The sequence below is a fragment of the Haemaphysalis longicornis genome, unplaced genomic scaffold (assembly GCF_048455015.1).
Source record: "Haemaphysalis longicornis isolate Haplotype H1 unplaced genomic scaffold, Haemaphysalis longicornis Haplotype H1 scaffold_13, whole genome shotgun sequence".
Taxonomy (NCBI): Eukaryota; Metazoa; Arthropoda; class Arachnida; order Ixodida; family Ixodidae; genus Haemaphysalis; species Haemaphysalis longicornis.
Window position 1 is genome coordinate 98,804,841 of NW_027526233.1, and position 144,179 is coordinate 98,949,019.

Genomic DNA, 144,179 nt, shown 5'->3' on the forward strand with positions numbered 1-144,179 from the left:
TACCCCTCGCACATTTAGTACCCTTCATCATGTTCCTAACACCCATCCATTGGCTTCCCTCGCTAGTTGCACATGATCTTGTCTTCATGTTTACACGCTCCGCGCTTGGAGGAGAGCCCTGTATCGGCCGTATTTCATCGACAGCAAGCGCCTAACATCATCATCATGGGCCGCTGCCGCCGTCTCCAGCGTGCGGCTACGGCACCCAGGACAAGCCACGCGTATGAGACAACACCCGGGCTTCTGCGCTGCTCGGCCGCTATCAACGGGTGCTCATGGGTTCCCGGATTCCTGTTCGCACCGAATCTCTAATAAATGCAGGGTCAACAGCACAACCACATCGGCGTCTACATATATATTCTCCTTTCGTTCATCTATTTGATAACGTAATTTTGAAGCTAATTACTCGGCACGTTCGCACGACAACACTTTTTTATCTGTACCATACTAGGTTTACTGACGGGAACTTTTAATTCAAAACCTGCTGGTCCCGGCGGGTTTACATATACATAGCTTGCATTTGACATCACCGCAGCCCTATCTGGTTTAGTGCTCTCAGCGTTCCTAGTATTGCTCAAGATAACAGATGTAGAGAAGTCCGCGGCCTTTACCCCGCAACCCTGCGCGAACATGGCAGCTGCCGTTGTGTCACGGCAAGCTATGTACTGACATCTACAAATCTAAGATGACTCGTTTTTTCAATTGATCGGCAATTATTATTTTTGTTAGGTTTTCTAAACACAACTTCTACACTGGTGGTAAACTCTTTATTGAAATCATGCGTCTTTGGTGCACGCCTTTCGTGCAGGGAACCTAAATTATGGAGTGTAATTTGGAGAACAGTACAAATTAGCTATAACTGAAATAGCAGGAGCAGATGTATAAATACCTGAGTTCTCACCAGGAAAGTAAAAGTCCTAGTGCTCCTTTCCCGTGCGTCTCTTTTATGAAGATCAACAGTAAAAATATAATTTTTTTGTCCAAAACTGCTACCGAAATTTGTCGTTTTTTTTTTCATCTGTGTGACCACCGCAATAAAAGAGCTAGGCGGGGAAAATGCTCCACCAAATGTAAAACTTGCGTTTATTCGTGTTAGAGCGATTATGAAGGTATCCAAGATAAGGCTGAGCTGGGAATCATAAATGTCAGCAGTGTTTAAAATATATTCCGGCGCAGGGTTACATCAAAGGGAGAGTCTCTTCGCTCCTTGAGGTTCCATTCAGTGAAGGAAACATCCAATATGTACCAGCAAGATACGTTAAATTACCGTGCTGCCGATCAGTAGTTTGCCCTACATACATGGATGTCCTGTTTAATTTCTTTCTGGATAATCTAAAAAGTTTGAAACAGAACACTGCAAAAGCCCACCGCATACTATTGTTGTGACTGCTTGTTTCGGTCACGTAGTTCCAGAAATTTCTCTTTTCGCGCAATCGGTTGACTATCTAATTTCTGCGTTTACACGGACTCACAAATGTGCCTGAGTGCTTTCAGCGTATCGATGCGGCCCTGTATTGCAAGAAACAGACAGCCGCTATGAAAATTTCGTTAATGTTCATTCAGATCATTGGTCTCCGTTGCAAGCATGTACGGGCTGTTCATAACATTTCAAGTGGCATAAGGAACCCCACACAAATTGGGGCCACTACAAGACAAACCAATCGCATAATTAATTTGACAATCTTTCAGTAGGAAATGATCATTTGTGTCTATGTTGCTACGCCAGCGCCCTTTCTTGTTTGCTGAGCTTGTCCAATTTATTTCTCGAATTATTTCAGATTTTTGAGACCATGCATCAAATTTGGCATTATATTTCTGTGAGAAGCAATTGTTATAGACAAAGTTGGACCGTCGAATGTGAATCAATACACTTCAGGCAACATACAGATTTTTCTCGCGTAAGAAGTTAAGAATTTGCCTTTTAGGCTGGAGGCTCGATTTTAAATTCTCATTTTCTACCTTAGTTTGCTTTCAATTTTGTAAATTTTCTGTGCGAGAAAGGAAGCATCATCTACAATTTTGTACCTCCGAAAACCGCTCAAAGGCACAATGAGAAAACCTTTGAATAGAGCCAGCCTGATTTATGCCCAGGCAAATTTCTTTCCCCTAGTAACAACAATCGATACGTATATGCTCCCTCCGCTGAATATTAGTCAAAAGATGACTCTTCTGCAGCCTCTGCAACGTAACTGACTCTCCTCTCTCTTCGGCCACCTCTCCGATTGATTCGTTCCGGTCACGCTACTCTCAATATAAAGGGAATGGAGCCTTGAATAATTTTATTTGGAGCGTGAGCTACACTGGCCAAGGTTGAGCAGTTTCGCGTGGTCCTGGACAGCCATGCTTCGCATGCGCGAGGAGCACTGACGTCACACGGCACATAGCTGGCGCGCCAGCGCCGCCGCTGCGTGCGCCTCGCCGGTCTCCGCATTCCAGAGGAGTGGCGTCATAGCCATAGCCTCGGCAGACGCACTGGCGCCGGTGCGTGCCCAGCTGTGCGGCTCCGTTGCGCAGTAGCCAAGTCGCCTGTCGCTTTAATGGCGCCTGTCACTTTGTGCGCATGCGAAGAGGTATCAGTGGGGTATACATACAGCGGGGCGTTTTCTAGACAGCCAAGAAGGCTCAAAATAAACAGCTGAACGTTGGCTCACGCTACGTATATTAGGGCATAGCCGAGCTGAGCAACTGCTTTTTTTTTCAATATATTCGCACACCTGTTGTGCAATGGGTTGGGCCTGTTTTTTGTTGTACGATTAAACTTAAACCTCTAACCCCGAGCTGTATGCTTTCACCTCGTGCACTTTTTTGTATCTTGTGGGTAAAAAAAATTTGTAAAGCGTTTTAGTATAAAAAATGGCCATTTTGTTATTATTTAAAGTAACAATGCAGTACCGGTTTTAAGTTCTGGGTTTTTTGAAATATCTGTTTTCTTTTAATTCCGTCTGGAGCCAACCCAGGTCGCCTCTGGAGTACGTCATATCGCTGCTACGGCGGTCGTAGCGGTGTTTGTGGCCGTGCTGTGATGTCAGTATGCAGAGACGAGCCAATCTCGGTGTTTTTCTGCAAAGCTGAGTGCTTTCGATATATACTGGCCTTGTCGTCAACGCAAAAAGAAAAGTTGGCTTGAAGGTGCCGGGGGGACACGGGTATAAACAAGGTAAAACGGGATATAACCCGTTGTTTCTTTATTTGCAGTGTTTTAAGCATAAGTAGTAAAGGGCAACATGACGGTTTAGTTCTTTTCACGAGGGCCAACGTGCATGGCAATCTTGTTAGTTAATGCCCGGCGTGTCCGCTCAGTGACAGCATTTGTTTGTAGTGATATGGTGTCGAATGGCGGAATTGAGAATCGGACAGAAGAAAGTAGCTCTCCAAAGACGCCAGAAGTGAACGGGCTCCAACGGTCGCCATGTCACCCGCAGCGGTGGCTCAGTGGTTAAGGCGTTGCGCTGCTGAGCACAAGGTAACGGGTTCAATTCCCGGCCACGGCGGCCGCTTTTCTGGTGGAGGCGAAAAGCAAAAACGCCCGTGTGTGCGAGATTTCGGCGCACGTTAAAGATCCCCAGGTGGTCAAAATTAACCCGGAGCCTACCACTACGGCGCGCCTCATCGCCTACGTTGCGTCGGCGCGTTAAACCACACAATCAATCAATCGCCATGTCAGAAGGGCGACCGTGGATGACACCTGATAAAGGTACCCGTATTTCAGGTCGGCAAGACGTGTAATACACATTTGTTTACTGTACTGTAATAGTCGTTGATGTTCTCGTCGTGCCTGAGGTTGTGGTCAACCATGAGTGAGCTCACTAAAGTTGTTCGCGACGCCTCTTGCGAGGCGTCGCGTCATGCATGCAGGTCCACCCAAGATGCCCCAATATCGAACACCTCGGCAAGGTACCACTCGAAAGTCTCAACTTCAATGTTATCGGAGAAATAGCACAGATGTTACGTTTGGTACATGCAGCGGTTGAAGGTATTCTCCTTGAAGTGTACGAGCCACTTGTCAACGCAAACGCCTTCAGTCGCTCCCGAGTTCTTCGGGAGGATGAGGAGCTTGTCGGATGTTGTCAGGATGCGATGTTGCACAGCAAACTCTGTCGACTACTGTAATACAGGAGTCATGGCGGCCGGCGAAAGAACACCCTTCTTGCCAATTTTGGCAGCGTCATCCACCAGCTATCTTTGTTGCAATAAAGTACCTATAAAATTAGGTGGAACCCTTCTGAAACGTCCGGCGGACTTACGACTACTCGCTTCTTGCGACAGATCACCGCGGTCTCGGCAAACCCCACATAGAAACAATGCATTAAAAACCCCAATTATATGATGCTCGGGTGCACACGGTTCGTTTCACACGACGGATCCTGGCACGGATAAACCGGCGCTACTCCCATATTTTACACCGCTTCCCCGCTTCTTTATTCTTCTTAACGCCTGTTTGACGCTCCTTAATGTTCAAAGGTCGGCAGGCGGGTCAGACCACTTAATAACCTAAACTTTCTTAGACGCAAGCAAGCGGGCGGGTGCTCGTGACTGGAAGTTAACCTGAAACGGCCCCACGCAGCAGAAGTATGCCAACGCGCCAACCGCGAGAAGTCGAAGCTCAGGTGGCCGGTGGAGCGCGAATTGGAAGCTCCCGTTGAGCCTCCGACGAAAGCGAAAACTTACGACGCAGCCCCACGGCGATGAACGGACAACCGCTTTCCCCGCCCGCTCAATGCAAGTTTCTTCCTTTCACGACGCTCTTTCTCCTTATATCTCTGCTCTCAGCTTATGAATAGCCGCGTTGTCACTCCGCACTTTTCATTGCTAGAGAGCCTCAATTCACACGCATATGCCACAAGGGTGGAGGAAAATACAGCAGGCGATGGGGGGAGACAATACTCGTTGGCATCGCCATTTTGGGTCCCTCCCTGGCCGCCGCAGGAAGTCACTGTAGCAAGACCGCGTTATAATTTTCGCCATAACACCGTTCACTCGGGAAGGTTGAATTATCTTCTCTATTTCGTGTTGCTTGGTCTTGACGGAAACGAAAACAGCTATGTGTGGAGCACTAGTATGACCGAATATCGATGGCACGGGACCATTCAAAGCATGTTTCCATGTACCGCATTGCTGTTTTTTGTTCATCTCCGCCTTGTACTATCGTTCGTTTTGCTTTGGCTTGGCATTTTCACATTCGCCTTCTCCGCTCTAAATTTGCACGACCAGGTCGGTCTGATATCGCGTAGAGCGTGGCGCTTGGCTGGTTGGCTAGCTTCACGCCATCAAGGGGAGGTGGGCACAACAATGGCGGTGCATTTGTTTTACCTAGGATTTCCGCTAAAGGTTCAAAAACAACGCGAGAACGTGCTAAAAACAGAATTTAAATAGGTTCTAAGCCCCCCTGTCGCAAGAGACCATCTACGAGGCCGGCATTTACCCGCACCCCGGTCGTACGACATACTGGTCATTCGACGATTTTTCGCGATCCCTTGAAAGTCGTATTATGGGGGTTCCACTGTAATTCGAAAGAGTAATGATAGGTAACTGACAGGTACCTCGATCAGTTGCTCGACACACTCTTCTCTTAAAAACAACAGACCTAAAATACATGATGTCCAAAAAACACAGCATTTTTCTTCATACTGCAAAGGGTAACTGTAATAAAGTTAGCATTCAAAGTGGAGAGCTATGACTAGGTATGTTGCAAAACCTTTGCTTCCTGGCGGACGAGTGAATACCTGAACTGCTGGTTTTCGTATTCTTGTATATATTCGGATGGACTGTTCAAATTCCCACGGAAACCCTCCTTTTTATACAGAGAAAGGAAGAAGTTAGTAGATCGAAAATGGAGAGGTGGTTTTGGAGCCAACATATAACCTAGAAATTATCAGCTTCCAGGGACAACGCCAAGAACTTCAGCTGACAAGAATATCAACGCTAGTGAAAAACAAAAAGAAACAAATGTAAGCACTTCTTTCCCTTAAGGTGCAGTGGATAGGCTCTGAATTCAAAACGGTGGGAGATAAGTGTTGCATCCACGGGTCATAAATACAAAAAACGCTTGTGAAGCCATTACGACACTTCTAACCCGTCAAAAGTCCAGCAAACTACATTGCCAGGCCAGATTAATATTTTGCAGAATTTGACGTCCCGCAATAAGTGACAGTTGAAACCGTACCTTCCAGCTGTCGAAAACGGCTGGAGTTCTTCATAAGTATGCAACAGACCACCACTTAAACACAAAGGAAACGTCTTTTTACCTTAGGTACATGGGTAATTTTGTCAGTCACTGCACATTTTATAAGTACAAGAAAAGTATTGAATACCAGCACTGCCACTCACCCTTCACTTTTCGGGGACGCAGGGCAAAATACTTTAAAAATGAAATATTGCTACCGAGATATTATATACTGAACTTGACAATGACGAAAATCTTACCTCGTATGACGTTTGAAGTGATGGATATTTCGAGGTGTAATAGCCTTACTAAAATGTTTTCAAACGTAGTGAGAGTAGCCTTGGCCTGTTGTAGTTTTACGTCAGAAAGCAGCTAGCTTGAGTTTGTGGTCCCCAATTACAGGTTGCTGCCTAGCCGTTTGTAGAATGTAAATGCTATGAACATAATTATAATATTTGGTGCATGCGAAGAGCATTTCCCTAATGAAACATTTCAAACGTGTTTATTATGCAGTGTAGGTGCCAGGATGATTATATTGTTTCCTCTTGGTGATTTTTGTAATAGAAATATTTCAGCTCGTAAAAAAGATAAAGATACGTGTCTTTCTGCGAAGGCGCTATTATAAATAAACTTAGGATAAGAATAAATAAAAACCTTGTCCTTTTGCGGCGTGTTCTCCCTGCCCTTTTTGTTAACTTGATCAACCGGTCTAACAAGGCGCTTATTTCAGAACATAGTAGAACGGCGTTTTTAAATTTTTTTACTGCACCAAAGCAGTTGCTTATAAAGTGGGGCTATCACCCTGTTTATAAAGCCACCGCGTGTGGCGGGGACAGTCGGCGGAAGCCCATAGCGCTCGGTATATCCGGGCTTCGCTGGGATTTTGCCCGTTTTTTCTCAAGCCACTGGGCAAGGTGTTCACGTTCGGTGGTTGTTCCGAAGTGAGTGCTCACTAGCGCCTGGCATTTTCTCGCTACTCGAGTATTTATATGCAACGCATATCTTGCTAGGGGCTACGTCCGGCGTCCGTCTGTAGTCCGCAGCTCTCCCCCTACACTATAGAAAAAAGAAATAGTTGGCGGCGCCCGGTTTCAATCCCACGACTCTCTTGCCGCAACGGGAGGTACGCGGTGCTCTACCCGCCAGGCTACAAATCCGCGACGGTAGAAACGGCTACGAACGCACCTTATGTCAATGACTCATTCAAAATACGTCAAGAAGCTACTGATACAACAAAGGCACGCCAAGCTCAACCAAGAATCATGACGATTTTACGACATTTAGCTGTGTGTAGGGCTGATATTTTAACACACCAAAATAGGGCGAAAAGACTCTGGCAATGAATTTATCAGCAAGATTCAAGCTTACTTTGTAAGAGATCAAGGTAAACAAGCGATACAGGTTGAAGATAGTACGGGCCTGTGCGCTAACAACCAGCTGGGTGATGAAGCCGTAGATAGCTTCTTCGAGGACGGTGAATCGGATTGATTGATTGTGGGGTTTAACGCGCCGACGCAACGCAGGTGATGAGGCGCGCCGTAGTGGAGGGCTCCGGATTAATTTTGACCACCTGGGGATCTTTAACGTGCGCCGAAATCTCGTACACACAGGCGTTTTTGCTTTTCTCCTCCATCAGAAAAGCGGCCGCCGCGGCCGGGAATCGAACCCGCGACCTGACGGTGAATCGGCAATGAAGAAGGCAACAACAGCGTTCGCGATTGTGATGGGAGACTCACAAGTAAAGGTCGGTACGAAGCAAATCGGAGAAAGCTCAGTGGGAAATGTGGGAATATGAAATCGCAACAATCAAAAAAGATACACTCCTGCAATTCATTTAGAGAAATAACCTGAGAATAACGAACGCATTCTTATACCATTAATGCAATAGGTCATGGATACGGAAAAGTCCCAATAGTACAACCGTACACAAAATTGACTTCATTTTCAGTGATAACCTGGTATAGTGTACTTACAAGTTCTAAGTAAGATTTGTATCAGCGATCACAGGACCGTTAAATGCAAGCAAAGGCTGAATTTTAGAAGAGAAAGATCGAAACTCATAAACACTAAGAAACCCCGCTTGGAATAAGTCAGAGCCAGTTTCTAGGAGTTCAAAATATTGCTTCAAAACAAATTCTTGCTTTTGAACTACCAGAGCTAGGTCACTGTAAAGAGGCTAAATGAAAACCAAACATGGGCCCTTAGTAAATCAGCAGAAGCCCTTGGACATGCAGCATGTAGAGAAAAAACTGTCAAACTAAGAACACAAAGGAAATAATTGCCAAAGGTAAGTACATGCAATTTTCAAGTACGGTGGAACAGATTGGATTGGACGAGCTGTCAAAACTGACTAATATAAATAAAACAAAAGACGTTCGTGCAGATAACATGGCCTGACCGAGCGAACGCTGAAAATAGGGGAAGCATGAAAGAAACTAAGCGAAAGCTAGCTATCGGCAAGGACAGGATGTACCAACTCAGGGATAAGCAGGGAAACATCACGCACAACCTGGACAATTTAATTAGGGTAGCACAACGATTCTACACCAGGGTGTATGCGAGTGACTTTAGATGAGGGGAAACTACTAAGAATACATGGTCAACTGGCGATGTCCCGCCATCAACTAAAAAAAATCCTGTGCCGTTTCCGCTTACGTGAAACCTGGTGAGGTGCGAATCATGCAAAGTATAAATGAATTCCTGGCGCCTTAGTGTTTATGCCAACGGAGATCACACTGTTGGCTGTAGACGTATACAAATTTGCTGTGAAATTCTCTTGTTTTTGCAGCACGAAGCGTTCTAGCAGGACGCATAAACGAGTGTTATAATGTTTTTTAGCACGTGTTACAAAGCTTTCCAGAGCGAAGCGTGAACGAGAGTCCGGGAGTTTTTTCAGTACGCGTTACGTTGTAGCGTGAGGCGTTAACGAGTGTCCCGGTGTTTTAGTATCGTGACAACTCGAGACGACGCCTATGACGATGACACGAGACGCGCACAGCCCTAGCTCCTAAGGGGCTTCGCCCCTAGGAGGAACTTGGAAAGGATCTCAAAAGCATGAAAATAGGAAAAGCTGCAGGTGTTAACGGCATAACCTTAGCTCTTTTCAAGGAGGAAGAATATATTATACTGAAAAGCTTGCTGAAATATTTTCGATATGCTTGAATACTGAAGAAGTGACTACAGCCTGAAAAAATATCAGTAATATTCTGATTTATATGAAGGGAGATCTTAAGTTCCGTAATAAGTACAGACCCATCTGCCTACTCTCAGTTGTTTACAAGCTGTTTACCAAAGTTATAGTTATCCACATAGGTGGCAGCATGGATTCCCAACAACCCCAAAGCAGGCTCTGTTTAGGAAAGGGAACTCAACCATGAATCACATCCATATCGTCAACCAAGTGATAGAAAAATTCGCGCAGTAGACTGAACCCTTTTCATGACATTTATATATTACGAGAAAGCGTTTGATTTGGCACCCATTGCAGCCATTTTAAAATAAATAAAAAACCAGGGAATAGAGGAGACCTACATGTGACTTTTAGGAGACATATATAAGACATCGCACGTGTTGGATAACCCTCCACAAGCAAAGCGATGCACTCCCATTCCGAAAGGGAACAAGAAAGGGAGATACCATCTCTCCGAAACTGTTCAAAACTATCGAACGCTGGACTAGGAAGACAGGATTAGGCATAAATGGCGAATAGTTGAATCATTTGAGCTTTGCGAACCACTTAGTCTTGCTGAGCAAGAACGCCGAACACCAACAAACAATGCCTCAGGAACTACAATCGTAAACGTGATAGTGGAGCTAAAATTGATATCAATAAACCTAACGTAATCAGAAATAGGCCTGCCAAGAACATCTTCTTTACCTTAGGAAGCTAAAAGCTAGAAGAAGTAACAGAATTCAAATACCTCAAACAGAAGTTTTTAGCTGACGCTAACCACGATAAAGAATGCCTGGGAAGAACTAGGCAGGCACTTCCAAATAATCCGAAGGCAAGCAGCAAGCTCTGTCACACAAAATAAAATCTACAGCGAGTGCATACTGCCAGCGAATACATACGGAGCTCTAAGTTGGCGTTTTACTGCGCAACTAGAAAGCAAACTTAGGTCGGCTCAACGGGCCATGGGACGAATGTTAGGAATAACAATCAGGGACAAGAACACGAGCTACCTGGATGGGAGTATAAACTAGAATTGACGATATCATACTTCAAATAAGAGAAAGAATTGGACCGTGGCTGCTCATGTAGTGAGACGAACCAAAAACCAGAGTGGATACGTAGAGAGGGGTCTAGTAAAAGAGGAAGACCAATAACACGATGGTGGGATGAAATGCGGAACCTCGGGGTTAAACTGTAGACTCGAGTGGCACAGGAAAGGAGCTTTTGGAAGTGTATGGGAGAGGCCTCTGTCCTGCAGTGGACCTGAGCAGGCTGATAATGATGGTTTTGATGATCCTATGGATAATTGTGATCTGTGAGAGAGAATGGTAGTGTTTGTCATTGACTTTGTACCAATGCCGTACGACAAAACCGGTTTTTGTTAAAACATGGTTTGAAGTTAAACGTATGTACAAAGTATTCCGAATGGTCTCGAGAGTAACCCAAGATTTTTGCAAGACTTCGGAGGCATTTAATTGTCGCAGGCAAGTCACCGCTCAGGTCCAAAAACGCGCAAAAGGAACATTTTAAACCAGGTAGGCTTGAAGTGCAAACCATCGTCTGCCTAGTCTGAAAATTTTTTGGGTGATTTATTACTGCTGCAGCTTTCTGTCACTACATCGTCCATCTCGACATGTTAAGGAGCATGATTTCAGAGCGCTGCCGTCTAAGATGCGGCCAGAATGGTAGCATAAGATATTTCACGGCACCTCTCCTTTACAACTACGATGCCTCCGTCGTCACCCCAAAGCATGCTCGCCTTGCCCTCTCCCACTGCATCGGAATTCCGTGTGTCGGCGCTATCCACCGATCCTCCAGCTACCGATCCTCTCCCACTAAGTCGCGTAGTAGCAGACGATCCGCTGGAAAACCGTGCACTGAGCATTCCCGCTTTTTGCAGTGAATGGCTCTTCATAATACTTATTTTTTACAATATCTGTGAGCATACCTGCCGCGGAATTCGTGTAAAAATAACTGCCCAGTTAACAAGCGACGATATTTTGCTCGTGAAATTAAAAACCGAAGAATACGATATTGTTGCCGCCCATTCTTCAGCGTACGGAAGAAGGAGTCGGATATCTCCTACCATGAGTCCTCAGTGAACGAAGCCCCGAAAGCACAACGGGTAAAGAACATTTCTAGAAAGAACAGGGAACCCAACTCAACGTCCAGTTTCTCGATGGTCTGCAGTCTGCACTTTTACTCCGAAGACTTTCGGACTAACAGGAAAAGAATTAAGCTGCTGTGCCTATTGTTTCTTGCACTACCCTTCGTACAAGAGGGCGCACCGAAAAGAGAAGCAAGGAGCGAAGTTAGCTTAACAAAAAAGCGGGATTACACACCGCCAAGATCGGAAAGATATCCAATGCTGCAGCTAGGGCGACTACTGCTTGCCTTGAAGTTTTCTGACGCGATGCTTTCAGATACTCGGTCGTTTCCTAAGTCCCTCAAAGCATACTTACAACACAGAGTTGAGCTAATGACATCAATGCCAGTCTTGGATTGGGAAAATCCCATCGATGCTAGGTCATCGGCGAGAGTCGGTGTAACTCATATTTAGAAAGTTTATTGCGCTGCTGCTCACCAACCACGCATTTTGATAAGACCGACACGACTTAAGTAAGAAGAATATATAATACACAGAGCCCTCCCACGGAAAGTTCTTAAGCTTTGAATCTCATTCTTCCGCTCTTATGTGCTCGCACTGTAACGTAACAACCCGAACTTCTGCTTTCACATATATATGCATGCATCCACGCGTGCATATGTATTTGCAGTGTAACGTTTTCTGTACTCGCACTTTTGTTTTCACATCTGTTTCATTTCTGTTCATTGATAATTGTTCTTATGCTGTCTGATGTCGTTTAATCTGTTTGAATTTGTCAAAGCGTATGTGTATTTTCCGTCTCAGTCATATGGTCGCCCAATGAGACTGGCATCTTCACCGCTGCTGTTTCATGCGGGGAAATTATCGCAACTTTTCAGAACATCTTCGAATAGCAAACTGTGCAGAAAAGTATTACAGATTGGAGTTGCATTTGCCTAATAAAGTAGCCCATAAATAAGCCAAAGAACGACAAGTCTTATATAAAATAAAGCGGGACTGCACGAGCGAAACAAAACCTTTTCATTTATTGACTGCACAACAAAGCACTCTGGAAATGAGCTAAGGTACCTAAAATGACAATAAAAACCCAGGAAAACAAGTTTTATCATAGAAAGTACCTCAGACGAAAGCAAAATCGCGCGCAAAAACCCTCCATCAGCTGACGCCTCAACCGCCACTGAATATCGGCCACTTGCGCCACCGCACGGTGGGCGAGCCAAAAAGTTCGGCGATCTGGCAGCAATGGGAACCGGCGCGACGCCGCATGCATTGGGGAGGCGATGCTTCATGCAAGCACAATCTTGACACCGCCAGTAGAAATTTCAAAAAGGGTATCTGCTCTACGTTCTGTGATATTCAATGTAGCCGATATTATAGTTCACAGTTCGTGCGGTTCGGACAGCCTTTAGAAATTATTGACGGTGCTGCCAGGTTAACCTAGGATAGACAGCTCTCATCGGAGGAGTTATTCTGTAGTGGGCGCTGTTGTTCAGTAGAGCAGTACTTGAGTAGAGAATGAGTGACCTCTTTTCAGAATCGATGCTCCACAGATCCGGTACTTTCAACTCTCACATTGACGTAGTGCATATACGTGACCAAGTATTTGGATATGCAGTAGGGACTTATATTTCCCTCTAGCAGGCCGTAAACAGTGTACTAAAAAGGCAGGAATATTTGCACCATTTTTGTAACAAATGTACGTCCTTTGACGGGGTAGCAGTAACAATTTGTAATTTCAACTGCAAAAACTTTCCTGTCCGTGACTAAGGACGAACAGTATATGTGTGATGGGTTATAACTCAATACACCCTACTATATATTTAAAAGTTTTGTTATTTGGGACAAACATGATGGCTGTCCGTTGCTCCCTCGTAGCAAACAGGAATGCCACAACATGTAAAACTTTGCTGCGGACTACGTATTTATAACAATTACAACAGGCTGCGCATCATTGTGTTCAAAAAATAAAATTGAACACCTTAAGGTGCTGATTTTTTGTGTAACCAGTTCAGAATTGATACAGCACAATGGTCGTGCAATATTATTAAAACTTTATTAGTTTTGAAAATTTGAGTGGTGATTTATCTGTACAGTTTCGTAATCAGAAATGGCAGCAGTGTTGCTTTGCTTTTATTAGTGTACACTGGATTCCAATTTCTTTTAAGGTTTTTGCGATTGACGACAGTTAGCGATTTACGACGGAACACCTCGCCCACCTGCGCGCAATGTACCAATTTATGCCCAATACATTTCCTTTTAAATTACGATATTCCTGCCTTACTGCATAATATAAAGTTTTCATTACCTCGTATGTGCTTTTTATAAAGTTGCCCCAGCCTTTAGAGGTTTCTATTTTCGCAGATTTCTTAAGTGTAATCTTGTCTTCTCGGAGCTCGGTTCTGTATGCTTTACGGATCGATCTCGTCCACAGGATTGACCCGAGGAAATATCTTTTTCAATTCGGGCATTAGTTCGCCCATGCAGATCTATGGGAGCTCGCTTGTAGGCTTGATGCTTCATTGTTGTATATAAAACACTGCTAGATGCTACACATGAACAAAGCACTAAGACATAAGAACTGGAGACATACGAAAGCACAAGCATGAACTGGCTTTCTTTTCCCTCCTTTTCTGATGAACTTGAAAACGCACACAAAGACAGATAAAACACTAACAACCACTACAGAAAACCTGGTCTGTGTTCTGTGCTTGATAATTCTATTTGCCACCTGCTTCTCTCCCCAAACAAACATTTTAAAATGTCCGCTAGTAGTCTCGTCTCTTTGCTTCTTTAGGTTTAATTGTGGAACAACCGACGAGAGAAGTTGCCTTGCATATTACAGGTTAGTTTTGATAACTGAAAGTCATATGCTGCTGCCCCTCCAAACGCCTGCAGTTAATTGACACCCTGGGCTCATACGTGTAAGCCAACGTTCGCCACCCGGGTGGTGTAAAATAACGTGTTTAATTCCATCATGCTGACACAGTTTTATTTAGAACAAGTCTGCTGCTTTTAATTACGCGTGCCACAGGTACCAGCGCTCCAATATGTAAAGGATGGCTTCGTGAGCGTAGAATAATTTCTATTGCATGCGGCTGCCGCATTAATAAAATATGTGCTGCTCGATTTAATTTTAAAATGATTTTCGTGAAAAGTCACCTAAAGGTTGCGGGCTAGGCACATGGCGGGGAAATCCCCTTAAAATTTCTAACCCCTGCTCCGTTTATTTTTGAGGCATCTGTAACGAAAAATGACTTGAAGTGTTTAAAACCCTATAATACCTAAAGGCATTGTTTGGCTGAACCATTATAAAGGCGAAAACGCAATGGCATTAGGTGTCTTAGGCTTGATGGTGTAATGACCAAAAAGAGAAATGCACTGAAATAATGGAAGTATTTAACTAAGAGAAAAACGTCGTACGAGGGTGAAAATGCCTTTTATAATGAAAATGTTATAAGAAATAGTGTTTTTTTTTTCAAAAATTGTGTAAGTCGTTCCCAAAACTGGCTTCAGCACCTGCCGTCGCCTGCCAGCGGTAGCCAAATCCGAAATTTCACAGCGACGAGTAACACGATGTTTTTTCTTTGGCCGCTGTTTCAGTGAACTTGGCGTTCTTCAGAGCTTCATTACCACGAGTGCGAAAAAAACAAACAGGTGCTATTTCAAAGTTCAGCAACGTTGCGCGCCCACACACTGGTGCTGAGAGTTTCGTTGGTTTTATTCGGTGCTAATCGCCTTCGAGAGTGGGGAGATCTAAGGCGTTAGTGAAGGAAAACGAGTTGTACGGAACTTTATAAACAAAAATTATATTAAAACCAACGGCTTTATAATTTTGCACATAGCAGGAAATTGTTGGCAAAAACCTAATGCACTAACCACCTAATGCAATTTTTTCTGTAGGGGTGGCACGGGTTTATGAAGAAGTAAGATAGTACCGAAATTGAAACAGAGTAATTGTATTGGCAAAGGTGGCGATATCCGCGAGAATATTTTTAATTAAAAAATTCGTTTCCTTTGTCGTGCTGGAGGCGCTCCCTAAGACTTCAAATCCCTATTGGTGTATTTTTTTTTAAACAGTTAAGCACCAGCTAATATTTATGCGCAAGTTATTGACTTCTACCCTGTAACAAAATCGAGTGTTGGACGGAAGCTCTGCTGATATTGAGAAAACGTGACCAAAATAAAACTTGTATTCACCAATAATGTTTAGACCAAAAGGCATTTCGGCTCGGTTATGGGAGTTATGTTGACAATGTTCACTGCTTTCATAAAGTTTTATGGTGTACGCCAGTTTTATTTTGGTCATCTCACATGTGATTCCTACATTCTTCACCAACCTATATTATTTTCATTCAAGCGAATAGTTCTTAGTGGCTTATAATATTCCCCCCTAAGAGGTGCGTATACCTTAACACAATATTACCCATCTATGTCTAAAAGCGACTGTTTGCGAGTGCCTGAAGGAAGCAATGATGTCCACCGAACGATCACCGACCAGGACACGTATGTTGACTAGAGGTGAATGTGAGATTGCCTGCATATTATTTGTTTTGTTCAGAGTTTGAAAATTCAGTTCTCGAAAGAAGGAGCTGAATTCATTTACATAGGGGTAATGATTGGACATGTTCAAAAGATTATTCATAGTGTTTAGGTTAAGGAGGCCTAGTGACCCTTAAAGTCTTAGCAAAGAGGCAGACCTACCGGGATCAAGTTTGCGACACCCCGCCTACCTTACACACCATAAGCCTAATATTCGACAAACTTCTCTATCTAAAATGTCCTGTAAGCATAGCGTGTTTGCAAGGTACGTAGCTGCAACAGGCTAAGGCTCCAAAAATTTTGTTGTAGTGTAAAGGATTTTATTGAAATAATAGCCTCACTGTTATACCTTTTATTCATTGAATTTAACATGTCTATTTGCATTTTCTTCACTTTTGATGTCCTTTCTGAGGAGACTGAAAAAACCCATTTTATATAACGAACACTCTGCTAAATTACCTGACATATCAGCCTGCTTAACAGAGGTAGACCACCTGAACCAAGATGCGTTAAACGCTTTGGTTTAAGCTACCGAATATAGGCTATTTTGGGTGCGAACGCCATGGTTCATCGCACCAGACTCTGACCGCACTAAACATTATAGTAATACATAAACGCTCTAAAACCGTAGATTGCGAAACTACGTCGATTGGGTGATGAAACAAAGGTTGTCATGATTTTCTAATGCTCCAAACACAAAATGTAGCAAACAGGCGAAAATGTGGAGATATCTGAACTAGAATAAAAAATATACACATACAGGACAATGTCTTAAACATTATATTTCACACGGCTCAGTGAATCTATCTTGTATCTCACGGCGATTCCTCGAAAGGCAGATTCTTTCTGTACAGAATTTGCTGGAAATTTGATGTACGGAGCCTCAGGCCTACCCAATTACTACCGGCCTCCAGGTACGCACATTGCATACCGGCAGTTTTACTCTTCCGGTATACTACTGCGCGCAAAAAAAATATGGCCGTTCAATTACAGGTCTAACAGCTTCATGACTGGTAACAAGTGTATATTCTTCGAGTATAGGAGCCACAGCTTCCCCTAAGAGGGTATTTGAAGCATCTGCCACAAAACTCCGGCGAAAAGGCAAGTAACAGTTTCTCGCAAGCCCCATAATGCTACTACAACAAAATGTCTTCGCGTGAAAAAATAATTCTCCATCATATTTCCTGATTAATCAAGGATTTTTATAGAAAGATTTGTGACGCCTGCATTCTTGACAGTTTGTCACGCAACATGTCATTTTTATATGAATCTGGTATTTTAAAAAAAAACATAATATTATTTATTTTATATTAGGAAATCGGTGCAATAAAAGGGGTCGATGCATACTTTCTTTTCATCTGCAATGTATAAAAAGTACTGGATGTAATTTTGAAATAAAATTTACGGATTTTATAGTGCTAATTTTTCGGGCTTTATTAGCTCTTCGTTTCTATACAAAAAAAACTACTGTTCCGGTGTATTTTCAACCGCAAACTCTGATCAGGTTGTCGTTTGTATGAAAGATGGCACCCGATCTGTCACGCAAGCAAGTGCTCAAAAATCCCCTTTCCGTTTAGGCTTTGTAACATTTTCGTTCGAAGACTTTTTTCTCTCATTCACCGTAACCTCAATCTCAAGAACGTCTCGATCAAGCTGTCTCGCAGCCCACCGCGCACATGATGTTGTTCAACCTTGTGGCAAAGTAAAAGTGGTTGTCAATAATAAAGTTTGAAGGCAATATCTGTATGGAAAAAGTCTGCATCTACTGAACTTGCTGGGTAGAGGCACCGCCCTTTACAATAATAGACACTGACCACAATGTGCACTGAAGAACATGCAAAATAAAACAAATTTTGATATTTCAATAGAAGTGCCTTATTGTAGAACGCTACATAGGACATGTATTGACTTGATAGCACCGCTATTGTCTTTGTTGCCCACTAAGTATGTCGACACAGGCAAGGGCAAATAGAGGGTTATGTGACGCACACACTTTCAATTGCTATCCCTTCAGCATTGTAAAAAATTTATCTTACCCCTGAATTTTATAAGGTTCTGAGAGACAGTTTCAGCACCCTCCATTATTCCCAGATTGTCTAGAGAGTTTCTGTGAAAAATGCTTTTTGTTTAAAAGATACACTATTATTATTACGAATTATGTTGATAGGATAAATATAAAACAAATCATTCACCTGCAGCAAAATACGTTTCTGGGATTTCTATATAATTGGTGCATTATCCCTGAAAACACCTTTGCAAAATTAGGTTCACTCAACAATAACAGGAAAGCTTGGTAGAAAAAATGCTGAGGTTGAATATCATTGTACCCTAAGTGCTGTTGACTCCAGACGCAGAGTATGTGACGTAAGCACAATGCTTTTACTTGAAAGTGGGAGGCAACGTGCGTGGCCAGCAAGATGATATGCCCACAATACGTGTTCAGAAACGCACCTCCAGTGTGGAAAGAAACGCTCCTAAAAAATACGCAAACACTTCCATGAAGAGTAGCATTTTACAGAAGGCCTTCTCAGGGAGAAACAAGAAAGGTGTTGTTTTGACAACCTGTATTCTTTGGGGCTAGTATATTGAAAACCGAAATTAATGCGAAAGTACGCAAACAGTGATATTTTCAAGATACATGCAAACTTACCTTAAGGAATGGGTATTACAAGTTGTACTTTGCCTTGTAGAATTGTTTCACTAGCAAACGTTTTTAAAAAGAAACATAGTTTAGCATCACAAGAACGTACAGATATCCGGGTTAGGTCTCCAGGGTATACCCAGCTGAGTGTTTGATGCTCATGCCCGCTAATTATCGCTCCTTAGTCAAACCTGCGATCAGAATAGCACTTCGGGAGTTCATTTTTTAACGCCCACGGCTAGCCTAGCCCGCTGATTAAACATTTTTAGGTAGTTAGGTGCTACCTATAAACTGTTTTAAATCTTCATCTCGTGATATCTTGGTGGGTTCCGAGGCATTGGATCTGCAGGGCAATTGGATTTTTTCTAAATAAGCCAACCATCTTATAGAGCTCATTTCACTCTCACGCGCCGTGTGAGAACTGGCATGACGCATTTTGCTTATGAACATTCGATGGCAATGCCCGTAGAAATTGTGAAGGTGTGCCTGCTGGGAAGTTCTGACGGACAACGAAGCAACTTTCAGGGGTGGCAGTCTGCGCGGATGGAGGAGATTTTGCAGGTCCTCCTAAAGTGCTCTGAAGCATGTTCTCTAGAAAGCCGCTCTTATAGGATCTGTCTAAAAACTGGTTAAGTGGTCCTGTACTAAAGCCACATTGTTGTCAAGGCACAGGCTAGCACATGCACTCATCATAGAAACGTATTCAGAGATGTTTGTAAAATTTTGTTTGCCCAATTGTCTCATTGCACAAGGAGTAATATTTATGTTGCTCAGGATCCTGAAGATAAAAGAGACGAACGAATTAAGAGTGCATATTTAGTATCCGGTGATCTTCTATTTCTTGGGATATTTATACTGGATTGTATCTTCTTCCGCTGTTCTGCTTCGTAGCGGTTCATATTCAGGTTTGATGAGATTTAGATCTGGGGAGTGTTCTGTCTAAATCAATTTTAAATATTCATTTGATGTTCCAGCTCAGTTTATTTACGTCTCGCTGGATGTTTTAGGTTTAATTTATATAGGATGGGTAGTACATGACAACTATAATATATGATAATATTATATGGCCACAGACCCCCAAAATGACCTTAGTATGCAAAAGAGCAGGGTGAAGGTGCTTTTGGCATGTAATTTGTATTAGTTGGCCACCTAATGCAATGTCCTATACCCCCCAAAAATGTTCTATATCCCAAAGGAAATGCAGCGGTCTATCCCTCCCGGTAAAGGGTGAAAAATACATTGCCCCAGAATACTGTTAGGTGAAATTTAGGCTTCCATTTCCAAAAGCTGCCATAAACATGGAAGAGTTTTCTTAATGCTGAACTTAATTTATGCTTTTCGGAGAACGTTTCGATCTTGGTGTCATCCGTTAACGTAAGATTTTGTTTCAGTGATGATTTTTCTTCTCGGGTCAGTGAAATAGCAAATCATCTATAGAACATCTATTTTGGCTTAACTATTGACCAGCTTGGGCATGTTAAAAATATTACGGTGAAGTAGTTTGCTAGGGTACACACAATTTTAGGGGATTGTTTGTATCACCATGGCCGCTCGATGGAAACAAGCGTATACATATCGCGCCAATATTAAACGCACAGAGTTTTAGCTTTTCCGGGAGCTCGTGATCTCGCAATAAATTAACTGAGAATCGCTTGCATATTTGCAATCGCAGCCAGTACAAGGCAGAGGTCGAGTGAGCAGGCGGTGCTCCGTTTTGTATGCGTCGTCTCATTCACGTGGATAGGCCATACGAGCTGCTTGCTGCTGGTAATATTGGTGGCTCCTGGCCCCAAGTTGCCATCTGCGCTGCAGCGAATAGTTCGTTGTTTCATCGAAGGCTTGCCGCTGGTATCAGCACCATCAGAACTGTGTGGCCAACTCCCGCTACTGGTCTCAGACAAATGTTTTACATTCTTTATAAAGCCTATCGCTCTCGCGCGGCCTGCAAGTTCGTCTGCCGTTCGTCGTCGTACGGTACCTGAAGCTTTATTGCAATCCCGTTCATTTGGAGATCGGTGACGTTCGGTGCTCTAAAAGAGACGCAAGATGAATTCCTCGCAGGCAGAACAGGGAAGGACTCATGAGGGTAGCTCATTCGCGAACTGCTGCTTCTTTGTCGAACTAATGACCTACCGTTCACTACAAACGAGCGACCGGTCCGTCACATTTAAGGTGGAGTCCGTCGATGCCCCTTTTCCGCGTGCGGACCTATGGTTTTCGAGGTTTGTTCGGCAGTGTCGTTTCTTTCACCGCTCGGCATCAATTTCATTTCTCTCGTCTTCGCTATTTTATCATCGTCGTGGTTCACATGAAAGATCAAAGTGTATTGACTTGGTTTTGAAAATTTTGAAGGTTTCATTACTTGAAAAAAAAAAACAGATTACACGGGTTGCAAAGGCTGAGGACAGAAGACCACTGGGATAAATGTCCGACTAGGTGTGCAAGCTTGCGGTGACATTCTGGCGCAACGTTCACACTCCACTGTGATGGTCTCACATCGAACACGAACGCTTGAATTTGTAACCGCCTGATGTTCTCAGAAATGTACATCCGCGCCCGCCACCACCTCGTGCTCTCTATTGGATTAGATGCGAAAAACAGTTATTTGGCTGGTATTAAAAGCGTTCACTAAGATTTAGGATTTGGCCGGAGCCGCCCTAGTCGTCGCCACACCGCCCGAGCCCCGCTGCCCCCCATAGGGTCAATGGGGCTCCTGCCTGGTCAGCGCCACGATTACCCACGCAGGGCGGCCAAGAGTGGGACGTCTTGCTACTCAGACCGCTTCGCCTTATCAAAGGCGGGCGGCAGTGTTCCCTTCGTGAATTCTTTCGAGAAGTTGAAACAGCCCCAGACGATGTCCTCGAAGGTCGCGGTGGCTTTACGACACACCTAGCCCGCGTCGTCGGGGGTTTCTTCAGGTACATCTGGTGCGTTAGAGGCGCGCTCATGACCATTTCCATCTCGAGCTGCCCGTACACGACTACCTCATCTCTGCTCAGCCGTTTGCAGGGGGTCGGGTGGGTATGTCTGGCGAGTCGATAGGCTTGGGTGATTTCTTTGTAGCTGATCATTCTGTCACACGTTCTGTGCCATCGGTGCTCCCCGATCGACCCAGCGCGGCATGTTTGTTAGCGCGCTGGGGGTGTGTGGTTTAGTTATAGTTTGCACTGGCATCCGACACCTTTCCTGCGTGTGCTGGGATCCACTTCATTGACTTTTTTCAACATTCTTGGCGCTTCTAGATGAATTTTGTGTGCTGGGAGACCCGCCCACTAGCAAATATTCTGACTGGTTCCTTTGAGTAGGTGAGCAGGGTGGTGCACCCTGGGTATTCAATGACCAGTCCTATGGCCACTTCCTCATATTCATCAGGTTTTGTGGCTAGTTGTACTGGCGCCTGCCCTGACGTAGCTTTCGGAGTTGAGGACAGTTACGGCGAGACCACTTACGTTCTCGCGCTCAGCTGCGTCTACGTAGCGAGCTCCCGCGTGTCCTGCGGTATATGCACCAGCGCCTTGGCCCTTGCTTTTCGTCTGCCCTCGTTGTGCTCGAGAGGGCACGTACCGTGGGACCTCATCCAGCCGGATTATGCGCCTGACGCCGCCTGATGTCGGCATCTTCAATCCTTCTTGCTTGTAGTATTGGAGTCCCAGCCTTGCCAGGATTCTCCTTCTTGCCTTGGTTGTTGCCAGTGTGTCCAACTGCGCCATTCTATGAGCTTCGATTATTTCTTGTAAGGTGTTCTGGATGCATAGGCAGAGCAGTCTGCCTCTGCTTGGAAACTCGCCGAGTGGACGACGTTGTGGAATGCTCCCTGCAGGTCGAGACCCATGATGACCCTGGCATCGCAGGTGACCTTGTCAACGACTAGGTGCTTCCGCTAGATCGTGGCGTCTTCTCTGCACAAGTGCCTTCGTAACCCGACCAGGGTCTTGGGCAGGACGTCGTTGTCTTCCAATTTGTCCTGCCATCACGACATCGATATGTGCTTCAATACCTTGCTCACGCGCGACATGAGCTAAGGTAGTCTATGGTTGATGGCTTGCCTTTCTTGCGCATCAGGATCATCTTTCAGTACTTTCATTCCTTCGGCACGACTCCCATTCTCCAGCACTTTTTGAATTATTTCGTGAGCGCCTCAACAAAACGGCCATCGATTTTCTTGAGCGCCCTGTTCGGCATGCGGTCTGGTCGTGGTGTCGCCCTGATGTTGAGTTCCCGAAGGGCAGTCGCACTTCTACATTGTCCTCTATCTAGCTTACCGTTGGCCTTGGACGATAGCCTCTGTGATTGACCTATTGCGTGGTGGGGATGCACTTCTTCAGCAGCTTCCTTTCCGCCGCCACCATTCTCTTCTCCTTGATTTTCACGTGCTTGAACTTGGTCAGCCTGTCTCTTTGGTGAGACCTGGTCTTAGCCTGGTTGAGAACGCGCCGAAACAGGTTCCAGGTCTTGCCGTTGTGCAGTTTCGTGTCTGCCGCGTTGCATATCTCGCTCTACATCTTGCTGACGAGCGTACAGCAGGGCTCCTCTATCCTGCTGGTTAGTTCAGCAACATTTTTTCGAGGCCTACTAATCCGCCTCTGCCTGGTCCATTTCCTCTGTAGGAATTTCTTCATTTTGATAAGGTGGCCAGTCTGCTCTCCATGCTTTCTCCGTGGTCGTCCGTTTCAATCTCGCTCATGGCTTCCTTGGCTGCCATAATGTCCCTGATGTTTCTTTCCATCCAGATCTTGACGTCCTGTGTCTGTTCATCTCCCTCCGAGCTTTTATTTGTCTGGGCTCAGAACGATTCCCAGTCGATCCACGTGTGTTTTTGTCCCTGCGCAACCTGTGCATTTTTGCACTTTTTTTAAGAAGGTGAGGTCAGGGGTAGAGTCGCTCGACACCGAGCTCCCCATTTTCGTTGGGTTAGGCGTCAGTGACGATGATGTATCCTTTCTCCACCGCGTCTTGCACCAGGTGCCAGCACTTGGCGTTGCTCTTCGCGTGCCCCCATGACCGGTCCGGGGCATTGTAATAGCCGCATACCACGAGCTTGTAGCAGTTTGCTGGAGAGATTGCCCTGTGCAGGTGTGCCTGAAGCATAATTACGCTTTCTCGGTTTGCTGTACACGTTGATAATATAGACGCTCTCCTTCTTCTTCTCTTCAAGTATTCTCTCGGCCATTGCGTGGTCGACCGCGACGTTCTTGAGTTGAATTTCCCTGCACTGTGTTGGGGACGCTTCCATCTGCAGAGAGAGAGGACCTTTCATTAGAAATAGAAGACAATCTCATCATAAATCTACTGCCGATGCATACGCACCCAACACATCACGACTACAGAACAGAACTAAGGACACATTACCTACAAAAAAACTACTATCAAAGTTAGAACACCCTCTTCGTGGTTCCCGCCGAATACTGGCATAAAATAGCCTTCGCCATTGTTGTAATTAAAGGCACAGACAAATCACCAGTGCATGCTATAACCCACGAACGAAACAACCAGAAGAAGCGGAGAGGCATCACTAGCCGTAGCACTGACGCAGCGCATCACGCCATCCCCCCCATTATCTCTGACTCAACAATCACCATTCGAAATTTTTTCCACGGCAACATTTCCTCCCTGCCATTTCACCCCAGTAGTCATACCTTGGGCACCGGTTCATTTTGGACAGAAAGGGAACAAAACCGCACACTCTCAGCTGGAGTGGCGTCCTACCTACCAAACTGGGCAAGGTCATCCAGAGACAGTCTCCTTCGTTATACCGATATTACAAAACATTACCGGCTCTGCCGCCCAAAGCTACCACCCCTGCACCGGGGAATAACAACAGCCAAAGAGCAAGACTGCACGCTCATACAAGCACATCACCATCACCATCACCAGCCTATCTACGTCCATTGCAGGGCAAAGGCCTCTCCCATTATTCTACACTTACCACGGTCCTGTGCCAACTGTGACCAATTTATCTCCGCAAACTTCTTGGTCTCATCTGCCCATCTAACTTTCTGCCGCCCCCTGCAACGCATGCCTTTTCTGGGGATCCACTCTATTACCCTTAATAACCGAAGGTTATCTTGCATTGCATTACATGCAATGCAAGATAACCCACGTCCATTTCTTATTAATTTCAATAATATGTCCTTAACACGCATTTGTTCCCTGACCCACTCCGCTCTATTCTTGTCCCTTAATATTACACTTATCATTTTCAACTCAATTGCCTGCTGAGTCTTTCTCAATTTAAGTTGAACCCTTTCATTAAGCCTCCAAGTTTGTGCCCCTTAGGTGAGAACCGGTAAGATGCAGCTGCCATACACTTTCTTCTTCAGGGACAATGGTAGGCTCCAATTCATTATCTGAGAATGTCTACCGTATGCACTCCACCCCATTCTGATCATTCTAATTATCTCTGCTCATTTTTGCGATCGGGGGTCACAACTTGGCCTACGTAGATATATTCGTTTACCATTTCCACTACCTCGTCCCCTCTCCCAAACTGCGGTTCCTTTCCGAGGTTATTGATCATTACTTTGGTTTTCTGCATATGTTTTCAGGCCAATGGTCCTACACTGTTCATCCATTGCGGAAAGCATGCTTTACAATTAGTCCCCCGAGTTACTTAGCACGGAAACGTCATCATCCAATCTGAGGTTATTGAGGTATTCTCCATTAACCCTTACTCCCACCTGTTCCCAATCGAACGTTCTGAATACATCTTGTAAACAGGCTGTGAATAACATTGGAGAGATCGTGTCTCCTTGTGTGGCGCCCTTCCTTATAGGTATTTTACTGATCTCCTTATTGAGGATGATGGTACCTGTGGACCCATTGTAGATATCCTATAGTATTCTTACGTAATACCCATCTACCCTCTGGTTCCGTAATGCCTTAATGACTGCTAGGATTTCGACCGTGTCAAATGTTTTCTCATTATCTATGAAGGCTAGATATAGGGGTTCAGATTACTCAGCGCACTTCTCTTTCACCTTATTGATCGTGTGAATATGGTTCATTCTTCAATAACTTTTACGGAACCCTGCTTTTTCTTTAGGTTGACTGAACTCTTAGGTTGCAGAAATCCTGTTAGCCATTACCTCGGTAAGTGCCTTGTAGACGACTGAGAGTAAACTGATCGGCCTGTAATTTTTCAAGTCCTGCGTGTCACCTTTCTTGTTGATTAGGATGATCTTCGCATTATTCCAAGATTCCGGTACACTTGCGGTAATTAGGCATTGGGTATACAAGTTTGCCAGTTTTTCAAGTAAAATTTCACCGCCATCCTTCAAGAGGTCCTCTGTTATCTAATCCTGGCCAGGTGCTTTGCCCCCTTTCATTACTTTCAAAGCCTTCCTTAGTTCGTTGGTAGTTACTGGTGGGATGTCTATCTCCTCTGAACTGCTTTCTTTTTCGGCATTATCCTGGATGTCCCGGCTACTGTACAGCTCCCTGTAGAACTGCTTGGCTACTGTGACTACTTTATCCCTATTTGTGATGACATTGCCTTGCTTGTGTTGAAGGGCATACATCTGATTTTTCCCCACGCCAAGACGCCTCTTCACTGCTTTCAGGCTACCTCCATTCTTTACAGCATGTTCGATCATCTCCATTTTACACTTCAGTATATCAGCTGTCTTGCTCCTATTTATTAAATTGGAAAGTAGAAAGCTCCGCTGGTTCTATTCTGCCAGTTAGGATGAGGATTGCCATGATGTGCTGTTTTATAATTAGATCTCTCGTCTCGTGGGAAAGCTTGGCAGTATCCTGTCTAGCTATCGTGCCCCGACGTCTACTGCACACTCCGTGATGATGCGTGTAATGTTGTCGCTGGCTTTCTGTGTCGTAAGTTCTGCTTCCTCGGTAAGGACTGAATATCTGTTCTGCAGCGTGGTCCTGAATTCCTCTACTATACATTTTACTTTTAGCTCATTAATCGGCTTCTTTTGTACTAGCTTGTTACGGTCCCTCCTGAAATTCAGCCTAACTCGAGATCTTACCATACTGCCGCGAACCATGTTCGGGTTTGTGTATTTATTGTTTGTTTTTAATGCCCGGCCGTGCCAGGCTCTGTTATCGGTGTCCCATGCGAAGCGCGTGTTCCATTATTTATTTTTATGCCGCACGGGCTATCACATTCAGATAAGCAAACTGTTTTGCCCTAACGTCGCTAGCCCAGAATAATCGTCTGTGGTCTACTATGTTCTGGATGTGAATCGACGGTTCCAGAAACACTCGCGCCGAAAGATAAAAAGCCTTCAGAGCAGACGCCTCGGCATTCGATTCTGCGACGCTCGCCGACGCAAGTCACTTTGTTGACCGCTGCTTCGCCGCCTCTGTATTCTTTTGAGTTGATAGGGGAGCACAAGTTCGCTCCAATAAACGTCTTTCTCATTCAAGACAACTGCATCGTCTTTGTCTTCGTGACAAAGGACTGAAAGCTTGGCAGTATCCTGTCTAGCTATCGTGCCCCGACTTCTACTGCACACTCCGTGATGATGCGTGTAATGTTGTCGCTGGCTTTCGGTGTCGTAAGTTCTGCTTCCTCGGTAAGGACTGAATATCTGTTCTGCAGCACGGTCCTGAATTCTTCTACTATACATCTTACTTTTAGCTCATTAATCGGCTTCTTTCGTACTAGCTTGTTACGGTCCCTCCTGAAATCTAGCCTAACTCGAGATCTTACCATACGGTGGTCACTACACCTTACCCTTCCGAGCACTTCCACATTCTTCACGACGCCAGGGTTATTGCATATTATGAGGTCTATTTCATTTTTATGGTCCCCATTCGGGCTCTTCCACGTCCGCTTCCGGCTCTTTCGTTTACAGAAGATATTCGTTATGTGTAGGTTATTCGGCTCTGTAGACTCAACTAGTTGGTCGCCCCTGCTATTTATACAGCCCAGGCCATAGTTCCCAACTGCCTTATCTTAGCCTGATTCTTGGCTACTTTAGCATTTAAGTCCCCCATAACTACGGTATGCTGTGTTTTTACTTTACCCGTTGCCGATTCCACATCTTCATAGAAGCTTTTTACTACATGGTCGTCATGGCTGGATGTGGGGGGTATAGCCTTGTACCATTATAGCCTTGGTATAGCCTTGTACCTCTTACCCTTGTACAAAGGGTATAGCCTTGTACCTCTTATTGAGCCTAATTACAAGACCTGCTGCCCTTTCGTTAATGCTATAGTGTTTGTCTATGTTGCCAGCTCTGCTTTTATTGACTAGAAGTCCCACTCCCAATTCTCTTCTGTCCACTAGACCACGATAACATAGGACATGTCCGTTTTTCAGCACCGTAAGGGCTTCACCTGTCCTCCTAACCTCACTGAGTCCTGCGACATCCCTATTATTGCCCTTTAATTCCTCGAACAACACTTCTGGACTCGCGTCTCTAGATAAGAATCTCGTGTTAAGCGTTGCCAGGTTCAGATTCCAAAGGCGGCCTGTCCGGGTCCAGGGATTCTTAGCACCCTCTGATGCGTCAGAGGTCTCACCACCGCCGTGGTCAGTTTCTTCGCAGTCACTGGAGACTGATGGCCATGGGTAATTGGCGTATTCATGGGAGGTTTTGGCAGTTACTACACCAGGGTGGCCAATCCTTCTCTGGTGAGGGAGTGCGTTACCGGCAATTGTCGCCGGGGTCAGGCCGCACCCGAAACCCCATTCTGAAATCCCATCAATCCGCGTTTTAAGTGCGAATGCACTTTATAAGCGACCCCAAACCATCCACCGCCGGCGGCGGCGGCGTCGGCGGCGGCGTCGGCGGCGTCCGCAGTGCTCCTCTATATTTAAAAAAGAAACAGCCTCCGGCGCCAGGTTTCGATCCGAGGACTTTGCGGCCACAGCGCGACGCGCTACCGACTAAGCCACGGAAGCCACGCTGACATCAGTGTGAGTAACGCGCCTTATATCTTTAACGCATTCAAACTACGTCGTCAGCGGCGTGCGTTGGCGACTCAGCGGCGTTATAGCGGCTTGATAACTGCGTGGTGTACACGTGATACTACAAACCCGATGGAAGAGAAGGCGGCGAGGCGGTGGGCTGCGGGGGCCGAGCGCAAGCGCCGCAAGCGGGCCGACAACCGTGCATTCGCACTTTCACATTCTCCCCCTCGGGGAAATGCGGGGGAATTTTTTTTTTGTTTTTTTTCTTTTCTTTAAATCTGGGGGGGAATTGTCCGGCACCGGGATTCGAGCTACGGTCCTTCTGCACGTGAGGCGGATGCTTTACCTCTACGCCACCGCTGCACCACCACCGCTGTGGATACAAGCACATATCTACACCCAAACCGCGTGTACCTAATCCCCCCAACACAGAGTCCCTTACCAGAACTTCACCGTCTGCACAGCCGCAGCCACCCTACCTCAGATTCCTTGGGTGTGCCCCCAAAATCTCTATTACCAAAGCTGAGCAGTGTAGAGAAGCACTGGTATCCCACAGCACGTAGATACAGACCTCCCTGATTTCAAGGGCCGCCTCGGTCATCGTTGGGCTCAGAATAACAAACAACAATTTCTCAGGCTAACGACAAGCTCAGTATAAGGTTTTTTTTCTGTCCAGCACTGTGTGCCCCTTTGCTTTATGATGCACTCTACCCTGTTGCACCTCATCGCTCTGTTGCCGTGAAATAGCCGGCGAGTCGCCAGTGTTTCCTGTAGTCAGAGAACAGCTGGTTTCCTGTTGGTTTTCTCGACGTGTAGCAGTCGTAGGGCGCACTTTTGTACATGCCGCAGCAGTTCTAATGCCAGACGACGACTGTGGGTTCTGCGTCTACGTTTATACCGTTAACTTTGTTTGCCCTCCCTGCCCGGCGTCGCTCGAGTCGTGATTATCAATAACTGCTGCCATTTAGCGCTGTAGCTGTTCGATAGCGCCCGCTATTTTCAGGAACTCCTCGTGGTGGTCCATACTGCTCTTTTCTGCTGTTCCCGCCTTTATCGACTCGAACATCTGTTCCAGTTTCGCTTGAAACTTGCTCGACGTGTCGTCCATCATTGTATCCTCAATGTCTCGCCGCTCAGTCTTTCTTCCTGCGGGGTTGGTGCTACTAATATGCTTGGTGCCGCGCTTTTCGGTTGTTCTCTTCTTTATGGCCGGTCCTCTGGGTTCTCGGGCATCACTCGGTATCTCGATTGGCTGCTCTTTCGGCGGGGGTTCCGCCATCACTGCGAGCCGGGCATTCGGGGTTGCCTCCCCGTCCTGATGTTTCGACATGATCTGTATAATTTTTTTATCCCATACAGCATTCTACGTAGTTCTCCCTTCTCTTGTCTAAGCGCTTCCACTCTGTCATTTTCTTTGCTCTGCTTTTCTTGGCGTTCCTTGGCATCTTTTTTCGCCGCTCCTCTTTGTTTCCCTGCACTTGTCTTTCCAGCTCGCACCCTCTCTCGACGAAGACTTTCTCTAGCGCGTGGCGCTGAGACTGCGGCTCTGTCACCGTAGAATGCCGCCGCTCGAAGGTCATCTGCCTCTCGATTCCAAGCTGCCCCTGGAGGGGGACCGCGTCTTGTGTGCGGAGTTATTTTTGTAAATATTGTTTTAGCGGCAGCTGCTACTCTTCTTCGAAAGCGAGGTTCCACTGTCGCGATCTTGTTTGACCACGTAGGCCGTTTTGAAGCTTGTCTTGGCGCCCGGTCGCCCGTCATGTGTTCTCCTCCGCATAGATTGCATTTCAGCTGGCATGGGTATTCTTACCCCGGTGCAAACTTGTCGCAGCCCGGACAGCGCTTCTCGCTCTGGTTGGGGCACACGTCCTTCGGTGGTCTAGCCGCCAACATTAGAAGCAGACACCCATTTTCATGTAGTACAACGAGCATCTGAACAGCGCCAATCTGTATCTCACGTAGTTCGGTACCTTTGTTCCCTTGAAGACGACGATGACCGCGGATCTTTTTTCGATGTCGTTGGGGTTTGGTTCGTATGGATTACCCTGATGATTATCTTAATCTTGTCTTGCGGGTCAGTTCTGCAGGCTAACACTTCTTACATCAAACGTCTAACGCCGGTCTCTTTGACTTGGCTTTAGCGGCTGTTTTTTCTTCTTCTTTCGAGCAGATGACGACGGTGCTCTGCTGCGCATTTCCGCACATGGTGTCTCGTGTTCGGCTGCCTTGGCAGCCCCTGCTCTGGCGTGAACGGCCGCGGTCACTTTGACCAGGCTTAACTTAGCCACGTTGATTTCGCCTCTCGGCCTCATGACAATCTTGATATTTTATTTTATTGATCGATACTCTAACCCTCACTTGAGGGTCATTACATGGAGGAGTACAACGAAGGAAACAATACACAATGGCATAACATACCCTAGGTTTCGTGTTCCCGGTAAAACAATTCTTTCGAACACTCAAACTCTTTGACATTAGAACTACTAAAAGCCTACTCTGAATGTCTATTCCACACATCTGTAGTATAACGAAAAAACTAATTTTTAATCACGTTTACACGCGCACAAAAAGGCCTTGTGAGGCTAATATGGTTCAACCGAACACCCCGTTAGGGTGCGGGTTGCGTGTATGCGTCTTTATTTATTTTTACTTCGTGTTTTATCATTTGAAATAGGAACTTCAACCATTGCTTTTCGCGGCGCACATGCAGGAGTCCTAGCTTACATAATTTCAGCAAATTTGTGACAGATTCTGTCCTGCGGTAGCGTGAGCAAATGAAGTGCACTGCTACACTTCGAATTTTTTCTAGTTTATCACTCAGTGACTGCTGAGGGGGACACCATACGGAAGACGCATACTCCAAAATAGGGCGAACAGATGTCTTATATGCAAGCATTTTAACATCTATAGGAACGTATTTCAGTTTTTTCCTGAAGTAAAATAACATTTTACAGGCTTTCAACACACCTCCTCAACATGGGTGTGCTACCCCATATCGTTGGTAACAGTCACTCCTAAGTATTTAAAGCGGTGTGTTCTGGTGAGCAAGTTGTTTCCAATTTTATAATTAAAATTACATATTGTACCTCGGTAACGCTGGCATTTTCCCAGCTTCGATTGCTGATGATCTCGTTCTTTTTGCAATAATCGCCGCTTTGCTTGCCGCGGTAGATTCCTCGCCCGTTCTCGACGTGGTCTCACATCGTTCAGTACGGGCGTGTCAGTCACCCACGATTTTCTATCCCGCCTTCTTCATTGTCTCCTGCAAGAAGTCTTCTCCCTCCACTTGCACCTTCATTCTGCCGAAATATCTAGTATACGAAATGGGCGGCTCCGTTTCAGATTATAAACGTGCTATCTTATGAGGTTGAGCAAACTTCGACCGGTGTGGCGCTAGGTCTAATCTCGGTGATCATGCAAAAACATAGCGGCCTCCCGCCAATCGATTACTTCAAAGTTTGACAAGCCGGTAAAATATCACATGCCTTCGTCAATATCAGTGTCAGTCGATGCCTTGCGTCATCTTGAAATCGTTGGTAATCAGAGATGAGGTCGTCAAAATAATTGGCGCTGTTAACGGGCCACTAAGTGCGAAGATGATGTTGAGCAGATCCACTGTCCTGTGAGCTCGAAGCGCGCTATGGTGCTCCCAAGGCGGTCAAAGCTTCTCCACGCCTCCGTGACAGTATTTTCCGGTTCTCACGCTTGATCCAGGCCGTAGCTTAGGTGTTAACAATTGGCTGAGTGCGCCGCGGTTTTCACATCTGCAGGCCGCCGATGCATGCCCCTGGCTCACGTGCCTTCGCCCTAATGATTTCCGAGAGAGGTCAGAACTGGGTAGAACCTTAATTGCTCCTGCCAGGGTAATGGTCAAGACAGTTTTAAATTTTAAGGAAACGATTTTTTGCTGGTGACATTATCGCCTTTGTATTGAGAGAAACATAAATAATGCATTGTGAGATATGAGCATTGGAGGTACCCCAACCAACGGAGGAGCAAGCAGTGAACGAACCATCATACACTCCTCCATCTTTTCTCCGACTACCCCCGTCCCGTAATATGTTCTGCTTATTGCTGGAGCTTGTTTATTCTGTTCCTTAATTTTTTCCAGGAGCACAATATCCAGTCGCTTCGTGGTGACCGCAGTTTTTGAAAATCCCGGACATTTTATTCCCCGTTGGAACGTCCATGCCTACTGCACAAAATACCTAATGCTTTTGCTGCAAGCACTGCGAACTTAATCTTTTGCAGGACACGAGAAAACACAAAAAGTCGCAGTAGAAAGGAAAACAAGGTCGGTCATCTCTATTGTGCATTTAGAGGTACACGTAACAATAGACCAATATTATAGTGCCGTAGGGGATACTGCGATTCTCCGAATAGTATATGATTATGCAGGCTGATGTAATTGGAGAGTATTTGTGGAAAGATACAGATTTTTGCAGTTGCAGCACGATCTTTCGGAAAATCAACTTCTGCGTTCTTTTTAAAGCACAAGAACTACTCTTCAGCTGAAATGTGTCAGACTCAATATTGAATGAATAAAATCGTTATTGAGAACAACATGCTCAGTTGGTAGGGCTCCCGCCCAGTGGAGTGGATCCCTACTCCAGCATTCCCTCGGTGCGACTAGTTGGTAGGGTCCGTTTTACCGGGTCAAGCTGGAATGTACGGACGTTGCTGGTCTACCGAGCTGACCACTGTGCTATGGAGGGTGTAGAAACTTTAAAATCATCATCCCGGAACCGACGTGATTATTATCAACGGTGCTAGTAACCTCGCTTGAACAGCGGAAGCTCGAGCTGCTTCGTCTTCGTTGCATCGCCATTTCGCAAAATACAAGCACCATCGCAACTCTCGGACGTCGTGGCCCTTGGTCTCTCTTGCTGTTTTACATTTTGGTGCCAAAAAACCCGGGATGGAGGTCTTCCACCGAATCGGGGTTATCGGAACTTAGGCCTGTTAGAAGGGAGACCCCTCGATGCCGGTGACGAACCGCTGAGATGGTCAGAACCGGTGCTGCTACACAAATCGGAACCCCGTGATCGGCGCACGAGACGACGATGACACTTGATCTGTGACGATTTTCCCCGACGGCTTGAGACAACGTTTTCTAATCGGGGACGAGAACGGCGCAGCCTATGGAGCATTGGAAGAAGCTGTACCTTTAGAGTACGAAAAGAGTATTCTTGAGACTACTGCGTGTTCATCATGAACTGAAGGGCACAAGAGAAAAGACATGGGTAAATGCTCAAAAAATATGCGGACACTCAAAAGCAGCCCTAGACTTCTCTGTAATGACAGGGGATGTATACGATGGGTTGAACAGTTTTCAGCACGATATAGAAAAAACTACAGTTGGATTGAGATTTTTGAATGACAAAGGTGAACCGTTTGTTGACATTGAAGACTTATATCACGAATTTGCAAGCAAATATGATTCTAAAGACGAAGTTCCGCGTGTCATGTGCCGATTATACCTTTGGGCCGATGAAAGGCAGAAAACCCAACACCATGAAGTCATGCCTGATCACCGAGACATTGAACTCATCAAAAACTTTAAGGAGTTTTTTTTACCTTGAGAGAACAGTACTTCATGCCCTCTTATTTAAAGACCTATGATGAACAAACCTGCTTGATGTCAACTCCGCTTGATGCCGCTTCAGAATGCGACACACTCATTGCCTAAGTTTGCCCTTCAAACTGAGGACGACTTACTGTAAAACACAATAAAAGGGTCCTCCGAGAAGACCACAAACAGGACAGGTGGCTGTTCATCCGATACTACGACACCAGAAAAATCTCCGTATTGCGAACATATCGAGCAGTACACCACGAATGCGCCATTTGGAGATCTGAAATGGCAATACTACACACAACTGTTTGTAACGAGAAACAAACCGACTTAGCAAACTAAATAATGGCATCTTGTTATTTTGTGAGACATGCAATGAAGATTGCCACGAAACGACGTCGACAACACAATGGAACAAAGATAGTATGCGGCAGGCAGCGTTCGCAGAATTGGAATACACCACTCAAGAAATACCTGATATCCAGAGCACTGAGCTTGGGACAGGAGTGGTCGCCTCTAGGACACTGTCTACAGGCCTCAGTGGAAATACCTGACCAGCTCGCATCGTAGTTCCGAAACGCCAAAGATCGGCTCCAATTGTCCGTCTGGCTGCATAATCTTCACAGAAACACCCGGAAGGTGCTCAGGAAACAGTCCTTCTATAGCCACGGCCCACGCGTTCCGACCTCAGAGGATCTGACAAGAACGAAGTTAAGGCACATACTGAACGCGGAACGATTACGGCTTCTTTTTGGCCAGCGGAAAAGGTAGAAACGTAAAAAAACGTAATCGCGGCACCGATGCGATCATCATCTTCTGTGCCCATCGTCACGCCTTAACAGCTCTATTCCAGCGGCTTCGTCTTCGTTGCATCGCCATCTTGTAAAATAGAAGCAACATTATACCACCGCGAAGTTGCGGGCCTTGGGCTCTTCTCTTTTTTACAGAGGGATCAAGCATTCGTATCAGGTCCCATGTTCTCTGGCACTCCCAGACGTGAAAGTATATGGTACCGGCCGCTGGGAAGTAGCTTCAGGTGGCTTGATAGTCTGTTGGATAAATGGCACGAATTGTGCGGTACGGATATGTGCACAATTGTAGTCGTCTGAACGGTGTCGCTTCATCCCCTATGAATTGGTGTTGCAGACGGGGCAAAATTAGCCATTTGTGTGGGGCTTCCGCCAAGATATTGAAGTAGCTTTAGACAGGTTTCGGTTTATGAGAAAGAGGTTGTTACTGCCACGGGAGAAAAGTGACTCGATGTGTAAAAGCGCTCTCAGTGGCGTGAGCCGCATCAGTCCAAGGAAAAGCTTTGTGTCCTGGCACTCAAAATATATAAACTTCGAGAATGCTCGGTGTTGGTAAAGGTAGATGATGGGCCGTTTTAAAAATGTGATGTTGTATGTACTTTCTTTAAGCTGCCTGATTGTGTGTGAGTCAGGGGACTGAGTTTTGGGTAGTAGTGATGGCGTGTGCAAAGGCGGCTTCTTCGGCAGTGTTAATCGCTGTGGTATTTACTGTGGAGGATGTTATTTATTGTACCCGTACATGCAGTACACATGTTACGTGGTGGGATGGTGCGTATAAGGATATGTCTCCACCTAACATGTATTTGGGATGTTTATATTCCATGATGACATAGCTCGTGCGCGGGCAATTCATCTGGCCTCCTTGAACTCTGGCTGAATATATCTTTGTAGTCGAAACACTCGTACGTGCTGCGAATCTTCAAAGCCGTGCTTGTTTTTTGATATTTGATCGTTAGAGTCGCATACCCTAAGGGGGTATAGTAGCGCATCCCATGTTTATTTCTTCGAGCAGTCTATCTTACAGGTGTGGTGCGCTTCCCGCAATTATTGTAACTGTTATGTACACCTCATTGTAATATTTGGGATGTCCACGTCTTCGACGGCAGCCAGGGTGCAGTTTTGTACGCTTGGCGATTGATTGTAGTATCCGGATTTTTTATTTGTTTTAGGCCCGAGTATGGTGCTCTCTAGTTGATTCTACATATAAGTGCTGCTTTAAATATTTTGAGCATGTCAGATTTCTTGAGAATCTAATGCCGATGTCCGACATGCTTAGTTACGTGTGTCACCTGGTTGTCAGTCTTCTGAGAGGGAGAGGTTGTGTTCAACCGAGTGCCGTTTTTGGAGGCCGGAAGTCCCAGAATTCTCAAGTGCGGCGCAGTTAGCGCGGGTTACTCATTTATAAAAAAGTCCAGGTCCGGTACGGTGGAATTGTTTTGTTTCGGCGTAGCAGCGCTAAGTGTCACCCGCGCCGATTTTCCGGCACCTTCAAGGCCTCGTTATCGAAGCTATCCTCGCGCTTTGTCTAAATCGGCTTGATGTGTTTCTTGTCACATCACCCATGGATGCTCTAGGGGTTCACAAAATGAGATCATCTACGGAGATGGTTTACCAAAGGTGGGGAATATCTTGTAGCAATGGTGGTGTGTCCTTCATGGCAAGTTTGAACGAAAGTGTCGAGGTGATTGAGCCCTGGGAAGTACCACGAGCGATAGTCTTCAAATGGGCAGACCACAATTATCCGTTTCTCATGGTGGCGGTGCGTTCACTGCGCAAGGCTGATACGTAATTGCACACTATCTGGGCGCAATCGACGGATGAAGGTCCCTGAAGGATACCGGGGCGACTTATGTTATTGAAAGCACCCCGTATGACTGGAGCTAGGAGGCTCCGCTTATTATTCTTGGGAAGACGGTCAAGAGGGTCTTTGATTTGAATAAGTACGTCATGAGTCAATAGGTGTGAGTGAAAGCCACACATGGTGTTGGGACAAAGGTCATGTCCTTCAATGCATGGGGGGAGACACTTTGCGGCCTTATGTTACAACAATTTTCCTTTGCAGGATGTAAGTGAAATGCGTCTCAATTTTGCTGTTGCGAATGGCTTTCCACGTTAACGAATTAATGTTTCATCTGCATGGTTCCACTGAGGAGGAATTTGCTTCTTTACCAAATTGTTATTTATGCAGTCTAAAACGTCTTTTTATGCTTCAGTCGAGATTGCGGAGGAGCCTATGCGCAATTTGTCGTTTCTCGGTGTAGTATTCCGGTAGAGGTTTCGTGCGACGGCTTTTACTTCGGTAAGGGTAAAGGGGAGTCCAGTTACGGGTTAGAAGTGGCATTGTACGGTGGGCGAGGAAGAGTAGGTTGGGTGTTCTCTTTACAGAGCTTGTGTAGCTCATCAAGGAGCTGCGTGTTGTTCCGGGGTTTTTATGAAGAAGTCGCTCTAACTGATGGTCTGTGCCGGATTTAGATGCCTTGTTTCCCACAAGGGATCGTAGGAGGTGACGCGTTCTAGGGGCGTACAGTTTACCCGGCATTTGCGTAGAGCACTGAGTTTAGTTTTGTTAGCTTAGGGTAATATCGCAGTCAGCTGCTTCCTGCGTTAATTCAGCTAACCTCAAAAGTATTTTGCAATTTGCTGACTGCATTTCCCCGCTCAGTTAGCCCTGTGCGGTCCTCCCACCGGTGCGAATGGTCCGCATCTACATCGGAACAATCTTTCGAGTTGACCAAATCTTTTGTTTGTTTTTGCACAATTTCTAACATTCACTTTGTCTATTATTACATTTTTTTAATGGGACTGGTTGTTGCCAATTCACCTAGTTTCCTCTAGTCGGCTAGAGGGTAGTTCTAATTTTTTGTGATTGATAGCGATAGGGCTAAAGTTGCAATAGAATAACGTAATGGTTACTGTCCAGCATTTCGAAAACACATTCCCGTTTGACATCATTAACTCCAGCTGTTAAAACCCATTCCGCGAAGTGCATCGAGAGACACTATTTCGGAGCCGGGTCGGAGTTTCTGGGCATTGCACAAGTGCAAGCAATTACATCGTATGTCCTTGTAAAATCGCTGTCCTTTTTTGTTGCCCCTATGATAGCCGCAAGCTGTATGTTGCGCATTAAGATCTCCTGTTATTACCAAATCATGACCGTTGAACCGTTCTGAAGAGGCGGTCTATCTCACCCTGCGCGGCCGTCGGAGGGCTGTAGATATTTACATCGAAGAGAAGATTAGGATTTTTATGTTTGACGAATGTCGATAAATGTGTAGTCAGAATAGGAACTGACGCAGTTTAATTTGCTAAAATAAATTTTACACTTTCTTAAAGAAGCGATTGTTGAGATATACCAAGGGCACGCATGCCTTCGTCACACATTTTTGCGGTGAGTGTTTCCGCTATTGCTGTGTTTGCATATATTCTCCTGCCATAAAACTAAAGGTAGATCAATTTTTCTTGCCACTAATAATTTCCCACAAACATGTGGGTCCCACCCGCACTTAGCTTGTAAGATTGAAAAAAATTATAATTCCGCCAACAGTTACCAATTAGCATTAGTATTAACGTTAAAACAACCGTTTGTCACACGACTTTATAATTAAAAGGAATATGCGACGATATGTCATCTAAATTTTCCATGTCTCTTATATATGTCTTCCAGAAAGCTCGAATTTTGGTGAAGTTGGCACGAATTAAACATAGTTGGCATGTAATAAACTTTCGGCTAGGCCTCCTGAAAAGTGATGATGCGGACCAACCGTAGGACACTTGTGAAATTTTAAACAGGCCAATAGTTGTACACGCACACAGATACAGAAACTGACACAGTTTTCTATCCATATTATAAGTGGGCCTCATTAGGTCAACTCACTTTCTCTCCAACAGGCTTACACTTTTCTTCATCGTACTCGACTTATAATTTGCATCCTGCCTGAACAAATAAAAATGTTACTTTCTATTTTACATGATCGAGCAGCTATAACACAGAAGGCTTTTATTAGTTATTTTGCTCTTAAATAAATGTTATTGCGATCCTTCCTTTCCTACTGACCTTTAAGTGTGTAAATAATATTGACCCTTCTTTATTTTGCAGTGCCACCTCTAATATTTCAACGACATGTTCAAGCCTCTTCAATGAACAGTGGCAAAAACTGTGCGACGATAAAAGATTTCATAATATTGAATCTCTCATGCTTCACTAAAATGCCACAGCAAGTTTCTTCCATGTTGCTTAAGTGGGCTGGAATGTAATGTGTCCTTTTCCTGTAAGAAAGATTATTATTAGTATTCTAATTATGTTAAGTAGGGAGCCATGCATTGCATTTTTGAGCTCGTTATAGAAAATTCCTTGCGAAAAAAAGTTTTCGCATGAGCACTTCTGAAAAAGAGACAATGTACCACTTAATTTTTTACCGACGTCATTCTGCTGAATTGTACGCAACAAATAAAAATTTAACAATGCGTCGTGCCCACGTCAAAGTGGTATTTGACGGCTGAAGTGACAATTAAATTGTAGGGCTGCTTTCTTTATTTTGTTGACAATGATGTTTGGATTTTAATGGCGCACGGCCATCTAAGGGCAAAGAGCGCCAAACAAAAGTGATTTCATCAGAGCGACATGAAAGTGAAAGTGAAACATTGTCGTAAAAATAAGCAAAGTAAAACACAACGTAATGAACAAGACTGTGTAATTAGCCAGGTTGTCAACCTGTGTGATAAGGAAAAAACATGTAAACATTTTACGTCGGAAAGAAACTCAAAAGAACGTTTGATTGAAAACATGGGCTCGTCTCCTAATAAGTGTGATGGCTGTTGTGGAATATGTCGTTTATATATTTGTGGGAAGTGTTTCCGTCGTGTATTGTCAAGTGGCTTATATTGAATGAGTATGTGGATTACGGATAGGCCCTCTCCACTCCCGATACACATGGGTCTTGGGAATCCAGTCAACAGATGGCAGTGTGTTACATGTGTGTGTCCTACCCGTAACCTTGCCAAGGCCACCTCTGTGTGTCGGTTGTGTGAATCGGTTGCGCATTATCTCAAGTGGGGTTTTACAGTGTGTAGGTTGATGATTGACTGATTGTAGGGTTTAACGCGCCGAAGCAACGCTGGCGATGGGGCGCGCATTATTGGAGGGCTCCGGAATAATTTTGACCACCTGAGGATCTTTAACGTGCGTCAAAATCTTGTACACATGGCCGGTTTTGCTTTTCGCTTCTATCAAAAAAGCAGCCGCCGTGGCCGGGAATCGAACCGCCGGCTTCGTGCTCAGCAGTACAATGTGCAGCTTGTTGTCTCTCTCTTCACTCCAAAGTTTTTGCCATCGTTCACGTAATCGTTGTGTTATTTGTGGTTTTAGGTCGGTGTAGGGTACTGTTGTTATGTGCACTGTGTGAGTGGAGCAGCGGACATTTCATCTGCCGTCTGATTTCCAGCGATCTCTGAGTGGCCTGGGACCCAAAAGACAGTCACCGCAAGGTTTCCGCAATATACCGACATAATTGTCCTAAAAACAAGTTTGATGGTGTAATTAGTGTATTTATTTCGAGATGATAACGCCCTTACGACACTTAGTGAATCAGTGTAAACGACGGATTTTGGAATACGACATTTCACAACGTGATTCACAGCAAAAAAGGTACCATAAGCCTCTGATCTGAATATGCTACCTGTTACAATCATGGATTCAGAAGCTTTAAAATTGGGTCGACGCGCAGCACATGACACCGCGGAGGCAGTTTCGGAGGCGTCGCTAAAAAATTGTGTACATTGGTTTTCTCCTTCAGTGACAGAAAATGCGCAGAATCGCATTTCTCGGTACACGATTTCGATAAAGTTGGATGAAAGACAAGTCACACGACGCAGTGCGAAGGTGCCATTGGGTTATAACCTCAATGCAAGATGATTTGAATGTGTTTGAAATAGAGACATTAGGTATAGCCGCCTCCTCTCTCACTCTCTGTTAGAAGGGAAAAGAAAAGGTTGGGCGATTTAAAAAGAGCTGCATGTTGATGTATTCATAAAAACAGGTTTGCAAAGATGGTTGTCGGTTGATGATATTTTACAAGTATATAAAAGATCAACATAAGTTCGCTGGCACTCCAAACAACATTTGTCACATTCCACATACAGGCTTTGGCCAGGGCTTGTACAGAAAGCACCAACAAGATTCGAAGACCCAAGTGCAGCACTGGGTCGAGCATTTTTAGCGCAGTTTTTGTGACCGACCTGTAGAAAACACTTCCATAATATAAACGAGACCCTTCTAGGCGGTATAAAGGCGCAGCAGGAGTTGTTTATTTGCCCCGTATGATTGGTGAGATAGGACTTTCCGAATATTCAATGTTTTTAGACATTGCGGTGAAAAGTCTTGATTGTGAGATGAATGTGAACTTTTTGTACATCACGACACCCAAAAACGTGTGTTCCTTTTTAGAAGGAATTGGGTCACCATTGAGATTTATTTGATGATCAGGCCTTGCTCCGCGTCTCCTTGATAGTACTACACAGGAACCTTTCGCGGGATGAAGTTTGAAATCATTTTCCTCTGCCCAACAAGAAAGTTTCTTTACCCGCAGCTGGACTTGACGTTTACGTTCATAGATGGATATCGTACAATATTTAAATGATATTTGTACAACCTCCACATGCACTAAACAGGAGATCGACGGACGCACTGCTTTACGAAGCGAATTCATCTTGATGATAAACAGCGTGCATCTCAAAACTCCTCCTGGAGGCTTGCCATTTAGCTACAGGTGAAATCTTGACCGGGCCGACCCGACTCTGACACAAAATGTCCGTTTGGACAAATAACTATCAAGAAAGTTCAGCATGTACCTGTTACACCATACGATCAGCATGTCTGCAAGCCTGCAAGAATTACGTATCGCCATGCCGTATCATCCGCTTTTTCGACGCAAAACATTCAGTCTTGCAATACTGTTTGTGTATTAAGGCATCTTTAATGTATGATTCTAATGCAACAAGCTGATCATTTGTGGACCGCCCTACCCGGAAGCCCGCAGGGCAGCTCTCGAAAAGACCATTGTACTCAACAAAGTACATAAGCCTCCGGTTAATCATCTTCTCGAAAAGCTTCCACAGGCAGCTTGTCATGTCATGGCAATTGGTCTATAGCTTGTGGGAGAAGAAGGGTACTTCCCTCCTTTCAGAAAAGGCGCCATTATGGCCTCCCTCCAAGTCCTTAAAACGTGCCCAGGAAGCCATATATGGTTGTATATTTGTAGTAGTATGTCAAGAGTGTCTGCGTGTATGTGTTGAATCATAGACTATGCAATGTTGTCTGCGCCTGGAGCTGAATGCTTACAACTGGAAAGAGAAATGTCCAGCCCATGGAGTGTAAATTTAGAGTTGTATGCAGAGTTTTCACTTGTTCTTGTCACGTATAGGCTTCTTTTCGGCTGATGTTTTGTGTTGCAAGAAATTGTTTGTGTAGTGTGCAGAACTTTACACGTGTTGGTAGTGTTGTGCACGTGTGTTAGCGTGAACTTCCGGTGTGTCCCCTGTCGTGGTAACCAGGGGAAGACTGTGTGTGTTGTCCTTTTAATTTACGCATTCGTGTCCGTATCTTGTGGGTGCCTGTGTATAAATTTTTGGATGTTTGAAATGCACTCCAGCTATCCCTTTTTGCCTAACGGCGCACACGCTTACCTAATGACTTTGCTCTTTTGAAAGCAATGAGGATAAAACTTGTTGGCTATCTACGAAGGATGCCCCACGCTTTGTTCTAGGCCTCCCGACCACCCCTGCAGTCGTCATTCTACCAGGGCCTTCTCGGGTGGCGCGGGACCACAGAGGCCTGGGGAATTGATTTTTCGGCCGCGACGAAAATGTCCACCGTGACGAGCTGGGTTGCCTTCTCCACACCTGTGTGTGTTATGTATGTGTATTGTAGTTGCGATGTCTCTGTGAATGTGTTCCCGTTTGCTCTTGCTTCTATAAACTTGCAATGGGAAGGTGAACTGTAAAGGCCTTTACCTATGTATGTTAGTGAGGTAGGGAAGTGGTCACTTCCATATGGGTTAGTGCCATAATCCCACTCAAGCGATGGAAAGTGTACTGCAGAGCCAATAGCCAAATCAAGGTTTGAATAAGTGTTGTATAATATAATGTGGTATCAAGGCTTGTTTTTGTTAAATAGGCATGCGACTGAAGATGTTAGAGATTTTTCGATTAGGAAACCTCGGGCATCCATGAGGAGAGAGCCCCAAAGAGTGTTGCGTGTATTGAGGTCACCTAGAAGAATGAAATGTTCGGGTAGCTGATCCACATGGCCCTCAAAATCGGAGCTTAAGGCTGGAAATCACGAGAGATATAGATGGAGCAGACTGTTATTAGCCCACTGAAAATTATGGTTCTAACGGCTATAGCCTCAAAGACAGTCTGTAATTGGATATGGTGACATGACAATAATTTTCGGGCAATCATGGCCACACCACCTGAAGATGTACCGCCACCATCCCTGTCCTTCTTAAAAACCATGTAACTATCCAAGAGATTTGTGCGTTTGGTGTTTAAATGTGTTTCTTCTCGTCACATCACACTTGGCTGATTGGAATGCAATATTGGAATGCAATGCAAGGAGGCCTCTGCAGTTTTACTGGATGATATTTTCTGTTCCCATTATGTACATTTAGAGCTACGGTAACCTGTGCGTGGCTGCATGTTTTGTCTATCGGGGATGGTATTCTTGGAGCGGGTTTCTTTGGGTTTTGTATTGGCAGGAACGGTCCGACGTCCATTTCTTCATCAGATGTTCGGGAGGTGTACTACGGACCAGACCCAGAGGACTTGGCGCCATTTCGGGTGCATTTGCTTCCAGCCGCCAGCGCCGCGGGCGGGGCAGCTGGTGGGGCTTGTATAGGTGCTGCTGTGGTCCCGCTCATGTACATCTCCTCCGTGCCCTCAGGTGTCCTTAGGGCCGGTGGAGAGAAACAGTGAGAGCGAGAGAGCAGCCAGTGGTGATAATAATCACCACATTTCCTGGAGTCGCCACACTGATCCATTCATTGCAACTCTGGACTACCGAAGGCAGTCCGGCAAGAGACGGGGCCCCCGCAGCCTCTAGAGGCAGTGGGGCAGCGGGTAGCTGCTCGGCCAGGGGCTGGGACAGCAACACATCAGCATCAAGGATGGACGGTGCCGCTGTACTTACCAAACGCCGTTCCAGCCACCGGCGGGAATCGTCTGCTAAGGACGTGGCCAAAATTAGCCTGTGCTTTTGGCGTGCCTCAGTAAAGGTGATGATTTCTGTTACTTTCATCTGTAGAATTTATTTTTCTGCTTTCAATTTGGGGCAGGTTCACAAATAAGCAGCGTGTGGGCCACTGCGATTCGGGAATTTCAGTGTGCTCTTTTGACAGTCATCCGACGAATGATCAGTCTCTTGCCATTTAGGACAAGTCATCTTTCCTCGACGCAATACAGTTCCATATTCATTTCTTTGTCCCCTTCAAGCATCGCCTTGGATTTGGGACATATGTTCGCACATTGCAGCTTAGGAAGCCCACTGTGACCTTTTCGGGTGGGGTTGTGAAATCAAATGTTAGGAGAAGATGCTCTGTTGGGATAATTTCATTTGCTCTTCGGCATACAATACGTTTGGCAGAAGTTCCTCTTTGAGGTTGAAGCGTCTGAAGAAGTTTAAGTGCTGTCTCACACCGTTAGTCTTTTTCCTAGGTGACACCTTGACAGGAGTTGCGAGTTCTATGAGGTGTCCCAGGAAAAGTCAGGTCAGCCAACGTGGTCTCTTTCAGGAGGTTTTCGCTTTGACTCTTCTTTTTACTTGAACAAGTAGGTCACCGGATTAAATCTGTTTAGCATCATAGTCTGAACCGACAAAAAACTAAATGCAATTGGCCAAAAAAATGATTGACTTCTTTGCAACAGGGGTGTCTCCTGTGGAATGAACTACAAGATATTTATGGGAATGTTCTGCCTTCTCTCTACCAAGTACTTCGGTGCGGCCTTTGTGGGAGGCCGATTATTGGAGGGGGGTTGAGAAAATATCATACGCCATAGTATAAAGCAGGGGATGAGTGTACGTCCTTCGTAAGCCTTATTCTGAGAGCTGAAGAGGTCTCAGAGTTCCCTGCCTGGTAAACAGGCAGGGAGCCCATCCGCCAGACCTTGACCTTGGCTCTGATGGCCACCATTTGTGGTTTCTACCCTTCACCTTGCCACACATCGCCACGGTTCGTTCCAGCTTATGTTTGCGGGATCGGGGTCCACGCTATCGCCAATACCGTCACCAAGATTGCTCAAGGTGCACCGTGCGGGGTTTTAAACATTGTTGTTTTTATATTTCAGTAATGCTGTTAGGCGCAGCATCCGTCCACTGCTGCTGGTAACGCTTAAACTTTAACAACTGTTAGCTGTGTACCACTTGAGCTATTAAAAGTTTGGACAAGGTCAGGAAGCGTCTCAATAATTGTTCAGAACCTTGGAAGCACATGTTTTGACAATTCTGACAAACAGGCTAATTAGGCATACAAAAGCTATGGTTCGTTTATTTGGGGTTTAAGGTCCGTATTTACCTTGCGTATAAATACATGGCTACTCCTAATAAAAACAATAACCCTGCTCCATCTTTTCATAGAAGAATTCAAAAATAAGCCTTAAAACAGCTACTCAGTCCGGGAACCTTTCACAAGTTTGTTCTAAAAAAGTATACCTATATATTACTCAAAGATCTCGGTAAAGGTTCACTAGACCTAATAGATCCTTGCCTCCTTTGTAAAGGCCTATGTTAATCAGGCAACACTTCCTATACCAATTCAAGCCCGCGCCTTTCTGCACGAAACTCTTATTAAGTCGTTGCGTAAAGGAAAGGCTCTGCACCATCTTTCCAGCGTGGTGTTACCAGTGCTACAATTTTAAATTCAGAGCATTTCAGTAACTCACGATGTCACCCGCGTTGACGGCCGTAGTCCGCTCCGCACCCCTCCCTACTAAAAAAAAAAGAAATACTATCCGGCGCCAGGTTCCGATCCCTCGACCCTGTGGGCGGAACGCAATGTACATGGCGCTCTAACCACTGCGCCACAAAGCCGACACAGGATGCGACGCTATGAACGCGCCTTATATCGTTGACTCATTCAAATTGCTGCTGACGAGCGCTCTCTCGTCAGCGTCTTCCTACTGGCCAGTACACTCGTCGCCACCTGTCGGATGTTGTGCGAACCCTTTGCGGCTGATGGCACGCGATTTGAAAAGACATTTGCTAATGATCAAACTGAAATGCTCTCCAAGAAAAACAAATACCAGGGCCAGAGTTTCTGCCATGAATGTAGTTTAGCTGACCGTTTTTTACCGTCCGCTCCGGTACCGGCGGCCCGCTCACCACAACCAGAGCCAATGCCGTTGGCGCCCAAGCGCGCCACGCATGCGCAATGGCGCTCCCGCTTGTTGTCGGAGCGGAGCGGATCGTGAAAAACGGTAAGCTAAAACTCGCTTTTTTATAGTGTAGGGGGAGGAGTGTGGACGGACAACAACACCGTATGGAGGGACAAGGGGAGTGAATCAGATGCAGTCGCATCTAAAAGAACTCTCAACCCATTAACTACAAGCGACGCCAGAAAAAAACCCGGAGGAGGCGGATATCTTAATTCGAGCCAATAAACAAGATACGACAGGAGGGGCGTGGCACAGAAAGTCTCTACAAGGCAAGGAGAACCCTCAGGTTCAACGACGGAAAGTCACCGCGAGGTTGAGCCGGCCTCGCCGGGCAGCCGCTTACGTGTTTCGTGGCTCCGGGGTGCGGAAGCTTGTCGGCAATGGTAGTCGCGGCGACGGGCGAACTCGAGCGCTAAGCCGAGGCGTTCGTCTTTTCGTCGCGAGCCTGGCGACGTACTTCCGATAAAGCGCGTCACCCCCGGACCCTTCCCCGCTTAGCACGTTCAAGAATCTCCAGCCGACTGACCCAAGCGACCACTGCGCTCCCTTAAATAACCTCCGCCGGCCGCCGTCCGTCACGTAGACCTGCTCCGACGTCTTCCCCATTGTTCCTCTGTTCCCCCCTCCCCGGGCCATCGGCCACTCGCCGCGATCCCACGCACGCATCCCAGCTAGCGACCGTGAAGTCACCCCTTGCACCTGCACGTCCGCTGGAATGTTGCAGCCCGCTTTTGTCCTCCTAGCAGGCAGGGCGAAACAAAGGGAGTGAGCACCGTGCCGAGGGGACCCCCGGATTCTTCAGCGCGCCGCAAAAATGGCCGACCTACGTCCAGGAGGCCGCCATGTCGGCCACCCGAATATAAAAACTAGAGGGCCTGGCCTGCAGTTTGTGACAAAAAGGAGCATTCGTTTTCTTTGCATTCGACTGATCCGAACGCTGAATAAGTAAACACGTTTACTTTCTCTTCCGTGCCTCCAATTTACCCGCACGATCAGCCCGCTGGTCGTTTCTTGTTGCAAACAACGCTGCGCGCAACGTGCAGGAAGAAACTCGTCGCCGAAACCCGAATACCCAAACGGCCCAGCAACCGAACGGAGCGACGCACGCAGCACGGGAGGGCGGCCATATGAGGCGCAAGGCCTACCGCTTGCCTATTTACCTGACAAATTGCCACAATTGAGGTATTTACACTAGTTTCCGACACGTTTCAAATTTTCTGAAAATGATTCCTCTGCTGTCATAGGGAAATGTAATTTATTTCTGCTGCGAAATCATGCTAATTGCAGATTGTGTAATGCTGCGGGTGTTAAGCACGACACTTGAAGAACGCATCGTATCAGTAACTACTTTTTCCTGTGGTTGTGGACTAGCATTCGTTATTCCTGGTGCTATGCTCGTTCTTTTGCACAGTTGTGCACATATTTCGGTTTAACTCTCTTGCCCTTATGAGCCCCTATATTACAATTGCAATATCTGACACAGCTGCAAGGAAGCGATTGATATTTTGTACTCCAGTCATCGGCATCTTGACATGTATAAAAATTAGTCATTTTAACTACTCCGCTACGACAGAATCAGTGTGATTCGAGCACCTGTAGCAGTTGCCTTATTGTAGCCTAAAGGTAAGCAACCATGACAGCTATCGCCGTTTGCCGTTTCCTTAGGTTTTGATCCCACACTCACTACAGTAAACGTCACCATTGATTTCATTTCCTATAATACACGCATATGCAGCGTAGAGCTTTAGCGGAGCGTATTGAGCGAAAGAGTGCAAAGCGTCGCATGCATGCTTGTATGGAACTATTTTAACTATTAGCCTCATCGAATTTACTAAGCTTCGTACTGTCGACAAACTAACAATCTAGATCCACATTTACACGCGCACAAAAATTGCGCGGCGGCTTTGTTCTGACTGAGCAAAGAAATTAGGATGACCCGACCAACGCCGGTCGTCTGATTCTTTCGGAGCGTCGGCGAGCAGCTCAGTAGTACAATGAAGCCAAGCGTTCTCTTGTAACCGTCATACAAAATGGCATATTAAATCAACGAGGATTCCGAGAGGTGGATTGCACCTTCCGATTGATTTTCTTCAAAATATATAGTCGTTTGAACGTTCCCAGCATATTCAAAAGATGACCTAAAGGCCCCAAACTTCAATTTTCGCATGTATTCTCAGTGTTTACGAATCACTTTAGTGCCGCTTACATCCCTATACCATAATACAACCAAACTGATGCTGTTCTTCAAGAAAATATTCAATAAAAGCAATAAACAGAAATACTGTTCTACGATTTCTGCGGTCAAAAATAAAACATACAAAAACCACAAAAAAACACTCGCACGAACATTCGGACCTGCAAGTTTTATTTTAAATATTCTAAATGAGCACCCCCACAAAAGAGGTGATTCAAATGCCAGAGCCATCACCGCCACTGTTGACCCGTTTTAAACGCTCGTTGTGTGAACACTTTGGGGCGGGAGGTTGCTGCGAGGCCGTCATTACGAAAGCGCGACTACTATCAAAAAATTATGCCCAGATGCAGGGAACATCACTTACCCCCCTTTGCTTCCCTTTTCAGTAGTTGCGATTGCGAATAATGCAACATTTATTTGGGCGCCTCAAACTAGCAGGGCGTGATTGCGCGCTCCTTTCAGATTTAGGTGGGTTTATGTTGAATGCTTCACAAGCCTTCCCACTGGACAAAGCCCCGGTACCCATACAAAAATATTGTATGGTCGGCTATACAAAATCCTTTTTATGATCGTCTTTAGCTACTTGGACCAATAATCCTTAGACGTTTCTATGGCTGTCTTTAGCGATTCCTATCGCCATTCCTATGGGTGTCTTTAACTTCTTCTATAACCAGTTCTACGGCTGTCTTTAGCTATTCTTATCGACATTCCTCCTCCTCATCATCATCATCATCATCAGCCTATCTACGCCCACTGCAGGGCAAAGGCCTCTCCCATTATTCTTTAATTACCTGGGTCCTGTGCCAACTGCGACCAGTTTTTCCCCGAAAACTTTTTGATCTCATCTGCCCATCTAACTTTCTGCCGCCCCCTGCAACGCTTGCCTTCTCTGGGGATCCACTCTGTTACCCTTAATGACCAGCGGTTATCTTGCCTTCGCATTACATGCCCTGCCCACGTCCATTCCTTCTTAATTTCTACTAATATGTCTTCAACACCAGTTTGCTCCCTGACCCACCCCGCTCTCTTCTTGTCCCTTAATGTTACACCTATCATTTTCCGCTCCATTGCCCGCTGAGTCGTTCTCAATTTAAGTTGAACCCTCTTAGTGAGCCTCCAAGTTTCTGCCCCGTAGGTGAGTACCGGTAAGATGCAGCTCTCATACACTTTCTTCTTCAGCGACAATGGTAGGCTGCTATTCAATATCTGAGAATGTCTGCCATATGCACCCCACCCCATTCTGATCCTTCTAATTATCTCTGCTTCATGGTTGGGGTCTGGGGTCACAACTTGGCCTAAGTAGATATATTCGCTTACCACTTCCACTGCCTCGCCACCTATCTCAAACTGCTGTGCTGTCCTGAGGTTATTGATCATTACTTTAGGAATGTTGATCATTGATCGACATTCCTATGGGTGTCTTTAGCTTCTTCAATAGCCGGTTATATGGTTGTCTTTTGCTATTCGTATCGACATTCCTATGGGTGTATTTAGCGTCTTCTATAGGCAGTTCTGTGGTTGTCTTTAGATATTCGTATCGACATTCCTATGGCTGTCTTTAGCTTCTTCAATAGCACGTTCTATGGTTGTCTTTAGCTATTCGTATCGAAATCCCCATGGGTGTCTTTAGCGTCTTCTATATCCGGTTCTATGGCTGTCTTTAGCTCTTCTTTCTATATCGCTATGGGTATAGACAAATCTAAAGACACCCATAGAAACGTCGATAGGAATGGCTAAAGACCGCTATAGAAATGTTTTAAGATATTGGCGCCAAATAGCTAAAGACAACCATAAGAAGGTGTTTCAATAGCCGACCATATAATATTTTTGCATAGGGTGCAGCCCAAAGAGAATCACCACTAGTTGAAACACAGCGACAGCAGCAGCCGCTGAGAAATTATTAGCACGCTGCCATGCCGGCATAGAGCCTTGCAGATCTCTGGAACTTCTCCTGCAACACTTAGGTTGTGTGCCTAGCTGCATTCTGTAACATATGCTCTGTGAACACTTCAGCGATACAGGGGGAGTGCGAGGTTGCGATTGCAAACACTCCGCCAGTTTACATTCACAAAAGGCTTAGACACAGGCATTCAAGGAAAGCAAAATTAGGGGGTTTATTCATGCCATTCCTTACATAAAGGGCTACTATGTACGCTACTTCACCACCAGTAAAGAGTTGTCTACATACGGGGATCGAAAAACACAGCAGACGCATTCCAACACTCGGGCTCACACTTAGGTTACTCACTCGACACCCACACTACGCGGCACATTCCTCGCGAACGCCCTCCGAGATACAAATACCTACAGGTGCTAGGTAGTTCAAAGAAAAGAGAGCACTCAGAAGTCGTTCATTACACTCAGTACTCAACGCACACAGCTGCAAGTACGGTGGCTAAAATGGAAATGCACTCTCAATAAAACAACAAAGACGGTCGCACACAATGCAATGATAAAAAAAAACGTTTTTCGAAGTTCACTCAATTAGTTGCTTGTACGTTTTCTCAGTTCGCAAAAAAATAATTCTTTTTGTCACGTCACCCCAGCCAAATCTTCACTTCTGTGTACGTTGCAATACCCATGTGGTGCAGGGTAGTTTAGAAAAGTATTCGTGAACACAAAAAAAGTCCTGCATTTCTCGAATAGAGTCTCTTCAGTTCGTAAGATCACTCACCCTAGAGTTTTGCGTATGATGAAATTCCTGTCACAGTATTGCAGGTATCCAATTTCGCATGACTTGAAGTTGATGTTGAAATAATCGTAACACTCTCACCGTAAACACCGAAATTTACGACACCGAAAAGCGACACATTTGCTTGGCGTCACACCATCTACACGAGCACATTGCCGTCGAGTCGTGAATTCTCAGCACCAGGCAACACGTGCCATGCCCGTGGGCATGAGGAAGGAGACGAAATGTGGCTAACTGAGTACATCCAGGTATACGCAGGTCCATCGCGATAGCAAATAGTGCGGAGATGAGATACGTGCCCATCTTTCTATCTTTTTCTAACTTGTTAGCTGGTAATTATTTCTTTGTGTAAATACAAGATCGCTTAAAGTTTTGTTTTCTTCATTGGAAAAAGTTGTATCTGTTCTCAGTACTCAGGGAAAACTGTCTGTCACTAGCATTGCTGCGCGCTGGAATACTAACACAGCGCTGGCCACGGCCATGTCGTTCGGTACCCATCGCCAAAACAAGTATGCCAAACAAACAACAGAAAATAAAACAGGAAGCAGGGGTGTCCCCTCTACCTTTTCCTCGCTTCCCAGACTTTTCTCACCGCGCCTCCTTCGGTCCGGCGTGGGTCGCTCTCCCCCTTTCTCAATGACTAATCTAAAAGTGGGCTCAGCGGGAGAAAGAACGAGGTTGTTCGCAGCTTCCACCATATTTCTGAGAGAGCTTACCGTGGGCGGCGAAAGTTTTTTCGCAGCCCACGAGGGCTGTTTTCAGGAAAGCCCGCTTTTTCACTTGACTGCGGCAGCGAGAAGCAGCAGAAGAATAATTCTCCGAAATTATACGTCTTTCGGTCAACGTTCATTTGCAAGCGTTGCCAACGCAAGGTATACAAAGTTGCAACCTGAATTTGAGCGTTAATCAGCAGCTTTCTGTAATTGTACTTTTCCCGTATTGTTGGTATAATAAGTACCTAACCTCATTGAACAAATACGCTCATATAACCGGCCGATCAACCTCATCATCGTTATCCAATCTGTGTTGTAAATGTAGCTAGGTAAATCATGAGTATATGAATTTCGCGTCATACGTCATATTGAAACGAGCAGGGTTGCTCGAATTATACCTTTATAGGCTAACGCTTTTCTATTAGCGGCTGGAGACTTGGAGCCTTATGTTACTATGTAGTTAGCTAAAGAAGCCTTTGTGGATGCAGGCTTCTAAGTTCTGCGCCAAACGCTTTCTTAATGCCGGCAAAATGTTGCCTATTTATCACGCGTCTAAAGGTTTACAGTTATATATTGTACTGTACTTAGCCGCAGAAGCTTTTATGGCTGCCTATTTTTAGCTTTAAAGCAAATTCTCTCATATAGCTCGCAGAAGACAGCAGTATGGTTCCAAGTTTGTAGACTTAAAGCTAAACAACGGCCTATAGCCAGCCGAATGAGCTTTTATGACATTCTCTCTATAGCCTTAGGACGAACTCTTTTCAATAGCTGGCCAAAGACAGATGAATGGTTTTGAGTCTGTAGAGTTAGAGGTAAACAACAGCCCACAGACAGCCAAAAGATATCTTGTGGCTGTCTCTCTTTAGCTTGAGGACATATTTTTTCCAATAGCTGGCAAACGACAGCTGAATGGTTTCAAGTCTGTAGACGTAAACCAAAACAATGGTCTATAGCCAGCCAAAAGAGCTTTGCCGCGGCTGGTCTATAGAGCTAAAACCATACATAATTCTTTAGCTGGCTACAGTAACCTGAATAGCTTTGACTATATAGACTAAACACACTAGGATGTTCTATAGTCGTCTAAAGAGAATTGTATGGTTTACAGTCTTTAGTGCAGGATCTATCAAAACTTCAATGGCTGGCTATGTCATAATTTATGCCTTTTTATGGGTGACCATTGATACCCATAGGCGGCCATAGCTCACCATACAATTTTCAATAGACGCCCATAAGGCATTTTTGCAAGCGTAGCCGCCTCCACGCGCCGTCGGCCACTTCATCGCCAAGTTATCGTTCTCTTTAGATGGGCCTTAAAAATGTGACCCACAATCACGGTTGTTTTTGTTCTTGTTATCGCTACATTTTAACGCTAAATATCAATTCAACCGGACCGTCAATTTCACCCATGCATGCGTATGAAATATTTGGTCCCGCAAACCTAGCTATGATCGAATTTATTAAAGTGCGGCCCGCTTAACGTGACGGTTGCTTGACCCATACTGTAATGCGGACATGCACTACTTGTCCATCCCTATTGATGAATTTCTTACAGTAACATACGGCGACAGAACAGCTCCCCTGAGAGATTCCCCGCGATTCAAGCATGGCCTGGAACACAGCACAGGATTAGTTGAAAATTATTTGCATATATAGACATTATGAAGTTAAGGACAAGATTGACAATGTGGTTTTTCCTGGGTGTGTGAAGAAAATGCACGCACAACGCTCAAAGATTCTGTGAAGATGACAGACTTAGAAATTTGGTTTTTAAGAATGTACTGAACGATGAGTAAAATGCCATATGCTTCTGCAGAGGAGATAGTGGTGTGTACACTCATGGTTCTGTAAGCAATAAAATTGGGACCATGAGCGGCGCACGACACTGTAGTTGAAGTTTTCGGTGCATCGCTATAAAATTCGGCACATTTATATTTATCGTGAAGTGACAAGAAATGCTGCAGAATCGCAGCTCTCGGAACCCTGTTTTCATCTATTTTTATAAAAGAAACATCACAACAAACAGGCTGCAGTTGCCATGGTGGTATAACGCCAGAAAATGATGATGATATACAGACATCTAAAAACCCAAAGGAGATACCCGAAGCTTCCTCTCTCACCCTCAGAGAGTAGGGCAAAGGAACAGATGGACGATTTGAGAATAGCTGGGTTGTAGATGTATCGTTGAGGACAGGTTTAAAAGGATGGTTATTGAATGATGAGACGTTAAAAGCATATAATAAATCTAGGTACATTTGTTGATGTTCCAGGCACCGTTTGTTACTTTCAGCGTACAGACTCTAGGCCGGGCTAGAGCGGAACGCACCACACGCAAGGCGCATGCCCAAATGGAGAACTGGGTCAAGTATTTTTAGTGCTGTTTTTGATGCCGACCCATACAAAACACTACCGTAGTCTAGCCGAGACCCGACTAAGGCGGTAAAGACGCGAAGAAGGAGTTCTTTGTCTGTACCATAGGACTGGTGGGAGAGGACTTTGAGAATGTTTAGTGTTTTCTGGATTTTATGTTTAAGTTGTTTAAAGTGTGGAATGAACGTGAGTTTTTCATCAAATATGACACCTAAAAACTTGTGCTCCTCTTTTACAGGGATAGAAGCGCGATGAAGGGTAATCTCAGGGTCTGCCTTAATCCCGCGCTTGCGGGAGAACACAACACAAGTACTCTTTCCAGGGTTCAGTTTAAAACCGTTCGTGTCCGCCCAGCCAGCAAGTTGGTTCACTCCAAGCTGGACTTGGCGTTCACAAACTGAAAAGGTAAAGGACTTAAAAGATCTTTCGACGTCATCTACATATACAGGACAGGAAATGGATGGTGGCAATGCCTTCCGGAGCGAGTTCATCTTAACAATGAATAGTGTGCAGCTCAGGACACCGCCTTGAGGAACGCCATTTTCCTGCACGTATACATTGGAAAGTGCACTGCCAACCCTCACTCGGAAGGTCCTTTCCGACATGTAGCTAGCCAGGGTGTTCAGCATGTTGCCGGAGACACCAAACGACTTGAGGTCACTCAAGATGCCGTACCGCCAGGCAGTGTCATAGGCCTTTTCCATATCGAAGAAGACTGTTATGCAAAACTGATTATGGATAAAGGCATCTTTTACATACGATTCCAACGCAACCAGTTGATCGTTGCTGGATCTCCCAGCCCAGAAGCCAGCCTGGCAGCTGTCCAGGAGACCATTGTCAAGAAGACCATTGATCATCTTCTCGAACAGCTTACACAGGCAGCTTGTGAGGGCGATGGGACGATCACTTGCGTGAGAGGAAGGCTCCTTCCCCTCTTTCAGAAAGGCCACTACGATGGCCTCCCTCCATGACCTTGGGAGGTGCCCCGAAAGAAATATTTTGTTGTAGAGGTGAAGGAGGGTTTCAGGTGTGTCTGTGTGCAAGTGTTGGATCGTAGTGTATGTAATATTGTCTGCGCCTGGAGCGGAAGGTTTACATGTACTAAGTGCGATCTTCAGCTCATGCAGTGAGAAGGGGGTGTTATAAGATGACGTCGACTTATTAATGTCTCGCAAGGACTTCTTCTCACAGGATGTTTTGTGTTTTAGGAAAGTGTTGGTGTAATGCGCTGAACCAGACACTTGTTGGAAGTGTTGTGCGAGTATGTTAGCCTGGTCTTCCAGTGTGTCCTCTGTTGTACTAACCAGGGGCAGGCTGTGTGTCTGTTGTCCTTTTAGTTTACGTATTCGTGTCCATACTTCTCGCCTGTCAGTGTATGAGTTGATGGAAGTGAGGAAGGTGTGCCAACTCTCCCTTTTTGCCTCACGACGCACTCGCTTCCCAGAAGCCTTTGCCCGTTTAAAATAAATGAAGTTATCTGACGTGGGGTTCCGGCGAAGGACACCCTACGCCTTGTTCTGGGCCTCTCGCGCCCGCCTAGAGTCCTCATTCCACCACGGCCTGCTTTGTTTGCGCGGAGCGCTGGAGGCGTGGGGAATGGACTTTTCGGCAGTGTCGCGGATGTGTGCCGTGATGAGTTGGGATGCTTCCTCAAGTGTAGATGTTCTATGGTTGTGTGGTGTAGTTTACATGTTTCTGTGAATATACTCCACTTTGCTTTTGATTCATTAAACCTGTTATGAGAAGATGGACTGCATGGGCCTTTACCTATATATGTTAGGGAAGTGGGGAAATGGTCACAACCATATGGGTCAGTGCCCACGCCCCACTCAACACATGGAAAGAGAATTGCAGAACCAATAGCCAAGTCGAGATGTGAGTATGTATTATGTCGTAAGTTATGGTATGTAGGCTGCTTTTTGTTGAAAAGGCATGCTCCTGCAGATGTAAGAAATTTCTCTATCAGGCGACCTCGGGCATCCGTTCTGGAGGAGCCCCAAATAGAGTTGTGTGCATTAAGGTCGCCTGTTAGGATGTACGGTTCGGGCAGCTGGTCGACCAGCGCCTCGAAGTCAGAGCTGGAAAGTGTATAATCAGGACGAATGTAAATTGAGCATACCGTTATCAACCTATTAAAAATTATTGTGTGTTTTGTTACAGCCTCAAGGACGGTGTTGAAAGCGATAGTGTGGCATGCTAGGGATTTCCGGGCTATTATGGCTACACTGCCCGAAGAGTGTGTGCAGCCAACCCTATCCTTTCTGAATACCATGTAACTATTTAAGAAATTTGTGTGATTGGGATTCAAATGCGTCTCCTGAAGACACATAAGAAATTTGTGTGATTGGGATTCAAATGCGTCTCCTGAAGACACATCACACTTGGCTGGTTCGAATGCAATATCTCATGGACATCATCAAGATTTTTATGAGGCCTCTACAGTTCCATTGAGTAATATTTTCTCTTCCTATTATGCATATTTAGTAGCTACTGAAGTCTGTGTATGTGTGTTCATGTGTCTTTCGGGGCTGTTACTCTAGGATTTGGCTTTTTGGGCCTATCTGCTGCTGGCTTGGGCGTCGGAGGCCGCTCCTTGCTCTGCGTTGCAGGCAGGAACGGCCCGACATCCATCTCGTCGTCGGATGTCCGAGGGGTGCCCGACGAACCGGGCCCCCCGGACTTGGCCTCCCTTTGGGAGCCCTTCGTTTGAGCCGCCACCGCCGCGGGCGTCGGGGACGCCAAAAGTGGCACGGCCGGTGCGGTGGCGGTGGGAGCCGATGCGGGGCCCATGGTATCCATTACCTCGGTACCCTCCAACGCACTGGAGGACGGGGAGGCGGAGGCGGGAGCGGCACCGGTCCCAACAGTAGTGGTTTGCACCACAACCGCTGCTGCCTCAGCACGCGGCGTGATGCCGGGTTGGGCTGCGTGAGGCAACCCAGCGGGGTGCGGGGGCAGGACCAGATCAGACTCGCTGAACTGGGTCCCTGTGGACACTAGACGCCACTCCGACCCCCGGACGAGCCGCGTCAGCGTACCTCCCCAGGGGAAAAGAGGCGAACCTCTTTAGCGCCTCCGGGAAGGTGATGTTCTCAGTTACCTTGATGTTGATTATCTTTTTTTCCAGTTGGAACTTTTCACACTTGCGGGAGTACGCTGCACGCGGCCCGCCGCAGTTCACACAAGACAGGGTATCGGATGGACAATTGTCGCTTGGATGATCATGCGCCGGCATTTCGCACACGTCGTTCGGCCACGGCAAGAGTTTGTACCAGGCCCGAACCGCTGGCACTTAAAACAGCGCCGCGGGTTCGGGATGTACGGACGGATGGAGCAACGGATAAAACCTGCATTTATGTGTTGTGGGAGTACTGCGCGGTCAAAAGTCAAGATAATGTGCTTGGTGGGAATCTCCTTGTCGTCTCTGCGCATAGTGATGCGTCTCACGGCTGTGACGCCCTGATCCTTCAAGCCGGCAAGGACATCCTTATTCGTTTCGTTAAAGAGATCTGTCTCGGATATCACACCCTGTGAGCTGTTGAGGCTCCGATGGGGTGTGACCCTGATGTCGAGATCAGCCAGTCTAGTGTGAGCTAGAAGCTTTGCAGTCTGCTGCTTGTCATTTATTTCAATTAGGAGTTCACCAGACATTTGTTTTTTGCAATTATACGATTTTCCTATTATCGCTTCAAGATACTTGGCGATCAAGAAGACTGACTGAGATGCAAGAGGGTGGGTTGGATTGAGGGACTCCATGACAAGAAATCGAGAGTAATGATCTGGTTCAGGAAATGTCAAAGATGGCAATGGGGGAAACGATACTTCGGTGCGGCCCCTTTTAGGGGGCCGATCACGGTTGGGGGGGTTTTAGACAATACCATAAAGAATAGTATAAAAGCAGGGAGACCGGGGTACTTTCTCTTTTGACCTTACCCTGGTAGTCAAAGAGGTCCCGGAGCTCCCTGCCTGGTAGACAGGCAGGGAGCCCATCGGCCGGAGGCTCCGACGGCCAACAAGGCTCCGACCAAGGCTCCGACGGCCACCGTTTACGGCTTCTACCCTTCACCTTTAAACACCTCGCCACGGTTGGACACGGCTTATGTTGGGAGCTCGGTGTCCGCGGTGTCGCTGCTCACCGTCACCATGAATACTCAAGGTGCCCCGTGCGGGGAAACGTACAAAATGGAGGCGAAAAGGTTACTGCAGCTGTCCAAAAACGTTTTTCTCTGGTGACAACCGCAGCCACAGAGTTGAGCAGAAAGCTTAGCATGAGATGACCAGAACAACCAACTACGCTTTTGCGTTGACATTATTAGCTAGTGCCGAAGAACTTCCCAGGTATTTTTGTGTGTTTTGTGTATGTCTGCTGCGAGCATCGTCGTATGTAACAAATCAGTGAAGTCAAATATAAGAAGATCCAGAAGACTCCACACCATGCGGTTATTTTAATCCTGCTGCAGCTGTTTATTTACATTCTTATCGCATTATCATATGGGAGCCCACTTCGCTGACAAGTATAATCCTACATCATAGCCCCCTCCGGCTTTCTTGCATACTTTTTTCTTGTGTCAAAAACTCACATTTAAATCTCTTCTAAAGTATCTGTTTCTTGTAAGATCGACGCGTTTAATTCATTTAATTTTGTTGATAAACAGAAGTTCTTACACCACAGGTGAAGTCAGTAAGCAGAAGACAACACCACGCTAAGCGACAAATAGACAGCAAAGTTCACGTGGCAGTGGTACATAGAGGCAGTATTGAGCAGTGGTTTACAGAGCAGAATCTGGAATGTTAATTTCTCGTTCAGTGCTTTGTACTTTTATTCATCTACTTACTTCACTCAAACCAGTGAAACCCACCAGGGTTCGGCTACTCGCTATTGTGTTCATGTGGTGCATTGGTAGTGTATTCCGCTTCCCGAAAACGCTTCTTTCTTGATGAGCTGGACCTTAGTGATTTGTTGTTCATTTTACACACTTGTAAAAGATAACTGTTCTATGTTTGACTAATAGTGTTTGATGTGGCATTAAATCGCACTTCAGAAAAGCCACCATTAAAAAAACAATGATGAGAATAAACGATGGCACATCAAGCACCTCCAAAAACGCTTCCCGTGGACGGAATCAAACCATAGTTTATCTTGTTACATAAATTCGACGACTGTCCGATGCTCCATTCCGACACGTTTTAAGCAGTATATATTTTGGTCTTTGATTTTGAAACAGGTTGCATGGGAGAAATCTTCGCGTTTTAACGAGCTTTTTTCTGAACGAAAGGGCTTCGATTAGATCACAAAGCTTCTGTTTCGGCACCACAGTCTCAAATGCAGATCCCGCGATAGCCCTACACAATATATACCTAAAATATTACAGGTGCTGTTCGTAATGACCCATAACGCACAAGCCTTTGTTACAACAAAGATGATTGTGGTAATATAAGATGTCAGTTGAAATACAACGCAAAGATTACACCAAGAAAACAGTTCAGAGGGCTTCATTCCCCGTGGATGGAAATGAGAAGAGATTAGGAGGCCGCTAAGTGAGGCTGTTTTTTGCACCTGCACACCAGTTTTCGGTGCCTTCTATTACTTGTATTAACATATACCCTTTTCCGTAACACCTCCTCCATTACTCCGAACAAGCAATTTCTAAAACGATACCATGACAAATAATAAAATAAATCACATTCAAATAAATCAAATAAAATAAATCACATTAACGTTTGGCCAAAGCCGACGTCTAAATGTGGTAAAGCATTATGAAATTTGAGCAGTGCTAATTTCGCTGATTATCTAAAAATGTTTAACTTAGCCGCTGTTTTCAGCACTTGATGAAACATGCGTGTTCACACATGAATGAATTAAACAAAAAACGGGCTGCTAAAACAATTTTGTTTTTTGCGTTCTTGCGTAAACACATATATGATTCTGGCTTCTGCCAAAGGCAATGAGCATTGGGTGCTCCCCTACACCTCTACAAGAAGACAGTTTTATGGAAAACGCTGGTGTTGTCCTTTATCTTAAAAAGATGTTTCGATCTAATGGGGGTTATTCGAAATTATTTATTCATTAACACCTGTGGCACACCCCTCAAACATACGACGTACCAAATTCATGCCATGTTTTCACTTCTCATTTTACTTTAAACGATAACATCTTACTAGCAGATTGTTCAGCCCATAAACAAGCTGTCAATACTTCATTGTGTAATATACATCACCTTCATGAATGCTCGCGGGAATTTAAATAAGTGCACTGACAACACCATTGTTTGTTTTCGAAAGTATTTATGCAGTTCAGGGACGTGTTTTTGTGCAAAGGTACGGAAGGGCTGATAGTTGTGATCGGTGCCAGCTGTCAGTGTACCGGGGAAGCTGTACTAGTAAACTTTTTGTTTACGGGTGGACATGTTGTATTTGTGGTAAAGTTCGGTCTGGAACTATCGGTAAACACGTTTTTATGTACTGATGAAATTTGGCAAAAAAACACAAAAGGTGCTGATTCACAAGCGAATGATGTGAAGGTAGCGCCCAACATGAGTGGAGTATATGTTACAGACGTTGGAGCGAGATAGGAGGACACGGCCGCGAACATGTTTGGTTTATTTTAATGCACCCGGTCTTTACCAGTATGGTGCAAAATCAAAATTTTCGCGATTAGGTTTTTTTTATTACGGACATCATTGCCAATACGTCTGCAGACACACTGCATTAGCGGTTCCAGTGCTGAAATATGTCTATTTCATCTTCAGGATACTCTTGTGTATTTCTTGTTGCTCACGTAAAGATTTCGCAAGAAAAAAGCTGCTTTGAAAATATGCTTCCATATATAACCCTCCAATCAATCTCAGACGAACTGCTTACCACCCTTTACGGTTGTTCAAACTAAACGTCAGTGGTGTCCCGCATATTCTCTCGTTACTTCTTCAAAATCAAGCTCACTTTAAGTACAAGCTTTAGCATTGCTCAAAACTCACCATTATTTTGCAAATGATATGAGCCTGTTCGGGACCAGAAACTATTGCGGCTCATAGAATGTCCGGACAGAAATTCACTCGTACTGCGTACTCTTTCGCTATATACTCTTTGAAATAAACGACTCGTATTGTCTTTGAACACTGTGACTCGGAAATGACGTTGGCAGAAAATCTAACAGCTCTAGCAACATGATGTTCATTACCCTAGTTAATTTACAAAATTTTACCGTTTCATTGCTCGTGCAGACTCCGAACCCCTCTTGATACGCTAGTTATAAGCGTTTTCAAAAAATATAAACGGCACCTGTATGCTTCAGTTCTTCTGCTAAGTCTGTTGTTAATTTGAAGCACAAACCAACTTGAAAAATAATTTAGCCACATATAAAGTCAATTAGAATGGCTTGAAACTAACTTCGAGATTCTTCTGGATGCCGATGCTATTTTTGATAAAAACATTGCAGATCACAAGTACGTTTACCATTTAAGATGCACGACGCGACAGCGTTAAATCGACGTCAATGAAGCGTTTTCGAGTAGAGATACCACCTTCATATGGCGTGCTTACCAAGCAGTGATGTTTAGAGAAGAGGACAAAACTAGCGGAAGCAGTTTTTACTCCACATGTTGCAGGAAAGACAAAGGCCGTGGGCGCTTGTGTAGCTTAAGATGTTGGCGTGAAAAGTTGCAGCTGCGGATTGTTCGTCGCGAGCACGATTGTAATAGTGTTTCAAAGTTTTATTGTCTAGCGACGTGGCAGGCCTGAACTTTTTGGGTTTTCTTTCTAAGCAGGAAGGAGAAAGAAAGAATTCGTTAATTTTAGAAAGCGACAGTCAGAGTTTAAAAAAAGGAGTTACACGGGTCGTGCTACAGTGCTACATGGGTGGTGCGGAATATTCCCCAACATGTCCCGGTTATATATAATACCACTTATTAAAAGCAAACCAAGTTTTTGTTGTTTTAGGCTTTTGCAATATATATACAATAACCTCTACATCACTGATAACGTATCTGAAACGCTTTATGTAATTTTCGCCTGCAACAGCTTCAGCTGCCAAAGACAAGAACCACTTACGGCCGACAACATTTCGAATAACCAATTCCCTTTATTTTAAATGTGGAAGGATGCGGCTGGATTTCTGAAAGATGTGGAAGGACGTATTTAAAACTATGACAAGGTAAAGTAATGTTCAGTGTGCCTAATTTGTTTCTGTTCCTTGTATTTACCTATTACGGGCCGACTAGTTTCTTTGCAAGTACAACTCGCATTTTTGCCGTTGTTATCGTGGGCTTATCGTAATGATTGAATAATTAAAATGACGTTGTGATATCTGCCTCTATTTTCAATACACAGTGGTGTATTTTGTTTAGATAAGATTGTGTCTGTATGTAAATCAATTTCCTTGGAAAACATTTTCTTGGTGTGTTCTGCTTTGCGAATTACTTGCCTTGTTTTGTTTCGTTAGTATTAAGATATAGCTGCATGTCAACTGTGCTCGGAGAGAAGGCCTCTGTCAGGCTAGCCACCCTTTGCCTTCTCTCTGTTTTTCTTTATTCCGACAATAAACTTCCATTCCATTCAATTCAATTAAAACAGGTAGTAGGTTACTCAAGGGTGGACTACGAAGTGCATGTTCCGAGATGCAACGGCTCTTTTCACTGTTCTTTGAATACAATCAAGCTCTGAATAAAATCACGCATGTTTAATAGTTCAGGAAGTTTTGCTTGAGCAAATCCTAAAGCACGAACTTGTTCCATGGACAAGGTTGGAGTTTACTTTATATTTAGACGTTTTGTGGTAATATTGGGCCTTCTCGGCAAAACATCTTCGCCCGTCTACAGTTGGGAATATAAGTCTTGATTTCCATCCTTAACAGAGAGTGCGATTGCTCGGCTCATAGATGCCAATTTGACACGAGGAAGCATGGTTTTCTTGGTGCAGGATACCAAGACATTCTGCATATCTTTTGTGACATGTATGTCATACTGGCGGTCGCAGGGAGCATGGCGTACGAGGTTGTCTGATGTGCTGCGAAATTATAATTCGGGCTATATATTGTAGTTTCGATATACGGATCGCTCGCCGTTTTGGTGATACTGTGAAGTGGAAGGTGTACGTTTCTGCCTTATATGCTGCGAGGATGATGGTTTTTATTTTGTTTTATTCAGTGACGGTAAATTTCTGCGACGGCAGGTTGCACGATACCCTATCATAAACAGGGCCCGCAGATATCCTGCAGTTTCTTCTTCTCTCTTTGCCGTTCTTCCGTGAGTTAGGTTAATGTAATGTGTGCCAAATGGGTAAAAAAGTAAGTCCGATTGACCAGTTCTCTGCAGGGTCATGTCGACAATTTTTACGTGACCTTTCCCTCTGAAAACAGCCTAACACATATACCGCAACGCTTTATCTGAAGCGAGAGTTGAAACCCAGCAGTTTCATCGCTCAGGGGGCAAAAACGCGTATCCGCCAAACTCCTAGACGCCGAGCACGCACGTTAGGTGAATCAGGCATGCAGCATTGAGCTCACAATTTATTTAGGTAAATCACAGAACAAGCATCGAAATTGGGTTAGTGATGTTGCGGCGCCTGTGTGCAATGAAGCCCACGATGTGTTCCTAGTAGAGATTATGTTTGTAGATTACCTTCGAAGGCTAGAAAGTACCAGTATCACTTAATTGAGCAGTTCTTGACCATGACGCCCAGGGCTTACGTCATGCAACGCAGTACCCTGCATTTGCCACCAGTGAAGACGATCGTAGTGTCAGTAGATACGGCACTAGAGTACAGCCCCTGAGGCACGCAACTCAGCAATGACAGCAATATTGGCGTTAATCAGTGTAACGATATTACCAGTGTTTATCAGTGTGGCGCGATTTCAACACCACCGAGGATACCGGAAAAGGGCATCTTTGGACACACTTCCGCTGCTTAAATGCTATGGGACGCATATCTTTGACTCGCACTTTGAACAACGGTAGTTGCCCGAAGCCACAGACTAGGCAAGTCAAGCTAGCACTACCAGAGTTTACTCATTATAGCGCTCAAAAACACACACACAACAAGATAGCAGCGATCATGAACCGTCGCAGTGTGTACAAGTGTTACGTAATACCACGTAATACCAACTGGCAAATAAACATGGCGGCGGCACGTTACAATACGAGAAACGAGTGTTGATACTGCTTGCCCTTATCTAGTAACACCAGCTGAAGGCAACCAGCAAGCCCTCAAAGACGACGAGAAACATTTCATACCCTCCTACATAAGTCTGTAGTGGTTCACAACACCTTCGCTGGACATCCACTTTCGCCTGGCAGGATGGCAACCAGTTTCTTCAGGATGATTTTAAAATTGGTCTTGAGGCTCCGTTAATCATTTCCCGCACATATGGCAGATGTGGAAGGGCATCAAAAAATTTACGTGCGGGGTGGCTTTCGGCAGTACAATGTCCGTCGGCTTCTGTGCGCATAGCATTTACAATCGTAAAAAAATTACACCGGCACCGGCACGATTCCAGCCTTTGTCTGGTAGACCAGACAGAATTAGTGTCACTCATCTTACCCTTTGAGCTACGACCGTGAGTTAAAACCTGAGAGCCAAACGGCTTACTCCCGCGCCTGTAACGGTGCGGAGTACATTAGGACCTCCCAATGTCCGTTCACGTCCATCCGTGCGCACACCACCATCGAGCAAAAATCAAGCGAAATTCGATTTGTGCTGTGAGTTGCAGTTTCATTTAGGGAATAATCAAGGTGCAACTCACGGCTAAAATCGAATGACCATCGGGGCGCGAATCGGATGTCACTCGGGGCGCAACTTTGATATCATTTCGAGTCCGTACTCGGCACCCTCGCCATCATCCACGGAATGGAGATGCTGCCATTTTTACAGTAACTGAAATATTGGCAAATGACATGCCTTGCGCCCAGTTTTAGTTTCTACTTAAGAGAGTTTTTATTTCGAGTACAACTTCGATAAACGTGAATCGCCTAAGCGGAATTGACGCTAAATCGGTACAGGAGCCTGTAAGTTGGTTGATTTTGTATTCATAGACCGTAATAAAACGGTCGGTAATCAGAACTAAAATTTCCCCGTCACAGTGCAAACGAAAACGAAAATGGAAGTTCTTGCCAGACCCATTGCCTTGAACAAAAGCATTTTCCGGTAGCGGATGTTTCCTTTATTTACCCTTGTTGGCCTCATTAGCCTCGTCTCGTTCGTAGTCAGCCATGTTCTCGCAGTTCTTTTTCTGGTCGCAGTTTTTTCTGGTCGTTTGATCTAGTTTCCAGCCGCCCAAGTTACAGGGCCTAGCTCCTGCCACCTCGTTTGTGCCACCGTGTTGCTATTCGTGCCGCACTATATACCTCATCGCCGCCTTTTAAATTAGATGCCATTGAGAGGTGGAATGTAAGAAAGCAGTCTACTTTACAAGAAATCCCACTAGACTTTTATGAGTATGTGCACATAGACAGGGATGTTGCGACTCGCCCAGAGAAGCAGTGTCGAGCATTGTTGCAGACGTGTGCAATTAGGATGAGGACGAAGCGAACGACCCGGAAGGGGAACCTCAAGAGATGGCTACCGTAAAGCGTAGCACACTTCAAGGAGCATAGTCAGCTGTGCAGTATTTCAGAACTTTTTTTTCAGAAGTCACCTGGACCGGAAACGTTTGTCCAAAGCTTAAGTACCACGAAAAAAATGATTATGACGATGCAGTTGCAAGGAATAACACAGTGAATTCATTGTTTAGTACACAGCCCCTACTTTTTGCTAAGTAACTTACTGAATGCTGTGCTTAAAATTTCTTGTAGTTTTTTCCTTTCTTAAAAACTACCAACTGCATTCAATTTCGCGTGCTTAGCGTTACATGAAATGGTAATAAAGAGTCTGTACGCACAGAAATTTGGATCTGCACATCTCTCTCCGTAAACTATGTAAACTAGAAAATATTGTGAGTTCAAAAACGACACCCCTTACTTTTAAGAAGTTATTTTAGCATGATTTCCCCACTTTATTCCTGCAAAATTTGTATCGGCCGCTGGTTCCCTCTGTCTACTGCGTAGACAGTTCTTTGTGCTTTCTGTCTACCCCGTAGACCGAGGGGACCAACGGCGTTTTGCGTTTTCGGCGTTTGCACGAAAATGGTGGCCGTCGCATGCATTTCGTAGTTTCGGTCAGATTCGAAAATAGACTGCTCTGCCGCATTATCGAAGACAGAACTCCAAACACTCTCATGAACTCTAGCGGTGCACCATCCCCACTTGCGTTTGTCGTGCTCGCTATGCCGGCAATGAACTGACAAAGCTCTAGACGTTGACGTAAAGAGTTTGAACATTTCCACTCAGCGCGCAGTTAGCGCGCGTGCGACGTAAACTTCACAGATGAACGTATTTCAGAACGCTTCTTCACAGCACGCTGCGCAGGCAAAGGTGTTCATGCAAGTCCGCGAAGGAAACGTAGCTGGCAGTACGATCCAATCGGTCCTTCTGCAAGCCACCGAGTGACATTTTTGCGTTCACTCCTGCCCATGACGTCCTCCGCGGCGCGTCTGTCGCTAGGGGGGCTAGATTACCTCTAGGTATTATTGTATCAAAATCTCTGCGGCACACAATATTTGGCGGTATTTGACGAGCGCTTCATAAGGTTCATACTACCATTTCTCATGGAACACATACCAAGCCAGCCCGGGTACGAAACCGGGTGGAACCAGGGCGCAGCGATAATGCCACTCAAACAGCCTTGCCCGTAGTCTTTCCGGCGGCTGGAATTGGTGTCCACCTGAAAATTTCGAATTTAATCATGCTAGCCTCCGTTGCGGTGAATCCACAGGAAAAGCTTTATTGTGTAAAACGTTGAGCATGTAGTTCATTTTATACCACGTTAGCGAGTTTGCTACAGGCTTGAATCCTCTCTAGGGCAGAACAACTTACTGGTCTGAGTATTCGTATCCTGGAAAGTAGCTTTTGCAGATGCGTCAGCTGGTGGTTTTTCCCGCTGCGTCCACGGGTTATGCTGACAGCGCTTGCATTTCTGGCAAATATTAGTTTGCACAAGGGGCAACTACCAAGAAATGCACAAGCGACCTCAAAACATGGTCGTGTTTTATGTTGTCGTTTATTAGATGCGACGCTGAGAGAAGCATCTCTTGCCGGCGGCCCTGTCCTGCGTCCGTCGTCGTCATCGTCCTCTGCGTCCGCACAGCTGCGTCTCTCCTCCGCTCACCCCCTCTCCTCTCGCCGTGATAGCGCGCCCTATCCCCCAACATCTGCGGCGCGCGCAGTGCGCCACGGTCTCTCACTCCGCCGGTGGGCGCCGCTGCGCGCGGCGCAAGCGCGCTGTGCGCATGTGCAGCGTCCTCTCTCTCCGCTGTGTCCTCTCTTTCGGGCGCGCTGCGCATATAAGCATAGTGCCGCTCAGTCAACGGTCGTCCGCCCTATGCTTGCCCTCTCTCTCTCGCGCGCGCGCGTTACCCGACGATTGCTCACGCAATTCGAGTAATCGACCCAACGGAAACGCACAATGGAACCCCCTTCAGCGTCGCGTCACACCAGGGTTCCCGTGAGGGGAGATGGGCGTAATTTTTTTATCACATGGTTCTCAAATCTGCCAGCTCGACAAGGACGAAAAAACCGTCGTGTGGCGCGAAATAGTGCGATTCAACAGTCCCATATCGAGCATTAGAGGAAAGGACGATCCACTTTTATTTTTCAATGAGCTGAAAACGAGTGGTGCTGCGTCGCTATAAGCACCGCTTCAAAATAGGAGTTTTATTGTTCTGAAACTGCTACAATCGGACGTGGTGGTCGACAAGAGGTGGAAAACGGAAGTGTAATAATGCCACCACAGTTTTCCAGCAGAGTAATGCTCGGCTAATTCACTCTGTTCCGCCGTACTCGACAATTTTATGTTCTCACGTTGCGCAATTAATAAATTTCTTCGTTCTCTCAGTTCCTTCGTTTTCTGAGTTTGATTGCCAGTTCGTTTCCTACCAACTACTTATCCAACAGCTCCTGCCCACTCTGTGATTGTCATTGTTATGCTGTCATTACATTTTCACACTATCCTCGTACCACCCGTTAAAAGCAACAAGTCGTTGTTTGGCGTTTGTTTGAAATCCTCCATAGTTATTCTGACCACTGCATGCCTGATTTTTTGGTTTTCCCTTCTCGCGTTCTTTCTCCTTTGAGATTCAGACTTACTTTAGCTAACCATCGTTTAATCGCTGCACCCAATATTGCTTAGCACCGTCACGTCCTATAGCATACCAGAGTTGTTTTTTAAAATAAAGTCTTCCTTTTCAGTTTTACCGTTGAGATCTTCTCATGGCCATTTGAATGTCTTGCGTGTTCAGGGAAGTGTGTTCATTCTCAGGTTGTTTGTTCCCGCAAATCCCATCAGTGTATCTCCTCTACAATTTCAACGGCCTATTCCAGTTTCCCACCTTCCTTTCTGCCAGTTTTTTTTCTCTGCTTTTGCGTTTATTTTCCCATCGCAACAGTGAACTGTGTTGTTTCCTTCTTCAATGATGGTTCGACGACCACTTATAAACTGATTATGGCTTAGTCATCGCAGCTGGTTGTTGGCGCTTAGGCTTGCACTATTGTTAGCCTGTATCGCTTGTTTAGCGTGGTCAGCGCAACTGCGACTCGTTCGTTAATGCTAAAGAAGTCCTTCATGTTTGCTGTGTATTAAGATTCCCACCCCGCGCTCTTTTTTTCTTGATGTGTTCCGTAGCACAGAATGTGTCTTGTAGTCAGTTGCTTGAAGCCTTGTGTTCTTCTAACTTCACGTTATCTTATAATATCCCACTTAATGTAGGAGCATTATTCCCTCGCTAGAAAGGGACGTTATCTTATAAGATCCCACTTAATGTAGGAGCGTTATTCCCTCGCTAGAAAGGGATTGCGAGTTAAACGTTGCCAGGTTCAAGTTCCAAGGCGGCTAGTCCGCACGGATATTCTTTGCCCCCTATTCTGTATTGCTGGCATAATCACCGCTGTGGTCTGGTGCTATACAGCTGCTGAGGGCTGAGGATTGCACTCTTCAGTACAGGATGTACGTCCAACTCCTGCAGTAGGCCACTGAGATCCTTTTCTGGTGAGGAATTTCTGTTCTTATCACTGAGAGCCTTTCTAGTGTGGTTGTACCTTTTTAGTTTAGCCTCTTAGGCATCCACAATAATGGTTACTCGGAAACAGGCAGTAACTTGGAAAGGTTCTGAAGTTATGCGAGCACCCAGAGCTTGCAGTGCAGTTGTCGAGACGCCCATTCGACTTGCAGATAAGCCTGTTTTGCGGCCGCGCATTGCCAAAATTCTAAGAGCTGCTTCTTTAAAATTTAACCACTGCAGCACCTTCAGTAGGATAGAACACACTTCCCTCCGGCGTACAACACACAAAAAATAATTCAACAAAGCAGTATATAAAATAAGAGGCCAGACCAAGGGCCGAGAGGTCCCGGTGATACGGTGGTGTTCTATATACAACATGGCTGAGCTGACGAAGAAAGATGAAGCAGCTCGAGCGAGAGCTGCTCCCGCGTGCTGACAGGCACCGACCATGATAATCTATCTCATCGGTGCAGCAATGATGACCCCTATAAAGTTTCTACATCTTCCTCGGCCACAAAGAAACTCTTGTCAGTCCGTCTCCGTTGAGTACATATGTTCGTTTCAGTTTGATACAGTGTGGCAGTAAGACGGCCAAACAGTCACTGTGGCCGTCTTCTGAGCACACGCCAAGTCTGTCGAGGCAGTCCACGTAGCCATGTTGAAATTGGAAGCGCGACTTCGACAGTCTTGTACCCTGATGTAAGTTCGTCTGGTTCGCTCGCTGCGATCTCAAAATAGTGTCTTGGAGGCGTGTTCTTCTCTCTGGAGTTCTGGGCATTAGTAATTCGATTTTTGTTGTGACGTGCCTTGTTGTTCAAGTGTTTTCTGCAGTGTATCGTTCTCTTTAGAAAAGATTGCCCAATACGTGCCGCTGCCATCTTTTTCGCCAAGCTTACAAAAACGTACTCATCCCGCTCTCCCGTGTCGTGCATCGGCTTTCCTTTTTGTGTCTTATCATGCCCTTGAAGCTCTTCAGGTTCAAACTCCATGGTCTCTCGCTTGATATATTCGCCATACGGAGATTCTGCTGGTGTCATGAGGTTCGTTGACCTGCCGCCGGTAATGTTCATGGACATCTCGGCCGACTGTTTCAATGCTCGTTAGAGTAAGGCGCCTTGAGTTTCAAGGTATAGTGCAGACAATGAAGATATCGCATTTGCAAGTCCTGTTTGATGGGAAATCTCACTGAGGTGAGGTTTCTGGTAATAAGGCATGTTCCGCGGGTGTCTCCAAATCGCATGGGTCGTAGCACTGTTCCGTCATTGTAAACAACTCATTTAAGTTTGTTGATGAATGCAAGCTGTTTTCCTAATATCGCATGTCTGAATACTGGGAAGATATGGCTGTGGGAAATGTACCGAAATATCCCTCCAGGTCTGAACAAACACAGTGTATGTACATTTACCGTAGATGGGACTACTGGACAGAACACTGGTATAAAACCAGCACGCGCCAACACGCAGCACACCACCTACACGTACAGTGAGTTATTTGGAACTCAGCGTACAGTTTTTGCCGCCAATAGTGCATGTCGGCATACTTTAATGCTATGAAAACGTAAAGTAATCTGATACAATACTTTGGAGCGTTCGGCAAGGTTGCAAAAACTTTTTTACTTTACATATGATTACGGGGAATCGTACTACCTTCTGTCGAAGCCGACAGCCCCGAAGGCATGGAATTTGTTTTGGCCTTGTATTTTCGCTGCCATCACTTACTAGCACCTGGCTCTTCCCTTTGTTCGAAATATCCCTTAATGCAGAAGCTGACGCCTAGCTCCGACTCTTCGGGCTCGTCACAGGACCGGCTTGGCAAGGAATGTGGCGACGCTGGCAATGTTTCTTCCGTACGGTATCTAAAACTATAATCAAAGTCACGCCATAAGGAAGTGTACGCTATTTTAAGTGTGGTATTATGATAAAAAGTTACGCACGCGCGAAATCTAATGCAGAAAAGCTGCAAAAGTCAACCGAGCGCAAAGAAACAGCACAGAGATCAAGCTAAAGTGAAGCAGACGACAGATATGGGAATCCCTAAGCCGACATCACAGAGGCGCGCGTCCCAGCTCCGCCCGTGGTCGCGCTCACCGCCAATAAACGTTTCAGGGGAGGGGAAGTTTTGGATGGGAAAGTTTTGTACACCGCCATATGGCAGGGTAAACATTGTCAATTCTTTCACAAAAAAGTTCAACAATCGTCTACGATTCAAGAAAAACCATGAAGCACAGCTTACCCTCGATCAACATTTAATAAGAAAATTAAGCCGGTCCTTATTTTTTCGATAATCCCGCAGATTGAAAAATGTTTTGCAACGAGGACACTGCTCCTACTTCCGTTATCCTTTTTTCTAGACTGTGTTTCGGGGACACCTGCATTGAAAGGAGGAATGGGGTTACATTGAACTGCATATACCCCGGATGCGTATTCCCAAACCATATCCCGTAGGGACGCAAGCCGACCACACCCCCTAAGCAGGGGCGCAGCCAATGTGGTTCAACAATTGCAATTTTTTAACCTCCTTGGACGCAGCACTGTGACGTCTCTACCTATAAGTGCGCGACTTCATGCGAGGTGGATTTTTTCTTTTTTTTCCCTTCCTCTCGTTTCGGCTGCTTTGCGGGTGGCCGATGGTTTCGCTCCGCGGGCAACTTCTGTTGTACTATTTATATTTTTATTTCTACTATTTCTTGTTTATACATTTGTATACTTTTTTTGCGTGTGTGTGGCTTACAGTTGAGGCACGAGCTGTGACACAAAGCTGGGCGAATTAAAAGGCCAGACACTACAGAAATATATATATGTGGTAGCTAAAAGTGCGTCGCAGGAAACAGACACAAACTGCTCATCTATACCCATCAGTGGATCTCTAAAAGTGACAATTTTTTGCCGCTATTTGGACTCCGAGATCACTTTCGTAAAAATAGTGCGCCAAGGCGATAACTTTTTTACTTAGTTTTATCTCTGCTGCGACTACGATGACTTCAAGCTCATTGGCAACTACTCATTAGTCCCAGCGAAAAGAATATACGTATCTGAGTGAGTGTAACACTGCATTAAATGAGACGCCATGAGGCCCTGCGGGAGCAAGGATGAGGAGAAAATGGGAAGGTCACAACTCGCACAATGAATACAGTTGCAGTCTTGGGGTCCTAATCGCAAAATGAACACATTAAGGTCAGTCAGTGGCAGCAAAACGCACAGTTCACACTTAAATGTACAGTTCACACTGTCGACAATGCGGTTCACACTGAAAACAGTGCACGCTGCAGACAGTTCACATTGTATACCGAACGGGAAAGTCGGCCCTGCTGCTACACCAATTTGTAGAGTCTGTTTTCAAGGACCTACTCGGTAATTGCTTCTAGTGCGGTGGGATCGTCACGGACCCGACTAACATGTTCCTGTTCAGTCGCAGGGGCGGGACCTAGAGGTAAAAGCTGGTGGCGATTACGGTCGAATAATGGACAGAGCCAAATTAACTGGTAACGATTTGGTGTGCCTTCCCGATTACAGGGGGGGGGGGGGCATCAGCGCCATTCGGATCCTGCTCGAACTGTCTATTTATAAATAACGTATCTTATGCAGCAAAATCTCTGTGTACATGAAGCACCAATTGTTAAAAATAACTAATCGACATTGGCAACAGCGTGAGTGGTAGCACGCATGATTACTGATATCAAACTCGGCCTGGTGGCTTCAGTGAAGAGACTGTGGTCAATAGCCCTGTACAGAAGACATCTATCAAACTCCTCGAGTACTTCAATTGCTGTGCAATCCAACTATTACTTAGCCCTTGGTTGGTATATATTTTCGATATTGTTCCCTAAATTGTTATGACCAGCAGTGTAAATTATGCGGAATTCATGACCGAGTGTAAAACGTGTACGTTTGAGCTGGTGTCTTTCTTATCAATGTATCACCCTTGCAAGAACGATTCACACCTTCCATTGCTGTTAACAAAATGTCAATGTTTTCCTTAGTGGCACTGTTCTTGATAAAGAATAATGCAATGAAGTTATTGTTAACGAAATTCAATGTAATACTGCTCATGAAAGTGCCAAATGTAGCATCTCATGCAGCTGTAATATTTCGCAAGAGTAGGACAGTTTGTAAATTTAGTCATGGGTAATTGGCTGCCTTTCTTGTAATCCTTACCTGCAGCACCGAATCGTGTTTTGAGCTGTGTATATAGTGAAAGAGCACCCAACTCAATTGTATACTCTTCGGTGTGCTGTAGAATGAGCTTTCAATGAGGGTGTTTGCTTTCGGGACCGTGTATAATTGCCACATGCGCGTGAAAGCGTCCATCCGCGCGCGCGCACTTCGAGCACCGAGTCGAGCGCTTATTTAGGAACACGATCGAAGGTCAGCGTCGACTTGCAGGTGCGCAAGAAGAGCGCGGAGAGATCAGGGGCTCAGGTACAAAACGTTAGCTTCTACCACATGTGCGTCAGCTTCCCCAGCGCCGCAGGCCAGCCCCGCCCACGGAGCGAAACCATCGGCCGCCTGCCAAGCAGTCGAAACGAGGGGAGGGAAAAAAAAAAGAAATCCACCTCGTATGAAGTCGCGCACAAATAGGTAGAGACGTCACGGTGCTGCGTCCAAGGAGATAAAAAAATTGCAATTTTTTTTCATCGCTTTGGCTGCGCCCCTGCTTAGGGGGTGTGGTCGGCCTGGGCCCCTACGGGATATGGTTTGGGAATACGCACCCCGGATAGACCTGATCCTTGTTGATGGACGTGGGGCCAGGAAAATTGCTAGGTCTGCAGTTAAATGACACCTTTCCTGCCTTACTCCATGCGGAGTAATTCTCGATTATAGTTGACTAGGCGACACGCCGATTAATTTTTTGTGTTGTAGTCTGGGTGATCTGAGTAAAGATTTCGAAGAATGCATAGGCTGTTGCTCGGTTCTTTGGAGCTACTAGCGGTTCGAATAAGCTATTGGGGATGCAGTTGCAATCATAACACCCTGTGGCGTAACTCATGCTTAGTCGCGGAGTGTCAGTATGCCAATAAGCGAAGATATCAGATGGGGATTGTCGAACTTGTAAGCGAACTTGTCAGATTGTCAGATGGAGAAAGAGGAAGGTCGGGCTAAAAAGTAAGTGGAGACGTTTTAAGGGCCACAATTTCAGCACCCCCGACAATCACTCTTCTATCCGCTCTCGCTAAGTCTCGGTGAAGAAGTTGCCCATTCCCGTCTCACAAAGCTCTAGTGTTTTGGCTCATCGCATTTACATGGGGCGATATAATTGGGCATCCCCAGGATTTGTGAAAGGGATTTCTTCGTTACCTTTCCGCTTTTTTGCATTGTTCGTCTGTGTTGTTTTAGAACAGAAAGCAAAGCTAGACTTGCATCCTGCATAGCATCTAAAGCGATTCAAAGGTGTACGAGTTGGTGGGTACTCAGGAAGGCCGTTTCGGTAGGCTGATCGCACTGTAAACTAGGGGTTTTAGCAGACAGATGTGCGTGTTTCTAAAATACAGGAACGAGCGCTGTGAATTGCGGCATTAACACATACAACAACGACAATATTTGAGTTTCTTTATCGTCTCGCCACAAAATGTATAAAGAAGGTATACTGCGGGGGAGGGTGGAGGATGGTTTCAACTTGGGCTTGATTTGGTAATGTCCAATTAATACGCGATTTCCAGGCGAATTCTGTAGGTGGTCCATTCTTCGCGAAAAATCCGTTGTTGTTGTTATTTGGTCAAGAAAATCTCTCCCTCTGTAAAGAAAAATTTAGAAATCCGCACTTTATAAACACAAACTTCCCAAAAGCTTGCGCTAACGCGCAGAGCTTGCATCCCGGAGCTGCTGCAGGTGAGGATTTCCGGACAAATGCTTACGTTTAAATATCAGTGTATTTGCACATTGCAGTGCCGGTATTGTCGTTATATTCATCGAAGAGCTCATTTCTTCTTCGCGGCGAGAGGAGGATGCAAAGTCATCTTTTGTATTGATAGCCATCTTTTGTATTGATATTGATAACGCTTCGTCGTTCGACTCGAAGTACCGGCGGCGTGATCTCCAAGCCGTCTCGGGAAGGACTGGCACACTTGTAGCCATGTCTCCGATTGTCCATAATTTGTTTGTCGAGAATGGGGCGGCCGCAGTGAGCTCTCCCAAGCAGACTGTTTTTCCACTTAAGATATATTGCTTCAGTGCTTTTTACATGAGCGGCATCATTTAACGATAGTGCTGGTTTTTTTTTTTTTTTTTTTTTTGGCAGAGCCACTGCGCGAGCCAGGAACTCGGACGAGGCATGCGTTTACAAGCGCTCGCCATTTTCGCGACGCTCCGTGCTTTTGCCATTTTTCTTTTCAATAGCAATGCGTGCGGCGCGGACGCTCGGCAGTTGCCGCGAGACACGCGGCTATGAGCCCTGAAAGTTGTCTTTTTTTTTTTGAAAAGCCGAATTTACTGCTTGAAAAACCGCTGCGCTGTAAAAAAGCCATTGACATGTCCTTTGTAAACTCGGCATGCACTCCAAAAATAATAAAAATTACCAACCTGCATCACTAGATAAAACAATGTATAATTAATGTGTCGTGCTGGTGATGAAAATCGGGCGTGACATTGGAGACTTACCAAACTTTAAAGAAAAGCAACGTCCCCTCCGGGGTCCATAAAAGTAGAATAATTGGAATAACAGAAAGGTAGAGGACACTATAGCGTCTTGGATCGGGGAAAAAATGGTGTAGAAGGTAACACAGTTTAAATAAAGTAAAATGTACTCCCTCTGCCGAAGTAGTTATGCTTAATGACAACAAATGGACAACCAGGGTGAGAGAGTGTGAACTGATACAATTGCTTGATGGTGGAAAGAAATAAGTGATTTTGGAGGGAGATAATAGATTTCTCGAGTGCGAAACAGGAGCGGTTTCAGAGCGACAGGAGAAGCGTTCGTCCTGCGGTAGGCCTAGTACTCAGTTGATGGTGAATATTGTCATCTTTGCAGATGTTTTTTAGCCACTTGTATTGTACCTTAGCCTCCCTTAGCGACAAAAACTACACATGGCGAAAGCCTACCGTGGGTGCAGCCTCATGTCTTCACAAACGCTTTGTGTACTGCTTGAGAGCGTTTAAAGATATGCCCCAAAAGGAATAGAGACGCCTTTGCTTTTAGAGCACTGGTGATAAATACACAATTGAACAGTTATGAATACAATACGTTTTTCTTACTAATAAAAAGTTTCAAATACAATAGCAAAACGTTAGAAGTATACAAACTTTAAAAATACAACTCTACGGACGGCGATACTGTCTCCTTTCTTTTTGAAACCAAAAAAGCTGTTCACTAATGCGGAAAATTATTATAAGCCAAATTTTTACACAGCGGTAAGCACTTTTGTTTATTTTTAGAAGTTTTCCAAACTATCATAGGAAAGAGATGGATATTGTGCTCGAAGCTCTAACATGATGTGGCCTTACAAGCGTCTTGGCTTTGGAACTAAAAATTTAGTTCTGCCGCTCTGGGGTGCCGCACTTGGGTGCCAATCTCTCCACCATCTGATAACGGAAGGCAATCACTCTCCTGTGTAAGGATGAGTCGAGGAGCTTGTACCTGCGAGCCTGGTGCCCCATCACGCTGCTCAATTGCGTACAAGTTGATTGCCAAGTGCCTTGCCACAGAGCTCACAGATGACATAAAAGCAATAGTCGGTCCGTATCAGGCGTGCTGCGTGCCTTTTCGTTCAGCGCAGCACACGGCTTTGCTATCCGGGACTTGCTAGAATGGACTAACAAAAAAAATCCTTCGGGTTTGCTTTGTAGCTTCGATCAGGAGAAAGCTTTCGATATAGTCAGCCACGCGTATATTTTTCAAACTGTTGCCAACGCGGGCTTAGCAGATAACTTCCAGAAAATAGTTCGCGCTTAGTACAATGGGACAACTTCCACTCTTTTCATCCAAGGCCGCGTCTCAGATAGTGTTTCGATCAATCGTGGGGTAAGGCAGGGCTGTCCTCTCAGCCCTGTCCTGTATGTTTTGGCTATTGAACCGCTCTTACAGAAACTCGCGTCCGATGCACGTATAGGCAGTTTCCCTCTGCCGCCGGGTGCCCCGCGCGTCCCCATTTTCGCCTATGCCGATGACCTGACGATTGTCGTGCCAGACGAGAGCTCTCTTTGCTCCGCGCTGGACGTGATCGCTGGGTATGGCCGGGCCAGCGGGGCGCGGCTCAACACCGCCAAGTGTGCGTTGATGTACCTTCGTGACACACCACCGCAACCAAAACACGGGCTATCGGTGGCTTCGGAGGTTAAGATCCTTGGTTTTTACATTTCCGCATATGGTCCCGGCCCTAGCAACTGGCATGGTGCGTTAACTAAGCTCCAAATGAAGGCCCGCAATTTCGAAACCCTGCGCTGCCCAGTGAGCGCTCGCGACACGATCGCGCGGAATTTGCTTTTTACGCTATTGAGTTACGTCGCCACAATTATGAATGTGCCCGCGCGAACCAAACTGGAGGTGGGACGCATCGTGTTTCGTTTTCTCTAAGGTGGCAAACCGGACAAGGTCAAGAGGCAGATAGTACAACTGCCCAGAAGAAAGGGAGGCCTCGGCCTCACTGATGTGGGAATTCTAGCGACAGCACTGCACGTAAAGTGGACGCGGGTGGCGCTGGGCTGTGACATTCCGCTGTCTAGCTTTCTTGCGTCTTACTTTCTTAGCACTCGTCTCAGTTTGTTTATGCAGAGCTCCGTCCGCAACAACGTTGTTAAGCTAATGCTCTGTTTCGCCTCTAACAAACGGATCCGGATATAGATTTATTCGCGTCCCCGCTGAAGCTACTGGTGGAAATACTGTCCCCTAGACTACCACCTCACTGGTGGCAGTACACGCTCGCGAATCGAAGCCAGAAATGGAAATTAATTGTTGCAAATTTTCTACAGCCCCGCAGGGCGTCATTCCAATACCTCTTGGTGCGTGGGAACCTTGTTTCCTACACCAGATGCAGTCGCGCACCTGTGGGATTTGTTCCGGCGCAACGCAGGACAGCTTGTTTGTTCTGTGAGGCGGCAGAGTTCACGATGCACATTTTCTTGGAATGCGCAATCCCGCAGGCGCTCGTACGAAACATACCCCAAATATTCGATCTTCCTGGCACCCCACATCAGATAGTGCAGTTCATTAACCCTCTCCCACGCGCAGCAATAAAACAGTTTGTTGTTCTCCCAGTAGAATGCTCCTACAAAGTTGGGCTGGCACGCTGCTCTGTCACTCAGTCTGAGCAGCGGCCAGGCCTCCATGAAGTACTTGCAAAAGTACGGAAACAGGGTCTGGTTTCACCTGCACAGAGAGAACCGGCGGCTTGGGGCCCATGGCTTCTTCTCCACCTGGTGTTCACTGGCAGTAGTTTTTCAGGAGGCTGGGGGAACAATTTCCGTCACCTACTAATGCTTGTCCGTTTTTGCAGGAAATCGTCTCGTAAGTATCGCGCTAGTAATGGTTTTCTCCTTATCGCACAGGAATGAAGAGACCGAAGACTATCGCCTCCTTCCGCCCAGGCATAAGGGCGGCGACTCAGAACAAAAAAATACTCCCCTTAGAAAGGGGGGGGGGGGGGCTTACCATGAGTGGCATAGTTGAGTGAAGATGGTTGGCTGGGTCTTGTAGCCCTGGGGTTCGGCACTGATGTGCCAAACCCTCCACCATCTGACAACAGTAAGGCAATGTATTTGAGCCCCGTATCAGGCGTGCTACGTGCTTTTTGTTCGACGCAACTGCATGGCTTCGATATTAAGAATTTTCGAAAAGGCACAAAGTAAAAATATTCCCTGTCTTCTCTGTAGTTTCGACGACGGAAAGGTGTTTGATGTCATTAGCCACCTGTAGATCTTCAAGACTGGCCAACATTGGTTTGCAATAACATTTGTAGTGTGGTTACTGCTTTATGTAATGGCGCCGCAGTCTTAACCCAAGGCCTGATCTGGGATAGCTTTTCAGTTTGTCGTGCGGTTAACCAGGGCTGTCCTCTCAGACCGGTCCTGCATGCAATGGATATTGAGCCGCACACGTCCGGTCTGCGCACAGGCAATTTTCCATTGCTGCTCGGCGAGTTCCAATTCTAGCCTACGCCAATGATCTGACGATTGACGTCCCAGCAGAAAGCTTTCTCTGCGCGTGCTAGACGTGAACGCTCAGTAGGGCAAGGTTCCTGATGCGTGACTCTACACCGGCAAGGCTTCGGTGATGTACCTTCAGGTCCCACCGGCGCAACCGAACCACCTGCTCCTGACGGCCTCCGACAAAAACCTCCTTGTGTTGCCCGTTTTGGAAACTGGCATTCCGCTTGCACTAAGCTCCGAATGAAGGATCATAAGTTCAAATCGCTCAACTGTCCAGTCACTGCTCGCGCCATGATCGCACTAACTTAGCTGTTTGCGCTGCTGTGCTCCATTGGTTCTATCATGACCGTGCCTACGTGAATCAAGCTGGAGGCGGCATGCATCGTGTTTCGTTTCCTCTGGGGTGGCAAGCCAAACAGGTTCAAAAAGCTGGTCGTTCGAATGGCAAGTAGTAAAGGAGGCCTTGGCCGCGCCAATGTGGGAGTGATGGCGTCAGCACTGCACGTGAAGGGGACGCGGGCGACGCTACACTGCAATATTGCTATGGCCAGCTATCTCACGCCATATTTCCTGAGAACTCTTTTGTGGTTGTTAGGGCGAAGTTCCGTCGGTAACAACGTTGCTCGACGGTGCACGGCATCACTCTTTTACACAAGCGCAGCTAATTCCCTGTTCAATGTCCAGAAAAAGTCCCTGATATCGATTTGGTTGGTACTCCCCTGAAAGTCTTGGCAAAATTGCTGTCCCCCCGCCTCCCACAACATCTACAACAGTACTGGGTTGTGACCCATAATCCTAGGTGGAAATTAATCGTGGCAGAATTTTTATAGCCCCCTAGAGCATCTTTGCAGTGGCTTTTCAGGCGAGGAACCTTGTTTTCTTCCCTAGACATAGGCGTGCATCTGTGGGATGTTTTTGTTCTAAAAGAACGTTCGAGTACACAACACACATCTTTCAGGAATTCACGGTCCCGCATGCGCTCCACCGGAAAGTAGCGCAATTGTTTGACATTCCTAGCATCCTGCACGAAACACTGACGTTCCTTAAGCCGCTCCCGCGCGCAGCAGTAAATGAGTTTTTTTGTCCTTTTGGACTTTTGTTATCAAGTTGGGCTGGGCCTCTACTCTGTCACTCAGTATGAGCGGCAGCCTGACCTCCATGAATTGCTTGCAAAAGGGCGGAAAGAGGTCCGGTTTCACCTGTGAAGAGAGCAGCGACGACTTGGTGCTCAGGGCTTCGCCTCCAGTTGGCACATGAGGAGTAATTCTTGAAGAAATCGAGGCTGGAGAAAACATGTCGGTCACTTTAATGTTTTTCTTCGTGCTCAGGTTGTCCCCCAACAAGTAACGCGTGCATAACGGTCATCGTTCCCTGCAGAGGTGAAGGCACAGCACAAATCACAACCATCCTCCGAGGGAGGAGGGCGCCACTGAAAAACAAAACTCACCCCCACACTTCTCGGTTCGGGCAGTGGGGCAACGATGAGTGGTTTAGTAGGCGTTGAATGATGATCGGTGGATCCGTTTGGTTGCTCTTAGGCGTGGATATAATGTGCCGAACCCCCAACTGACAATGGTAGTAGTGTGTCTTATACAAGGCGTTTTTGTGTTAAAGATTACGGAAATTTAGAACCCGAAGAATTAAAAATTCCAAACAATCTGCACCCATTTGTATCGTGGGGACGCGTGAAGCATGCCGTGTAAACGTGTATTCATGGCGCCTTGGCGTTTTTGCCAACGGAGCTTTCTCTCATGAGCCGATGGAAGACAAATGTCCGGTGGGTTCTTTTATTGCGCCTTAGTTCTAGGGCGCCCCGTTAGAAAAGGGGGGTCCCAGTATTTTAGTATAGCGACAATATCATTTCTCGACGTCATGAGACGCACACATCCCGAGCTTCTAAGTGACTTCCCCCACTAAAAATGTGCCTGATATAGTCAGTATGAATTGAGGGTCTTCACCGTAGAAGCCCAATGCTCAACCGCGTGTGCTCTCTCAGCACGTTGCGAAAGGAAAACCAAAATTTTTTGTCACTTTGTTCTTTATTTCTTGCACATCCCCATTACAGCAATTTTCCAGGTATCGGGAGCTTTGAGGTGGTTATTCGCCCCCAATACAAAATTCAAAAACAACGAATTGGACACGTAAAGTTTGTAAAGGGTGGTGGGACATGTCGGACGTAAACGTGAGTACACCTAGGTAGAATAGCTGCACATCAGTCGCTCCGAACCATGATTCAGGCTGGCGACGATGTGTACCAGTCTGCCTGCCGACGTATATCGAGTAATAAAGCAAAGAAATCACACCAAAATTACAGACTCCAAAACTTTACAGAAGAAAACAAGGTGCCCTTAGATGTAAAATCCTGGCTTAAAGACAAAAAATAAAGGAAGAAACGAGCAGCCATTACGATTTTCTTTTTTGTCAGTATACAAATTGTTGTAATAGGTTTTGCCACGGTTTCGCATTTAAAAGAGGAAGCAAATGAAATTTCATCGAGGAATTAAAATACTGAGCAATGAGCAGGACAAAGCAGCCGTTTTTTTATAATGGAGGGAAGGAAAGTGGGGAAGCGGTCCTGCCTCAATGGCGTGAACTAAATTACGACCAAGAATTTGGTCTTTCCCCAGCCTGTTTTTTCTTCTCTTTTTTCTAGAACTCCAATGACCCTAAAACTGAGAAGAGCAACAGAGTCTGAACCTACATAAAAAACGGCAGATTGAGGGAGTATAGTGTTCCTTGGAAGACATAGGGGAAGAAAAAAAATGGAGTTGACTGGAGATAAATGGTAATACAAAAGGGAATTATGCAGTTCGTAAAGGTGAATCCACTACACAACTAGCGCACTAAGCCATTGATTACGCAGTGATTGGTGCAAGGTCCTAAAGGGTTTTTTTTTCACGAACGGCCAAATTAAACACTTTCACTGTTCTGATGGAAAATCATCAACCGCAATTCTAGCAGATCAAAAATTTTGCTGAGGTAATGTATACCGCGGTCCTGTGATATCTTTTCTGACCCACATTTCATTCCTCAATAGCTATCACCATGCCTCCTCCTTCTCAGTGGCACGGACTTCGCCCCTTGAAATTGGGTTGAAAAAGGCTAAAGGGCACATGATCAAGCACACAGGCAAATAATAGGCAACCAAAATGAGCCCGATGAAACTACCCACACCTCCATCTTTAAAGCTGGCTTCAACTCGCCGATGGACTGTTGCCAGACGTAGGAGCCAATCTCTGGCGAGTACAGTTGAAAATCAAAGCTCCAGCCACAGAACAAGATAGGGTGGCCCCAAACACTTTACAGTTATTTCCGGACTGCATTGAAAAAGTCGCATACGTTAGAGTTTTGATCCACAAGATTGTATTTTCTTCGAGGAAAACACCCCACTGTGCGCCTCGGCTTGAGTGCAGCAAGAGTCGAACGAACCCGGTTTATAGTGTCCCGCTGCCAACAGATCAGCAAATTCTCTTTGGACGCTTGCGATTAGACCTGGGGCGGTATTCCCATGTTTTGTCCCGTTTGTGTCCCTTTCAGAAGTGTCCCTTTTGAGCGAGCCCTGATTGGCTAAAAGCGAACACCCGGATGTGACGCCATGCAAGCACGGCGGAGCTATGAGCCGTGGCTACTTGGAGAAGACGATTTGGAGCAGACGATTTTTCGTCGCCTTATTGTTGGTTCGCTCGCGGAACAATAAACACATAAAAGATACTCTGATACGGTTTCAGTTCTTTAAAATGTGTTTGCAACAACAGTTACGGTATTTGAATCAAAGGCCCACTGCTTAACCGGAAGTACGTCACGATGAAAGGGACGCAAAAGGGACGTTTTCAAAAGGGTCAGTTTCGAGAATACCGCCCCTGGTATGTTGTTCTGTTTTCAGAATTTACGAGTTGATATCTGTCACTGTACTATTTGAAATGCCGCTGCCTTGCACTTATAACAAATTCGCTGTATTTATCAGCTCTTTCTAGTCTTCCGGCACTATCCAACGCAGTCAGGTTTGAGTCATCTAAATGGTTTCGGTTTCGCCAGCAATTACTATTATGTTGCTTTCATTGCGTAGGATTTCTTAAGGGACTCAGTTCACAAATGTCATGCATTCGTAACGCGAGACATGAAAACGGGGTTACACCTTATACTTTAAGATACGATGGAAATTTTGATAGGTCTCGTAACAATATAACGAACGCCCTTAGATCCATATTCTCTTCTCGCCAGCCTCTTCGTAACAACTGAGAGGACCTGTTCTATCCATAAACTTGCCAAGGGCCGGGTTATTTTGTAAGTAATCTTACGCTGCATTCCCTGCGAAATCTGCCTTTCTGCTTCCGTTAACTCATGCGCTTTGTACCAATACCACGGCAGTAATGCCACGCAAAAGGCCTTTGTACCCGCCAAGACACGCCACAGTACATCTGGTGACCTCATTTTATGGCCTTAATGGTTTATAGAATATTGCGGTGTGGTGTGTATGTGTGGGTAGAGAACTCCAGTTTTGTCATTCTTCTTGGAAGAAACCATGTCATGGCGGAGGGGAGACGCTCTTATTGGCATAAAATTACTGTTCAGAGACAGGGCCTGCCGATAGTTATTGAGCATGTGGGTGAAATGCTTCGTATTTCTGTTAATGCAGATGCGGTATCCTTCAACGAGCGGCCTGCAGAAAAGCACAGAATCGGAGGATGCACACATTGCGTGGAGACAGCTGACCTCTGGAACACATCGAGGTAACTGCTTTTTTATAAATAGGGCGCCAGGGATACGACAAATCGAGGCGAGACACCCCTACTGCTTCCCCCTACGTGCTGGTTCGCTGTCATGCATACCGGTAGAGTTCCGTTTTCCCTGCCATTGCTTGTACATGTTGTAATATTGAGTGTCCAGCCAGAGCTGTGCCTTAAATGGGTGGAATAAAAATCATCATCATCACCATTAGCCTACGTACACCCAATGCAGTACAATACCCTTTCCCATAGATCTCCAATTGTTCCGGTCGTGTGCTGACTGCGACCGAGAGGAAATACCAATACTGAATGACAAAAAAGTGAGCTCCTAAAGCATTTTCGCCGCCCAAACCACAAAACGTGCACCCTGAGACAGCTAAAGCTCTCCTAAAGCTTTTTCGCCGCCCAAACCACAAAATGTGTAACCTGAGACAGCTAAAGCTCTAAGCAGGGTTAGTACTGTGAGCGAGGGTGATAAAAAACAAGAGAAACGAAGGGTTGCTGACTTGCGAATTCGAAATAATGCGCCGTCACCGCGCTTGTACTCGAGTTCATGATGACGAGAGACGTAAATCTGATGCCTATAGAAACGTCCACCGATCAATTTTCAGTCATTGTTAATTACAGAAATTCAATTAAAAATAAGCATTTTGATTGCATTTGTTTCTGCGGATCCGCACGTACATGTTCACTCAGAGATTGTTGAGCGGATTGTCTCTTCGCTTTCTTTTGACCAACCGCTGAGGCTTGTGGGATGTTTTCGAGGCAAAACATAAGGAAACATTTGGAAAGTACAACCCGCAAACAATACTTACGGAACGGGTATGACGGAAGCGCGGTAAAAAAGAATTGTCCTTAAGCCAATGAGTGAGCTTAATGACGTAAGTGCGATGGAGGGGAACGAAAGTGGAAACGAATCCTGAGGGTAAACGTGCAGACTAGGGTTGGGTGTTGATTTTACGAAGGGGTACGCCGAAAACTGCGTGTACAGTCTACCGGAGCAGCGCCCCTGGGGAATAGCAGCGACCTTGTCTGTGTGGGTGCTTGGTGCAGAACAATAAATAAATTTCTAAAGCTTGGTGTAATTCCATAGTACACACGGGTAAATTTAAATCCGCATTACCCGAACTAGACGGTAAACCTACTGCTGCCGCCTTTGTCATTCTTAAGCAACTGCGTAGGCAGAGATCCAGTGTTAGTGCTGTCATAACTGTCAACCAGAAGGCAGGAGATAAGCTGTTGTACGGACCAGTCACCTTGTTCTCTTGTTCGCTTTCTTTAGCTGGGAAACTGGTCTAACTTGAGCTACAGTGCATGAACAATAGGTAGCTTTACATGTGGGAAACAATACGACTACCCGATGTACCTTCATCCGCGGGAATTCGCTCCTGCCACAAACTTCTTTTGTGTGTACGGAAGCTGCTTTGTAAAGCGCTGAATGCAGCACTTCAAGAACGTGGGCATGCCGCATTCTATAAGCAGTACCTGCACATGCCGACATCAGTATGCCGTCAGATAGAACCGAGCATTTCGTAATTAGCTTTGAAGAGCCCCAAAAGTAGAAGTGCTAAATAACGTGACTAGATATATTCCTGCATTTGCGTGAGGCTTCATATTGTAAATGTTCCCGTATTTTGTTCTCTTGCTCTGGGTACATTCTCTTCCTCATTCTCTTCCTCTGGGTATAGGAACGCTCCTGGTTAAAAATCACGAGTCAGCTAATAATAGCCTTTGTTTTTTTTTAATGCCTTCGCTATGGGGTTGTACTGAAAGATATAAATAAATAGACGTGTCAAAGCCGTATTACAACAGTAACTGGCGAATGCTGTTGGTCATAACAACAAATCGAAGAAAACAACGCAAGGGAATCAATGGTAATGATGAGAAGTTGGAAATATGGCCTGTCAGTAGGGTCGCACGGTTTTCGACATCTTACACTTAGCAGCCCTGAACTTCACCAGCGCAGAACTTAGCGACACTCAATTTACGACATCCGTCGGGGACATAACTAAAAGAGAAACGAAACTCGCGCATTCTTACACCACGGGAAACATCATCTTTGCTGAGATAGGTTTTTTTATTTACCTTTTTCTGCAAGACTTGCCAGCAAGCTTTCGCCATTCCTCGACTTCGGCGACGTACATGCATAATGGTTTCACAATAAACTGCCTCCTGATTCAAGAGAGCTGTAATAGGTGAAGCGGTGCTATAGGGACAGCTGAAAAAAGCCAGGATGGGGATGAAGAACCCACACAACGACAGGCCTAGACGCGTGTTTTTTAACCATAAGAGCCACTTTGCGGCGGCAGCAACACGCTCACCTGTTACTGTAGCAGTATTTTTGCAGTTGTCAATGTGCGTGATAACGTCAACATCTTTAAGGGGCGAAGCACCTTAGGACCTCGTTTGGTCCGGGACTTGGCGTGCATGTACCGTTTTGCGTATGCGCGAGGAACAATGGATTGAGTTGGATTGGATTGAAATGAGTTGGATTGGATTGAATGGGATTTGGATTGGTTTGAAATGGTTTCGATTGGAATAAATTGTAGTTATCGTTCGATGGGCATTCTCGATACGTCCGTAATCGCCATACCGCGCATCTGCCATGTTGTTGACTGTAAAATGCGTCAGAGAAGCCCACCAGGAAGGCTTGGAAACGTAGAAATCTCTAGCCGAGGATTATACATTGGATTAAAACCCTCCGCGTGACCGCAGACATTCAAATGCCATTCCCTTTTCCCACATCTTTGGAGCTTGCCTCACTCATGCCTGTATCGTAAAAAGCTTGTTCGCACCAGGCCAAGGGTCTGCTGATTGTGGCCTGTGCCCACTGCCCGCAAGCAGAAGGTGGTCATGGCAACAGCACGCCAGCGAGAACTCGCTAGCGCGACCGTGTGAGTCTGTCGCGCGTGGAGCAATGAAATCGCGCATGGAGCAATGAACGTTACAGCGCGAAAATGCTGGATTCAGTATAGAGAACACCGTCCGAAAAAAAGAAATCAACTTTAAAGAAAGGATGTACTCTGGGTTATTCGAACTTGCGACACGCAAAATTGCGGCAGACCTCTCGGCCCGGAGCCAGCGCTGCTCGTGATAGAAATATAAAGTATATAATATATAAACTACTTTTCATTTTTATTTATTTTTCACATTTCAAGCAGCTTAGACGACTATTTTTTTATATAGCGCTCGTGCAGTTAGCCTCCCTTAAATTTACACAATTTCTCATGTCTAGCTTTCGCATTTCTTAGACGGAAAAGCATTCGCAGATTTGTGGTCTTGCGACTGACCGCAGTGCTTATTTACCCAGCGCACGAAAGTGGTTCCTGCACCCTACCGTTACGCTGTAGAGTTTCGGTTGATATTATTTATTTTGTACCAATATTAACTTTGCCGACTCTTCTGCCGCCTTTAATAGGCTTCACTTTTCCTACTACCGTACCATTCAGTGAAGCATCACATGTGCGCTTGTGGAGCGCTTGTGTTGAGTGACCTGGACTTGGAGCTTGATACAGAGTACAAACGAACAAATTAAAACAAGTCACATTTTTCCTTCATTCGCGAACGTGCCGTGGTTTAGTTTCAACTGTGGGAACAAATTGCTACGACCCATCGGTGGCCAGCGGACTAGACGCTGGCAAGACTGATTTTGGGTGCGTTCCAATTTACCCTTTAGACGGCTTCGTTGCCGCCTTTGCAGACAGTACGCCAAGTTAAGCCCCGTTACAATTTGAACGAAGCAGTCACTGCTTCGAGGAGAGGGCATCAGTCAGTAACAATGTAGGCTACCTTCCTTTGTAAACTGGTAAGCGACGCCCGCGCCTACGTTTTGAGTATAAAGGTTGTAACAAGAGCACTCAGTCATTTAGTGAAATATTTAGTATAATTTAATAGCGGTGAAGATGATTTTACATAATTTGTAAATAACGTAATGTTTGAAATAATAACGGTAAAATAATTTACAAAATCTGCTGCTTGCATACATCAACATGGCTGTTAGAGGTTGTCGTTTGCGTTGGTGTTGCTGTCTCGACCACTGCGCCCTTCCAATGCTTATTCCTTTGGGCGTCTAGTTAGACTGCTTCGTAAGCTGGCTACACAGCTGTCCGCGAATCGGAACGCAGCCTCTGTCGGAAGGTCGGCGATCCGTTCAGTAGCGCAGTCAAGCCAAGCCAGTTTTTTCCGATGTCGGACAAAACGCCACCGAAAATGTGCGAGGATACACACAGGAGGATAGCATTTTCGAATGGATTTCTCTGGTAAATAAAGTCGCGTAAACGCAGTGCCAGCGGTCAAACATGGCCAACAGACTGCAGACTACAATTTGCGCTCGTAATCCCGCACCGTTTACAAATCACTTCAGTGTCCATTTAATTAGCCAAAATAATATATAGTAAATATAAATTTGCTGCCGTTAAGAGTAACGCTTTCAGACTCACACACGTATAGTACCCGAAGTGTCCCAGGAAACGTTTTATTTGCATGAGTTAGAGTCGTGATCGTTGGCGTGCAACAATTTATTTTTTCAGTGGACTACTAAAAGTGTTATTTTTTCAGTGAACTACCCGTACCATCTGCCCTTCTCACCCTGTACTAGTGAACGTAAACGAAACATCCAGATCCCATACAAGATCCAGAACTTACCATTACTCAGCAACCAGTCCCTAATGTCCCACACCTATGCATATTAGGCCTCACCATACCAAAAGATGACTCAGGCGCCCCTACTATCCTTCCCTTGCAAGGGACTCTTAACCAGCTCAATCACCTAATCCGCAGGATCTCCGATCAGCGATTTGGGCTACAAGAAGCTGACACCCTGTGCATCATTCACGTCTTCGGTATAGCCGGGTTACGTACGGGACACCGAATTTGGCTCTAAACTCCGAATAGAAAAAAAGCTAAAAATCACCATACGCTAAGCCTACAAGCCGCCCTTGGACTGCCTACAAAAACAGCACGAAGAAAACTTCTACAACTCAGTGCCCATAACACATTGGAGTAACTTGAACAAGCTCATCGCATCTCCCAATTCACGCGACTTAAGCTCACGCCAACTGGAAGGTCTACAGTTACCCGGCTGGGCTACAGGCGTGCCCCAAAATGTTAACCGAGGCAACGCATCCGTCTAACCATCCGTCAGTACATCAAAGTCGGACCCATTCCCAGAAATATGCGCACCATCTATAACGAGGCACGCCTAGAAGCCCGGATACGAGCCCTTAGAAAACGCTTTCCCAACTCTCCCTGTACTCGTTACACGGATGCCTCTCCGTACCACCAGCAACCCGCCCATGCCGGGAGTGTCACTGACGCCAACGGTGCAGACCTGACGGCCGCTACAGTACCCACGACATCTATTGAGGCAGAAGAAGAACTTGCCATCGCTCTAGCCGCCACCACTGAAAACGACTAAGTCACTATAATGACAGAATCGCAAGCCGCCTGCCGCAACTTCCTGCTAGGTTGAAAAACACCCACGTCCTTAAAAATTTTACGAACTGTGCGCCAGCTCCCGGAAATGCACATCATCTGGACCCCCGGACACGAGTTTTTTAGGCGAACGAGGCGGCACACGCCGCTGCCCGCGTTCATGCACACCGGGCCGTTTCTTAAGAAGGCGAAGTCACGCAGCCCCTTCACTCTCCCAAGCCCACTACTCTTAATTCATACGCGGAAATCCTTGCCCATTACTACCATGAACGACGACGCTTCCCTCCCCCGCATCCACATTTATCCAGAGCATAGGCGACTGCCTTTCGCCGACTTTAGAAAAATTCCTATCCTCACCCCACTATCCTCTGTGCCATGTACCTCACCCTCTACTACTCTACGAGTAATTTCTGTCCCCAACCCGGCAACCTGTACCACATGGTATGGGAGTGTCAGAAAACCCCATCCTTTTCCCCAAATCCTCACCCAACGTACGAGCAGTGGGCGGGCCAGTTGGCCAGCTCCGACCTCTCAGTCCAGCATAGCCTTGTGGAGAGGGCTAGGACAGCCAGCGCGGACCATGGCTTCCAGGACTAGAGAGGCCCTCCACCTGGCGGGCGCCAAACCATCAGCGCCTGAAGCTCGTCTACATAAAGTTTATTCACTCCAAAGTGGATTTTGCAGTCAAGTTGGCGAAGTCAGCCTTAGAAAAAAGACAACTACAGAGAAGCGAACAAACGAAACGCAGAAATAAAAATTCGAGAAGAAACACTGCTGCGTTTTTTTCCTCAACGCATTTGAGCCTGTTTGAGCAGGTTGGAACCCGTTCTAACAGGAACAGAATGGCTCTCCATCAGTCAACCCATAAACGCACACGAAAGACTTGAACCCGGACAAGAACCGAACCTAAAAAAGGTATTACCAGAAGGTGGCCTATGGTACCTATAAAGACCATAGCCTTTCTTAGGCTACATAAACCCAGAAATTTTTGTACGTCTGTATGCCTGTTTGCCCGTTGTATGCCTGTTTGTCTGTCTGTCTGTCTGTCTGTCTGTCTGTCTGTGACTCTATTCAGCCACACGCCCAAGGTGAAACAAGATCTGCGCAATAGTCTTATGAACTCACAGCCATACCTAAACGCCTAAGTTCGGTGTCAATGTTCATACTCGTAAACATTGTTGAAAAAGAACAAGAAATTAATCAAACATAACGCAGAACATCAATACATAAGTGATATTTGCTGTGTTGCTTTATTAAAAATTCTTGGATGCTTGGTTTTTGCGATAGCGAATAATGTTCTACATCTACTGCAGAAACCAGTCGCCTGCTGCTTCCCGCGCTACTGGCGGCATTTCAGAAATCACATAGCAACAGCAAGGAAAGGTTCCACAAGGTAGGCTCTCCGTTCTGTTTGGAATACACGTGAGTAGGGCAGCGTGGTTCTGTAAACGTTGAAGTAGCATGCCTCGATTCACACGCGTTTCCGCCGAAGTGCTGCGCTGGAACCGATGAACCTTGCCTGTAGCAGTATAATGCAGTATATTAAAATTCAGCTGAGAAAACCTATAGTGTGGGTACCTTGGGCGGAGCGCGACAAAAGAGGAACAGCATGGGAGGGACGCACGAAAGCAAAAGGGGGATTTACCTGGCAAATATCGACAAACACTATCGTCTTTCGACGACATTTGCAACAAAAGGACCAGATACGCGGCCAATTTTTTCGCCCTCTCTTGGGGTGGCACTGGCAAAGGCGTCGCAGCAATGACAGCGACGGCAGCCCGGGGGGTGCTAATTTACTGCATGATTCACCCGACCCCTTATGGAGCACAAGCGCCGTCAAGAGCAGAGGAGAGTTGCGCTACCAAATGCGGAGGATATCGCGATCAACCGCAAAAAAAAACAAAAAAGGCGCCGCCTAAAAAACTGTTTCCGTCTTCAGTTAGGAGCTTTTCTAAAGTTTGCCTTCCTGCATGCTTACAAGCCATCACGCCATAAACGAATAGTGCCGGTGGTTCTGTCACTTCCCGTACGCGCCATTACAATTTTCGTTGCTCGAACAAGCAAGAACAGACCCGGCGAACGAAAAACACGCCGCACAAAATCCAAAACTACCTAGTTATATTTGACGGGAAATCGCTGTCTAAAAAATGACTTACAGTGAACACGCTTGGTTGGCAAAAGGTGGCAAGCGCTTACCCTACCTTCTTAAAAAGCATATGTTTCGAATTTCGCACGGCACTGTAAACTCCATTTTAGCGTCGATATATCTTTTAAAAGCGAAGCATCTCATGGTCGGGGCTATGTCCCTCCCTTGTCGTTGTTGTTGCACCGTCCACACCCCCACTGCGCATGCTCGGCTTGCTGAACGCCCGGTGGCGTCTTACCCTTTAATAGCTCCTGGAGCGACAGTGTTGCCGGTGTCTTCCTGGGCCGGCACAAGTCGAGCACGCTTCACGCTTCTTAGAGGTTTTATCGTCATCGGCCGCGGCGTGAGTCGGAGACTCTCGGCGGGCTGTGATTACAAGCAGCCCACAACCATTCGGGGAACGTGAATCGACCTCATCTTTAGCAACTTTAGGGTTCATCCACTACAACATCTCTCGACTTTACATTTCACAGACCATAAGACGGTCATAACAAAGCGGAACCACCACCAACCACAGGTCGACGTCACCTACGTTGAACATGATGATGACAACGCTTTAATAAAGATAAACTCATACTACGTACAACGTCTCTCTCTCTCTCTTTTTCTCTCTCCCTCTAGTTCTATCTCTCTCTTTTTAATGCCTCCCCACTCTAACGCCCCCCACCCTCCTCCAATAAAATTACACCATCTTCCCGTAGGAGGAACTTTGAGTAGTATGCGAAATACCCATTCGGTCAATGCAATTTCCCAATTCGTAGTTCCGGTAAGTGAAAAGTGTAGTAGTTACCATTTAAACCAAACGGTAAATATAACGGTAGCTACGTACATCAACCTAATGAAAACGACGAACTAAAAACTAATGGGCACTTGAATCGACCCCTTGGCTGCTTCGCATACTACTGAGGTTTCCCCTACGGGAAGATGGTGTAATTTTTTTCCGACTGTTCCAAGTACACGCTACGGAAACAGAGTTCGCCAGAGAAACGTCGTCCAACAGCAGTTGTTGTTATTGAAAGAAGATATCGTCGGCTCCGTTAATTTACATTTTGTAGAATCTAATTTCCCATGGTGGTGACCTTTGTGCGCATCTACACACGGACAAAATCAACCGCTACGTTTGGTCTAAAAGTCCTTATGGTGAGCATTCGCAACCACTCGGACACACTTTTCACGGTGCCTATCGTCGTTTTCACTGCAAAGGGATCAGCGAGACAGGTTTGCGACTTATGGGCGGTGAGTTTGAGTGGAGCCCCTTATAAATGACGTCAGCTTATAGGGACACTCGTTCGTCGTCTGCTCCTGGCGCCGGCTGCATGCCGCTGGTTCTGGTAACTTGGAGTTGGTTGCCGCTGCTCATTGTAAGCATTACTCCTACATGAACGCCCGGTTTCATTTCTGGGCGTTCAACTTGCATTTTGTACGACTTGATAGGAGAGAAGGAAAGCCAAGCTAACATCGCTGAGCCGTGCTTGTGCAAATCGCGGAGGGGGAAAAACCCTGCGGGAGGGCTATGGCTGCCGCTAGCGACACGAACCCCGGCGCAGTATACTAATTCCGCAAAATTGCGCAGTATATTGAATGGTCGTTGAACAGGCACTAACCGCCAGATGCCAGTGGTCGTTAATGTTTGATATTGAAGCCACATTAAAGTCAACGAACCTTCTCTTTGGGAATAACATTAGGCGATCGTTTAATTCAGCACTCACGTTAGGTGCCTGAGCCCATATTTACAAATATGAACAATATTTGCAGAACACCTTAGAGTAACTAAATCTTGACGACTTTTGTCTTGCCACTGGCGGCGGATTGTTCTGGGATCCTTGGTATTGTGGCGAGTAACTTTTATACCGTAGTGATAAATTACAATCGCGAAGCACGCTGGCTATCTGGCTTGACGTGGATTGGTCATTATAAGGAAAGCACCCAAGTTTTAGCTACATCCTTCGTGGAAGCGCTTATGCTCACTAAGAAGTATTAGAAAATGCAGCAACAGCCGGTCAACCCAACCGAAAGAAAACGCGCGGAACCTGAAGAGCCACCCATTCGACGAAAAAATGTACTACCGGGCGGGCCGTGTTTTCAACCGTGTAACTTTATACCGCAGTGGATATACAGTTCATTTGCAAGTTCTCTATCTATCCAATGTTTTTTTTTCTAATCAATTTATTATTATTACAGCATGTTGACAAGACGTCTTCCCAACATTGGATTGAGAACAGGTTGGCGTAGGGGACAGGTTGAACGGGTTGAGAACAGGTTGGCGTAGCGTAATTGCCATGGTGGTGGTGTATTTCTTCTCATTCATGATAGCATAGCTAGCAATTCTATAAGCGTCGAAGCCGACTCGTGCGAAACTGTCTGGTGTAAAATATTGCTACAAAACGGTTCTTCCGTTGCCATTGGCTCATTTTATAGGCCGCCGGGTATAAGAACTGCCCATCCTCTCTTTCACTTGAGTAACGTTTTATTAAGTTTGCAAACAACGCACGTAATTCTCGGAGGCGATTTTAACTTCCCGGATGTAGAATGGAAGTCCTTTAAACCCGTGTTAAACACAGCGTCTTTCCTGTATACTGCCTTTAGAGAGATGATTAATGCCCACTCATTATTTCAATTTGTGGAAACGCCAACACGAATTGGTGGTGACAGCGCCAACATTCTTGATTTCTTTTTATGCACTGAACCGGATCTTGTATCCTCTGTTGTCACAGTCCCTGGTATCAGCGACCATGACGCTGTTATCACTAAAATGTCTTGTAGTGCTAAAAACCGCCGCGCTGAGGCACCCCGCAAAGTGTTCTCTTATGAAAAAGGTGACTACCCATCACTGTCGCGTGAACTAGATGCATTTTTTCCTGAGTTCCAATCGCATAGTTCATCTTTAGACATGAATGCGCAGTGGAATTTCTTCAAAACAAAGATATTGTCCTTGACCCAAACTTTCATACCTTCGCGTATCATTTCGGCCAGACGACGCAATGATAAGCCATGGCTCAGTAGGGAACTCCGATCAAAGATAAATAGAAAGAATCGGTTGTATCGAAAGTATTGCCGCATGCCTGATCCTGCGTTGCTTTCAAAAATGAAGGCGATGGGCAAAATGGTGACCAAAGCTATGCGCAGAGCACAAGAAATGTACCTTTGTCATCTAGGCGAGAAACTTAAAACCAACCCTAAGGAAGTGTGGAAATACGTGAAAAATAAAAGTAATTCTAGACCCACTATTTCTGACACCATGGACGGGATAAATTACGATTCTAACACGGAAGCCAAAGCTGAGAGTTTCAATGCATACTTTCAGTCTGTGTTCTCGCAGCCAGTTGACACACGTAGTGTATGCCAGAATGTTGGCGCGTTCCCGCAAACGAACGACATAGAAATTTCCGAACGTGGTGTCGTGCTCTTGTTGGAAAAAATAAATGTTCACTCTGCTCCTGGTCCTGATTGTATATCCAACTTCGTCGTGAAAAACTGCGCAGTGTCTATCGCCCCTTTTTTAGCACTCATGTACAAAACGTCGCTTGAACAATGCGTTTTACCAGCTGATTGGAAAAATGCCAACGTAACTCCAGTATATAAAAGCGGAGATAAAACAAAAAAGTGTAACTACAGGCCTATTTCTCTGACAAGCGTGTGCTGCAAGACACTCGAACATATCATTTACACAAACTTAATGAATCATCTACAAAGTAATAACTTCTTTTCCCCATTGCAACACGGTTTCAGGGCGGGTTTTTCGTGCGATACACAATTGGTCGAGTTTACACACGACATTGCAGCTTCTATTAACTCAGGCCTTCAGGTTGACTGTATATTTCTGGATTTCCAGAAGGCATTTGATTCCGTGTCACATGTGTTGCTGTTGCAAAAGCTTCGTTGTCTAGGTATACCTAATGCCCTTCTCATGTGGATCGAAGCGTACCTTTCTTAAAGACAGCAGTGCGTGGTTCTTGACGGTGTGTGCTCATCAAGCGTCGATGTATTGTCAGGACTGCCGCAAGGGTCAGTTTTGGGGCCCCTGCTTTTTCTTATTTTTATAAATGATATCTCTGACAATCTCTCTAGCCGTGTTCGATTGTACGCTGACGATTGCTGCATTTACAATAACATTACCTCTGAAGCGGACACCGTTCAATTGCAGAATGACTTCAACTCTATAGTTTCTTGGTGTGATTCATGGAGAATGACATTAAATGTGTCGAAGTGTAAATTGGTGAGGTTTACGAAAAAAACAGCCTCGGATTTCAAATTACGTCATGGCCGGGGCTACCTTGCCGGTTGCATCAGAATATGAATATCTAGGGATCATTTTTTCTGCCAACCTGTCTTGGAACGCTCATATTAATTACTTAACATTAAAGGCTAGTCGCGTGCTAAATGTTTTGAGGCGCAATATTAGACAGGCACCAACTAAGTTGAAAGAAACACTATACATATCCAATGTGCGTCCCATATTGGAATATGCTTGCAGTGCCTGGGACCCCTCAACAAAATCAAATATTGAAGCCCTAGAGCGTGTACAGGCACGAGCAGCACGTTTTGTGGCAAGCAATTATAACTTCACCGTAAGATCAGCTGACATTCGTTCAGGATTACAATGGCCTCTGTTAGCTGACCGGCGAAAATACCTACGACTGTCCCTATTTTACAGCATATTCATGAACAGAACAGGCATCGACAGAGAACAGTATATAAGACCACCTACCTATGTGTCACGCCGTACTGACCATTCTTTAAAACTGCGTGAATACGCGTCCAGGATCAACGCATTCAAATACGCCTTTTTTCCAAGGACCACGCATGAGTGGAACGGCTTGCCAGAGGAAATTGTCTCTGCGCCTCCCTCATCTTTTGTTAGAAATTTGCACAATTTTTTGTTGAACTAATCCCTACTGTACATTTCTGATGCGTTCCGTACTAATTGCTTTTTATTTTATTTTATTGCCCTGTGTAACCGATAGCACTCTTCTTTTTTGCGTTTTTGCTTTGTATCTGCAATGTGATGCCTTATTTATGACAGTGTAAGTCAACACTTTGTTGTTTCAACCATACAACCTTTTACCCGCAACCATTTTTTGTTATATTGACTGTACTGTATTCCTTTGCTTGTTTTCCCCCCTACAATAATGCCCGTGAGGGCGATGTAGGTACCCGTATAAATAAATAAATAAATAAATGAAGATCACCTCAGCAACCTTAGCTTTGCTGATGCCGTTGCCTTGATGAAGTAACTGGAGGGACGAATTCCAAAGCATGCTTACTGCACTTGACAAGCGGAGTTTAACTGTGGGCCTGAGTATCAATATGAAGAAAACTAAAGTAATGCTATATAAACGCGGGAGAACATAGGGGTTTAAAACAGGAGGTGAGGGAATGGAAGTGGTACACGAAAATATCTACATAGGCCAGGTTGTGGCCTCTTAAATCGACAATGTGGCAGATATAATTAGAAGGATAAAAAGGGAGTGGAGTGCATTCGACAGGCATTCTCAGGTAGTAAATGACCGCCTACATTTGTGCCTGAAGGAAAACGTGTACGACAGCTGTATCATACCTGTAACCACCCAAGGGGCAGAAACTTATTGGCTCAAAATGGGTACAACCTAAATTGAGTACAACTTAGCGAGCAATGGAACGGCAGGTGATAGGTGTAAAATTCAGGGACAAGAATAGAGTAGAGTGGGTCAGAGAACAAACGCGTGTTAACGACATATTAATAAAAATCAAGAAGAAACGGACGTGGGCAGGGCATGTATTGCGATACAAGATAATCATTTGTCATTAACATTAACACAGTGGATCCCTAGAGAAGACAAGCATTGCAGGGAGTGGAAGAAGGTTAGTTGGGCAGAAAAGTTCAGGAAGATTGCGGGGCGTCAATATCTCCGATTTTTGACGGTTGTTTCCTCCGTGGATGCGCGTATTTTATCTGTGCTATTTTGTATATTGCAGTTTTTTCGGCAGGCTATACAGAAACACGGTTAGAGAAAGAGCGGGAAGCAGTACAGTTCGCGGCACATCTAAAAGATACGTACACGGAAGACGGTATTAAAGAAAATGAACAAAAAACCAAAGGCCAAGCTGCGACCGAGTGGCGAATGGTGCACCACCATGGCATGGCGGCGAGCACCGTGCAACAATTTTCGCACGTGGTATCCGAGGTTACCCAATAAACGAGGACCACAAAACCTAGGCGGACTGATTAGGACCGTTTTGACGATTAACAAGTTCTTGTCGGCCGCTATGACAAGAGGATAACGCATAGAAGAGTAAGCCAAACAGCACCTCTTTCATATTCTGCGTGCCGAAGGGCACAGCGCCAAGCTGGAGGATCATAGGCTCTAAATTTACTCCGACTACCCATTCGTTCGTGCATCACGAGACGGGCGCTTGGCGTTTGATTGCTTGGCGTTTGATTTTCGCCTCCATGCCACCGCGGCCGGTAATCGAACCACCGACCTCGTGCTCAGCAGCGCAACGCCTTAGCCAATGAGCCACCGCGGCGGGTATTTGGCCAAAAATTGTTTGCACCCGCTGCCTCATTACTACACACAGATGCAAGGGTCTATGGGTGTGATGAAGGTCGCCACGTGTATATTTTTGTTTTTGCAGCGGAGGACCCCTGGCCGAAGATGGAAATGTTCTTCTACCAACAATGTTTCAGTGAATGCATTCAGCAAGTTTGCCTGATCTATGGCGAGTATATTTTTGATGACATCGATGCCATGTAGGTACGGCGACGATAATTGGAGTGCGAGGGATGCAGCCTTTCCTGCCATGGCTCATAAGTAATATTAACTCTGTTGACTGGCCCTCATTCGCTACTTAAATTCCTGTCTTTACTTTTGTAAAGAAAACTCCGGCTGTTCAATTTGTCGCAGAATTTATTATTACCTATCGTAATATGTTTGAGACGCATCCCTCCCAGAAAAATAGTAAGTTGTATAAAAATACAGAAAAGTATTTCTCTCCAGCTTGATGACATTGAAAACATCGTGAACTCTTCTGTATTCTGCTATAACCTTCAATGAATAAGCATTTTTAAAACAGAGAGTTCCGGATATTCTTAGCAGCTATCGATCCATTTGTGCAGTCGTAACTTTATTGTACAAATTCAGCCCTTACAAGATGTTTTGGCAATACCGCAAAGATTGTTGCCGGAGACATTTTTGTCGTAGATTTCCCGCCTGGCGCTGAGGATTCTGTACCACCAATTACCGCTACAGACAGTTCAGTACAAATTTTTGCACGAAATACGGAATATTCTTCCTGTTATTAATATAACATCAGGGACCCTGTTCTGTGCTGCACAAATTCCCGGCGATCCCGGAAATTTGCCGGAAGTCTTTTCTGATTTGCTTTCAGTTTTGGTCACGTGCTTCCGGTTGACAAATCGGTTGTGTGTGCGGTCGTCATTTTGAAGTTTTATGACGTTTACGGGCACCAGTTCTAAAGTTAGCCTTATTTCTGTTCACCGAAAGCGCATACTTATGGCACGGCATTACAAAACCAGATTAAAAGCAGTAGATATGACACCGTAGGCCTGTCTTTGCTATTCAACAAAAATATTGCCTGTAATACACGCCCTCTTTGTCATTGGCTCAGAAGGCATGACGTAATTTAAACAGTTGGCGGGAACGATCAGGTCATGCATTGGCAACTTCAGCCTGCGTAAAGGTGACGTAATGCTACGTAACAGCTTGAAAATGGCAGCTGCTTTTGTCGCAAAAGAGGGCAAAAATATCCCGTGCTTTTTGTCGCCCTGACATGTCTGCGAATTTGCAGCAGGCACAGTTTCGCATGCAGGCTGTCTAAAGCATGTTTCCTACCGAAACAAATTATAGTTTCTACTGTTTCCTAGTCAGCGATCAGGGAGCATACAAATCACGTACCGTAGTTTGCTTTTATGTTTGGAAATCAAATAAAAGTTATTTGTTTAGCGTAACCGCAACATAAGGTGGCAGTACAAGTCTCTCCATGACAAAGAGAACCCAATGCATGGTATTTGTCCATGCACTTCCTAGTAAGCTGCTGGGTTACACGATCGGACTCAAGAAAAAAATAACAAACAAAAGTGAATCTTTTGTTTACTACAGCGCTAATTGAAGTTTAGCTTGACGAATGAGTAAATCAGCGACATCGGTACGCTCCGCGGTTATCAGGCTCGCTGCTCTTATGTGTCAAACAAGCGATTGGCGCGGCCGTCTTTTTATGTGATCACGCCATAAACATGTAACATAGCAGCAGACGATAGCGTTGCGGCGGTGGCGGCCGGGTAGGTGATAACGCAACAAATCTTGCTTTGAAGCAGAGAGCCCAACTATGTTACTTAAAGAGATTGAGAGAAATAAATAGATACGGTAAAAAAGTATGCGTGATGTTCTGCCGCTCCGCATCCGCCTTTCGCTGGCTTTTGGATCAAAGTTACTCGATCGCCTTGTGGTGTTGACGCCAATTTTGACCTACACAATTGCGTTTGTCTTGCCAGCCGAAATTACCGTCCTAATTATTATAGTACATGCCAAGTGTTTTTATATCTTTTATGCGCAGTATTTAATAACTTGCTTGTTATCTTTATGAGTGAAGCGTCAAACTACAGTGCCTGTCGTTATAGCTATAGGTGTAGCACGTCACTGATTGCTTACGTTGTGCTTAGGCCAGGAAACATGGCGAATTCCCCGAGAATTTGTGGAGTCGAGGATAGGGCTCTAGCAGTTAAAGTGACATGTTTGCTTCCAGCAAAAACGCATGAAGTGGAGGAAGCTGATCCTGCCAAGTTGGTAGTCATCGACCCTCCTCGAAAAGGCAGAAATAATTCGAAATGTGTACCCAGCATCACCAGGAACAAGACAATGAATGTTGTCAGTACTCATACGCAGGTAACATGGAAAAAAGGAAACCAAAAGAACAATTTAATAGCATCACCCATTCTTTCAAAAGTTCGAAGACTATCGCGTACAAGCTTTAAATTTTTTGAAATTGGAACGCCAGGTGTGGCAGTAGTAAAAGTGTGGACAGAAAATACATTACAGTGCACAGTTTTCCCAGACAGGAACGGAGTTTATTATAAAACCAGAAAAACTAGCTCACGCACTCATTAAAATCGGAGTGAACACAGACCATTGAATAATAAAGACGAATGTATGCAACTTTTATATAAATCACAAAAAAAATGTCTTCAGGAAGTACACATTGTAACAGAAGCATCCAATGTAAGCTACAGTTCAGAAAAGAGAATGGCCACGGGGTAGAAAAAATAATGCTCATTTCTCGGTGTGGACGCAAAAGTGAATGCAAATAAGTACATCTTACTTACTAGAATGAAATATTTATGACTGTTACGCATACATTTACATCCCCTCAATTTGAACCCTCCTCCAAGTGTTCAGACTCTAGAAGTAAACCATAAAATTAAACAGCAGGTGTCTAGGATGTCAGCAGGTTTTTAACAAGCAAGTTTAATGTTTACCTTTTCTTTGGTTTGCCACGGCATCACCTGGTGGAAATTATAATAAATAAACAGAAAAGGGAAACAAAATTTTAAGCTCAATTTTAGCCACTTCCCTGGAGGTAGGGAGGCTGCGTCAGGGCACGGCGATGTTAATGTTCTAGTGTTCGGCTCGGTGATCCACCTGAACTTTTTTATGTTTGAAAATCAGCGCTGAAAAAACAAAGCACAAAAAAAGAACCCGAAGTAAACAGGACAGCGCTGCACTCAAAGCTGGTTTATTTTGAAGAAAACACTAGTCATATACATACATCAGTCTCCCACGTGGCAGGAAAATATTACAACGAATAAACCGAAACAAAAAACGCAATCTCTCATCGGTCATCAGAAGTGTAATCTGTTTCTTTACGTGGTCATGCAAGGGTGTCACTCATATGAACGTATTCCCGGTCACGCAGCAACAATGATGGACTACTTATACATCACCGCTGTCCTGTCTACTTCTCGTTACTTTTTTGCGCTTTGTTTTTTCACCACTGATTTTCAATAATGAATGTTCACCAACTCGTCCAAATCTCCGTGCTCTTGTTGATTTGAGTGTAGTGTTTAACGCGCCGACGTTACGCTGGCGATTAGGCGCGCCGTAGTAAAGCACTCCGGATTAATTTTGACCACATGGGGATCTGTAACGTGCGCCGAAATTTCGTACACACAGGCGTTTTTGCTTTGCGCCTCCACCAGAAAAGCGACCGCCGCGGCCTCGAGTCGAACCCGTGACCTCGTGCTCAGCAGCGCAACGCCTTAGCCGCTGAGCCACCATGGCGGGTAACACAGCCGCCCTCTCAGATTTCTGTTACCGTACGCATTGGCGTCAAAAATCGTTTCGGCGAATATGCCGCAGAACATAACCCCTGCGTGTATATATGCGGATTCTTCCACTGCAAAGGCTGAGTTTGTAATTTACTGCGGCCTTTTGAAACACCAAGGAAAAAATGTTGCTGCTTTATCTTCTGCTTATGCTTCTACGCGGCAGCCCGCTTCGCGCTGTTTCCGGCTCAAAATAAGGTTCAAAAGAAAGTTTTCAACTACAACTTGCAACCTTCTGACGTAAATTAGCTGTAAAAGGACATTTCATATACAAGTATTTTTGTTGCTTGTGTGATCATCCTATTTGTACATAAAACCTTCCGCCTTCTGGCACTATTCGCCAACATTAAATGTTTATGCTCGCTCCGACCGTTATCATGCAACAGCGCGGACACCTGTAGTTTGCGCTGAACATGCCCAAGTGCTTCTTTAGATGTTTTCTGATTTCCCTGTATCATGTCAACCTCTTAAGGGCCCTTGCGCCACTTTCTTCACATTTTATATAAATGATGAATGATTTTAGAGTGTACTCAGCAATTGCATCCAGTGCATAGATTAGGAGACCAAAAATTATCTAAACTAAATAATATGGCTCTGTGCCCATTAGATAATGGCTGAAAACTTTTTTCTCTCTTTCCCCGTCTTGCAGTGGGTTTCAAGTTCACAAGTCGTCTCTCTAATTGTGGCGCGGCTATTTGCCGGATTTTCTTCCAGTTGGATCAAGAAAATGCGTACGACCGGCCCCTAAAAAACGCAACAAAATTAAAGCATAAATAGAGAGGCTTATTCGATGCAACTAGCAAGGCCCACAGGGCCGCTCCGCGGTGCCGAAGACTATGCTTTCACAGTATTCAAGGTATGAAGGGATGACAGGTTTATTGGTGGTGTTGCAGGGTTCGTTTAAAAGCCTTTCTAAATTTAGCATACATGACACACTTGCATATAATGGTTGCCTCGGGAATTCTTGCGTGCACATAATGGTGAGCTTAAGAGCTCAGGAATCTTTGGTTTGAAACTACTGCTTGAGAAACAATAATAATTCCATTCCCCCTCCAAAGCTTCCCCATATCATCAAGCCTAGGAAAGAGGTGTACAGGGAAAGGACCCTGAAATATCCAGGACTTCAACTCTTGAATAGCCTGCTCCCTGTGCACAGTAGCAGAAACTAGCCGTGTGGAATTTGCAAACCAAGGGCTCCATCAGTCAACAGCTTCGCATTCAACCATCGTCCTCGTTTGCCGGAGAGGTACGAGATTTTTTTATACAACATTCTGGGTTCTGGATTGAAGCATAGCGGCTCATTGCTATCAAAATCCTTTCGTCCTGTAGTTGTGCTTGGCGCTTCAACAAACTTCTGCCGATAGCACACCAACTAGCTCTCATCGTCACATTATTGGTTCCAGAGCTTGCTCACATTGCCCACCTTGGGAGAGCTGTGAAATCGTTCGGATAAAAAATCTGGAACTTCTTGCAGTGGCAATTTCGAAAACACACGTGAGCTGCAACAGCCGGGTATCCTACGCAGGGAGAGGGGTCGCCTGCTCTTGTAGGCGTTCCTGCACCATTGAACCAGCAGTGCAAGCTGGGTCAATTTATCTGTGGTCTCCGTTACGTTACAATACATGCAGTTTCAGTGTCTGAAGTCTGCTGCCGGTGTTCTAAGAGGACTATATCCTATTTGAGTAATCTATAAGCACTTGCACCACCTAAGAGCCGTACAAAAGTAGTCGACGTATACGATTCGAATATTACACACAGCTAGAGACCAAAACTTTAGGCACGAAAAATCGAGGTTTTAGGCGCCTATACTAGGCACTCAGAAGTATAGGCAACAAATACTCCCGCTTAGGCATATGTAGGCTCACTTCCTTCTTGCTTTTGAAGCGTATTTTAGCACCAATTTTTTTCTTGCAGTGAAACCGCGGACACATAATGTGCTGCGTGAAAGCAATTTTATTTTCTTCCATAAAATAGGCAGCAGAAGGGACAAGAATAGAGTAGAGTGGGTCAGAGAACAAACGCGTGTTAACGACATATTAATAAAAATCAAGAAGAAACGGACGATTGAAGCATAGCGGCTCATTGCTATCAAAATCCTTTCGTCCTGTAGTTGTGCTTGGCGCTTCAACAAACTTCAGCCGATAGCACACCAACTGGCTCTCATCGGCACATTATTGGTTCCAGAGCTTGCTCACATTGCCTACCTTGGGAGAGCTGTGAAATCGTTCGGATAAAAAAATCTGGAACTTCTTGCAGTGGCAATTTCGAAAACGCACGTGAGCTGCAACAGCCGGGTATCCTACGCAGGGAGAGGGGTCGCCTGGTCTTGTAGGCGTTCCTGCACCATTGAACCACCAGTGCAAGCTATGTCAATTTATCTGTGGTCTCCGTTACGTTACAATACATGCAGTTTCAGTGTCTAAAGTCTGCTGTCGGTGTTCTAAGAGGACTATATCCTATTTGAGTAATCTATAAGTACTTGCACCACCTAAGAGCCGTACAAAAGTAGTCGACGTATGCGATTCTAATATTACACACAACTAGAGATCAAAACTTTAGGCACGAAAAATCGAGGTTTTAGGCGCCTATACTAGGCACTCAGAAGTATAGGCACCAAATACTCCCGCTTAGGCATATGTAGGCTCACTTCCTTCTTGCTTGTGAAGCGTATTTTAGCACCAATTTTTTTCTTGCAGTGAAACCGCGGACACATAATGTGCTGCGTGAAAGCAATTTTATTTTATTCCATAAAATAGGCAGCAGAAGAGCTAATATTTTAAACTTTGCGTTAACTTCACGGTGATTCAACACCAAACGAAAAGATTGAAAGCCACGAACAACCACACGAATCTCAATGATTTTCTGCTTGAAGTTGTACCCACTTTCAGTCGGTAATTGTGGGGGGAAAACAACGCTCAACGTCCACTGAAATTGGGGAAACGTTCTTGTACTTCAGGACTTTCCATGACTTAGTTCCATCTGGAATATCCCAATGTTAGCGTTCAGAACATTCGGGAGGTATTTTAGAACGTGGAACCCAGAAATTTCATCTATGGCAGATTTTATCAACCGGTCCTTCGGGTATGGTGGCGTACGTGTACTGGACCTCCAAGAGGAATTCAGCATTCTTAGACATTGTGGCGCCAAATCTCCTAGCTGCTGAAATGCTTTCTGCTAAGAATGCGAAATACGCGCATGAATGCGCTCTGTCACGTTGAACTGTAGCGAGGGGCAAATACTTTGAGCTGCGACGCATTTGTCCATTGCATAGCTCTTGATAAAACCGGAGTGTTTATGGTATGGTTTTCCGCCCTTAGCCGAGTTGTTTAAGGGGTAACGACGGGCTCTGGTGTAAGAGGCACAACCGATAACTCATGCGTGACGACCACGACCAACTGGTGACGACACAGCTTCGCTTCAAAGAAACATCTTGACTGCAGGTATTAATTCGTTGACGGAGCATAACGAGCTCCTCAGCTCTTCACAACACAGATGAATCTCATAGAGAGTACAGGGAAGTGCAATAATTCTGCAGAAATTACGGAGCTTTCGGTTCTGCAGAAGCGTTGACTTGTGAAGCTGCAGGAATAACTCCAGTCACTAACTATGCGCTATGTACCGATTATCAACATTACACAGCACGCAAGATTCTTTGGAACTAATTCCCTCAATGCGATGTTCCCAAATGCCATTAAAGGTTACCCGGCCGCGGCAGATGATGGGTGTCACGACTAGGCTAGTTGTAAAGTGCGGAGATCCCCATTCCTAAGCTCCGTTTCTTGTTCCTTCTTCGTGCTACGCGTACTGCATCGTGCCCTCGGAGGTTTTCTCGTGATCGGCGGCTGACAGTGCACGTGTTCGTGGCATCACCTTGAAGCTTTGGCGTATCAGGTCTGCCCGTGGCTTCCCCCAGAGGGCGTCTTTGAGCTTGAGCGGCCTGTACGCGGCTATGCCGCGTTCATTCTTTGTTTGCTATCTTTTTATTCAGTTAGCAATATATAGCGCACGTCGCCAGAGTTTTCCCTTTTGATCTGTGGACACAGCACGTCAAAAGGACATACAACAAAAGTGTTTGCGCGGACCGTAGTCACGTCAGTGGCCTTGGCTGCGATGTCGCTGCGCACGGGTTTCTGGCGGCTGGACCGATGTTGCGAGTTCGAGGTGGTGGCGGCTTGGGCGCGGTTTGGGCTTCTGGGCGTGTTTGGCCCGACACGCGGGTTTTCTCGCAAACGGCATGAAACAAACGCCCCGTTCCGGGATTCTGAAACAAGAACACTGCCTGGAGAACATCGACTAAAAAAATTCGAAAAGGCATATATAACACAAAAAAGGCATTTTTAGGCGCCAAAAAAAAGTCACATACCCAAAGTAGGCACATAAAAGCTCATATGGTCATAATAGGCACTAAAGGCACAATAAACTATTGCTTAAAATGCTCCCCTTCCCTTAGTTCATTCTTATATGCTAAATAGGCTTGATACAGACTGGAGGAAAAAATAGGCATTTTGCCTAAAGTTCCTGTCTCTGCACATAACAAACAAAAATATTCAGCCCTCTACCAAAAGAAAAAAATAACGACGATGGGCACAGTAAAATATGCGAAGGATGCACCACACGTTCTTTCGTGTTTTGCGATCTAACATACTTCCTTCCTTAAGGGTTGAATAAAACTTGGAGAAACCACAGTTTGGTGTTACCGGACAAGCATGGGTCTCTCTATTTTCCTCTCTTTGAAGCCCATATGTGAACTGCGAACCACAATTTCACTTATTGACAAATTCACTGTTAACCTCGTAAGCAAGAAGAGTAGAAAAACTGTGCGTCGCCTCTTGTACTGAGGATCCCATGCTCTGTGCTATCTCCGTAGCGGCTAGTCCGTCCTCTAAAAGTTTGTTTTAAAATAGTTTTGGGAATTAAAGGCGAAACGGCTTTTTCTGTAACCACACACTTCTGTGGACCGCAATTTACTGACAGAAGAAACGAACTCATTCACGTTTACAATATCGCTCTGCGCTAAAGGAAGTGTCATCCCAAGAAACCCATCTCCCCTAAGGACACAGTTGTGTTGGCGGCCATTTCCATATCAACGGTTTCGGAACGGTTCCGACGATTTTAGAGTTCTAGCCGTTTCTGTAACCATACCTTGCCCGTAGACTGTTCTGCATTAACAGCAGTTGTGAGTTTTGTAACGTCGCAGGACTTCAAATAATTATATGGCATGTAAAGAAATTCGGCGTACTGGAGGGTTATTCTTACTGATTGAATTTCTATTTGGACAGTTTTGAAAAAGAAGTGTTACTTTGGTTTCGTGTACCCGTTTTCAACTACAACGTAAAAATGGCAGTTCTAGGCGACGGCGCTCAGGTGCTTCGTGGGGAAATGGACATTACCAGTTGTTTATGAAAATGTACCACCAAGAGGATTAGAATAACGCACCATGTACGTATACAATTAATCGTGCAATAAAACGACAGAACACTGGTGGGAATGGGCTAGTTGTAGTGGAATTTTATATGTACGTGTTTATATCGTATTTGTCAGGCTCATAAAGGACGGACATGTAAATTGATATGTTAAAATCAAGCAATTTTGGACTTACTCAGAGCAACACCCCAAAATAGAACTTCACTTACATGAACCATTAGGTGTTTGTAAATATATAACGTAAATAAAGAATCCTGTAAATTTAATATTTTATACTTCTCAGCTGTTGATCAAGTTATTGCATGCGCGTTGTACAGTTTTATATAGGTACATTTTCCAGCTTAATTACTTCACTTACTCCCAAAATTCTTTTTTAAAACATCAAAACATTTTCAAACACACCCATTTTATACCCCTGCGGCTCTTACAAAAACTGTTACCTTAGCGAAATGCTAACGTAGGGTAATTCCTTAAACTTAGTCATTGTATATTTCTTCATCTATAAATTATATTCTCAGGAAGATTGAACGAATTACGCCGAGTGAAGGTTTCTGCAGTAATATTGATCGAATGATCGGGTTCTTTTGACTTACAGTTTTTCCGCGTTAAACAAAGGTAATGTCGGCCATAGCGTAAACGTCGAATCGGCCGCCGATGCAGCACCAGAGCCCTCTTCGTCGATCTTCATTTCAACTGTTATAACATTTCAGTGTTTGATATACCTTGACTAATGGTGAATTCTGTACCAATAAAAGAAGGGAAAGTGCCTGTTCGCCACAAAACCAAGCGAAGCCAAGCGTGGGTGCTGCCGTATCCAAAATCTTTCCCCAGCATTTGTCTTGCTAGGTTAGGCAAAGTGCTGTGGGGTTAAGGCACATTTACCCAGATTTTACAAGGCCGTTTCAGTCCGACCCGCCGAGGTGGCTCAGTAGTTAAGGCGTCGCGATGCTGAGCACGAGGACGCAGGTTCGATTCCAGGCCGCGGCGGCCGCTTTTCGATGGAGGCGAAAAGCAAAAACACCCGTGTGTGCGAGATTTCGGCGCACGTTAAAGATCCCCAGTAGGTCAAAATTGTTCCAGAGCCGTCCACTACGGCGCGCCTCATCGCCTGCGTAGCGTCGACAATAACAACACATTCGATGGGGACGCAAGCTATGTCAACTTCTAGTTCCGCTCTTTCTCCCGCCTTTCATACTACTGCAAGCAGAGCCAATTTCTTCGCGTTTTAGAAGTCCAAAAAGGACTATCACCTTGAAAATGGCATAGTAAAAGGTGTGCATACGCACATGCCCCTGTGCTCACACTACAGCAGGCGCGAAATGCGGCTGGACTCTGAATACACCCTACCTGCAATGGTAGACGCTTTGTAGGCGGTGCAATTTTTAAAAATGTGATATCTTTTCGATAACACCGCCGGACCAAGCGCACTCCCAAAGAGTTTGGGTGTTATTAAACTGGGCCAAATCATATTGTTTTCAACACCGTGAGTCATAGAAACTCCTTCCGCTCGTAGAAAATGTTCAAGACCTCTTGTAGAAGTTTGAGGTCTTTTAAATACCTTTTTTAGGATACAACCCGTGATCTTGTAGCGTTGCACCAGAGGTGCCAGATGGCTAAATGCGGCAACAGATTGTGAATATCTCGTGAAATTTCGGGGCTGGTGGTGTTAACGTACCGGTACGGCTACACCCGACAATATCTGGTGAAAAGTGGTGATAAAAGTGTTTTACTCATTTGTACCATGGTTATCCGTCTGTGAATACTTCTACTACCTTCGAACGGGAGCTCTGAATCTAGTTTTCTCAACAATACCAGGAACGAAGAGTGCATTCGCTTTGCTTCTGTTCAGGATCCCGAAAACCTGTCGCAGTAAATTTCGGAGGGCCATTGTCCGCGACCAATATTTTTAGCCGCGGGTTATTAAACACGCAGAGCCTAAATATATTGCAGCTTTAAGGATAGACGTCTGCCATTGAATAAAGCCCTTGCAGCAGCACGCCTAGACGACCCTGCCGTCCGTACCACGTGGCCATTTTTCCTATATTCGTAACGTTTCGTTTTCTTGTCAAAATAGTAGTATTTAAAAAAATTCATTTATTCTATTTTTCAACGACATGTAGAAACTGTTCTTGCTACTTAACATATGTTATGCATGTGGTGCCTCCTGAAAAAAAAAATTTATAGGGTGTGTCGCAGAAACATCAACCTTACCATCAAATGCTCTCCATCACCTCTCACCTATAACCATATATATTAAATCGCGATGAAGCAGGCGGAGAGGCTCTTTTTGGGACTAACCTCTCAAGGGAATTTTCAAAGAAATTAGAATACCCTGAACATTAGCAAACAAAGAATAATTCCAGCGAAAGAATTTGGCGAATGCACATCCTGTTTCCCGATGTGACTCACCAATCATGCCTGTTACATCGCCGGCGAAATTAAAGGGCTCTGAACTACCTTATTTTATTTCTGCGACGTGTACAGCTATTCTTCGGACAAACATTTCCAAAACTGGAAACAGTAACCGCATTGCTGTTCATTTTTTTATCTAATGAGCGGCAATTCAGGTTCGCACGTTTAACATTTCGGTTCAGTTGACAGGCCGTTGGTTTATTCTCTAGGACTTCTTACTGCGTTTGAACGTTTCCTTGATTGATACCACTAATGCATTAGTACTTTTCTTAGCAAAGTAATGAACGCTAGTCAGCAACCCAGCGTCTTTCGGGGGTGTATTCTGTCACTATGGTAATAACGTTACCCGAAAACTTATCCAGAGCCCCACAACAATCTGCAGTGAGGAGAAGGACAGCAGTAATCAATCTTTATGGCCCCGAGGCGTTCTGAAAATCTTGTACAGATTTATTAATATGGGCTCACGGACCTAACATGAGTGTTTGAAGTGCACGGTTGACCAACGTTTTTTTCAGAAAGAGAGCGGTCATTGCCTTTAGTGTGGTGTCGACATCACAGATGAAACCCCACTGGCATTTGGCAGTTAATGAGTGTTCAACCAATAATCTACTTCGGTGAGCCTAAAACACAACCATACTGCGCCATACTATTAAGCTAATTATTAGATGGTTTAACGGGACGTCTTCAGCAACTGTACGCAGTGCCTTCCTGACCCCTGCTGTGGTGCAGGCTATCTCCAGTAGGGCAGTAGTGAAAAATGTGCTTCGTGTCATTGCATTGATCTTAGAGTCGTTCAAACCTCCACAGAAGCAGATTCTCGCCGTCTCTTAAATCGCCTGCCTTGTACTATCCGCGGTCATCCTCCTCTTGTTGTGGCTGCAGGAATAAATTCGTCACGCGCAGTACACCGAGCTTGTGATCATTACTGCGGAGGCTTCGTCGGGTTTCTCCATGCTTGGAATGATGATGATTAGGGTGGTAGTGATGCCCTTATGTTTAGCACAGTTTTATTTACGCAAAAAACCGGTGCAATTTAACATGACAAAAGTATGCACAGAAACCTGGCTGGAGTAAATTTCCAGCTGGACAATGCAGCACCCCCCTCAAGAAACAAAGGCCAAATTGGGAAATTTGCCACTCAGGGGTATTGACTGTCTTTTTTCCAAGTCTGTTTGTGAGCATCCTAAGGAAGTTTCTTCGCCAAATCAAGTAAATTCCTGTATCTATCGCGTATTGTTCTGCGCTGGTCTTCAGGAAGCACTTTTATACCTAACGTTTGTGTAAGGGCATCCTCATATAAACGATGATCATTGTAGCTTTGTGTATAGCTACTGAGAACTTTCACTTGCCACTAGGCAGGGAATTTCCCTCCTAATATCACATTTCCGTCCAACCTATACTTACAGGGAATTTATATTTCCAAACATCACCACTGCACTTCTATTCAATGAGAATGGGGATCGCTTTCACCTTTGCGGTACCTTTTGATTAACTTTTCCGTTGCAACCAGCATTGCTTTGTGGTACAATGCTTGCAATTCTTGTAAATAGCCTTCACTGCTTCAAAAAAAGAAGGAAAGCTGCATGTTTTCTACCGGTTTTTAGATTAAAATGGCATAACTAGGGCTTTACCGCATGAATGTTGGGATGTCCGGGGTGTTTGATAATTACACCGCACACTCCAACTGCGGTAGATATAAATATATCGTGGTCAGAGTAAACTGTACAATTTTCTTTCGTGTGCCAGGAAATTGTTATTCGCTTTCCTAATGTTCGGCTTCTATTTTGCTTCGCTCGGTACAGGATAGTTAAAATATATGTCTTCCATTGACGTATAGTATAGAATATTTCATGAGCATGCCGCTTTTTTTCGTTCGCCGTTGTCTAAATATTCAAGCAGGTTGACTTTAAATGAAGGAGAGAGGCAGTTCTAGAGAATACGAGGGACGTGGCGTCGGACATGTTTTGGCGCAACAAAGAGTCTGGACGCCGAGGATCGCGTGATCCTTGAAATATAGCGATATGTCGCCCTGTCGGAGTAAGAAAAAGAAGCAGACTCATTCATTTATGTTGTTCGTAGTATGACACTTTTATTGAATGCTATGGACGGAAAACTGCTTGATGGCTCGATGATATTACGTCTATTGTAAACGCTTCGGGCAGGGGGTGTAGTTTTGGGAAATAAATTTTGGACACCGCTTTATGAAAGGGTAAACAGATTTGATTCCTTAACAGAAAAGGTCCACAATCGCCTACGATACTAACGTTTAACTATCAGGGCTTATTAGGCATATTTGCGGTGGCAGCATTGTCGTCATATGCATCAAACAGCTTGTCTCTTCTTCGCGGCAAGTGGTGGATGCAACGTTACCTTCTTCGTTGAAAACGTCCACCAGCTATTCGACGTTCTTCTCGAAGAAGCGGTAGTGTGATCTCAAAGTCGCCTCGGGTAGGACCGGCACACTTGTAGCCATGCCTCCAATCATCCATAATTTCTTATTCGAGAATGCGGTGGCCGCGGTGAGCTCTCCTAAGCAGAGTGTTTTTTTTTTCAACTTTAGCTATATTGCTTGAGCTATTTTACATTAGCGTAGCACTGAACGACAGGGCTGGAGTTTTTTTGACCGAGCCACTGAGAGCCAGGAACGTGGCCGAGACGTGCGCTCAGAAGCCCTCGCATTCTCGCGATGCTCGGGTTTTTTGACAATTTTTTTCGAATGCCACTGCGCGCGCCGGGGACGCTCGGCTGATGTCGCGAGCCACGCGCTGTTAAGCGCTGATCATTTTCTTTGAATTTTTCGGGGCAACGGCGCCCTTACGATTTGCGAAACAGCCCTGCAGTTAAAAACCCATTGACGTGGCATTCACAGTCCACCAAGTAGCGTTTGATGCATTATGAGCCCCGCATCAGTGCTCAAGCATTAAGCCACCACCGATAGAGGAGGCCCGCTTAAGAACCTAGGGGGCGTATACGAAGCCAAGCGGGAAATTCCCGATCGGTATATCGTACGACCGGTAATACCATCTCGCCAAAATTCCTATGCGCTTTTCTGGACATGGCATATATAGACTACCAAGTAGAGTTTGTGCATAAGCCCCGGACCAGTGCTCGGGCATTAAGCCTCATAAATCGAGGTGTCCCAAATAAGAATCCTAAAGGGCGTCGATTAATCCGAGAGGAAAATTTCCAATCGGTATGGGCGTACGACCGGACAGTACCATCTCGCTGAAATTCTTATGCGCTCTTCTGGAAGAGGTAATCCGTACGCTTGACTGGGAAAACAACATTTTAGGGATAAACTGAAAATTCTTGAAGCATTTTTGTTTTGCACACGACATACGCTTGCTGAGAGAGTGCGCAGAACATCTCGAAAATATACTTTTGAACTAAATTTAGCAGACAAGGGCATTGGGGCGGAAAATAAATATGAATAAATCTACAGTAACAACGTGTAAGCAAGCGGAAAGCACCTATTTCGCGTAAGTAACGAACCTCTGGAACAAGTAGAAAATTACAACGTCCTCAGCAAGGTCGTCTGTGCTGATCCCCAGTACAAGAAAGGCATCCCTAGCAGAATAAACATGGGCCGCGTAGCACTCGGCAAACACTCCCAAGCAATAAAAAGTAACAATCTCTATCACTAGAGAAGAGAATATACAACTCATGTGACTTGCTGGCGATGACGTTGGGGGCGGAGACTTGGCGACTTACCAAAACGTAAAGAAAAGCTAGGTCGGCTCCGGTGACTACAAAAATAGAATAATAGAAATAACGGAAACGTAGACGACACTGGCGTCTTGGATCAGAAGAAAAACAGTGTAGAATGTACCACAGTTTAAATACAAAAAGTGAAATGAACTCACAGTGCCGACACAGTTCTGCTAAATGACAGCAAACGGACCCAAAAGGGTGACACAGTGTGAACTGATAGACCGGTCTAGAAGAAAGGGAACGCCAATTCTTTGACGGCGTAAAGATATCAAGGGTTTCAAAGGGAGAGAATGGATTTGAGGTGTGCGAAACAGGAGCGGTTTGAGATCGACAGGAGAAGCGTTCGTACTGCGGTGGACCTAGTACTGTTGATGGTGCTTGGGGTCATATTATTTGTTTTAGGCCCTTGTATACTACCCTAGCCCTTCGTAGCGACAAAAAATAAAATAAACTAGGCGAAAGACTAAAGTGGGTGCAGCCCTTTTGTCTTCGCAAACGTCTTTTATACTGCCTGGTAGCCTTTACAGAGTGACCGCAAAGGGAACATAGACGGCTGTGCTTTCGGAGCACTGGTGATAAATACGAAAACAAACAGATGTGAATAAAATAAAATATTTTTCAAAAACCAACGAAACCTATTAAGTAATAGTATACTTAGAAGCTAACATTAAAAAAATCTTTAAGCAAAGAACGTCACGACCTGCTCAACTGCCTGTTACAATCTTAAAAAATAAAAACAAAAACTACTTTAAAACATCTAGTATTAGTTTCGGCTTTGGCGTTTTGCGAGGTGTTTGAAAAGTTTAGTTTAATTAGACGTTTGCAGTATAATCGATCAGCCATCTTTCAGTGCATTATACTTGTCTTTCAAAGTTATTCCACCAATGCGTTGGGTTAAGCATGGCCGCTGACATCAACAATATTTACGCCCCGTATGAGCCGTTCTGCTTGCCTTTCGTTGGAGGCAGCTGCACGAATTTTGTATCACAGATTTGCTGAAACGGAAGAAAGTAAAAATATCCCCATTCTGCTGAGTAGTTTCTACAAAAGAAAGGCGTTTGATATCATTAGCCACCCTTAACTCTGGCCAACGCGGGTTTCGCAATAACTTTCGAAACGTGGTTCGTCCTTCACATAATGGCCCCGCACTCCTAAACCCTTGTCGTATCTCGGATAGCTTTTCAGTTGGTCGGGGGTTTAAGCAGGCCTAGCCTCTCAGACCTGTCCTATGTACTCTGGCTATTGAGCCGCTCATGTCCGATCCGCGCATACGCAATTTTCGCCTACGCCGATGACCTGACGATTGTCGTCCCAGCAGGAAGCTTTATCTGCTCAGTCTTAGATGTGATCGTTCACTAGGGCAAGGTCAGTGGTGCGTGTACTTTCGCGACGCGTAGCCGCAAACGAAACACACGCCACTCATGGCCTCGGAAACAGAAATCGATGTGTTTCGCCTTTCGGACACTGGTCCAGTTCCTAGTAACTGCCATTCCGCTAGGACTCAGCTCAGCATGAAAGATCGAAATTTCAAATCGCTCCACTGTCCAGTGACTGCTGGCTCCATTATCGCAATAACTTAGCTGTTTACGCTGCTGACCTATGTTGCTTCTATCATGACCGTGGCAGCGCGAATCAAGCTGCAGGCGGAGCGTATCTTGTTTCATTTACTCTGGGGTGGCAAGCCAGTCAAGGTGAAGATGCAGGTCGTTCGAATGGCCAGGAGTAAGGGAGGCCTTGGCCGCGCTGATGTGGGAGTGCTGGCGTCAGCACTGCACGTGAAGGGGACGCTGGCGAAGATGGACTGTGATATTGCTATGGCAGCTGGTAATTGCTATGGTAATTTCTGAGCCCTCTTTTATGGTTGTTAGAACGAAGTTCCGTCGGTGATAACGCCGCCAGATAGGACACGCCATCACTGTTTTACACTAGCGCAGCTAATGCCGTGTTCAATATCATGCAAGAATTTTCTTATATGAAATTGATTGGTGCTCCGCTAAAAGTCCTGGCAAAATTGCTGTCCCCCCGCCTCCCAAGCCATCTGCAACAGTACACGATCGTATACCATATTCGTAGGTGGAAATTAATGGTGGCCTAATTTCTACAGCCCCGTAGAACATCGTTCAAGAGGTTTTTAAGGGCGCGTAAACATTGCCTTCTTCCCTAGACATAGGCGTGCCTCTGTGGGTTTTTTTTTTTTTTTGGTCAGAAAAGGCGTTCGACTTCCCAACGCACATATATCAAGACTGCTCGGTCCCGAATGGGCTCCACCGGAAATTGGCGCAATTGTTTGGCTTTCCTGGCATCCTGCAGAAACACTGAGGTTCCTTAATGCGGTTCAACGCGCAGCAGTAAATCAGTTTGTTTTGATCCTTGTGCAGTGTTCTTATCACATTTGGCTGGCCCGGCGCGCTCTTACTCACTATGAGCGGCGGCCTGTTCTCCATGAAATGCTCGCAAAAGGGCGGAAATAGGTCCGGTTTCACCTGTGAACAGAGCAGCGGTGGCTTGGTGCTCAGGGCTTCGCCTCCAGTTGGTGTACAGCTGCAGTAATTCCTGATCAAATGGAGTGGGGGGGGCGAAATATCACGGTCACTTTTTAATGTTTTTATTTCTTCACAGGTTGACTCCTAAGAAGAATCGCGTGCATACCGGTCTTTTTTCACCACAGAGGTGAAGGCACTGCCCAAAATCGCCACCATCCCCCCAGGGAGAAGGGCCGCCTCTGAGAAACAAAAATCACCCCCACATTTCTCGGTTCGGGTGGTTGGGCAACCATGAGTGGTGTAGTAGGCATTGAATGATGATCGCTGCATGCGTTTTCTTGCTCCCAGGTGCTCTCACGCGCCAAACCCCCCCATCTGACAATGGGAGGAGTGTGTCATACACAAGTTGTTTTTTGCGCTAAAGATTACGAACATTTAGTCCCTGAAAAATTTAAAATTTCTCCACATCTGGACTCACGTGTTTCCTGGGGATGGGCGAAGCATGAACTCTAAAAGTGTATTCTTGGTGCCTTGGCGTTCTTGCTAGCAGAGATGAAACCATTGAGATGTTGAGCAATGCAGCATTGCTGTAGGTCTAGTGTCTTTAAAACACTAAGCTTTCTACCTTGAGATGCAGAAAAACAAATGCCTCGTGTGTTTTTTTATTACCCACGACACGCTAGAAAACGGTGGTCTTAGTGCTTTAGTATCATGACTATATCATTTCTGGACGACATAAGACGCCGACGACATCAGACAACGACAACCCGAGCTTCTAAGAGACTTCCCCCCTTAAGAACGTGCGTGATATAGTGAGTATGAATTCGTGATCTTCACCGTATAAGCTCAATGCTCAACCGCATGTGCTCTCAACACGTAGCGGAAGGAACAAAAAAGATTTTTGTCGCTTTGTTCTTTTATTCGCAACACATGCCTATTTCAGTATTTACACAGAATCGGGAGCTTTGAGGTGGTTGTTCGCCTGCTCTACAAAATTCAAAAACAACGAACTGACGACCTACGATTTGTAAAGTGTGGCGTGACATGTCGGACGTGAACTTGAGTACACCTAGGTAGAATAGCTGCACATCAGTCGCTCCCAACCCTGATTAAGGCTGGCCACGATATGTACCAGTCTGCCTTTGGATGTATCTCGCGTAATAAAGCAAAGACATCACACCAAAATTACAGACTCATACATTTTACTGAAGAAAACAACTTAGTTTAAGATCTAAAATCCTGGTTTAAAGACAAAAATAAAGGCAAAAAAGAGAAGCCACTACGAATTTTTTTGAGTAAAAAAGTTGTAATAGTTTTTGCCAGTGTTTTGCATTTAAAAGAGGAAGCAGATGAAATTTCATAGAGGAATTAAAATACTGAGCAATGAGCAGGACACAGCAGCCGTTGTTTCATACAGGAGGAAAGGAAGGTGGGGAAGCTGCCCTGTCTCAATGACGTGAACTAAATTATGACCAAGAATTTCGTCTTTCACCAGCCAAGTTTTTTTTGCTAGCACTTCAATGACCATAAACTGAGAAGTGCAACAGAGTGAAACCTGTAAAAAACAACAATGGCAGTTGGAGGGAGTAGAGTGTTTCTAGGAAGACACGAGGGAGGAAAAGGAGAAGGGAGTCGAGTGGAGATAAATGGTAATGCAACAGGGACTGATTCAGTTCGTAAGGGTGAATTTGCTACACAAATAGAACTCTAACCTATTGAATAAGCAGTAATTTGTGAAATGGTCCTAAAGTAATTTTTTCACAAGTGGCTGAATTAAATACTTCACTGTTGTGGTGAAAAATCGTCAACTTTGCTGAAGTATGGAATTCCGCACTCCTATAATATCTTTTCAGATCCGCATTTCGTTCCTCAACAGCTCTCAACACGCCTCTTCCTTCTCTGTTGTATGGACCTCACCCCTTGTAAATAGGTTGAAAAAGGCTCAAGGAGACATGATCAAGCACACAGGCAAAGAATTTGAAACTAAAATGAGCCCGATGAAACTACCCGCACCCGCATCTTTCAAGCTGACTTCAATTCGGCGTTGGACTGTTGCCAGAAGTAGGGACCGATCACTGGCGACTACACTTGAAAATTAGAACTCCAGCCACAGAATAAAATTTAGGGTGGCCCGAAACAATTTACAATGATTTCCGGACTGCATTGTAAAAGTCGTAAGTTAGAGTTTCGATGCACAAGATTACATTTTCTTCAAGGAATACTCTCCAGTTTGCGCCTCAGCTTGAGTGCGGCAAGAATATAACAGACCCGGTTTATAGCGTCCTCCTTCCAACAGATCAGCATATTCTCCATGGGCGCTTGCGAACAAACCATGTATTTTTTTGGGTTGAGAATTTATGTGTGTATATTTGCCACTGTACTAGTTGAAATGCTGCTTCCATGCACTTCTAGGAAAAACAAATGCGGTGGATTTATCAGCTCTCCCCAGAGTCTCCCAGCACTCACCAATGCACTTGGATTTGGGTCATGCAAATGGTTGCGGTTCGGTCACCAATTACTATTATATAGGTTTCATTGCATGCGATGTTTTAAGGGACCCAGTTCACAAATGTCGCGCATCCGTAACGCGAGACATAAAAACGGGGTTACACCTGAAACTTCAAGATACAGAGGAAATTCTGACACATGTCTTAACAATATCACGCAATAGGATCCTTATTCTCTTCTTCCCTGCCTCTTCATAACAACTGAGATCGGTTGTATCCATAAACTTTTCAAGTGCCAGGTTTTATTGTAAGTATTCGTACGCCAGTATTTTTCTAGGATGTGCTGCAGCGCACATTAAAGAAAGATTTCCGTCTAGACGCACACGGAATACTCTTTTTGCCCGTTGAAAGTGAAGACAGTGTACCGTACGATTCGTCATGGTTCTGTCCCTGCACGGCATTTGGAAGTCGCGTATGGCCATACGCCATGGTAATGTTGGGGGAAAACGCTTTGAGGAGTCTTTTTCTGAGTCCATTCGGTGGATTATGGAAGTATGTAGGGCTCAGCCTGAGCCTCCAGAATGGTTGCCTGTGATGGAAACATTGAGAAGCATGAAACAATTTAGCTGGCTTTATGCTACCCAAGTGTCGTCTAGCAGTTTTATCAATGTAGTGTTGTGGTGTTGTATTGTCACTGTAAGGCCGTAAAAAAACGGTCGCAGACCGATGGGTAAGACGACTTAGAATATTTCTTTTTGCTATTTTGTTTTTTTTGCTTTTGTAAATGGTGTTCGCACAGACGCGGACGGACATTGCGTGGTCCGAAGATACTCCGCACGTAAAATCAACCTAAGCATAATTTCAAAGCTTGCAGAAAAGAGCATTGTACATCAAACCATAACAGAACCGAGGGCAAAAATTAATTGAATAAAAGAGAAAAAAGGCACACAAGAGAAAAAGGCACACAACAAAAAAAGCATGTTTATTTGACATAAAGGAGAGAGGCAGTCCTAGAGGCTATGGCGAGTGTGAAGTAGGACATTTTGAAGTGAGTGTGAAGTAGGACATATTTTGGTGTAACAAACAATTTTCACGTCAAGCACCGAGCGAGTCTTGAAAGATTTTGATATATCGCCTTGGTGAAGGACAAGGAAGCTGCCGTATGCGTTCATACTACTAGTACTAGGCCGCTTTGAAATAAATTGTGCGGACAGGAGACTGTGCTTGGCGGCTTGACGATATTGCATCTATTATAAACGCTTCAGGGGAGGGCGCTTGTTTTGGACGGCAACGTTTTGTACACCCCCATATGATAGGGTAAACATCGTCAATTCTTTCCAAGAAAAGTTCAACAATCGTCTACAATTCACGAAAAACCATAAAGCACAGCTCACCCTGGATCAAAGTTTAATGAGGAAATTAAGGCTGCCCTTATTATCTCGGTAAAACCTGCAGATTGAAAAATGTATGGAGCGAGGACACTGCTCCTACTTTCGTTCTCCTTTTTCTAGACTGTGTGTTTCTGGAACACCAGGATTGAAAGGAGGAATGGGATTGCATTGAAGTGCATGCCCGGGTAGACTTGTTCCTTGTTGATGGACCTAGGGCCAGGAAAATTACTGGGTCTGCAAATCAATGCCACTTGTCCTGCCTCACCCCATGCGGCGGAATCCTCGATCATAGTTGACTAAGCGACACGCCGATCAATTTTTTGTATTGGTGCCTCGATGATGTGAGTAAAGATGTGGAAGATTCCACAGGCTGTTGCTCGGTTCTTAGAAGTTACTAGCTGTTAGATTAAGCTTTTCGGGATGCCGTTGCAATCATAACACCTTATGGCGTAACTCATGCTTAGTCGCGGAGTGTCAGTATGTCGGTAAGCGAACTTTATTATTGTCAGACGGAGAAAGAGAAAGGTGGGGCTAAGAGGTAAGTGGAAACGTTTTAAGGGCCACAATTTCAGCAGCCCCGACACTCGCTCTTCTATCCGCTCTCACTAAGTCTCGGTGAAGAAGTTGCCCATGCCCGTCTCACAAAGCTCTAGTGTTTTGGTTCATTGGGTTTACATTTGGCCCTATAATCGGGCATCCCCAGGATTTGTAAAAAAGGATTTGCTATATATCAGCTTTTTTTGCATTGTTTGTCTGTGTTGTTTGGGAACGGCAAAGCAAAGCTAGACGTGCGTCCTGCATAGTATCTAAGGCGATTCAAAGTCCCGCCGTTTTGACGTGTCTTTCCTCGGCTCCGTGTTTCGACGCGATTTCTCGCAGTTTTTAGGTTCCCTTCTGTTTTCCGTAGGGCCAGCGATAACCTCCTGTTCCTGGCGCCGTCAAGGGCTACTACCTGCCACGGGAATGTCCCTGAAAGCAAGCATCACAACCGCATCGCCGCTAAGCAGCGTCTAGGCCTAACATCCTGTTCGGTCGGTGGGTGCTGTTTCGCGCAAGGCCTTCTTGGGTCCCGCAAGCGGGCGCTACTTCAAGACCAGCTGCTTAAGCAAATGGAGCCGGTGTCTCGAGTGGTGTCCAACGTCGCCCTTCAAACATCGACGCCTGTGACGCCCCAGGGCAACGACAGCTGCCCCCCATGGATGCTAGCAGCGACCCTCTTGTGCCGGAAGAGCCCAGTAATGTCACTGGCGAGTCTGCTGAACCCCCCGACAAACGCCTTTGCACAGAGTGTTCCACCTTAGTGCCGCGTCAGACGGAGGACCCTAATGCCCCGATGGACCTTTCAGCAGGCAACCGTATTCACTCTGACGGTAAGGTGCCCTGCCGCATGAATCCCACTGGCCTCCCATCAAGCACTAAAGATGCTCAACCAGCTTCCTTCAAGGTATCCATCAAACCGAAGCACAATTTTAACATCCACCAAATCACGACGAAAGCACTCCTACCGACGCTATTAGCATGTCTGCATCCTCAAAGTCATAATGGGTACACTTTCCAACGAGATACCAACTCAATTTCTCTGTGGGTAGCGTCATTAGAGGCAGTTCACAAGCTTTGCAGCCTCACTCACATACCTGTCTCCCCCGGAGTTCCCCTACCGGTACAGGTTTACCTCCTAGGCGGTACTCATGTACATGTCCGCCGTTATGTTGTCTCGGGCGTCGATGCCGGTGAGCCCTCCGACGTGCTCCAGGACACCACCCGATGCGAGACGGACCAAGTGCTCTTAGCCCCGTATCTTGGCAGTCGTGGTACATGCCTCGTGACTGTTCTTGCACGTCCGGAACCACCAGTGCAATTCATATACAATGGATGCATTCTTCACCCTCGGTCTTACAAGACGAGGCCAGTATTTTGTTGCCAATGCTTGCAACAGGATCACATGCGCACCTCTTGCCCAAATCCACCTCCTGCTTAAACCTAGGTGACTCCGAACGTGACTGCTGGAAATGAAAATGCCCCTAAGTTTCGTTGTGTTCTGTGCAAGTCTTATGATACCGATATTACAGATAGGAAGTGCCCGACGACATTTAACGCCAAGCCATGTGTGCGTGTGAAGCGTTCCTCGAGATCCCAGATTGATCAACGGCTCCGGCTTTCAAACCGGTACGAACTCCTCGATTCCAATTACGGCGACGATATTGCAGAGAAGGTACCAGAACCGGTCTCTGCCACGCCACCTATGAAATCTGTTTCATACAGTCAGGTGGTGCGACTGCATTGACCTCGTCAGTGACACCATCTTCAAGAGGCTGAGCAGAATTCACCGGCCCTAGAAGACATAGACCTTCGCCTCCAGGCACTACAAACGGAGCGTGAGAATTTGACTTCTCGTCGTGCCCAGTCGCTGGCACAGAGACGCTTAAAGCGTGCTCCTGCAAAAGAGAGCTCATGTGAAGCTATACCTCCTCTGTCAACGTCTTCCTTGCCTCCACCTCCTCCGGCATTATTACCAGCAGCAGCCTCGATCTCGTCAGCATCCGACGCTCGCTTTATTTTTAACTACGTGGTGCAGCAGCTACACATATTAACCACGACCCTTGCAGCATGCCTCCGCTAAATTATGCACCTGCCGTACCTGCAACGACACGCAAGGACACTATCCTACAGTGGAACTGTCGGCGCCTGCCCCAAAAGAAGTAAACTAAGCAACGCCTTCGCCTAGGCTCACTTCATGCATGGGCGCTACTGCTTCAGGAAGCGAATGGCCTACCGGGTATCCCCCTTTTTACCGACTATGCGTCTCCAACAATCATTGACCACCGTAATGCCCTAGCAACGCCACGGGGTAAAGCGGTGGTATATGTCATCACGCGCCTTCCCCAGCTAGTCATTGACCTTAAAAGCTGCTGCTCCCCGTGGCAAGAAAATGTGTCGGTGAAAGTTCAACTAAGTTAGTCTGCAGTCATCCTCGTATCCTGCTATGTGCGCACTCGCAGTGGTCATGCCCCGCGTGCTCGGTTTGGGTGGATTTCGCATATAGGAGCACAACATCCCGATTGTCCCGGTGACTTTAATGCACCGCACCCAGCCTGGAGCTATGACATGGCGAGTGCGCGAGGTTCAGATCAACTCAAGATCATGGAGAATGCTCGCTTCACTCTACTTAAGTACACGACCCAGTCAACTCACCGCTCCACGTCTACTCGTATGCCTCCACGTTCCCCAGACCTAGCTTGGTGGCTTGGTCCATCGGCGGTTACGTGGCGGCGAGAGTTACACTGTTGGGGTAGCGACCATCATCCCCTTAACTCGATATTTCATCTTCGCCTCTCGTCGCCTACGTTGTAAATGCCATATTATCAAGTAGGACGAGATTTGGAAGTCGATTAGGCAGATATCAGCATTCAAAAACGACCTTTTACATCCATACAAAGGGCTCTTGAAGATTCTACAACTGTAAACTAGGTTTTACAGTTTACGCCTGATTTACGCCTCCTTCAGCCTGGGCGCAGCGCCGCCAGGCAAAAGTGTTTGCTTGTCGCAATCCCAACTCTCCGACTTGCCGAACCCGCCTTAAACAGCTCACAGCCGCGGCTCGTCGGCGTGAACGCCGGCCGTCACGCCAGCGCTGGCTTGTGATGAGCACTTCGTTAGGGCCTCAGTCTGGACTACCCTCCATATGGCGCATTTTTCATTCTTTGGAGCGATCACCACGATCCCAGATCCTGCTGCGTCAGCGTTCCTCACGTCCAACCAGACTTCTTTGCAATTTGGAGATATGCTGTCCCATACTTTATACCCCGATTTGGACTTGGACCCAGCGATCATGCCCCCTCCGTTCACTCTTCCGTCCGGTGCTGGTACGCCACTATTGGAAGCAGCAACCCAAGGTATACTCTCACAATTTACAATCGCGGAACTAACCGCAGCCATTGACACGGCGGCACTCCGCAAAGCTCCTGGCCCCGACCGAGTAACATTTGAATCTTTCAAGAACGTCAATCATTTTTCTCCGGAGGGACTCGTAGAGACGTACAACCGGGTTTGGCTCACGTGTACAGTCCCCCCGGCCTGGTTTCAAGCTGATGTTATCACTATCCCGAAACTCGGTAAACCGAGTACAGACATCCGCAACCTCCAACCAATAGCGCTTACGGCGACCATTTGGAAGCGGTTGGAACAGATGACTGCCACACGCCTTCAGTGGTGGCTCGACGAGCACCATCTATACACCCATGCCAAATTGGATCTCGTCCCCGCCTTGGTGCAGAGGATGGTCTGGGCCACCTTTCCGAGATTATCCTTATTGGTGCCCTATCCCACCGTATTCGCTCTGGGCTGGGCATGGACGTTCACGAAGTGTACGACCACCTTGGCCACGCCGCCGTCATTGCGGCACTTCATCTCCTTCACCTGCTATCCCACCTATATGATTTCCTTTCCTTCTACCTACGACACATCACCTTCTCCATACGTCTCAACAGATCTCCCATAGGTTCCTTCCAGCCCCGACATGGTGTGCCTCGGGGATGTGTCTTGGCCCCCTTGCTTTTTAACACGGCCATGATACCTCTTGCCTGGCGACTTCGTGCTGTGTCACACATCTATAGTACCATGTACGCCGAACGACATCACGGTATGGTCTGTTCACCACGGCCTTCACGTCCAAAGTGTCCGCCTGCAACAAGCTCTAGATGAAACCAATTTTTGGTGCAGCTATCTTAGCATCGCACTCTTTTCTAACAAAACAGCCCTTCTCACCGTGGACAATGCACGTGGCCGTTGGCGTTTGGAAACCTCCGCTATCTGTATTTTGTTTCAAGGCGAGGCTATACTAAAAGCATCTACCCTACGGGTGTTGGGCTTGGATATTATGGCCACCGGTTCTGCAAAACCTTGGATTCGCCCTGCAAAGCATCAAGCTTCACAATCGCTGCATCTCTTCCGTCGCATGTCTCAAAAAGCTTGCGGTGCGGCCTGCAAGATGGCCAGCATGCTTGTCCGAGCCATTCTTCAGCCTCGCATACTTTATCAAGCGCAATTCCACTTTCTTACAAAGTCAGACTGGGCAGTACTCGAATCAATAAACAATTCGGCTATGCGAGCGGTAACTGGTCTTCCAGCCCTCACCCCCATCCCCATTGGCCTCGAAGACATACCGTGGCGCCACCTACGAGTGACGTCACTTGTAGGATGCCGAATCGTGTTGTCGTCTGCTACAGCCCATTTCCCGTGCGTATAGGGACCGGGCAGCCGTTGTGTGGCACCACCGTTGCTTCAGCGAACAGCGCCGCCCGTGGCGAACCACTCGTCAGTGGAATGCCGGTGACGCAAACGCAGCGTAGTCGTGCATGACTTTCTGTCGTGCTGCTGCGGTGCGGCTTGCAAAGCGTAGATAACCACAATGACTTTTTTCAGATCAGTAAATCTTGAGGGTGGAGGCGATATTTACGAGGCATTGCATGTTTGTTATTTGCTCCCATTGCGCCCATACTCAGTAATTACAAATAGCAGACGACACTCAATGCGCCAAGCTGGAAGTCAAGCTGGAACTGAAAGTCCGTTACTTCGCGCAATTTTTTCATGCTTGCATGCAGTTTGGCGTATCGAGGAATATATTGCAGCTAAACGCTCCCACAAAGCCGGTGTGTACAACCGATCCAGGAATGCTGCGGCGCTGGTCTTTGGCAGTTGTTGACGAAATGGCGTCGTGCACAAGCGAAAGACAAAGTTGGGGGTGCCCCTTAAGATTTACATAAAAACAGAAATTGTGATAAACGACGCTTCCGTGACTTCACTAACTACGGCAAAACGTGTTTAATTTCACAGAAATGCTCTTACTACTGTCATCGGGAATCGTTTACAGAGTAAATAACGCATGATAATAGAACGATATTGCTTGTCGTAGAAAAGCATTGCATTACAAGAATGGCAATGGTTGCTGGCCAGCTGGTTAATGGTTTTTAAAGACAAAATTCCTGCGTGGCTAAAGGACGCGAGACAGGAGGGTGCCGAAAACCTGTTCTCAGTTTCACAACTGAATGCTGCGGGCAGTTCACAAGCTGCAACCTGCGCTTAAAAAACATGCACTCCTCTGTCTAACGACGATGATGTTTTATAGCAAAGCTTCCTCGTGTGGGTTTCCTTGATTAACTTCTGGATTTAAACTTTGACTAGTTGAGCTTTGAATTTGACCAGCACGCAGTTTGGTCTTATGATCGTAGCGTCTTTGACTGTGACCATTACCCATTCGATTTCGCACGAAGAAAGCTTCGCGTTCAACTATCGTAATCGTCAGACGAAAAGCAGGATGATTTTGCTGTTTGACTTTGAACTTCCATGCACCAATCTCCAAATACTAACTGCTTCCAGCGTTTCAGAAATGTTTCTGTGCTGGAGGACTCAGGCTGATGCACCATTATTTGAGGCAACTAACAGCGCGTTTTTCGTGTCTTCTCAAGCATTACTAAATTTTTTCAGGTACTCTATAAAAAATACTTAAGCATTTAAAAACACAGGCTGATGTTAACACTGCCACATTTTTTAACAGTGCCGCATTTTTTAACCCGTTTTACCACGCAGGCGGTGAAACGGGAAGGGCAGGAGGGATGGTTTGTAGCCTGGGCTGTAGGGTGGTCGAATAACTTTGGCTCTTGATAAAACGACCACTACAAACGTGGGAGTCCCACTTCGGCTCTCAGGCTCCCATGCTGTAACTGTGTGGCTCACCAAAAGCGAAGGCACAAAGCTCACGGTTGCAGAAAGGAAGTGTAAACTGCCACGACGTTTCCATGGCAACACGGCATTAGATCTTGTATGCAGGTGCATTTTTCTTCAAAGCATACGTATCGAGGTATCTCAGCGTTAAGGCTGGCGTCGAAACCGTAGTCATTGAAACCAAAGAAGAAATTAATACTAATATTAACACTTTTATTCCTACTCAGATCGCGCGGGGCCATGCGCCGAGCGCTGCAAAAAGCGCTCACGTCAATGTAGCCCATTCCCAAATTTAGAAGCGTCAAATACATTTACGTTGCCGCTAGTGCATTTAAGAAGAAATTAATGCTGATAATAGTAGTTTTATTCGTACTCAGAACGGGTTGAGCGAAGCGTAGATCGCGGCAAAAAACATCATGTCATTTTAGCAGATACCCAACTTTAGAAGGGCCAGACAGGTTTACGTACCCGTTACTGCATCTAAGAACCAAAAACATATGTCTAGACTTCGTTTCATCGCACATATCCGCTCACAACACCACCAAAACCTTCAAAGCACCGACGCAAACGCAACAAAAACACCGGGAGGCTGTGTAGTCCGATGCACCGGCTCATTCCACTAACGAGGGGAGCGCCGAGTGGTGGCGCCAACCGTCCAGCTGGCCGGTCCCTATGCGGAAGCGTGTTTTTTTTGTGGCCACCGTCTCGCCTGCTCCTTGTGGATTTGATGCAAATTGCCAAAAAAGTTGTCTGTAAACCAAATAATTCGGGCAAGCAATCAACGACCCGCTTGTTCTTGGCGACACCGCCGCGTTTAGGTAGTTGCTACCATCGCGACCCACAGCTCTTACATACGCAGCCAGCTAACGCCAAGGACGATGCAACTGATGCCGAGAAAAGTACGCTGTAAATTAATTATGAAATTCTTGTGACGGTACATGTGTGTGCAAGCAAACACCTTGTACAGCGTCGGAAACGCGTCGCTCACTTATGATCTCACCGCGCGAACTGCTCGTATTGCCGGGTAAATGAATGACGCGAGAACGGTGATCAGATTGCTTCGCCGCACATGCTTAAAAGTATTGTTATGGTCTGCAGTTTGGCTTAATCAGCGCCTATTTCCCCGACGATGTTTTTATAGTCATTCCCGGATTTGATTAACGATCATTGCCGTAGCCTGTACTTTGCATGGCTGATGTTTACTTTTCGCGACTTGTCCGCAATGTATGAACGGTATGAACGCGAGCTTTAAACGCCTTCGAGCGGGTTCGGGCAAGGCGATATTTAGTTTTCATTAGGTGCTCGGTGTGGTAATTTATAATTGCACCGTCTTTTGTATGTTTACAGTAAGCCAGCATTTCTCAAGCATCAATTTCGAAACTCACGACTGCTCACATAAGGCGAGGCTGCGTACCAGGCGAAATATTTCGGGTAATGGGAATATTTAAAACAGGAGAACCGAGCGTTGGGGGCCCCCAAGAAGTTAGAGGAACCCAAGCGCAACACGCGTGTGCGCGAAGGGAGGGCCTTCGCAAACAGCTCGCAGCCGGCTTCGGATGCACGTAATCGGATGTTGGGAACTTTAGGCTTGGCGTCGCAGCAGATATTTCATCGCCATTAGAGTTGCGAGTGACAGTCCCTAACAGAACATTTCACCGCACTGGGAACTCTGTAAGCGCGGTGATTTCCGTTGAAGCGATCGACGATCAAGATACCTGCACAGCCTCGGCCGGTTCTTGCGCGCAAGCATAGACATTCTTCGGCCGCTCGCCGCACCGTGCGTGAACGGGCCGGCGCGCCGGGACCGACCTACACGGCCGGTCGGCGTAAATCGCGGCAGATATTTTAGCATCGCTTTGAAAACCACAGCTGATGACACTACCTATCAGAATTTGTCATCACACTAACATCCACTTTAACCAATCTGGAACTTCTTTTCCGCGACCTGCGTGATTTTAAAAAGCGGCGACAAGAATTGTTCCTGCCGCGACGTGCGTCGGTTTGAGCCGCACCGTCGGCTGTGCGGGCAGGCACGGCGGGTGCGTGTGCTTCTGCGAGCAGTAACGCTTCACGATTTCTTGCTTTATACATTTCTTGCAAACAAGGGAAATCTCGAAACTTCACTCTGCAATCGTCGTAGTCCACATTGTGGATCGGGTTAACAAGCCGCTGCTTACGCTTCGGTTGCATGCGTAATACACCGCCACGCTCATGGTGTTTGCGGATACTCTACTACAGTTGATACGGTTATACAGTCACCATTAGGTCGAACTGCGCTTGACACACTGAGAATTAACTTCTAACGAAGCAAATTAACACGAAAATACTTTTAGAACGCGCTTCCTAAGCGAAGTGTCACGCGCTGCCAGTCAACTACGCAGCAAGACAGGAACGGTGATACTACAAGTGACGTCAAAACGATCGCAGCGCCGGCCTCTCCAGTGGTGGGCCTCGCGGCCAATTCTGTAACAGGAAGTGCAGCTCAACACGTTTGATGAGCTAGTGCATCAGCATCGACAAGCCCGCCTCCAAAAACAAGGTCTTGACCCTGATTCTGCCGCTCTTGCAGCGTACATGACCAGTTCACCAGCCCCACCACAATCCAACACCAATATACGGCCCCCATGGAAGTTCTACCAATTAACGGATACACGACCTGTTGCCCGTATTCATCCCCGGACCGTTGGTGCTCCGATTACGCCTTCCATGGACATTGGTAGCTCTTCCTCAACGCTGATGTTTCTCGACGCAGTGCTTTCGATACCTTACTTCTTACGGCTCAATTAGCCCGAAAATGGCTCCCGATCCACTGACCTTCACTTACATACCAACGGAGAAGTGGCCATGAACGCTGGCAGAACTCCTTGCAGTGCGGGATGCTCTGCTACACACATCGTTGGTAATCAACCACGCTTCAACATCGTTTGTATTCAACCACGCTTCACCTCAGTGTACAATTTACACTGATTCGTCGGCAGATGTTCGAGAGCTTCGTAAAACTCTCACGTCCAACGACCTTCTGCTGGAAATCCAGGACATAATGGACAATTATCCATGTCGTGTGCGCGTGTCATGGCGCCAACGGAACAGCCACCCCGTAATACAGGCTGCAGATGCCGGAACACACCCCGTGTGTGTGTGCAATATCCAGCTCCTCTTGCACCTTCATCAAACGGTGTTCGCCTTGCCAGTGCAAAAAAAAAACGACTAAGGCGCACCGCGCGAGCTCGCATACCCCCGCGCGGTACGGATCTCCCTGTCGGGTTGTTTCGCCAAGATGAGGTCCTGCTCAGATGTCTTCGCCTGGTAGTCACCCTCACGCCAGCTGTGACGAGGTCCTGGCCACCTCAATACCATGCCCCGTTCAACTCCACCTGCCCCTTTTCCCCACTCCAGTTGACCAGGCTACAGCAGAGCACCTGGTGTGGAGTTGCCCTACTCTGCGAAGCCTACGCGCTGTGCACATCGCCACCTGCGGCCCGCGCATCGGACGTTCACCAGATTTCATGGCGTGGATACAAGGAACACATCATGGCCCCCTCCTCCTATTCCTTCAGGAATCCGGGGTATATCGGTACATTTATTTTTCCTTATGCTTAATAGCCAACGTCTGCAATAAAAAAAGTTGTACAAGCTGGCGGCTACTCAGGAGGGCCGTTACGGTAGGCTTCTCGCACTCTAAACTAGGTGTATTAGCAGACAGATGTTCATATTTCTCAAATACAGGAACGAGCTTGGTGAATTCCGGCATCAATACGAACAACAAAGACAATATTCGATTTTTTCTTTCGTCTCTCCAAAGATGTATAAAGAAGGTATGCAGCGGGGGGGGGGTGGATGGTTTCAACTTGGGCTTGGTTTGGTAATGCCCAATTCATACACGATTATTAGCCGAATTCTGTAGGTGCTCCATTCTTCGAAAAAAAGCCGTTGTTTTAATGTACCAAACCCCCCTCTGACGATGGTAGTAGTGTGTCTTATACAAGCCGTTTTTGTGTTAAAGATTACGGAAATCTAGATCCCCCAAAATTAAAAATCCCAAACAATCTGCACTCACGTGTAACGTGGGGATGCGCGAAGCACGCATTGTAAAAAGTGTATTCTTGGCGCCTTGGCGTTTTGGCCAACGGAGCTTTCTATCATGAGACAATGGAAGGCAAATGTTCGTTGTGTTCGTTTTGGGCCTTAGATTTAGGGCGCCCCGTTAAAAAACGGCGGTCCCAGTATTTTAGAATTGAACTCCAAAAAACAGTCACACAACCTATCTAACGATCGTCTCCTCAAACTCGGCCTGCATAATACCTGAAGTGAACTGTTGGAAGCACAGCGCGCATCACACCTCCAGAGACTCATATTGACACCAGCAGGAAGAAAAGTTCTCCAGGACATCGGACGCACTAACCCTTCTTCACAGCAAGCACCGCAACGTATTCCTCTCACCATCCGTCAACGCCTCAAGGTCCATCCTGTTCCAAAACACATGCATACTACCTACAACCGGGGACGCCGAGAGGCCAGGGTGAGGCTCCTTGAAAAACGACACAGCTCAGACTCTCACACACGGTACACAGACATTGCTCGATCTACAGACCACAAGCACACAACCCTGGTAGTCCTCGACTCAACTGGTAAAATAGCAACTCCAGCCTCCTACCTGAACCTACCTGTAGCAACGGCCGAAGCGCTAGCCATCGCTCACGCCACCACTACCCACCAACAAAAACCCTACTTGAACATCATATCGGATTCCCAACAAGACTGCCGCCTATACCAAGCCGGCCTCGCACTCCCTCAAGCCATCCAGATCCTACAACACCTCCCCGAAGACATCGACATCTCTATCATCTGGACACCAGGCCACACCGGCCTTGCAGGGAATGAGGCGGCCCACGCCGTAGCCCGCGACCTCCTCAACCGGGCACTCCCAACAGCAACTCCCATCTCTGTTCCCCTACAATTGCCCACAGTGTGACATCCCACTCTCAACTTACCACCTAGTATACTCCTGTCCCCACCACCCTCACCCCATCCCATCCCCATCCCCTGAGCAGTGGGAGTCTGCGCTGACCAGCTCGGCGCCGGAGCGTCAACTCGCGCTGGTGCAACGAGCCATGGATGCAGCGCAGGCCCGCGGCCTCCTGGACGAAGGAGGCTGACGACACCCCGTTCCCTACTCCTTGAGCTCAGTAAAGAACGTTTTTCACCACCACCATTACTATATCATTTCTTGACGTCATGAGACGCCGACTACCCGAGCTTATAAGTGACTTCCCCCCTTAAAAATGTGCCTGATATAGTCAGTATGAATTGAGTGACTTCACCGTAGAAGCCCAATGCTCCACCGCGTGGGCTCCCTCAGCCCGTTGCGAAAGGGAAAACAAAATTTTGTGTCACTTTATTCTTTTATTTGTAGCACATGCCCATTGAAGGAATCAAGAAAATTAAAAAGAGCGCAAAGGACGAGGACAAAGAAACACAGTAGACGGGACGCGCGCTCACTACCAACTAGTTTATTTCGAAAACCCTTCCCACATATAAATGTCAATACAGCAGGGGCGCGCCTGCGCACAGAAGACCTAAAAAAGACAAGCCACATGCGCGCTACCGATTACGGCACAAAAGGCGGAACTCACTCTCCCGCAAATACACCGATGTCTGGCTGACACAATCTGTGCCCCTTTTTTTAATATGGTATGCCTCCAAAAGTTCACGTGCCACCGTATCCCTGCTGCGGCCCAGTATCTTCAACTGATTACACAGAGGCACGCATTTACATTCTGCGCAGTGCGCCGGAAGATTCGCACCGGACTCCTTTGTGAATGAGTTGCCACTGGACTGCGGCAAGTCCTACATAGGACAAACCGGCCGATGTGTCAATGACCGGGCCCGCGAACATGAGCTGTCCCTCACAAAGGATTCCGGTGCGAATCTTCCGGCGCACTGCGCAGAATGTAAATGCGCGCCTCTGTTTAATCAGTTGAAGATACTGGGCCGCAGCAGGGATACGGTGGCACGTGAACTTTTGGAGGCATACCATATTAAAAAAAGGGGCACAGATTGTGTCAGCCAGACATCGGTGTATTTGCGGGAGAGTGAGTTCCGCCTTTTGTGCCGTAATCGGTAGCGCGCATGTGGCTTGTCTCTTTTAGGTCTTCTGTGCGCAGGCGCGCCCCTGATGTATTGACATTTATATGTGGGAAGGGTTTTCGAAATAAACTAGTTGGTAGTGAGCGCGCGTCCCGTCTACTGTGTTTCTTTTTCCTCGTCCTTTGCGCTCTTTTTAATTTTCTTGAAGCCATGAAGCAACTCGCCCAACATTCCGTTTTATTAAGTTACCATTGAAGGAATTTTCCCGGTATCGGGAGCTTTGAGGTGGTTATTCTCCCGCCATGCAAATTACAAAAAGAACTAATTGGAGACGTAAAGTTTGTAAAGTGTAGCGTGACATGTCGGACGTAAACTTGGGTACACCTAGGAAAAATAGCGGCACATCAGTCGCTCCGTACCCTGATTCAGGCTGGGGACGATATGTACCAGTCTGCCTGCCGACGTATCTCGAATAATAAAGCAAAGAAATCACACCAAAATTACAGACTCATACACTTTACAGAAGCAAAGAGGGAGGTCTTATATTTAAATCCTTGCTAAAAGACAAAAAAATAAAGGAAAAAAAGAGAAGCCACTACAATTTTCTTTTTTGTCAGTGAATAAGTTGTTAATAGGTTTTGCACGGATTGGCCTTTAAAAGAGGAAGCAGAAGAAATTTCATCGCGGAATTAAAATACTGAGTAGCGAGAAGGACCCAACAGCCGTTGTTTCAAACTGGAGGGAAGGAAAGTGGGGTAGCTGTCCTGTCTCAATGGCGTGAACCACATTACGACCACGAATTTCGTCTTTCACCGGACTAGTTTTTTTTTTCTTTTTTTCGAGGACGTCAACGACCTTGATATTGGAAATAGCAACAGAGGGTTAGCGTAAAAAAAGCTAGATTAAGACAGTTGAGAGTTCTTGTGGAGACCTGACGGAGGAAAAAGGAGAAGGGGGATTAGAAAAAAACCCCGCCCCCATCTCCCCACGGGGGGAACTCGAGTAAAGGCGTCGCAGAGTGTTGGGGGTATCGCGTGAATGTTGCGTAATTGGGTATGGTTTGGGAATGCTTAATTGTTATTTCGTCTTTATTATTCTTATTTATTGAATGAAGGAGAATCGAAGGCTAGGAGTGTAAAGTTGAAGTCTGTCTTTATTGCTTGGTGCCGTCAAGCAAAGCGTCAAATTCAAGCGAAAGCCAAGCAAGGACGCCCTTTACTGAATTCCGAACGCGCGCTCCGCCGCTTATATACACACGGCCCGCGTTCGAGGGAGAGGAGTACGGGGGAGAGACGCGCATGCGCACACTTCCGTACACAAGCGTGCGAACTTTCCACGCACCCACCACGCCGTTATCTCGTGTACACGCCCTGCTGCCGTTACTGTTGAGCGCGACGCAGCGCACGGGTAGCTACGACGCATGCGTGCACAGACGCGCTCCCCCCGCACCATCGCAGCTGTTGTTGAGAGCGACGGAGCGCACGTGGTACACGCGCTCCTCCCGCGCCGCCGCACCTGTTGTTGAGAGCGAGGATGGTACGGGGGAGAGGCGCACACCTGCACCTCGACGCGACGCGCATGCGCAGTGAGCTGTGGACGGCGCCGACAACATCGACGAGTGACATCGCGAGCCTAAGAAATGCTCTGAATTTAAAACAGGATAACTGAATGTAATGATGTAGTTGCCAAAGGTGAACCTGACATACCCCTGTAACAACAACCCTTTGAATAAGGAGTGATTGGTGGAAGGCATAAAGGGATTATTTCCACAAATGGCTGAATGTGTATCGGTTATATTTGTATATTTGTTTTGGCACATGTATGTTACCTTAGTCCTTCTTAGTGACAAAAATAAACTATGCGAAGCTTACCGTGGGTGCAACCCATTTGTCTTCACAAAAGCCTTGAGTATTGCTTGATAACGTTTCAAAGATCCTGCAAACGGAATAGAGAAGCCTTCACTTTTGGAGTACCACAAATAAATACAAAAACAAACAGTAATAAATGCTATAAATTATTTGGGTTCTTAACAACCAAAAATATCAAATTGAACAATATTTAAAATTTATCAATTAAATAACTTTTAAACATAGAACGTTATGACCAGCGCGACTGCCTGTTAAAATGAAAAAAAGATCTTCTTTCCAGCCAGGGGGGTTGTATATTGCCTGAAATTTTTCAGGCAGTGTGAGAACGGTTTGCTTTTAATTGATGTTTTTTTAACTAAATGTACCTCTATCCTCGCACCCGCATTAAACACATTTGAAATACGTGCTTTCCAAAATGTTTGGGTTTAGATAATACCGGTTGGATTAAACGCCCCGCGTAGGGCGTGCTCCGCGCCTTTCGTTGGAAGCAGCTGCATGGCTTTGCTAATACAGATTTCCTGAATATTAGAGGAGTAATGCGGGTAAATTGAAGTGCACAACCCGGATCGAGTGGTTAGTTGTTGAGGGAGGTGGGGAACTGTTCAATACAGCCACATGTCCGGTTTTATTCCCGGTGGAGGAACCCTCTGTTATAGGCGACGACGCGACTCGTCGATCAACTTGTTGAGGAGGCGAATGAAGATCTGAGAGAAGATTTTAAGAATTCACAGGCTGTTTCTCGGTTCTCTGAAGTTGCCAGGGGTTCGAATGAGCTATATATGACGCCTTTGTGATCATAACCCCATGTGGCGTTACTGATGTACAGGCGGGAAGTGCAAGTAACTGAGTGAGTTACCTTTATGGTGTTCTGATGGCGTAAGGGAAGAGGAGGGTTAAAAGGTTAGTGAAGCCGTTTTTAAAGGGCCACAGTCCTAGCTGCCGCGATCTTTGCTCCTCGGATTAGCCCTTGACGAGTCTCGGGAACGGAATTCTCTAGTTCTCTCTCACGCAGTTCTAGCATTTTGGTTAGTGGGTGTAGAATGGGGCCATATAATTGGGCATCTCCTGGTTTTCATGGAAGAGATTTTGTGCTTTTCCGCTTTTCTTGCAGGGTTCCACTGTGTAATTTAGGAACATGAAGGAATGCATAGACTTGCGCCTTGCATCGTACTTAAGGCTAGACAAATGTATACAGCCTGGCGGGTACTAAGTGGGTCCGTTCGGAGGGCCGCTCGCGCTGTAAACCAGGTGTTTTTCCAGTGGCATGTGCGTATTTTCTGAAATACAGGGACGAGCTCTGTAGGGGGTGCGGGGTAGTAATACCTAAACCACACCCATTATCGTCTTTTTTTAGCGTCTGTCCACACAACTTATATTTGAGGTATGAAAGCGGGGCGGGAGTGTATTTCTCGTGCACTTGATTTGGTCCTGCCAAATTAATAGGCAGTTTCAAGGCCGAGGCTGTAAGTGCACCACACTCCGCCCAAAGCGGCGTTGTTGTTGTCCGGTCAAGAAATTCGCCCCCGCTTAAAAGACATCAATACATAAAAATCCAACCGTGTAAAAAAATGGCGAACCTGTTGTAGTTTAGCACTGCCGGACGCATAGCTGTATTTATGCATCGGTGTTTATTTGCATATTTTTGGCGCTAGCATTGTCGCCATATGCATCGAAGAGCTCGTCTCTTCGCGCGAGTGGTGTATGGAAAGCCATTTGCACCCTTGTGAACTTCCACCACCACTTCGCCCTTCAATCAAATCAGCAGTGGCGTGATCTCCAATTCTTTTCGAGAAGGATTAGCGCACTCGTAGTCATTTCTCACGGCCTCCGTGAACACGTCCGTGAGTTGTCCAAAGCAGGGTGTATTTTCATTTTTATCAATATTGCCTGGGTGTTTCTTGAATGCGCGGCATCGCTTAACGGCGCCGATGAAATGTTTTGTGCCATGGCGACTGCTAGAGGCGTGGACACGGGCATTGCCACGAGACACGCTCTCACGAGGGATTGCCATTTTCGCGCTGCTTGGGTTTTTGCCGATTTATCTAATGAAACTGCGTGTGCCGGGGACGCTCGGTAGTAGCCTTGAGCCACGCGGTTTTGAGCGCACGACATATTCTTAGTATGTTTTCCTGCAGAGGCAAACAAACATTTTGAAAAACAGCTCCGCTCTAAAAAACCCATTGACATAGAATTTATAGACTCCAAGTAACGTTTTTATATTATCGCCGCACCTGTGCTGGAGCCTTAAGACACCATAGATAGAGAAGGCCTACATAAGAATCCTAGAGGACGATATGAAGGACGAAGGCCTAAAGTAATCTGTCACAAGCCAAGCGGGAAATTACCGATCCGCGCACGACACTAAATACCATCTCGGCAAAATTCTTATCAGCTTGTCTGCACAAGGTATTTTGGGCGCTTGACTAGGATAACGCTATATAAGAGATAAAGGGAGACTACTAGCGACATTTATAGCTTGCAGACTGCATATTCTTCCTGGGCGAGTCTGCAGATTATCTGCGAATTTCTACAAGCAGTAAACAAAGAAAAGAAGGTCATTGGGGCAGAAAAACAATATGAGTAAATTTGAAGTAAGAACGTGTAAACATGCAGAAGGCCCCTTTCTGGCATAAGTAACGAACTTCTTGAACAAGCTGCAAATTACAACTACCACGCTGAGGTCGTCTGTGCCGATCTGCAGTAGAAGAAAGGAATCTCTCGGGGAATAAATCTGGGTGGGGTTGCACTCGGCAGACACGCGAAATAATAAAAAAGTATCAACCTCTATCCCTAGAACGAAGAATACGGCCAATGCGTCCTTATTGCGATGATATTTGGGGTGGACATTTGGCGACTTACAATATTTGAAAGCAAACCTAGGTAGGCTGCGGGGACAATAAAGAATAATGGGATTAAAATAAACATCGAGGAAACGACCTTTTTTAATAGGAGACAAGCTAATATACAGGGTAACATAGTTTAAGTGATGAAATGAAATGGGCTAGAGCTGCTGAGATATTTTTGCTAAATGACAACAAACGGAGGACCAGGGTGGCATTGTGGCACTGATACACCGGCCTAGATGGAGAGGAAGGCATACTGCTTGATGGAGAGACGATATAACTGATATCAAAATGAGAGAATGGATGTAAGGAGCACCAACCAGGAACGCCTTCAGCTGGACATGGAGACGTGTCAGTCCTGTGGTGGACCTAGTAGACAATTTACAGTAATTAACATCCTATTTGGGGATTTGTTGTAGGCACTTATATGTTACATTAGCCCCTTCTAGCAGCAAAACGTCTACGATACACGCGAAAGTTTTGCGTGGGCGGAGTCAACTGCTTCAACACCGTGAGTGTCCTTCCCGAAAGCGTTTACAGGATAGGCCGCGAGCCGAAAAAAAAAACGTATTTGCTTTTGGCACATTACAAGTAAGCACAAAAACCGACAGCAAGTAACGCACACAAAATCATTGCTTTTAATAAAAAAAACTCAAAAGCTTTTAGATTACAGCAGAATTTAAAAAATTAAACCTATAAAACAGAACGTTACAAAGTATACTATTCGTTGGTAGAATTTGTTAAAAATTAGAATTTTTTTTAGTCCTCTCTATTTTTATTTATTGTTGTGGTGTTTGTGCAAAACATATTATCAGTTTCTATTTTAAATTATATTTGACATTCTTGACTATGCCCCACTCTTCTTTCTTTCGCCGGAAATACTGCGTGCAGTCTGGTGTTATTTATAAGAGGCTTACTTTTGTTGCAAATGTACCGAAATTTTCTGGTGGAAAAAATCAGTTAAACATGAATGTGAAATGTGCAACCAAATCTGCACCTGAGCATGATTTCCGTGTCGGCGGCTGTCTTGTGGGTGTGCTTGGCTAGCGACGTGGTGCTGGCGGGTCGCTTCAGCAAAGGTGAACTGACAACTCGATGCAATCATCTCTAATGTGAAAACTTGGGAAGGGCGAAGCACGCAGTGTATATGTGTATTTCTGCAGCCTTGCCGTCTTTCCCCACGGTAATGAAACTGTTGGGAGGTCGAGGTATACAGCTTTGCTGTGAGAGAGAATGAACGTCTTTACCAGCAAAAAGAATTGTCCTTTCGTGCCCTCATTCAAAGACCTGCTGTTGCGTTGCAATCTTCGATGACCCTTTCAACCAATCGAAGCTGGTCCTCCGGACTAGAAGTGGAAAGCACGCTCTCCAACTGCTCAAACGCTTGCAGCAAGTGCCGTGTCTTGAAAGTCCGTGCCGTTCTACCGCGAGGCGTCGGAAAAGCAGGGTCCCGGTGTGTTCTTCTAGTATGCATTTCGTTCTAGCTCGAGGCGCTGGAAAACGATTGTCATGGTGTTTTAGTACTGTGACTACATGATACTACGACGTCATTAGATAAAGACGACACGAGACACGGAATGGCAAAGCACCTAAGGGGCTCCGCCCCTAAAACGTATGTGTAATACAGTGAGTGTGAATTCGAATCTTCACCGCAGCAGCTCCATGCTCAACCGCGTGTGTATCCCGGTAAGTTGCGAATGGCAGAACAAACGTTTTTGTCACCTTATTTTTCTTTTCATTGTAAACACATGCCCATTAAAGAGGTTTACCCGGTAACAGAATCTTCGGCGTGATTGTTTGCTCGTTTTTCTAAATTCACCAACTATCAATAAGAAACGTAAAATTCGGAAAGTAGTACGTGCCGCGTCGCGCGTGAACTTGGTGGCGCGTAATTAGAATATATGAACGCTAGTCCCGCCTAAGCCTTATTCTGGAGTAGCGATGATGTATACGCGTCTGCTTGCCGACGTATTTCGCGTAGTAGGCCACGGAAATGAAACCAATAAGAGAGATTCAAACACTTTACACACGAAAATGAGCTGGTCATAGTAATTTTGGCCAAAACAAAGAAAAAAAAACAAAATGGAAGAAACAGAAATAAGTAACGTTTTCGGTTTATCACTAAGATATTTTAATGGGTTTTCTCATGTATTCACCTTCAAAAAGAGAAAGGAGACGTAAGTCCCCCGAGGAATTAAAGTACTGAGTAACAAGCAGGACACCACCAGCCGCAGTTCCATGCTGGTGGAAGAAAAAGTGAGGTAATGATACTGTCCCGATGGCGTCCGCTAAAATACGAAAAACATTTAGTATTTCGCCTGCCTATTCGTTTTCTTTCTACGACGTCAATGAACTAAAAACTGAGAATAACAAGGGAGTGAGAATGTAGAAAAAACTAGGGTTAGTTAAGGAAGTGGGCAGTTTCTGGGAAGCCAAGACGCAAAAAAGAAGAAAGGAGTTGAGGGGAGATAAATGGGAAGACTGAATGAAATGATGGAGTTGCTAAATGCAAACCTGCCACAAAACTGAAACGCCCATTCATTGAATAAGCAGTGATTGGTGGAAGATCTTAAAGAGATTTTAAGTGGCCGAATAAAACATTTACACTGTTCTGATGAAAAATGGCCAGGCGAAATGACAGCAGACGAAAGCTTTCGCTGAAGGAACCAATCTCCAGCTCCTATGCTATCTTTCCTCACCGGCCTTCCGTTCCACAGCTCTTCCTTGTCCGTTGACAACCCGCTGGACGCATCTTAAGTTGGTTTGCAAGAGGCTAAATGGCATAGGATCAAACGCACAGGAAAAGAACTTGTCTGCAACCGAAATAACGCACGATGACTCTTCCCGCACCACACTCTTTAAGGCTAATATTGCCGCCACTATCATTACCAGCAAGTCAGGGAAGAAATGCCGCGACTATCACCATCAGCGTGGTAGAAAAGAAGACGAGAACGCTTGGGCAAGCGCTTGTCCTCACGGGCTCTGGGCTGCAGCTTTGAGTTTAGACACAATAAATATTCTTTATAACCTGGATCGTTGGAAACAGCGAGTGTCATTCGTGGCATTTGTGGTGGAGGAGCCGGAGTAAACCCCGTTCATGCTGGGTACCCCCTCAAGGCCCCGTAAGCCAAGCCCGATACTGAGTCCGGGCCGGCGAGGCTTCCTTGAAGAGCCCGGTGTTCGCACCAGTCCACGTCTCCAAGGCCAAACACCAGAATTCGGGCAGTTGACCGCGAATCCCAAAAGGACAAAGGTGACACGTGCAGTAAGCGTGACGTCACAGTCGCAGCAAACTGACGCGTTCGGGCCTCCGATTTTGTTCTGGCCGATCGCGCCCCGTAATCCTGCCCCGTTCTATGGTGAAGACTTTGAGGACGTAGAAGACTGGATTGAGCAGTACGAGCGTGTAGCTCGCCACAATGGCTGGACGGAAGACCTGTGCCGCAAGAGCGTCTACGTTTCTCTCGAGGAAACTGCTCGCATCTGTTTTAATAACCGCGAGGCGCGCCTAAAGTCATGGGAGTCCTTAAAGGAGGGCCTTGGGCGAGCCTTCCCTAACCGCTTTCGACGTCAAAGGGCCGAAGAACTCTTAAGGACCCGGGCCCAAGGGCCTACCGAAAGCGTGACGAGCTTCGTGGAAGACGTTCTGCAATTGAGAACGTGGGCGGATCTGCTGGCCACTAAGGAAACCAAGGTGCGGGCCCTTATGAGAGGCGTGCGGAGCGACATTTTTGGAGGAGTCGTTGACCATCCACCGACGACTGTCGATGAGTGTGTGACGGAAGCCACCAATATTGAACAGGTGCTAGCGGCGAGGAGTAACCATTACCACAGATTAGTGGCTTCCCCAACAATTGCCGCTTGCACTGCTACTTCTCGCCTCGTCCTGAACAGCAATAAAGATAGTTGTCTCCGCGAGATTATCTGCGGCGTGCTCCAAGAGGAGCTACAAAAGCTGTTCCCAACGCGCGAGCGGCCCGCTTCAGTATCGGTTGCGGAGGCTGTCAGAAAAGAAGTGCAGCGGACCTTTGCACCCATATTTCTGGTCGACGTTGTCCCCCAACGTCCCTCTGTGACGTACGTCACGCCGGCTTCCCAGCCGCCCTCATCAGTCGCCGCTCCTTACTCAAACCTGGTACCACAGCGGGGGGCCGGTGAGTCGTCGAATATTCCCCCGCCGGGACCACAGCAGCTTCGACCGCGATAAACGGATGTCTGGCGAACACGGTATAACCGACCACTCTGCTTCCACTGTGAGGAGCCAGACCACATCTTTCGCCGCTGCCCCTACCGTGAGCTTGGATTTCCCGGGTTCCGTCCAAGTGACCCGTGCCCACGTTACGGTCAGAAACCCCGCGAAATCGAAGAATACCCTCGACCCTCAACGCTGTCGTTCCCAGCCGTTCCTCTTGGACCCCGTTCGCCGTCGCCCCGTCGCCCACCTTCGCCTCTCTGCTCGTCTCGCCGCGAAAGCCTTTAACCCGTGCCTCGCCGGGAAAACTAAGTACGGCAACGCCTGGAGGTGGTGTTGCCGACGAAGAAAGCCATCAACAACCTCCGCAAACGCCGCGAAGCTCCGACTCCAGCAACCCTTTCATCCGTTCTGCTGCCCCATCCAACAACCTGCGGATCACTATCGACGGCTACGACGCGACGGAGCTCATTGACACTGGTGCTAATTACTTCGTTCTGAGTGGTAGGCTTTCCCGTCACCTGCGTAAAGTGACGACAGCGTGGGATGGCCCGGATATACGTACCGCCGGAGGACACCTGGTGACGCCTGTTAGACTGTGCACTGCCCGTGTCGAGATCCACGGAGAGCCATGCCCTGTGAAGTTTGTCATTCTGGAGAAATGCTCCCGAGACATCATTCTAGGTGTGGACTTCCTCTACGAGTATGGTGCCTGGTGCCGTCATTGACCTGGGCTCGAACAGCCTCACGCTGCGGATGCCGGATGCACCACGGAGTCACTCCGCGCCAAGTTTCGCCTCGGCCAAGGTGTTAGAGGAGCACGTGAAGCTGCCTCCGCTGGCCAGTGTTTTCTTTCTGGTGACACTTGACACGTTCACAGACGGGGACGTACTCTTAGAAGGAAGTATCCAGCTTCTTCTGGAGAAGGGAATCGGGGTCGCCAGAGGCCTACTGCGGCTTCAAAATTGATGCGCAGAAGTTCTGGTGACAAATTTTCGAAACGAGTCGCAACACCTGACCAAGGGAATGAGCGTAGTTCACGTGGAAGGCATCGCAGAAATCTCAGCTGTTGACGTGGTGTCCGACGCCGATACATCATCTCTGCCGGAAATGGCAGCAAGTCCGGAACTTGACGTGAACCCAAAACTTTCGGGTCAACAAAGGAGTGAGTATCTTTCACTGCTCGACGAATTTCGTCACTGCTGTGCTACGCCGTCCGGAGTTGGCCGAACCACAGTTGCTAAGCTCCGGATTTTGACTGATGAGGCCACGCATCCAACTCGCCAACCGTCGTACCGAGTTTCGCCCAAAGAACGAAAGGCAATACAAACCCAGTTGAAAGACATGGTGAAGGACGATGTCATCCAACAGTCTAACAGTCCCTTGGCTGCACCAGTGCTGCTTGTAAAGAAGAAGTATGGGACACTGCGGTTTTGCGTAGATTATCGGCGGTAAAACGAAGAAGGACCCGTACCCGCTTCCATGCATCGGTGACACTCTCGATCGGCACCGCCATGCCCGCTTCTTCTCGTCAATAGAACTGAAGAGTGGGTACCGGCCGATTCAGTTTGACCGAGAAAAGACAGCCTTTATTACCCCAGATGGGCTCTATGAGTTGAAAGTGATGCCTTTCAGGCTATGTACAGCACCAACGACATTCCAGCGTGTAAAGGACACCGTTCTCGCCGGCCTTAAATGGCAGACATGCCTCGTTTATCTCGATGACGTCGTCATCTTTACAAGTACGTTCGACGAACACTTACGACGACTTAGAGAAGTACTGAAGGCTCTCGAAACTGCCGGCCTTAAGCTCAATCCAAAAACAATGCCGGTTCGCGTACGATGAGCTGAAGTTCGTAGGCCACATTTTTATTAACGCAGGTGTAAGTGCTGACCCAGTGAAAACAGCCGCGGTTCGCGGCTTCCCAACACCTTCTCACAAGTCGGCAGTGAGAAGGTTCTTGGGTCTGCGCGCTTAATATCACCGCGTCGTCAAGAACTTCTCCCAGATAGCCGCCCCACTGACTTACCTTACAAAAGAACGGGTCCCGTTCGAGTAGAAAGAAGAACAACATCGCGCATTCGAGGAGTTAAAATCCGCTCTGCAAACGACGGCCGTCTTAGGCCATTCTGCCCATGAGGCCGAAACTGAAGTCTATACCCATGCAAGTAGCGCGGGACTTGGTGCTGTGCTCATCCAAATGCAGGATGGAGCTGTGCGAGTCATCGCTTACGCGAGCCATACGCTAAGCAAAGCGGAGCAAAACTATTCAACCACCGAAAAGGAGTGCCTTGCAGTCATTTGGGCAGTTACAAAGTTTCGTCCCTATCTGTATGGTCGTCCATTCTGTGTAGTCACAGATCATCATTCACTGTGCAAGCTTGCCAACCTGAGGGACGCATCCGTACGACTCGTTCGTTGGCGACTATACCTTCAAGAATTTGATTTTTCCATCATTTACAAGTCGGGCCGCAAACACAGTAATGCGTACTGCCTGTCTCGGGCCCCCGTGGAAAGCGCTCAGCCGGAAGTCGATGATGACGAC